At 44.0% G+C, this 144179-nt stretch overlaps 2 protein-coding genes and 1 long non-coding RNA gene across 3 annotated transcripts; 1 reads left to right on the top strand and 2 right to left on the bottom strand.

Annotated features, from left to right (window-relative positions):
- Positions 1-8421: 8421 nt before the first annotated feature.
- Positions 8422-83791, bottom strand: IL16 (interleukin 16). Its single transcript, XM_075007065.1, has 22 exons — positions 83685-83791; positions 68339-68747; positions 55217-55353; positions 53205-53337; positions 51819-51968; positions 50338-50446; positions 46433-46575; positions 41465-41575; positions 38252-38366; positions 35488-35561; positions 35185-35401; positions 34174-34291; positions 33394-33526; positions 31924-32011; positions 25381-25859; positions 21727-21865; positions 17508-18672; positions 15821-16004; positions 14090-14191; positions 12748-13000; positions 10797-10922; positions 8422-9884 (listed from the first exon to the last, which is right to left on the bottom strand). The coding sequence occupies exons 2-22, from the start codon at positions 68702-68704 to the stop codon at positions 9679-9681; spliced, it is 4548 nt and encodes a 1515-aa protein (XP_074863166.1). The 5' UTR covers positions 68705-68747; positions 83685-83791; the 3' UTR covers positions 8422-9678.
- A 16812-nt stretch (positions 83792-100603) lies between these two features.
- Positions 100604-117049, bottom strand: CFAP161 (cilia and flagella associated protein 161). The gene is made up of 7 exons (XM_075007161.1): positions 116925-117049; positions 115496-115585; positions 115071-115309; positions 110627-110711; positions 106816-106974; positions 104677-104750; positions 100604-102952 (listed from the first exon to the last, which is right to left on the bottom strand). The coding sequence occupies exons 1-7, from the start codon at positions 117009-117011 to the stop codon at positions 102757-102759; spliced, it is 930 nt and encodes a 309-aa protein (XP_074863262.1). The 5' UTR covers positions 117012-117049; the 3' UTR covers positions 100604-102756.
- On the top strand, positions 104779-110453 carry LOC142019838 (uncharacterized). Its single transcript, XR_012647205.1, has 3 exons — positions 104779-106920; positions 107798-108001; positions 108687-110453. It is a non-coding gene; the product is annotated as an uncharacterized LOC142019838 (long non-coding RNA).
- Positions 117050-144179: the final 27130 nt, after the last annotated feature.

Consider the following 144179-nt stretch of genomic DNA (forward strand, 5'->3'; position numbering starts at 1 on the left):
GCTCACGTGGGGAAGATGTGGGGGCTGAGAAGGGTAGAAGTCTCTGGGCTGGGATGCGGTGGTTTGGGGCTGAGAGGGGTTTAAGTCTGGGGGCAGGGGGTTGAAGAGTGCATTCTTCCCAGGGGAGACCTTCCCTGGCCGCCGGGTTTTGAATTGCCTTTGGTGAAAGTCTTACTGAATTGTCAGAATGGATCCCTGTCTCGAAAAAGTTGGGAACCGCTGTTCTAGCAGCTAGCCGTGTTTTAGGGGAGGTATCCTGGAAGAGGAGGCTGCACACTTCGGGCCTGTTTGTAATCCTACTTCATCAGTGTAAACGTGCTGAAGTCAGTGTAGTTTTATCAATGTAAGTCAGATCAAAGGGAGCCCTGTTATATCTCAGATTCTCCCTAATGACCCATACGAAGCAATGCTCTTTTCTGGAAGAGGGAGAGCATCTCCTTTGCTGCTGACACCAGAAAAATCAGAGATGAAAGTACTAAAAGAGCCTGATTCAGCATGTGCTGAAATCCAAATAATGTTAAGCAGATACTGAAGTGTTTTGCTGAATCAGAGCAAATACCTTTTACTGATTCATGGATTCCTGGCCCTTGTCCTTTTCCATTTTCCCCTCTCTACCAAAATAATTCTGATTTACAAAGGGTGCACTTACACTAGCCGGCTACTTCGAAGTAGCCAGCCCAACATAGAAATAGCACCCGTCGCATCTACACATGCCATGTGCTATTTCGATGTTGAAATCGATGTTAAGTGGCGAGACGTTGAAGTTGCTATTCCCATCCGAAGATGGGAATAGCACCCTACTTCGACGTTGAACGTCAAAGTAGGGTGTGTGTAGAAGATCTGCGTCCCGCTACTTCAAAATAGCGGGGTCCTCCATGACAGCCATCAGCTGAGGGGTTGAGACGCTCTGTCCAGGCCCTGCGGGGCTCTATGGTCCCCGCACACAGCAGCCTTTAAAGCACCACGGACCCGGATTTCCTGTGGCAGGAAGCTGAGAGCGTGCAGGCAGCAGCACACGCACATGCTAGCCCTGCACGCCCTCTCCGGACCCTGACCCGAGCACCCAGCGCCATGGCATCCAGCCAGCCCCCAGGGCTCCCCTCCTGAGGGGACCCAGACACCCCTAGCAGCCAAGCGGGGGGGCCAAAAAGAGGCGGGGCCCCTCCTGGTTGGAGGCCGATCTCCAAGATCTGCTGAGGCGGTGCTCCACGTGACGGGGAGCAAGCGGCGGAACGCAGAAGCATTCGCCCAACTGGCCGAGGGCTTGGCCACCCGGGGTCACCCTGCCCGCATTCCGGATCACGTCCGGAGTAAGGTGAAGGAGTTGCGGCAGGGGTACACCCGGGCCCGGGACTCGGCCAGCCGATCTGGGGCTGCCCCTGCCGCTTGCCCCTATTACAGGGAGCTCAGGGCCATCCTGGGCCCCCAGGACACCTCCTCCCCCCAACACCATGGCCAACGAGCCCCAGCAGGCCTTGAAGCCAGAGTCCGGCCTGGAGGCCAGGCCCGCACCCCAGGGCCCACCCGAGGAGCCCCCCCTCGGGACAGCGGAGGAGGGGTCCAGCAGCGAGGAGTGGGGGCTCCTCATCGACCTCCCCTCCCGGAGCACCAGCTGGGCGTCTGCCCACCGGTCTTTCCCTGACCGCAGCAATGGACGGTCAGGTACGTACACCACAGAGCACACACCCATGGGCCACAGGGCGGGGGCACCAGACATGACCAGGAGCCTCACACACCCCCAGTGGACCCCAACCCGCAAACTCCCAGCCACAGTATGGTTCCAGGACGGCGGCACAGCCATCAGCGCCCATCAGCACCCACACCCATGGACAGCACTCAGCCTTAACCCCGGGGGCGGAGGGACAATGCCATGGCGACAGCCAACAGGGACATCAAACCCACTGACGGGGACGGAGACCCAGCACCCAAGAGGGGGCGGGAGGAACGGGCCACGGGCCAGGGCACTGTACTAACAGCCTTCCCCTCCCTCTCACCAGCTGCAGCGTCCGACACCTCAAGCAGCCAGGCACCGTCGGTCGTCCCTGACAGCCCACCGGAGGTCAGCCACCACCAGCGGCCAGAAATCCCCCAAGGGCAGCGGGACGCTCCCGCCACCACCGGACTCTGGGGATGGCCCCTGTGGACTTGCAGCTCTCCGGCAGTAGACGGAGGTGGCGGAGGAGAGACTGCAGTTTGAGCAGGAGGAGTCCAACCAGCGGTGGGCGGCATGGGAGGACTTTATGGGGGTCTTTCGGGACATAGCCGGGTCGATCTGAGAGGCCGTTGCCTCGCTCCCGTCCCCCACTGCACCTCCTGCCGCCCCACCCGCCTCACTGTCTGCTGCCCTGCCTGCCGCCCCACCTGCCTCGCCACCTGCAAGCTCCACAGAGCCCACTGGGGCTGAAGACCGGCCGGTGGAGGCAACCCAGCCATACTTGCCGGTCGTCCCAGCCCCCAGCTGGCCACACCGGGGACCACGGATGGCAGGGGGTGGGGGGGTTGTGAGCCATACCCGGGGGGGGGTCGCGCCCCTGTACCCCCACCCTGGACTGATGGGCCAATGGCTGAGCCGTCCGCCGGGCCCCCATGTATATAGTTGTCCCCCTTTTTGTATATTCATTGCGGTTTCTGTTTTGAACAAAACAAGTTTTGAGGTTTCAGGAAAAAAAAAGGTTTTATTTTTCAAAAATCTGGAGGCATGTGCTTGTTGTGGGGGTGGTATGCGGGTGGTGGGGGTGGTGTGTGGGCTGTGTGTGTGTGGGGGGGTCTTCTGGGGAAGGCCAGGGAGGTGCTCAGGGGTCTCCCTGATCAAAGTGGGCCCACAGGACCGCACAGACCCGTACCTCCTCATGGTGGGCCTGGCAGCTGGGTGTGGCGGCCAGCTGGGGGAAGCCTGTGCCGGCATCGACTGCCCACCCCTAGACAAAAGCCTCCCCCTTGCTCTCAACGATGTTGTGGAGCGTGCAGCACGCGCCCACAACCTGGGGGATGTTTTGGAGCCCGACGTCTAGTCGGGCAAGGAGGCACGTCCAGTGGCCCTTCAGACGGCCAAATGTTCTCTCCACCACCTGGCGGGCGTGGTTCACGCAGGCGTTGAACTGCTCCTGGCTGGCGTTGAGGTGGCCGGTGTATGAGCGCGTGAGCCAGGGCTGCAGGAGATAGGCCGCATCCGCCACGAGGCAGAGGGGCACGGTGGTGCCAGCCGGCGGCACAGGCCCGAGTTCCTAAAAACACAGGCATTGTGTGTGCAGCCGGGCCAGCCCACATACACATCCTGGAAGCAGCACCGACTGTCCACTATGGCCTGCAGGAGCATGGAGTGCTAGCCCCTGCGGTTTATGTATCTTCCTCCGCTGTGGTCTGGGGTGCGGATGGGGATGTGGGTCCCATCCAGGGCCCCAAAGCAGTTTGGGAACCCCATGGAGGCAAATCCGGTGACAGCTGCGTCCAGGTCCCTGCGTCGGACGACCCTCTGGAGCAACATGGCATTAAGCGCATGGACCACCTGTGGGGAGGGAACACAGGCGCCCATGAGGCTGTGCAGGGTGCCCTTGGGCCCTTCCCCCAGGCCCCCCACCCGCCCAGCCCCTCTCTCCCCAGCCCCACACCTGGCCCCCCAGTGGGTGCATGCCCGGGCCTCCTTACCTCCATGACGACAGCCTCGACCGTGGCCTTTCCCACTCCAAACGGGTGTCCCACGCAGCGATAGCTGTCTGGAGTGGCCAGCTTCCAGATGGCTATTGCGACTCTCCTCTCGACGGGGAAGGTGCGCTGCATCTGGGTGTTGTGGTGCCTCAGTGCTGGGGTGAGCCACTGGCAGAGCTCGAGACAGGTCTGCCGGCGCATGCGGAAGTTCCAGAGCCACGTACCGTCGTCCCACTCCCGCATGACGAGCTGCTCCCACCACTTGGAGCTGGTGGGGTAGCTCCAGAGGCAGGGGAGCAGCCGGTGAGGGAGGAAGAGGAGAGCCCGGTGGTCAGGGGCGTCCCCATCTGCCTCCGATGAGGGCTCCTCTGGCAGGAACCACTGGGTGGCCTCCCAAGCAGCACCTAGCAGGGCGCTTGCCCCCTGAATGACTATCTGGAGGGCCTCCTCTTCCTGCTGCTGCTGCTGGGTGTCCATATCTGCTGTGACTTGGTCTGCAAGAGAGTGGCTACTGCTCTGCAGACCTTGTGCTGTGCAGGCTGGGTGTGTCTGGGAGGGGCCCTTTAAAGGAGTGGCCTGCTGTTGCCCTGGAAGGGCTAGTCCAGCCTGTGACCCAGTCCACGGGCTTTCCTGGCCCCTTATTTCGAAAAAGGGTGCTTGTGTGCGTGGACGCTCTGCATTTCCTTCCGGGGCGGCTCCTTTCGACGTTCCCCGTTGCTACTTCGGCGTTGAACGTCAATGGCACCAGCCCTGGAGGACGTGTAGACGATACGCGTTGAAGTAGCCTATTTCGATGTTCTTACTTCGACGTAGTGTGCTAGTGTAGACGTAGCCAAATTGTCAGAAGCCAAACTGCACATAATGGCAACACATGAAGAGATAAGCACTTTTCTAACTGCATTTGAATAATTTTCCAATATGTAATTGAAAATGTTGTGAACTAGGAAATATTTCTTTTTGTAATGCCTTGTAGACTAATCTTAAGTTGTTTGTTCTTAAAAGTAGGATGTTCTTATTTATGGGATACATGAGGAATCGGCTGTTGATACACTATGCAGTGAAGTATACAACCTTCAAAAATAATTATGTCTGATTACTTTAGTAATGCCAAAAGTTGTTATAGGCAGCATTCTATTCTTTTATAAATGAAAAAAAATCATAATTTACGATAGTTGAGTTGGAAACACGTAAATCATGTTGTAATTTTAATATCATTACTTTACTGTGTATTTAAATATGTGAATACATATACATTTCTGTTCTTGTGTTTGATAGATGTTTGATTTGTGAGACATTTCTGTATAAATATTTCCGCCATAGCTTATAATTGAGTTTTCCAAACTTCATATAGTTTGTACCCAGTTTTCTTCAGTACCTTTTTTTGTGGCCCAAAAATATAAACACACATAAAAAAATGAAAAATGAATAAACTTTCACTGTTTACTATTTATTCACAATAATAATAGTACACAATAATATAAATCTTGATATAAAATACTTAAGTGCCTAACTTATTGTTATTACCTCAATTACAATTTAACCAGTAGAATTTTAACAGCTGTATTTAACAGTTGTATTTTCTAAGCACTGGTATTTTTTTTTTCTCCCCCAAGGACCGGTGCTGGGCTGCAGACCACACTTTGGAAACATGGGCTAATAATATACATAATAAAACTTTGGGGAAGAGAGTTAAATTTAGTTTCTCTCATGTCTGAGAGGTTTAAGGCTTGTCAGTGTGCGTTGAAAATACAGTATTTATTTTGTTTCACATTTTTGTTCTGCTGAATTATCCTCTAGCTCTGTCATAGTTTTCCTTCAGCTCCCATTGCCAATGAGACTTAAAGGAGATTTTCACTTTTCAAGATTGCTCCAGCCCTCCTGGGGCTTACGGCCAAGGCTATGATGTGGGAATACCCTTGGCCAGACACTGTGGAGATGGCTACTGAAGAAGTACAGTACAAACTTTGATGTCCAGCATGTAGGGAGAATGGGGAGTGCAGGTTAATCAAAAATTCTGCTTATCTGACAGACTTATCAATGGAATCACAAATTTCAAAGAATTAGTATAAAGTTAAATGGTTGAACTATAAAATAGTATACAAGTATCAGAGGGGTAGCTGTGTTAGTCTGGATCTGTAGAGCAACAAAGGGTCCTGTGGCACCTTATAGACTAACAGAAAAGTTTAGAGCATGAGCTTTCGTGAGTTAACTCACTTCTTCAGATGCTGGTCCTGGAAATCTGCAAGGCCAGGTATAAATAGGCCAGAGTAAGGCTGGGGATAACGAGGTTAGCTCAGTCAGGCAGGCTGAGTTGTATTGTCATCAGTAGATCTGGAGGTGTGAACTCCAAGAGAGGGGAAGCTGCTTTTGTATTTAGCTAGCCATTCACAGTCTTTGTTTAATCCTGAGCTGAGGGTATTGAATTTGCAGATGAATTGTAGCTCAGCAATTTCTCTTTGGAGTCTGTTCTTGAAATTTCTTTGCTGCAGGATAGCTACTTTTAAATCTGCTACTGTGTGTCCTGGGAGATTGAAGTGCTCTCCTATGGGTTTTTGTATATTGCCATTTCTGATGTCTGATTTGTGTGCATTTATTCTTTTACGTAGGGACTGTCCAGTTTGTCCGATGTATATGGCAGAGGGGCATTGCTGGCACATGATGGCATAAATTACATTGGTAGATGTGCAGCTGAATGAGCCCACAATGGTGTGGCTGATCCTGTTAGGTCCTGTAATGATGTTGCTGGTGTGTATATGTGGGCAGAGCTGGCAACGAGGTTTGTTGCATGGATGGGTCCCTGAGATAGAGTGACTGTGGTGCGGTGTATAGTTGCTTGTTAGGATTTGTTTTAGGTTGGCAGGTTGTCTGTGAGCAATGATAGGTCTGCCTCCCAAGGCCTGTGAAAGTGGGGGATCATTGTCCAGGATGGGTTGTAGATAGAAGAATATTGAATGGAAATATAGCAATCAAATTAAATCTACACTACTCTTATTAAGTGGCTTTAATTGGTATTTGTTAGTTTTAAAATAATAATTAGGAACCCTGTTCTTGTCACTTCATTTCTAATTTATCACCTTCAAAAAAAGCCAGGAGTTTTCAGTTGCCTAAGTAGCCATTGTGGAATTGTGGCTACATTTGCTCCACACCCCTGCTACCAAAACCTGAAATGGCACCCTGAGTTATCTGTAGCAAGTGCTCTCTTACCTATTGTACAGGAATCTGATGTCTTGCAAACCCCTAAGTTTCACTTCACTTAAAAAGCACTTGTTTTCAAAATAAGGATAAAATTACAAAAGTGTCTTGGCACAATTTTCCTGAAAAACTGTTTGCTTCCTCATTTTTACCATATAATTGTAAAATCAGTTGGACTATAAATATTTTACTTACATTTAAGTGTATATTGTACAGAGTGGTATAAAGGTATTGATTTTGCAGCTGTTTTTTTAGTAGCCTCGTTGTAAAACCAATTAACAATCTATATATGTTCATGGAGGACCCCTGCGTACCTCTAGGAGTATGTGTTGAGAACTACTAATCTGCATGGTCAGCTGGCTTAAAAAATGTGGTGCTACTGTGTGCTCATGGTAGAAATATGTATTTAGACATGGCTAACCAGATGAGATTTCACTTGGAGGGGGAGGCGCCAAACAGGAAATGAAAAATATATGTCATGCAAAAAGTCATGACTTGACAAGTCTCTTGCACTGCTATCTTTGCATTGCCTATTTCCACAATACTGCTTGTGACTGTTGACTAAAGAATACCAATTGCTTTTGAGGAACCTGCCCATTAGGCTTATCACTGTGGAATGTAGTAATCAGAGTACTAAGGTCTTAATGTTATCTCCCTACAGGAACAAAGAAGGTCTGAGGAGCACCCCCACCCACGCACCCCCCCCCCCCGCCCCAAAAAAAAATTACTACAGATTACAGAGGCATGGACCAAACTAAGCAGCAACTCTCCTTTATCATAAGAGAGCTCTTCAGAGCTGAGGCTGTCTTTTTGTTCTGTTTGTGCAGCATCTTCCATAGTAAGATCCTGGTCTATGCCTGAGTTCTGGGCTGCTCTGGTAATACAAATCATAATGATACTGCAGGGTTAGGGGCATGTACCCAATAAAAAACTTGTTTTGAAAACGTGGGCCCAATAAAAAAGTGCAACCCTAACTTGCAAGTCAAAGACATTACGCCACTGGAAGGTCAGATGGAGCTCTGCTATGTCCTGACCCAGCCTAACCCCTCTGTCATGGCCCCAGAAAACCCTCTGGCAGGGTCAGTAGTACTTCTGGGCCCCAAACCTCTGTCCAGTTCACAGTCCTGTGGTATGGGGCCCGCTTGCCCTTGTCAGGGTTCTAGCTTCAGTCCCTTCAACCTCCTCTTCCACTCATCCTCCTCCCAACTGGGAAAAGGTCTTTTTAAAAGGCCCATGACCTCAAGTGTGATCAGCTGACCCTTAATTGATTTATGGTAGCCTCTCCCCCACTCTGCCTGTGATAATACCTAATTAGCCAGGACTGTTTCTGCTTTTCAGAGCTGCCTCTGGCTTGACCCTTTCACAACTCCCAAAATCATCTTTTTCCCCTTTTAGTGGGGGTGTGTGTAGGACAACTGGTGTCGAAGGCAGCAGAGACGCTGCTGCCAGCTTTATGCTAGCAAAGAATACATCATGAGGGATGTTCTCCATTTTACATCCTGGCTCCTTGCTGCTGTACAGGCTAATGGGGGTTTGACAAATCCCATCCTATGCTTGCCTCCCTTCCTCTCTTCCCCATGTGCTGGGTGCTGTGGGGAGTGAGAATAGGACCAATAGCCAGGGATGTCCTTAGGATTTATGGGATCCTACACAGAACTATTAAACTGGTGACCCATACCCAACGACAGCCTGTAGGGAGGGAGATGATTTTTTAGAAATGTGATTTTTATAATCCTCAGCAACACATTAATTGAATATTTTTAAAGTAAATTTTGAACTAAATCCTGCAGAGTAACACAGTGAATTCGGAAACCGACAGTATGTACCTGGCTTTGGCAAATGACTGTTCAATGCCTTCGGTACCACTGGAATGGCTCTTTCACAGGTTCAGAGTCCCGCTAATACAGAGGTGGGCAATACGTGACCCATGGCCTGGGTGCAGTTTGCCAGGATTATCCCCTGAGGGGCACCTGGTGCTTTATTTCCCTGTGCGTCTTGCAGATACAGCTGCTTGCAGCTCCTGTTGGCAGCGGATCGTCATCCCCTGCCAATGGGAGTTGTGGTGACTTAGTCTGCATCACTTCTTGCAGCTCCCATTGGTTGGGAAGGGTGATCCAATCAGCAGTACCTGCAGATGCACGACTAAATAATGCACTTGCAGCCCACCAGAAGCCAATCCTGGCGAGCCACCTATGGCTTATTGCCCACCCCGTGCTAATAGGTCTGTCAGGCTTTTTCACTTTTAAAGTAAATATATCCTCTCAGGAGGAAGCAGAGTAACAGAACAGGGAGTGGGAGAGATGAGTGGACATTAAGACCCAGTGGTTCCCCAAATTTTCCGATGCCTTATGGAGCTTTGTATTCTGTGGATGGGTAAGGACAGCCCTGTCAACAACTATTCAGTATCCATTGAGAGCTGCCCTATGTTGCAGAGTTCCCAGCTAGAGGTCTGAGGTCAGTCTATGGAGAAGGACTTAGTCTGTCTTTGTGTTTTGGCCTATTTTGAATTTTCCTTAAATTTGGTGATTAACTTTGCAAGCTAGTTTGTGACACCATCAAATTGATTTAAATATGACAGAGAACAGTGCAATTGTCACACATTTTTATTACACCCTTATATTAAGATCTTTTTAGCATTCTACAATTTGCAATGATGGCTTATGAGTATTGTAAAAGGAATTGTGAGCATTATAAATCCTTTTATTATGGACAACTTGCTTTCAGGTTGGACCTGTAAAACTTGTAATATGAATGTCTGTACTTTGGCAATATTTGTGCTGTGCTGGCAAATGGTTTTAAGTAATGAAATGTTTTCAGTTTGTTTTAATACTGGCAGCAGCTTCATTCTTCTCCTGGCAAAGTTTCAGATGATTTGGCAGGTACAGAACTTGGACTTTTCCTCTTGATGACAGCAGTGATGGGGCCATCTGGTAATGCCTTGATGATGTTCCAAGCTTCAAAACGGGTGAGTCCTTGCATAACAGTTGTGTGCAGCTGCAATATCTCATCGCCAGGCTGAACAGTACTGCTATGTTCTGATGCAACTCCTGTGAGAAGAAAATGAATTCACTTCATTTGTTTTGAGAGGAGAAATCCTAATTGTTGTAATTATGGATAGTTGTCCTAAGACGTCACAGGGAAGAAGTGCATATCTGATGCACAAATGGAGAATCAAGAATTTACCACAGTGTAAATGCAGAGACCTCCAAACCATAAAACGTATTGTGAACAAGTGCCCCCTCTCTTCACTTCCAGGAAGGATAGCGAAAGTACGCTCTGCATCTTCTGAAGCCCTCAAATGTACTTCAGGCTTTTCTGCTCACTTGTAAATCTTGCTATTTCCATGCAAAAGAAGTATGTTTTTGTATGAGTGGCAAAGCAGTGGTGGGCCACTTGCAGCCCACTGGGGTTCTGTGTGTGGCCCTCATAACATTTGCCCATGCACAGAGTTGCCAGATTCCACTGGTTTCCATCCACATAGGTTTTTTCCCTACTGGTATTACTGAAGTGACACACGTAAAACATAGCTACGCAAGTGAGGTGTGTTGATTGTAGACAGCATTGACTGTGCTGTGTCTGTATCCAATCACAGAGCTGCTATGATCCAATTGGCACACCCCACAAATTCCAAACACACAAACTCAGTTAGCAAAACTACTCTATCCCAGCAGACCATATTGGTTATCACACTCTTGTGAGCCACAGAAACGAAAGAGGGCCATTCGTGTGGCCCAGTCACTAGCCTAGGTTGCCCATTGCTGGTATAAAGTGTGTCCGGTCTAATTACAAAGCAAGTACACAATGAAATGTAATGCTACAGTTTAAAATAAAAATGACCATGGGCTGGATCCTCAGTTGGTGTAGATTAGTTACTGGAACTACTCTAGTTCACTGCAGGTGACAATCTGACCGTGTGTGTGTGTGTAAATAAGTAAATACCAAGGGTTTAATGTTTTTACCTTTAAAAATCCTGTTGATCATGATGGGTTTATCTCCATGGATGGAGCCTTTCCCTCCTTCCAGACTGAATCCTAAGCCAGCTGGTGTCTTTTCCAACATTACCGTGCAGATTGTATCTTCAGTTACTGGAAAGGAATCAAATGATATCAGGAGGGGTATGGAATATTCTGAAAAGTGAGACTCTCTCAGCCAAGAATGAGTTTTTGTTTAGTTTTGTGTAGGCAAATAAATAAAAGCACAAAATATAGCAAAAAATGACAATTGTCTTCATCTTTTTGCTCAATGTAAAGTTGTTGGTTGCTCCTTTGGAAGGTTACTGGAAGAGAGGGGATGTAATTTTAGCAAAAAAATAATAAGTCCTGTGGCACCTTATAGATTAACAGATACTTTGAAGCATAAGCTTTTGTGGGCAAAGACCCGCTTTATCACATGCAATGTCATTTTAGCACAGTGAACTCTGAACTGAATGCAAAAGTTGGATATAACATAAACAGCATTTGCTTGAACTGCATAAACATGATGACACTTCAGCATTCCTGTTCACTGTATATATTCCAAAATTCATTGTTCAGTACCAGGGCCCTGAGGGTAATATTAAAACTAATATTAACTGAACAGCTGGTAAAGTTAATTTAGGTATGTAAATATGATTATTAATTTTGTTCATACATCACTGAACCCAAAATCGACATCTACCACATAACCATGCAGAATTATATAGCATATATTGTTTTGAGTGAAGTTGTCAATATTTTATGCTACAAAACTGCAACTCTGATTTATATGGAAGGCTGCATAGATTTCAAGGTGTAATTTCATAATGATTACAGTAAGGTCTCAGAGTACGCAACCTCAGAACAGGCGACCCTGCTGTTATGCGGGTGACCCCGATTTCTTCAGTAAACCCTGGACCATGATTTCCAGTTGCGCTTAACTCGCTCAGCCCCCGCTCAGCACCTGCACATAGCTCCTAATCACCCCCCATGCCTGCCTCTGGCTCTAGCTCACCACCCCTCAAGCATGACTCCAGCTCAACCTCCCCAGCCCCGGTTCAGACCCCCTTCCGGCTCACCACCCGCACACATCTCCAACTAAACCTGCACGCCCACAGCTGGCTCTGGCTCTGGCTTACCACCACTCGTTCAAGGCTCCAGCTCACCCCCCACCCTGGTTTAAACCACCTGTGCTGGTTCAAACCCCTCGCACGCAGCAGCTCCAGTTCCTTCCTCCCACCCCCGCGTGGCTCTGGTTCAAGCTGCCCGCCCCGTCCGGCTCCAGTTCAACCCCCTTGCTGGCTCACCACCTGTGCCTACCTCTGGCTCTGGCTCTGGCTCTGGCTCAACCCCCTGCGGCCCAGCTCACCACCCAAGCAGGGTTCCAGCTCACCACCCCAGTGCACAGCTCTGGCTCACCTCCACCCCTCAACCTCCTGCAGCGCTAACCTACCCCAGGCTCAGCACCCTCCACCCACCTCCCACGGTCCCAACCCACTCCTAGGCTTAACCCTCTCCAACTGCCCCCACACGCACCCCAGGACTCACCTTTCTGCTGTTTCTCTGGCTGCAGAATGTGTTCTGCTGGGGGAAAAGGCGGACCCCCACTTACACGAAATCCAGATTATATGAGGGCGTGTGGAGCAGAACCCTCGTGTACTCGGAGATCTTACTGTATTTATATACCTAGAATCTTGATCCTGAAGATACATTTCGCAGGGCTAAAGCTCAGGACAGCAGAGAGCAGTATCAATTGGCTAGCAGGGTATTTAAAGCCTATTTCCCAGATTATTGAACATTTGTACAGCTTTTAATCACAACTACAAGATTTGTGTGGCTAATGCCTGTGCAACACTTTGTATGGGGCCAGGATTCTGTTGCGGGGAGAAAGGGGAGGTACATAAATACCTACACAGAGAGCGGATGTGGCTTTAATGCAGCTGTAAAGTGTACTCACCCGCTTCTGTGGAGGTTTCACTTTCTGTAGAATATGAAGAAGAGTCAAGTGAAACATTAAGACTTTTTTCTTCCTCTTTAGCTTTTTTAGTCACTATGACAGCCTGCCTTGGTGGCCGAGCCTGGCGCATGATTGCCAAGGCATCGTTGTGAGTGGCACCCTTCAGAGACTTGCCATTAATGGATAAGACTTCATCTCCTTTCTGGATAGTTCCTTCCTGAGATGCCAGTCCATTAGGAAATACTCTGTGAACCTGTAAAAGACCCCGACCCGCCACAGAAAAAGAGAAGAGGTGACTAAATCTTACAGTTTGTATGGAATGTTTTCATTTCTGAGAAAAAAAGCTGATTTTTAAGGATCATGGACTGTAACTGTTGTGATAGAAGCCTATTAAGATAAGGGGATACTGGATGGCGTGTACCTGTACGACCTGCTGCACCTCCGAAAGCTGGCACTCTCTGGTCCAGCAACATTTGTGGTCTAGCAGGACCACAGATGTTCCTGGATCAGATAACCTGGGAGCTTATCGGCAGGAGGACCATCCAGGGACATAGCCATAGGTTGAAGGTTAGGGAAACAGCCTCAACTGCTCAGCTGACCATTGTATGTAGGGTTGCTGGGTATTGTAAACAAAAGGCAACCCAGAGCATCCATATGGCTTTTTTGTCAACAGATTCTGTTGAGAAAGGTGTTCTGTCTCATGGGGGAGAGACAGAAGTCTGTTAACAAAAGTGCCAAGTTCTGTCGACAGTATGTGGACAGTGTGGACACTCTGCGAGTTTTGTTGACAAACCAGGGGTTTTGTTCACAAAACTCTCTAGTATAGACATAGCCTTAAACTTTTTCAAAGTTTGGAAAGTTACCCAGTAGGAAAAAGAAAACATGGGGAGAAACCTAGATGTTGATTGGTTATGGTTGCATAAGGTGTCAAAAGGAAAACAAAACATCTGGAAAAAAATGGAAAGCCAAAATGGAAGGAAATAAACTCCATTCCAAATGAAAATTTGTTTCAAAATTTTCCATCTGAAATATTTTCCTACAGAAAATGTTCACCTTTGATGGAAACCCCACTTTTTGGAGAGAACATTTTTCAGTCACAGCTACATTGTCCAACTCTAATTTTCTGATATTTTCTTATGTATAAACTGTTGTTATTCTCATCATATTACTTTCTCCAACCTTGAACTTGCTGAGGATTTTTTTTATCTGTCCTCATAGGTGATGGTTTCCAAACCTTTTCTACTTTTTATGTTCTCTTCTCAACCCACGCTGTCTTCTCTGCCATCTCTTTTTGGGCTGAATGCTTATTGTGGTAGTATTTTATAAGAATAGCACTACTTACAGTAACAGCTTTGTTCTCTAGATCAATTCCTCCTGCCAAACTGAATCCAAGACCAGCATCTTCCTCTTTATGCAGAATTGTAACATGAATATCATCAAATTGCTAAACATACACACAGAAAAAATAATTACCTTTATGTCCTACTATAATTCAGGATTGCTAGAAGAACTGGATATATTCTCCTGTAACCACTGCATATTCTGCCATGGCACTTAGATGGCGCAGACAGACTCTGTATTTTGTTTTCATTCAATGGGCTAAACTCACATTGATACCACATCTTGTAAATGACAACAAGAAGTCCTTTGGCACCTTATAGACTAACAGATATTTTGGAGCATAAGCTTTTGTGGGCAAAGACCCGCTTCATCAGATGCTCATGCATCTGATGAAATGAATCTTTGCCCACGAAAGCTTATGCTCCAAAATATTTGTTAGTCTAGAAAGTGCCAAAGGGCTTTGTGTTGTTTTTGGAGATACAGACTAACATGGTTATCCCTCTGACACTTGTCATCTTATAAATGAGTTACTATCTAAAAGTTTCACTGCTTCAGTGAATATGCTGTAAATTATAATATATTAAAGATCACTGATCTCTACTAAAATAGACATAGAAAATGTTAATGATTCAATGGTGTAGGGACATCTAACTGTGAGAGAAAAACTTTTGTTGTGTACAAATCATACTACTCAGTGAATAATCGTCAGTGGCTCAAATGTTACTTCTGAGCCTGTACATTTTGCTGAAGTTTTAATGGTAAGAATATATTGGAATGAGCTGTTTCAGTCCCTTTTACTCTTTCAGATTACAGTTAATAGGAGGGAGAATTCTTTTTGGTAGCACGTACTGCAGTGTTCTTAAGGATTCGGGTGTAATGCTTTTTCTTAAGGGAAACTGATTAATGTATCTTCACGTGTCTCAATGTGCTTTCCTGTAATTGGAGGCAAATGTTGGTAGACAGGGCAATGAATTAAGAGTGAGAATACTCTGCTCTGATTGCATGATCTTGGCCAAGCCACATAAACCCAAGTTTTCAAAATGTCCACTGCTAGTGGTTGCCCAGGCTTAAGACAATTAAGTCCTGATTTTCAGCTCTTCTGAGCTCTCAACTGCTGTTGAATCCAATGGATGTTCGCTGCCTCTGAAAAAGAGGCATCTTTCAGGTATCTCTGGTAAGGTGCCTAAAATTGGTGCACACTTTTGAAAATGTTGGCTTTTCCTTCTTTGAACCTTAGTTATCCAATCAGTAAAATCAGACCGATAATTCTTAGGCCAGACCTCCACCAGACATTGAAGTCTATTGTAGGTATGCAATTCTAGCTACAGCTATTGCTTAGCTAGAATCAGCTTATCTACAGTTGACTTACCTATCTGTACTCTCAGAGGAAAGTCGATGGAAGAAAGTGTCCTGTCAATCTCCCTCACTCCTTGCAATATTGAGGAGTACAGGTGTCGACTGCCAACCCCTGACAGATTGATTTTGCGCGTTCCTACTAGGTATGCAAAATCAAACCCCGGAATATTGACCAAGTTGGTCTTCCAAGTAGGGCACACCATTAGCTATCGTTGTAAAGTGATTTGAGATTTATAGCTGTAAGAACTGAAATCACTGTTATATATATCAATACTGGTGTTGCATTTGTAAGAATTTCACATAGCAAAGATTAAACAGTAGCATCTACTCCTCAAGGCTGCCTTTGAGAACAGCATATACGGAAAAGTGGACTTGCCTTTAAAGTAGCCTCATCTAATGATTTTACTTCTTCTATAAGCTTCTTTAATTCTTCAGGGGAAAGCAGAGAGATGACTGACTGCCCAGATGCAGCAGATGCTTGAGACGAACAGTGTTCCTGTTTCTCTTCCTCTTTCCCATTGTCTGTTAAATTCACTGTATATTCTCTCAGCTCAGAGAGGCTTTCCCATTTTGAAAAGGGAAAAGAGAAACATTAATTTGTGACAAGAGCCTCCACACAGTTGCAGAGAACAGGCAATTCTGGAATCTTCATCTTTGTATCATACTAGAGTTCAGTTGGCAAAGGATCAAGTGGTTCAGATCTCGGTATATTTGTCTCTGGTAAAGCCTACAATGTGCTGTGTAACATACCAATAGGTGGCAGGGTTGCTGCCTCAGTGATGACACTGGTGTGAGCATGCTCATAAAGGAATAGGAACCATCTTGAAACTTTGCCCCAATTTAAATGGAACCTTCCCTGGGCATTGGAAAAGGTTCAGAAAACTGTTTTTTTTTCTTTTTTAATGTGATTCTGGACTTCCCAAGTAAACCTGAGATTGGAAATGGGTAGCAAAGTACTACAATTTTGTAAATAGATGAAACATTTGTGAGAGACATGAGTTTCATTGTGTTTCAAGTTTAAGCTATGAGATACCTGTACCCAGGCCCACTGACAGGGCAGCAGATGCCCTGGGGCCTGGCAAGTCTTTCCTCCCCACTGCTCATCCCCCTTTTGCGGCTAGAAGAGGTTCAGATAAATACCTGAAAACGCAAGTGCTTATCCGAATCATAACCCCAAGACCCATCAAATTAATTTGTCACAAACAATAACCTTTGCAAAATCTATTCAGCACATAGCTCTCCCTCTTTACTTAATAGCATGGTCATATCAACCTACAGTAGCAGCACAATGAACATGTCTGCAAAACAGAGACAAGACAAATTTTTTTCATATGATATTTTGAATTATGTACTGGAACATCCTGACAGGAGAACCCTTCAGGGCAAGGTTTGGGAGCTGCTAATGTCTGGTTTTTAAAGTCACCTCAAAATTTTAATTCTAATTTATTTAAATATTTTTTCTAGATTCTTCAATTATAAAAATAGTATGAAAAATTGTTATTAAAAATCAAATATTGATAACCTGAGTAGAGCAAATCCTTAGAAGAGGCAAGTCCCACTGGGGAAGTCTGGAACCCATACTGGCTATGTCAACTGGTGCAGCCACGGTCAGAGCTTCTCCTTTACTGATCCAAAAAGACCATCAATGTACCACTGCACTAATGTAACAGCAAAACTTGGCATGAAATGTTGGAAAATTGGTGACCCTGAAATAAGGGGTAGGAGCAGCAGTATGGACTTGCTCTCCAGGCTGCCCCAATATTGGGATTAGCAATATTGGGTCCATTCCTCTGGCTTCAAGCCACAGAGAACTCTGAGCCACAGAACAAGCTGGCAGTATAAGAGCTTATAAATCTGTGTTCCCAAAGGCAGCATGCATCTATTTGATCCTTTACATTCCTTTGAGGAGTTGCTAGCTCTCTTTGCACTTCAAGCAACTTACACTCCTATCTACATTGCCTGAGGTACGGACAAATTGCTCTGTGCGGTATGCAGGGAGGGGAAGGAGATAGTCTATTTACCAGCAGTGCTTTTCAAAAATGAATTTTAATATGGTATCTTACTTGAGAGAAAATCCACTGTCTGGATGATGACTCTCGCTCATAGGTGAGAGAGGAGTATCGTCATCTTCCACGGAGGACTGAGATGATGCCTCCACGGTGCTCCATGGATTGTTCCCAGAAAAGATCGGAGACTGAGGAAGGCAAAGCAAAGATTTCATTAACGCAGATGACACTTGATTGCTGATGGAATAGATTTTGCTGTATTTTTCATCATTTGTCTTCATCATTTCAGAGGACTGGTTAGCAGTAAGGGGAAAGCTTCGCGTTCTTTGGCTCTGCGCTTTTGCTACAGGACAATGAAGTCCAGTGGCTTCTGAAGGTAGTAAATCCATGGAAATTTCAGAACTAGTGCTATTGCTTCTCTTTGGACTGGGAATGAGTGGCTCTGTGGGAAAACAGGATCTGCCTAGGTTCTGTGTCTTTGTAACCACAGGTGGAATTGATTGGAGTTGGCTGTTATCAGAACTTTGATTGTAGGTGGCTTGGTTTAAATGAAGTGCTGGTGATTCTGTCTCTTTTGGACTGGAAGAGTTTTCTTTCCAGAGTGATGGCTTTGGGCTAGGAGAGCTTTCCTTCCAGGCTGATGGCTTTGGGCTAGGAGAGCTTTCCTTCCAGGCTGATGGCTTTGGGCTAGGTTTTCTGCTTCCTTTTTCGGGAGACTGAGGAGCACTGAAAGTTTCAAATGAGCTTATTCTCTGTTTTATTGATGATCCTCTTGGTGAGGCCCGTGAAATACTGCAGCCCCATTCCTTTCCAGAAACACTCTGGAGGTCAGTAGAGCTTTGACCTGCTCGAGTGTTGATATCTAAATTTCCTTTCTTCAAACCTTTCAGACTTTGGCGAAACCAGGCTGGTTTAGGTGCTACTGGAGGGCCCTTTTTCCCAGTGTCACTTTCATCTGATTGGTGTCCTCTTGAACCATCAGCTTCTGCTTCTGATTTCTGCAGCATTGCCTCTGGACAGCTGGGACTTGGATTTTCTTCATTTGTGTTGATGTTGGGGTCTAAATCTACGTGATTGCTTTCTTCACTCATAGTAGGATTAAACAAGCTTTTGATGCAATCAGAGATTCTCACCCAAGGGTCTTCTGCTGTAGTCTCGAGACTGTAATCTACCCGTGCTTGTCGTTTAAGGACAGGCCGTTGTACTGATGCAATAGGATTCCCTGTGTTGTAGAAAAAAGTATTGCACATAAGCTTTCTTTTCATTCTCACCACATATCCCTTTCCATGCATCACCAGTGCTTCCCTGCCTGTGGGCTTCTCTACAGTCAAGACAAGTTATTTAAGATTACAACTCTTGATCTAAAGTTCTTCTTATGTGGCAGAGGCCATCTTGTGCTGATCCTGGATTTAGCCACAATCCCAGGCTCTGCAGTGCTGGATGCGTCCCTAAAGGGACATGTAACATCTACAACAGGGGTGTGGGGAACCTACAGCCCACGGACTGGAACAAGCCAGTAGCTGGTCTTGATTTGGCTCCCGAGGCTCAGGACACTCCCCCAACCCCATCACTGCAGCAGAGTGAGCCAGCTCTGGTGCTCTGGCCATGTGGGTGAGGGGCATCAAAACTTGGACACTTCCCCTCTGCCCCCCCTACCCTAGTGTGGCTATAGCACGAGCACTGGCTCCCCGCTACTGGGGGAAGCACCGAGTCTAATGGGCTGGATCAAGGCAAATGGCCCATGGGATCTGCCTGGCAGGCAGGAGAAAATGGCTCTGTGCACTGTCGTTCTCCTCACAGGAAAGCGGTATCCCCGTGCTCACTTGCAGGCTCCACCCCTGTTCCCACTGCCTGGGAATCAAAGCCAAGGGGAGTTGCGGGGAAGTGGCACAGAGCCAGGTACTCACCCCAATCCTCTGCCCCCCCACCCAGACCCTGCACCTGACCTCCCACCCATACCCTGCACCCCCATCTCCAGCCTGCTGCTACACCTGACCTCCCACCCATACCCTGCCCCCCATCTCCAGCCTGCTCCTATGCCCAACCTCCCATCCAGATCCCACCCTCAGCACACTCCTGCACCTGACTTCCTGTCCAGACTCCACACCCCCACTTTCAGCCTGCTCCTTCCGCTTACTTCCTGCCCAAAGCATCCCCCCCCGCCACCTGCTCCTGCACGCTATCTCCCATCCAGACCCCACAGACCCTTGCAGACCACTCGCTGGGAGACCTCTCCTGCACACCCATTTTGGCCCTGCCCTAAAGCTTGGGGGGAGGGCACAAAATCTACTAGCCCCAGGCCTCTAGAAGTTAGCTGGTCCTGGGGGGTAAACCCTGAGCCTTGGGGTCTTCAACTCCCCATAGGGCCAGAGTTAGCTGCATCAAGCAGCCTTGGTGGACCTGGTTTTACTTGTGTCCAGTTTGGCTCATCTGTTGCCTTACTGAATTCAATAAAGCTGTTAGCCACCTAAACACAGAGAAGTATTTTGTTTCAACAGTGCCTAACCCTGTGCAAGCTCAGGGTTGTTTTGTGCTTGTCTCCAGGTGGGGAAAACCCTCTTCAGGATGCATCTCCTGCCCCACAGCTAAAATGAGCCCCACAGTTATGAAGCCCCACTGGGGGATTTGCTGATTTCCTCCCACCCTGTGATGGTGGCTGCAGAACACATGCTGGTTTGGGAGTGATCGCAGTGCGGGTTTGGTGGGGAGCAGCCTGGCTCAGGGAGTTCATGCAGATCCTCTGGCCTCATGTAGTCATGGTCCTCCCCAACTCTTGCACTGCCCTCAGGTAATCTGTGGCTTTTGAGCCTTCCCCTACAGGTGTCAGTACCAGCTGCTCCTCCTCCGGGTCCCCAGAGGAGGACAGGTGGGCTGGGCTCCAGCCTGGGGGGGCTCCTCTCTCGTGCTGTTCCCTGAATTTTTAGCCTGGTCTTGATGCTCCTTCCTTTAAGTGTCACATGGGTTTTTTGGTTCTCTTTTGGGGGCCACATCCTTGAGGGTTGTTGGTTATTTTCTCTTTGTCACTTGGGGGCCAAATTGGTGATTTTTTTTCCTTTTTGTGTCTCATTTGTGTGTGGCCCCCACCTGATTTTTCTGTGGGTCAGTGACTTCCAACCCACAAAACGTTCCCTACCCTTGCTCTAAAGGCGACCCTCTCTCCTGACATACAGGGACACTGAAATCATGGCGCAAGCTACAGCACTGACATGTTAAAAATAAGACTGTATGTTGTCTCAATTACTGCAGGTTGAACCACAGATATTACAGCAGATATAAAAAGTTATTCTTTCCTTTCTGCAGTTTACAGCATGTTCTTCAAATATTCTCTCTCACAGAGAGCAGTATTTAATAGATGTGTCTACATGTCTCTCCAAATGGATCTGTTTACTTTTCTAGTGTGTATAATTTTCCCTTTGCGGTAGGACATTTTTTATATCATGGACCTATTAAATCTTTCAAAGACTATAAATACAGACAGGCAAGTTGTGATGTAAGATTTGGGGGAGAGGAGGGCAGGTTACAATTATTTTCTTAGTATAATGGAAGGAGTAACTGCACAAGAGCTGTTGCCATTTTAAATACTACTAGCTAGTTAATTTCATAACTCAACAGTGCCTCAACTCCATGTCAAATGTCTATATTACATGCTGTTCAGTTTTGAAACTATGAATCAAAAATGTCCTTTGGTACAAGCTAAAAACACACAGCTTTAACACAGCTGTAATATAAAGAAGTATCATCTGAAAACAACTATTTATTCGACTTCTTTTGGTGTAAAAACGAACAGCAGTCAAGTAGCACTTTAAAGACTAGCAAAATAATTTATTCGGTGAGCTTCCGTGGGACAGACCCACTTCTTCAGACCATAGCCAGACCAGAACAGACTCAATATTTAATATTAATATTTAATATTGAGTCTGTTCTGGTCTGGCTATGGTCTGAAGAAGTGGGTCTGTCCCACGGAAGCTCACCGAATAAATTATTTTGCTAGTCTTTAAAGTGCTACTTGACTGCTTTCTGTTTTGATAGTATATAGACTAGCACGGCTCCCTCTCTGTTACTATTCTTTTGGTGTAGTTCATGCTTCAGATCAACGGTAGTTAATATTCACTTGTAGAGAAGTTTGTTCACCTGGTAATTTACCATTTTGCTGCAGTCTGGGTTTTTTATTATTATTTTTTGTAGCTGGAATTAGAAGGAATCCAAAACTCATTAATCCTGCTAAATATTTTATGCATACAGGTTACTTTTGAAGGAAATGGAATGAAGCACATACCTGAGTTTGCTTTCCTCTCTTGCTGTCTATCTGCTGACACTGCAACAGAGTGTTCAGTACCTCTTGATGTTATAGAAGTCGCAGAGAGACTGTGGGTTACAACTGTTTTATTTCCCTGTAGCAGCAGGTCTCCTACTTCCTGTGGAATAAACAGGAAATAGAACCATGTCAAAACGTAATTGCACAAACCACATTATATATGAGCGTGTAGAAAAATGCTCTTCATTTTTTTGTTTTTAATCTGAGGATAAACATTAAACAGTAGGAAGACTGATTTGTTCTGTGCTTCAGGAAAGGGGACACGATATTTTATGTATGCATGTGAACAGGTTGTAAAAAATGTTGTTAAAATCTCTAATTTCGATGGCTGTGTACCACAACAAAACAAGACATGGCTGCTACAATTTTAGATTTCTAAAACCAACCACACAGCAAATCTCTTGCAAATCAGTTAAAGCTAAAAAATAAACTATCCAGTCACTGTCTTACGTAGTGCTTTTCTTTGTGGATCCTTGACCCTCTAACACAAAATTGTGATGAGCCCAACTCATGGCTGGGACTTTAAGACTTTATCCCCTTGTGTTCTTAGTTAGAAATGCAGAATGACAGGTTTTGTTTGAGGTTACAATAGAGACTGCTAGAGGCAGCCATTAGCAGATGTTCTCTAGAATCATCAGATTACTACTAACTCTCCTCAAGACAACAAAACAGCAGCAATGTAGAACTTGAAAGACTAACAAAATGATTTATTCGGTGATGAGCTTTCATGGGACAGACCCACTTCATCAGATCAATCTCATTTCCAATACAACCTGACAAAAGTACAGAGGACCAAAAAAAAAAATTACAATAAGAACTGACACAGGGGAATGAGGGGCTGGGGAGGATGTTAATTGTCCTGCCTGAGATAATTATGAGCATCAAAGGAAGAGTTGTAATTATCTCTGGCCAGACAATTATCATCCCCCCACGCCTCACACCCCTACATCAGTTTTTTATGGCTCATCACTGAATAAATCATTTTGTTTGTCTTTAAAGTGCTACATTTCTGCTGTTTTGGTTTGTTGGAGTACTGACTAACAGGGCTACCTCGCTGTTACTATTCGTGTCAAGAAGTTACCATCTGCTGTGCTGTGAACTTTTGAGCAATCCCTGTTCCACAGTAAAAACTGAACTGCAAAGTGCCAGGGCTCCAGTGTTACCCATAGGAAACACAAACGAGAGAGAGAAACTGTGAAACAAAAGTGAGATTATCCTATAAATATCTGACTACCTAGTGACTTCCAAGCACGCTGACGGTGGTGGGGTTTGCATTACTCCCCATTATTCCAGTAATGAGTTTACCTCTGTCACATCCCTGATCATCGTTGGCCTCGGTAGTGTCAGTCTGGGCTGATTTTCTAATCGCTTTCTGAAACATTCAGTCATCAAGAATGAGTTCTGTCTTTGCAACACGTCGTTACCTGAACTTGCATATCATTGTGAGCTTTTCCATCACTCGAGACCACATAATAATAGCACAAAGGGTTAGAGTAATAACAAAAGATTTTCTTAGGGGCAGAAAGTAACTTATCCTGATTTGAAGCAATCCAGTGTAGCTAACTGTTCATCTTATTAACTTTGCATCTTTCTTTCAGCCTGCTCATGTGTGACACTGCACACCAGGTCTTCAAATGAAATGCAGTGGGACTGTTGGATGTTTAAGGAACACACACTTTGATCCAAATAACTGGGTGTTCCTAGCTCAGGGTTAGGCAACCTGCAGCTCCAGGGCCACATGTGGCTCTTTTAAGAGTCAGTTGCAGCTCCGGACACTGCCACAGCTGACTCCTCTTGCAGCTCCCTGTCCTGCAGCAGTTGAAACAGTAGAATTAAATTTAACTGGTTTAATGGCCAGTAAGGTGGCGGGAGGGATCCGGACATTAAGCCAATTAAATTTAGTTCTATTATTGCAGTGGTGGCAGGGCTGGGAGCCACCTGGGCTGCAGGTAGGGGAAGCGCTAAGTCGACAGGAGAGCTTTGGTGAGGGCAGCTGAATCTGCCCCTGCTGGAGCCATAGAACCCTGCTGAGAAGTAGGCGGCAGCTGTGGAGGAGCAGCAGTGGCCTGCAGAGTTGGAGGAGCATGTCAGCTGAGGTGGCTTAAGCCTGGGGATGTGGGGGGATGGGTTTGGGGATGAGATGGGTTAAACCTTGGGATGTGGGGGGATGGGTTTGGGGATGAGAGGGGTTAAACCTGGGGATGTGGGGGGATGGGTTTGGGGATGAGAGGAGTTAAGCTGATTTTATAGCAGCTGTTGATGTGCATGCATATATTTCTACTGCACTCCATCTTGAGTGATAGGAAAGAAGACTCCTTATATTATATATCTTAATGCTATCACTTATCAGGTTTATTTTCACTGCTAAACCTTGACCTAACAGTTGCTCTTGCTTGCTTCATCTGGCACTAAATTCTATTAATTTCTACTAGCCTATTACTAAACCCTGGGTAAATTTGTTCCTTTTTTTAAAACAAACCACAACTCAAGTTTCCTCACACACATCACAGACCTGTACACATTTATGCAAATGTGCTTCTCTGTTTCTACTTAATTCTTCTGGGGGTCGGAGGGATGGATATTTGATGGTCTAAGATAAGTCACTTAATTTTAAGGCTTCAAAAGAGCTAAACTGATCAACAGATAAGAGAGAATCCATGGTTCATTTAACTAGGTATCTAAAGCAGTTAGGCCTTATTTACAGTATGGATTCTGGGCACGCTGTTCCCACTCTTGCTAACACCAGTGCATTTCCTCCAGTGAGCATGCTCCTCCCTGGTCTGGCACCCTTGGGACCTCAGTGGTCCTGGATGAGGGATTTTGCCAGACCAGGGAAGGTGAATGTACCCTGGTCCCTGGCTCTCCCTGCCCCCCAGCTGGCATGCCACAGGAGGCTCCCTGGCCCCGGCTCTGTGCTGGGCTGCTGGGGGATGCCAGGTGCACAGCGCTGCGCTGGGCTGCCAGGGGACACCCACTCCCCAGCTGTGCATGGGGCTGCCCGGGGATGCTGGCACTCCTGCTTTGACCCCCTGTGGAGATGCTGGGGGTTGCCAGCACCTTGGCCTTGGCCCCCCTACAGGGCTGCCGGGAGACCGCTGCCTCCAGCCTCCAGCCCCCGCCCTGCTGCCCCCAGCCCTCTGGTCCAGGAACATCCCTTGTCCTGGTGGACAAGCGATGTTGCCAGACCAGAGGATGTCGGTTTTTGGAGGTGCAACCTTAGACTGTTTCATATTATTATTCTTGTTCACTGATCTCACTATTTATTGAATGGTTTGGCTCTGTGAATTTGGTATCATAGAGTCAGGGAGCGTGTCAGTGGAAAGGGGGCATGCTTTGCCAATACTAGACAACTGCCCATTTTGCCTTCCCCTTGTCAGGAGCCTGGAACTTCACATTCGCTCTCACTCCTGTCCGTCTTTGGTCAAAAGTAAAGGAGAAATACATTAGAGCATTCCTCTGCTTAGTCTCCCTCCCTTGGGAGGGGTTACAACTAAGGGTCCAGTTTCACTAAGTAGACAGCATATCGCTTTACCTGCCGAACATAAGAACGTTTTAGAAGAGAAAAAGAGTCTATTTTTCCTATATCCCTTGAGGATCAGGCAGGATTTTCCTCACCTGAACATTGGCATAAGGTGAACTCCCATCCTCTTGTAGCATAAACTTTTCTTTCACATCTGTGTTACACTGGTCAGTGCCTGTGCAGTCTTGTTTAAAATACTTTCTTGGTGGAGGTTTGGGCTTTGATGATTTAGGTTTTCTAACAAAAATCTCTGTAGATTTTTTTGCATTCTGAGAGGGGTGACCTGCCTGGTTGCCAGTTGGTGGGGAATGGTTTTCCAAACTGGTTCTAGACAATGAATCCAGCAAGCCAGGATGTTTGCTAATTGGTACATCAATGCTGTGTACTTTTGCCGTCAAGTCAGCAAGCTGGCATGTGGTACCATTATTGCAGGATGACTTAAGGTTGTAACTACTATCACTGCTAGAACGGGTCATGAGCTTCTGAGATCTGCGGTTGTAATAAGCTGTGTTCTTCTCAATGTGTTTCTCACGCTGGTGTCTGCCATGCCAGCTCGTTTCCAGTCTTTTAAAACCTGTATCAATGTCATGATTAAAACACATAAAATACATAAAATCATATACCTTGATGAAAACACAGATACATTCAAAGCATTTACTTCTGTGGTTGTTTCTCAAGTCCCCAACAGAAGTAAGCCAGTGGAACAGAGTGGTCTGATCTGTGTACCACAGAGAAAAGTGGGGGGTTGGGGGGCAGGGAGTGGGAATCATTTGTAGATCAAGGAATCCTTATTTAATAGTTGGCCGCAAACAGAACTTCCAGCATATGCTGTTCTCTGTAGTTGGTTGTTGATTCAATCTCTTACCCTCAGCCCTTTTCAGAAAGAACAGAGAGGTGAAATATGAAGCCTGTATTATACAGCATTGTCATAATAGCACTCCATTCTGGAACTTGGCAAGCAGTCCTAAGGGCAACCTGGTGTGCTTTTGCCAACAAGAGTAATGGGATAGGCTCCGTGTTATACTAATACCACCCTATTCATCTGTGGCCATTGGGTCAGATAGCTTCCCAGCCAGTGACAAGGGGTGAGAGAGTTTACACCAGCCCCAGAGGAAGTAAGCACAAGAAAATGTAACTGGTAAGAAAAGCATGAAAGGAGCATTATCAAGTCTGTTTCTGACAGGAAAGCCGCATCTACACGTGCACGCTACTTCGAAGTAGCAGCACCAACTTCGAAATAGCGCCCATCATGGTTACACATGTTGGGCTCTATTTCGAAGTTAACATCGACGTTAGGCGGCGAGACGTCGAAGCCACTAACCCCATGAGGGGATGGGAATAGCACCCTACTTCGACGTTCAACGTCGAAGTAGGGAACGTGTAGTCGTTGCGCATCCCGCAACATCGAAATTGCAGGGTCCTCCATGGTGGCCATCAGCTGAGGGGTTGAGAGACGCTCTCTCCAGCCCCTGAACTCAATGGTGGCCGCGTGGAGCAGCCCCTTAAAGGTCCCTGCCCCCTCCCTTCCTGTGCAGGAAGCTGAGAGAGCATGCAGGCAGCAGCAGCAGTAACACGCGGCTAGCCTGCACGCTCCCCCGCAGCCACCCACACCCCCAGCCGACTCCATGGCTGCCCGGCAGCGCCCCCAGGGGACCCCCCCCAAGGGGAGCCAGGGCTCACAGCCCAGCAGCCAGCCTGGGAAGCGGCAGCGGGGCCGCTCCTGGACGGAGGCCGAGCTTTGGGACCTGCTGGGGCTCTGGAGCGAGGAGGAGGTGCTCCAGGTAATGGGGAGCAAGAGGCGGAACGCAGATGCGTTCGCTCGGCTGGCCGAGGGCCCGGCTGCCCAGGGTCACCCTGCCCGCACTCCGGATCATGTCCGGAGTAAAGTGAAGGAGCTGCGGCAGGGTTACGCCCGGGCCTGGGATGCGGCCGGCCGATCTGGGGCCGCCCCCATCACTTGCCCCTTTTACAGGGAGCTCAGGGACATCCTGGGCCCCTGGCACACCTCCTCCCCTCCGGCCACTCTTGACACCTCGGCTGAGGAGCCCCAGCAGGCCCCGGAGGTGGAGTCTGCCCCGGAGGCAAGCTCTGCACCCCGGGGACCCCCCCAGGAGCCCACCCCCAGGGCACCAGAGGAGGAGGGGGACTCCTCCTCCAGCGACATCAGGCTCCAAATAATGATGCCGTCCCGGAGCTCCAGCCAGGCGTCTGCCCACCGGGTGTCCCCCGACCGTGGGAGTGGACCGTCAGGTATGTACCCCCCGGTGCACACCCCCGGGGTTACGGGGCGGGGGTAATAGATATGACCAGGGCCCTCCACATGCCCAGATGACCATGGGCCCAAGGACAGCAGTGGCATGTCCCTCAGAAGAGTCCATCAACCCCTGCCCCCCCTAGCACGACAGTGCCATGCCCCATCCCCGGGGCTGGGGGGAGCGGAACCTCTAGGGTCCTCCGGGGGGAGGGGGTGGGACACACAGCAGCAGCAGCAGCAGCAGCATGTGATGGAGTGGGGGGAGTGCAAATGCGAGACTCAGGCTAGATATGAGAAACAAGCTGAATAGCTCCCAGTGGCTAAGGATGATCCTGGGGCTACAACTGGCAGGTTACACCTCTGCCCTGAGCAAAGAGGAGGGAGGAGCTGAGCTGGGTTTGAATCGGGGGTGGCAGTTATAGGCTAGGGGAAGGGAGAGCTGGAAGGCAGCCAGCCTGAGGAGGGGGAAAGCTACACCCCAGAGGGGCACCCCTCGGGGTCTTCTCTCCAGGACGGGTTGGAAGGACCGTCTCTGACTGCTGTACTGTCGCTTCTGGGAGAAACTGGGCATCTGTTGCCTAATAAACCTCTCCTGTCATACCTGCTGAGTGAGAGTCACTCCTGCCAGCTGACGGGGTGCAGTGCAGGGGGACACCTGAACCCCATCACAGCAGCATCTCCCAGGGACGGGGATGGGGAACCTACTGCAGAGGGGTGGGGGGACAAGGGCCACGGCTCGGGGCCCACACTAACGGCTGTCTCCACTCTTCTTCCCCCCCCTCCTGTGTTCCGCAGCTGCACCATCGGAAGGACTGGAGAGCGCCGGCGAGGCGTCAGTGGTCCCGGAAAGCCCTCTGGGGCCATCACTCTAGGCCAGCCCCTCGGCGGAGGACCGACCGGCCCCACGGCGGGCAAGACAGCGGACCCAGCACCAGCAGCCACCGGCGACGGACCCCAAGCTGCTGGCCCTCCACCGCCGGCAGGTGGAGGTCGCCGAGCAGCGGCTGCGGGTGGAGCAACACCGCCTCCACCTGCAGGAGTGGGCGCTGGCCTGGCGCCAGGAGGCATGGGGGGCCTACATGCAGACTTTCTACTGCATTGCAGACTACCTGGCCCCCCATGCTGCGCCGGCCGCCGCTGCGCCCGCCTTGCTTGCTCCACTCGCTGCGCCGTCCACCACGCCGGCCGCCGTCACACCACCACCCGCCACCGAGGGCCATTCCGCCGAGGGGGACCTGGGGCCAGCTGACACTCGCCGGCCGTATCTCCCGGTCCACCCGGCCCCCAGCCAGCCCTGGCCAGGGCTGCGGCCGAGGCGGGGATCCCGGCCGCCCCCCCCAGCGCTGGACTGTAGGGGCGTAGGGCCCAGGACGTGGCCCCCCTCCTTTGTATATATTCCCCCCACTTTTAAGTTATTTTTTTGCTGTAAATAGTTTGTATTTGTGACCCCCGTTTTCCAATGCTGATCCTTACCCTCCCATGTAAATAGTTCTCCCCTTCCTTCCCCTTTCATGTTATCTCTGTTTTTATAATATATACATATATAAGTTAGAATTTCCCTAATAATAAGAGTTCAAAAGATGTTTGATTTGACAAACAACTGTCTGCTTTTATTTTTACAAGAAAAGTGGAGGGGGGGTGTGCTCTTGGGTGCTCTGTGGTGTAGGCATAGGGGCAGAGAGTGTTGTGGAGGATGGGGGGCGTGCACTGGGGGGCCTGCCAGCGTTCACCCCGCAGCCTCATCGAACTGGGCCCACAGGGCCTCCCGGACCCGGGTCCCTTCGGGGTCCACCTGGCAACTGGGGGCAGCAGGTGGCTGCACATCGGCCCTGCCGGCCTCCACAGCCCAGCCCTGAAAGAAGGCCTCCCCCTTGCTCTCCACCAGGTTGTGTAGGGCACAGCACGCACCCACCGTCTGGGGGATGTTGGTGGGGCCCACATCCAGGCGGGTGAGGAGACACCTTCAGCACCCTTTGAGGCGGCCAAATGAGCGCTCCACCACCTGGCGCGCGTGGTTCAGGCACTGGTTGAAGCGCTCCTGGCTGGCAGACATATGGCCCGTTTATGAGTGCATGAGCCAGGGCCGGAGGGGGTATGCTGCATCTGCAATGATGCAGAGGGGCATGGTGGTGTTCCCCACAGGGATCTCCCGCTGGGGGATGTAGGTCCCCGCCTCCAGCCGGCGGCACAGGCCCGAGTTCTGGAATACACGGGCGTCGTGGGTGCTGCTAGGCCAGCCCACATAAATGTCCAGGAGACGGCCCCAGCTGTCCATCAAGGCCTGGAGGACCACTGAGTGGTAGCCCTTCCTGTTTATGTAGCATCCTCCAATGTGCTCCGGGGCGCGGATGGGGATGTGAGTCCCATCCAGAGCCCCAAAGCAACGGGGGAAGCCCAGGGTGGCAAAGCCCGTGATGGCGGCATCCGGGTCCCCAAGCCTCACGAGCCTGTGGAGGAGCATGGCGTTGATGGTGTGGACGACCTGCATGGGAAGCACATGGGAGAGCACCAATGAGGGGTGAGCAGGGTGTGTGTGGCCCTCCCTTGCCAGGGCCCCCTTCCCCTCCCCTGCCAGGGCCCCCTGCCCTCCCAGAGCTGCCTCCCCCTCCCCCGTTGGTCCTCTTACCTCCATGAGGACAGCCCCGACGGTGGTCTTGCCGACGCCAAACTGCTGGCCCACGGATCGGTAGCTGTCTGGAGTGGCCAGCTTCCAGACAGCGATGCTGACCCGTTTCTCCACACTGAGGGCACGCCGCATGGCGGTGTCCTGGTGCCTGAGTGCGGGTATGAGCCACTGGCATAGCTCCAGAAATGTCTGCCGGCTCATGCGAAAGTTCCTGAGCCAGCGGTTGTCGTCCCACTCTCCGAGCACCAGCCGCTCCCACCAGTCGGTGCTCGTGGGGTAGCTCCACAGCCGGTGGCGTATGAGGCGGGGGCGGGGGCGGGGTGCTGCAGGGTTGGGGGTTGTGTCCTCCTCCCCTGCGGGCAGCTCCTCCTCTGTGGCAAGGAGGTGCTCAGCTGCCTCCTGCATGGCATGGAGCAGGGCGAGCACTGTTCCTGCAGGTATGGCTGGGTGGACCTCTGGCGGCTGCTGCTGCTGCTGCTGGGGGTCCATCATGACTGCGTCGCTCGAGGTGTGCGTGCCTATGGCTCTGCAGACCGCGTGCTGTGCAGGCTGCATGTGTCTGGGAGGGGCCCTTTAAGGGAGCGGCTAGCTGTTGCCCCGGAAGCGCTAGTCCACCCTGTGACCCTGTCTGCAGCTGTGCCTGGCACCCTTATTTCGATGTGTGCTACTTTGGCGTGTAGACGTTCCCTCGCAGCGCCTATTTCGATGTGGTGCTGCGCAACGTCGACGTTGAATGTCGACGTTGCCAGCCCTGGAGGACATGTAGACGCTATTCATCGAAATAGCCTATTTCGATGTCTCGTGCACGTGTAGACGTAGCTGAAGTCAGTGAGAAACGGAAAGTGAAATCACAGTGAAAATGTGTCTGTGGTGCAATTCTACTAAAGTTTGCAACCGGGTCATCTTTTACCCAAACCAGACCTCAGGCCCAGCATCTGGGTCTACCCTTTCAGTCAAGGCTGCAGCCTGGCAATGGGAGCCCATCAATGTTGCTCCATCCATTGAACGGACAATGTTACTCAGCTGGGAGGATGATCGTGTTGAGCACAGTTCACCCCTAGAGCCAAAGTGGCTGCCAATGCAGCTGTCCTAACATCGGGATCAAATACAGATTGAGTCGTCCCAAATGGCAGAGCGTTGCTCTGGTGGTTCTTACCAGAAAAACAGAACCATCTTGTGAAGTGTGTTAAAGGCTGTTTGTAGTGGCAAGAGAACAAAGGGCAAGGTGCAAACTACTGAGTACAGCCAGAAAAGAGGGGGAGCGGGAAGCAAAGAGGTGCTCCAAAGCAACAGCTTCACTGGGGTTGGGTTTGATTGTTTGGGGAGATTGTTTGGCTACACTGCAGCTGGGAATGAGCCTCCCAGTCTGAGCAGGCGAACTCGTGCTAGCAGGACTCAAGCTAGCATGCTAAAAACCAGCAATGTGGACATTGTGGCTGAGGCAGAGCCTCGTACTAACAACCCAAGATCACCACCACCACATACGGCCCAACCTCTGCCAAGCTGCACCATCTGCACTGCCCCTCTAGCATATGTCTGTCTACCGGGAACTGGGGTGTAGACGTACCACTAGCGGTCAGCCAGGTGTTTGGAGCTTTTTACGCTATTCTCTGGTTGTAGGAATCTAAGTGGATTTCAGTAGTACAGCTCTACACTCTTTCCTCCTCCTCTCCCTTCTGCTCCAGGTTACTTGACTAGTCTGGTATCCGAGTCAACACTAAGTCCAAATGTCTCAGCAGGCTGCGTGAATTCCCTTACCCTCAGTATTCCATTGGTGTCTCTCTCTTCCATACCTGTTGATTTCCACAGCTTGTACAACAGCTTCCTTTAGCTGCTGTTCAGATACCTACAAAAGATTGTGTCATTCTGGGTCTTGCAAAGCTCACCAAAAAGGTTGGCTCATGGATCAACTCTCCATTCCTGCAAATGCTTTCTCACAAAAACAGTCCTTACTCAGGCAAGTGGTCTCAAAGAAATTAATAGGCTTAAGCATGTAAGCAAGGATGACATGCATAAGGAAGCGTTTGGGGGCCTTTAATTAGGCATATAAATTCGGTACAGTTGAAGCCTCTCTATTGACACTCTTGAGATAAATGGGACATTTTTCAAGTATAAATGGTACAGGATGCACAGTTCTGGCTTAGCCGTTATAAAGTATTTGGATAGTATATATACATATGTGCACAAATGAATCCTGTTAATTAAGGTATATGGATAGTATATATACATATGTGCACAAATGAATCCTGTTAATAGATCCAACAGAATATTAGAAATCATTTCTGAAAAAAATTCTCATAAGGACAAAATATTTTTCACATCATTCAAGCTAATAACAAGAATTGGCGGGGTAAAATTCAAACCAAAATGTTGCCTTTTAATTACATTCTTGGAGAGCATCTTAAAATCAGTACTACTGAGTTTCACATTCTGTTCTTGATGTACATTTCATCTTTCATCTGCTCTAACTCCTCAATGAGAAGTTTCTTTTCAATGAGTTTCAGATGCTCTTTTTTCTATAAGCGTATGTTGTATATTACTGTTCCTGAAAACTTATTTCTTTACCTTGTTTATTCAAACCACATGGACTCTCATGTAAAACTCGATGGGCTTGTCTACCGTAGTCCCCTCTTCTAAGGGGGCATGTAAACGAGCCTGAGCAGTGAATAGCAATGAGGGGCTGTGCTGCATATACAGCACCTCATTAGCTTAATTCTCACCATGGGAACTTCAAAGTTGCTAACTTGGAAGTGCTGGCAAGCCACGTGGCTGCGGGCACTTTGAAGACCCTACGTAACTTTGAAGGACTCTTACTCCCAAAACGTTTTGGGAGTAAGGGCACGTATAGCTGAAAGAAGCCGTTTAAATTACAGCTAAATAACAGCACAGAACACTGAAAGCCAGGACTGGAGGCTGTAAACAAACCTAATGAGACCATGGGAAATGTGGCCACACCCTTGGTAAGTGATTGTGCAGCTAACTAAAATCATGCCAGATTACAGATGTTGCCAGATGAGTGTTCTGGATTAGAAAGTTTCAACCTGTACTTGAAAATGTAGGAAAATATCCAACATATTTAATATATGTCAACTGGTATACTATTGTCTACCAGTGTGATTAGTCACAATTAATTGACATCCCTAATTTATACCTGTTTCTGTTACCACTATTAGTATTAGTTCATCAATATTTACTTTATTCAAAATTAGAAAAAACATGTAATGCTACCTGTGGCTCGGGATGTCTGCTAATAATAATCTGCACAGCACCAGGACTGCAGTGGCTTAGAAGAGCATAAACTTCATTAAGCGTCATATTTTGGACTTGTGCTTCATTTATTCCTATGATTTCATCTCCACACCTACAAAGGGATAAAAAAAATTCCAGGCTAACAGAGTTTACATGGTTATTTCTGGTATATATTCTCATCATGCAAGAAACATGCATTCATTTGGTTGAGGTTTGTTGTGGTCACAGATTAAATTAGTGTTTCACTGGGTCTCTTAAGTTTGCTCATTGTATGAAGTCTCCATGAATTTGAATGCTCTGTACTTTCTGTAGTGCATGTTTTGTATTACAGTAGCAGGACAGACAGAAAATGACACAGAAGGTTATTCTTTTGTATGCTGTTTACACCCACAAGTTCCTTCCTGCCTATAATGTAATAATTTCGTCTTCCTAGTACAGGCACTGAAAGAGGAGAAAGGAGAGACCAAGTGGGTGAGATAATACCTTTTATTGGATCTACTTCCAAAGAATGGTATTACCTACCTCACCCATTTTGTCTTGTTAATAATGGGTTTTTTATGCATCTCTTTTTATTCTCAGTTCCTGTTTTCCTAGATTATAATCCCACTTGATGCCATCTGATACTCATTCCTGTATATTGCAATATTTAGCCTCCTGCTTAGACAGATGAGAATTCCTTCAGAGATCAAAAAGTTTATCCGGCACAGGAATGTGAAATTTTCATTCTGAAAGGGTCCTTGATAAAATCAGTCAACATACCTGAGCCTCCCGTCCATATGAGCCACAGAGCCTGGTGAGAGGGTATGGATAAATATCCCTGAAATGCACTGGGAGTAAGGGACACTGCACAAGCCAATTCCTAGGCCAACACCAGCTTCTGAAAATATTAATTGAAAAGATGTGTAAGATGTGTGAACACCAAAGTAATTTTGGAGTTCTGTTTTTAAACTGTGCCCTCAAACATGCATGTGGAAATCAGAGCTATGTCTTTGCAGTTGTGCATTTTCCCACATGCAAACACAGATTTTTTTGCATGTGTAAGGGAGATGCACACAAGTTTTGGTTGCCTCATTTGAAATTTTAGTGCATGTATTCATAGTTCGCATGTTCTTGATATGGTACAAAGCAACTTGATTTTACAAAGTCTGTGTCATGCAAACCTTTAGATTTGAAAGAAGTCTTCCTCTTGACAGAGACAGCAGCCATGGAGTTGATACAGAGCTGATGCAAGCTACTCAAGAAAGGAGTCACACTTATTTACCTTTTTTCTTTGTTTTGGTGCATCCTGTCTTCTAAACTAAGTAATGCTTTCAATATATGTGATTGCTCTCTTGTGTATAGAAAAACACAGCCATTGTGGGGAAGAGACAAATTATATTTTATGAAGCCATGAAGTGAGTGTGTATACTTAAGGATGAGAGTTGCGTAAATGTGCTTAATTAACTGAGTTTGAACTCGCAGTGAGTAGTGTATCTCAGAGGGATTTGCCTTGTGAAGGTGTGAGGAGAATTTAAATTGTCAGTCTGATGCTTGAGTGGAACCACAGGTGTAAGTATGGAAGGAAAAAGCCAGCAATAGATAGATAGCTCAGGTGGCTATCCTGGCAGGTACAGGCACTGATTCTAAATTAGGTGAGTTGACAAAAAATCTGCAAGCAGAAGAGGAATTAGGATAAAATGAGGAGAAACATGCAGAAAGCAAACGAGCCATCAGTTTCTGACTCAGTGTCTTGTTCCATGGATTCCTTGTTCTGTTTATTTTAGCACTTACCTTTGGTGAGGGAAACTTCCATTATAATCCTGTCATTGGGCTTTGTGGTGCTTAATATATTAGCAGCACCTTCTGAACCAAAAGAGCTCTTTTCCTTGGTTAGCCGAGTGCTGGAGCTCAGAGATGGACATAAGGGAGACGATAGGTCGTTAGAGGCAGAATAAGGGGTGCTAAGGCTTGTCCTGACTGTAAGGGTGAGGAGACCCTTTTTGGCCTGCTAGAAAGAAAAAATGATGAGTGGGCTGAGCTCCTGTGCACCTTGTGTGTAAAGGCAGAAATTGTGCTGTGAGGAGGAGCCGTAACCTTGAATTTTTGCAAAGCATCGTAATGCGTTAATCCGTACATTGATTCTCCGTTCAGTTCCAGAACTTCATCCCCTGTTTTAAAAGGAATAATTAAACTGTGTTACTAATCACTCTTACCAAATTATGTAAGACACAGGTAGCTAAGAATCATTCTGCCTTGTGCAAATGCAGTAATGCCTCAAGACAAAAATATACCACGTACAGCACTGGCTTCAGTGAGACCAGACAGGAAACTTCAGTGAAATTAAAACACTGCTGTAAAATTTGTGTGCTCTAACTTCAATTTCACACACTTAAGGTTAGACTCATCCCTGATACAGGAAATTATCACTTTTTTTTACACTTTCAGTGTTAGCAGTGCTCGCAATTATACCCTGAATGCTTATTTTGGGTTGTTTTCTTTTTCCCTCTTCACAAATTCTCCCTTTGTCAAAATAGCCACTGTCTCTTGGTTTTATCCACAGGATTGAAGCCAACAAAAAAGGGTCTTAATGATCTCCATGTGGCAGTAAAGCTGCCCTTAATGAAGATGGCTGCCACCTCCTGTTTTGAATAAGACTAAGGCCATTCCAGCTGGTAACATGGTGTCCACGTTATGGTTCAGGAGGTGATACTGGGCCTAAGGACTGCAAGAGGCAGCAGAGATTCTGTGTTAAAGTGGATGGAGGGGGAAGGAGGACACTGGCAACAGCAGGAGGCAGATTTAGGGGTCCAGAGGGATGTAAGGGTGCAAAGGACAGTGATAGGGTGAGAGATGCAGGGATCGAATGGCAGCTTCCCCAGCTAGGGGTAATGATTGGTAAGGGGAGTCCCCTCTCAGCAGCCAGGGGAAGGCAGTCTCATAGTGTTGCAGGCTCTCATGAGCTGATTTGTGCTAGAGCCTTGGAGCTGAGACCACAGATGTGCTCTGCCTTTGTGTATAGCCCTAGAGCAGCGGTGGCCAGCGACTTAGGGTCTAAGAGCCACAGATAGAGTACAAAGAACCACGTGGGTAGAGTGCAAATATATAATATATATCTATACAGATAGATAGAAAAATAGCTCAATGCCGTGCTCCCCCCATCAGAGCCAGGCCCACCCAACCTCCTGTTTGAACCCAATCCCCTCCCTTCTCCAGAACCAGCTCCACCTCCCAGCTCTAACTCAACGCTCTCCCCTTCCCGCAGATTAAGGCAATGCAAGTCCCCCGCTCAAACTCAATGCCAGCAACTCACTGGAGCCGCTGCTGCCACACACTTCTCCCACCAAGTACTGGGGCACGTGCACATAGTGGTGGATGGCATTCCCACGCACGGCTCCGAGCAGGAGCCTCATTTAATTGCTCAAAGAGCCGCAGGTTGGCCACCCCTGCCCTCTGTGTCTGTCCTCTGGGAGGGGGAGTTGGGGAAGTGGTGTCGGTGGGTCCTAGGCAGAGAAGTGTTGCTCTTGGGTCAGAGCAGTGAGAGGAAGCTGCTGGCAGTTCCCCTATCTCAGTGGTCAGAATTGGGTAAGTGCAGTCGACTTCTGAGCAGCCTGGGAGAGGCATGCATTTCTGTGGTCATTAGAGATTGTTTTCAGCCTGGAATTATCACTTGTCTGCACTGGAGGAGGAGTTAGAAGGGAATTAAAAAGTCATAGTCACAGAGTCATACAACACTAGAAGTAGAAGAGATCGTCAAGTCCAGTCCCCTGCCCTCATCGCAGGACAAAGTACCATCTAGATCCGTGGTGTCCAATACATTGTCTACTTGCCTCGTGTGGTGAACAGGACACGGCGGTGTGGCGAATAAGGCTCTGGAGTCACATGCGGCTCTCGGAGCCTTTAAATATGGCTCCTCAGAGATGCACAGATGGTGTGTTCTCCACCCGCTCATCATCATTTGGTGGAACAAGCATGCGGCAGCAGTGGCCCCGGGCACGACTCCAGCAATGGTGAATCGCCAACATATTCAATTAGTGTGGGGTGGAGGGTAGGCTGGGGGTGCCTGGCTCTGGGGGAAGGCATTCAGTTACAGCAAGGTGGGGGTGTTGGGTGTGCCTGGCTCTAGGGGAGGGTGTTTTTTTAGAGCCGGAAGGGGGGGGTGCTATGGTGAATATTCAAGGACAACAACCACAGCTGTGGTGAGCCTTGAATTGCTGTTGGACTCCACTGATCTAAATCATCCCTGTTAGATATTTATTCACCCTGTTCTTAAATATCTCCAATGATTGAGATTCTACAGCTACCCTAGGCGATCTATTCAATTTATTCATGAAACAATGGGATCTGATTTGAAAAAACAAACAAACACCCTCCTGTCTTTAGGGGTAGGTGACCCATGACTTTTGATCTCCTGCAGTTGGTAATATTGCATTCGGAAGGTGAACAGCTAAAAACATTGAAATTTCACTGAAAAATGGGGGCTAAGGGGAAATCACAAACGTTTGATTTCCCTACTCCCGTTTTCTGCTTTGCTCTATTTATAATTGCTAAAAAGGGTTGTCAAGCCACCAGCCTCTCTTCTGAGATTATAAATAGGAGTAATGCCAATTAGAATGTGGGTATTTCTCAGGCAGGCAATGATATAAAACTGCAGTCTCATTTCACAGTGGGCACCAAATAATATTCAGGCAAAACAATTTTTGTTCCCAACCAACCTGAGCTAGACATGACCCCACAACCAACCCACAAGCAATCTGATCCTATTTTGTTATACACTTTAAATATTTGCCTTACTGGTGTGCTGGAAACTCTTTAACATCCCAAGCAATCATTCAGAATATTTTTCTTAGTAACCTCCTACCCTCTTGTAACCTTCCGTCAGCAGCAGCAGCTCCACCTGGAAAGATGGTCTTAACGTAGATACCAATGGGCCCATAAATGCTGTCCTTCCCTCCAACAATACTGAAGCCCAACCCCTAAATTAAGAGAGAGAGAGAGAGTTTGTTTCTTATACTAATTACATTGTTTTTTCCTTCTAAGATGATACATGGGCAATAGCAATTAGCAGAATTATCTAATGGACATTAATATGGTCATCGCACGATTCAAAACAAAGGTGAATGTACTGATCCCAAACATAAAATTTCAGTTAAATACCTTCTAAATACTTCTTTGTGAAAGTTATGTACAAATACACAGTTGTATGTGTGCTGGAATAGTAACATCTACTTATTAGAACACAGGCTTAGGTCTCATATCCATGACTCTTCCACTGACGTGTGGCATTGGGTGAAGCACTTAATCTCTTTTTGCCTCAGTATAAAGCGGAACTAGTGTTCGCTTCAGAGAAATGTTCTGAGACTTAGTTCTGGGGGAATGTTGCACCATTGGCTACTTGGAGAATTTGTGTACCCCCGCAGATATTTTTTTCTCTGAAGAAAATGCCTTCTACCAGAGAGTCACTGCAGTTACAACTTTTGCCCACTGGGGGCCTGCTCTGGCACCAGAACAGATGGCAGCCAGCTCACCAACCAAAGAGGTCAACAGCCAATAGGAAAAATAAGAGACTATCTGCCTGTGGGGCCAGGTGAGGAGTCACAGTGTGGGGCACATGGTGATGCTGGGTGGTCATATGGACTAGCATTCTGAAGGGCCGGTGAGGGGGGCAGAGGCTGAATAGGAAAGGGAAGCAGGGCCAAAAAAGGATGGTCATGACTGAGTGGGGGTGCAGGGGCAAGACAATGGAGGCAGGAGACGCATGATGGGGAAGAGGAGCTTAGGGGCAGAGGGTTGTTAAGTGGGAGTCCAGAGACACCTGAGGACAGGAGGAAGAAGATGCAGGACCACATAGGGATATGGAGAAGGAGTGGCTGAGTGGGTGTGCCGGGACACCTGAGGCAGATGTTCCTGGCAAGAATGGGAGAGGCAAGGGAATCATCCAGGCTGTACCTGGGGGAAGGCTCCTCAACTCTCTAACAATCGTTTTCCTCTCTTGCCCCCACCCCACCCCCAAAGAAAATTGTTCCATGTTTCTCCCACCCACATCCTACAACCCTCAAGGTTCCTTCCCAGGCTCGTTCTGAAAACTTACTTCCCTCTCCCTCCACTCCTCAATTACCTCTAACTCCCCCACGCCTTTGCACAGCTGCTGAGGAGGGGGGGGGAATACATTTCTGTATTGTATTTAAATGAATTATTACTCAAAGTTCTGTATTAATATTCCTACTAAGGAAACTATTGGTCAAGGAAAACATTTCCTGAGTCTTTTTTGCTGTCTGTGTTATTACAGACATACTTACTGACAGGTATTTGAAAATCAATGGAGATCAGCATGATTGTATTGTATTATTTTGACAAATATGTGGAATTTTGCAGAATTCTAAAACAGCAATATTTTTAATTTTTTGGCACAGAATTGCCCCACGAGTACAGGCTGTATTTAATTAGCATTTGTAAACCAACTCAAAATCCTTGGATGAAAAGTGAGGAGGGCCCCTAAGTGCAACTATAATACAGGTGACGATGATGATAATTGATTTTATTGAACTCCACAGAAGGATTTTTATAGTTACCCCTAGCTCTCAAATCGATATTGTTGATAAAGAGGTCTTTATTAGTGAATTTACAAGTCTAAAAGGACTGTGTCTAAGTTTTAGCTTCCATATTTTATACATCCCAAGTTGTGAATGAAAGTCAGTCAAATATAATCACAAATGCTAATGCAAATGTGTGGCCAGACAAAGAGCAAGAACACTCCTTTGGCATTTTTACTGGTAAGTCTAGCAGCAACTGCCTTCTCTCTGTATCACTAGGTATGTTCTTTTTAAATCAAGTCTTGGTTTTTTGCATGCCTGCATGATTTTACTGAGAGTCCCGTATGTGTAACTATGCTTTATGGCCGGCTGCATCCTGTGGATTTTCCTGTCTTGACAAACAATCAGGATGATACAAGCTGTAAGACACAACAACTTAAGTAGATGATATAAACAAACTGAAAATATGTTGCCACGGAGAACATGTTCTAGCTACTTTGAACACATGCAGTTAACTTTAGCCTCAATGACAGATGTGTGTGGAGAGTGAGCCCTCACTTAGGGTACGTCTAGACTAGGAGGAAGATTGACTAGATCAGGGCCGATCTTCCAGAGTTAACTTCTGTGCTCCTGGTAGAGACGCATCAAATCGAACTACCTGGGGTCAGCAGTCTACCCCTGTACTCAATACCACAAGGAGTAAGGAAGGTCAGTGAAAGAGTTTCTGCTGTCGACCTCCCTCTGTGAAGACAGCCAGGTAAGTCAATTCCACATAAGTCGGTTCCAGCTACACAATTGCTGTAGCTCAAGTTGAGTGTCCACAATTGACTTACCTGCCTAGTATAGACCAAGCCTTAAAGTACAGTAGGTGTGTTAGGAAATAGTGCAAAATCCAAATCAAGCTGAAGACAAGTTGCACTAAAGACCTCGATCCCGCAAGGTGCTGAATTCCCTCATGTCCTGTTAAGTTACTTGGAGCTGAGAGCAGTCTGCACCCAAAAGGCCAGAGTTGAGCTTTAATCTTGTTGTGTGAATGTTTTATGCTTGTGAAAGGTAACAAATCGAAAGGTTTTGGTGGCTGCAGTCCTTTTTTCACTTCTAGCTCAGATACAGCATAGGCACATGTTCTTGCCATGCTGCTTGGCTACCGCTGTGTCTCAGCTCTGACTTGGAGGGAGCAGCCCAAGAAGGGAGCAGCTCACTCATTCTCCAGATCCCATTCAGTCACGTCTCTTCTTTGTTAAGAAGGATGCCAGTGAATATCAGCTGTAGTAATGATTATGTGATTATGGACATATGTCTATTAGGGTACTGGTCTGTGACCACCAACACACCCCACATACCATCGAAGAGGCGGCAGAAGAGGGTGACTTTTGGTCACCTACTGCCCAGGCTCAGATTGGGTCCAGCAACCCAGAAGTGAAAGGTTCGCTGTCCTGTTACCAGCCTTTTTGCACTATTCACTCCCCATTTGAGGTATACGTTTACACCCGTGAAGCTGATTAGTATTCTGTTACCATAAATATATATAGGCATCTCACCTTCCCTTGGCCTTTCATCAAAACAATGTTTGATATTACAGAAGCCTGTGAGCCACAAGATGCATGTGTTAACTGAGCGGTGCTCAGCGACCGAGAAGGTTTTGAAACAGCCTGCAAAGAGAAAAACAGTTTTAGTGCAGTGCTGGGCTTTTGTTGTGCATAACAGATGTATGTGTAAAACACCTCTGTGAGTGTACACTCATGGAACAACAGCGATTCCACAAGCAGAAAGTGCTAGATTTTCACAGGTTTGTTTGAGTGATTCAGGCAGCTCTTTTATCCAGGAACCCGAAGGCTACAAAATTGTCTGCATCACGTCCTAGTACTTTAGTCTTCTTTTCAGGTGCATAGGGGTATTCAGCTAAAACCCTCAGGTCATTATACACCATCAGCTTGATTTTGAACTCAGATAATTTCTTAACATCATTACTTGTTTAACTCCAATGATTCAATCAGATTCACTCCCGATTCACATGGTGTGTGATTAGAGTATAGATCCTAAAACAGGGTCGGTAATAAGCAGATGTGGTTTGCCAGGGTTAGCCTGTGCAAAGGTATGGCCACTTGCAGCTTCCATTGACCACAGTTCGCTGTTCTCCAGATAAATATAGTGTCAAGTGCCCCACTACAGGCTAACCCTGGTGAACTGCACCTGGTCCACAGGCTGATTGCTGCCCCCCCCCTAAAAGTACTCCCTAGTAGTACCAATTATTTGAGTCATATTATTTGTGTTGGCATTTAATATTCCTGTGCCAAAATTATGTGTTCAGATATTTGGGTCGTGACAAGCACTGTTGTGTGAGGGTTTGAGTACACTATGGTGAATCCAGATCAGATACTGTTTTCCATTATTATTTACTCCTCTTACTGTCACACCTTAAAGCCCTAGACATAGACCAGGGCCATTGACTAACCCTGTATTCTTGTCACCATTTTTCTGCCCATTGCTTTCGCCATAAAGTGGTGAAAATATAAAAAACTTACATATAGCATTATGATGTACATTATTAAGTGAAATATAAGCGATTTAAGGATTTAATCAGCTAAGTCCTGTGATTAAGTAACAGTATAAAATTCTTCTCAACTGTAAAAGAAATCGCTCCTCTTTGCTTGGGGATTTTTAATGAGAAGCTGGTAGACTACATGCAAATTGGTTGCGTCCTTCAATTTAATAGATAGTGACTTTCTTGTGTCCAGCATATCAGGCATGACCAATTTTAATAAGCATTTGTAGTGTGATAAATGTGTAAGCAGGGTCTGAATGAGCTGTCCCTTGATATCCAGTGTTGAACGGAGGGCAAAGACTTCAGGAGCAGAATGTATTTGCACAGACACACCTATTCTGCCTAGGTGTTCTGCAGACAGAACTGCTTTGCCAGAGTGATCATTTTTTTCGCTGGTTTTGGGTTGCAACTCACTTTGACTGCAAGGGTGATGAAATGTACTTTTCCTTTCTGTATGAGTGAAGGGCAGCAGAACTGCACCTGGCATGCCTCGACTGGGGACATCACTCTAAATTGAGCTGGAAGTGGGAACACAAAATCCCACTGAAGATGAGGCAGAAGGGAGCAGGATTCCTAGCCGATGGCGAATGCTCTGCCTAAAAAGGCCTAGACCTCTTTAGACCCTCCCTTCTCCTGTGGTTCAAGTCAGAGCTGATTGGACTCAATTGAGAGGCCTTATTGCTGTTCAGTGACTACTAGAGATGAAGCCACTGAGGAACTGGTCTAGGAGCTAAGCTTTGGATGTGGTGTGGGAAGAGCGTTGCAGCAAAAGGTAACAAAGAGCAGGAGCCCAGAAGTTCCGTACCATGTGAAATCGCTAAGAGCTGAATTGAGCTGGGGAACCCTAGGACGTGGCAATCAGCAGTGGCAGAAATTAGTGGGAGGAGTGAGCAGCCAGCGATAGCAGAGATAACAGCAATAGCATACACAAGTAGGGGCAAAGGTAGCAGTAGTGATCCAGTTGAAAAGGCAACAGCAGCAGCTAGCGCATTACTTGATGCCTTGTGGCCCCTGGCCCCAACTGTCAGAGGTGGTAGCTGGACCCATGCAAGTGCACCTATGAACTCCAAGTGTTTGCAAAGGACAGCCCGCTGTGAGTGGAGTGCAGCAAAGGGAAAAAAAGAGGGGTGTGCTGATTGAACACTCATTCATCTGAGTTTCACACCCCATGGTGGGAAATTGAGGCAACACACCCTGATTGAGCAGGGTTCCCTGTAAGCTGGGCACTTGTGCAGCTGTTAGAACATAAGAATGGCCATACTGAGTCAGACCAAAGGTCCATCTAGCCCAGTATCCTGTCTGCCGACAGTAGCCAGTGCCAGATGCCCCAGAGGAGGTGAACCGAAGACAGTGATCAAGCAATTTGTCTCCTGCCATCCATCTCCCACCTTCGACAAAAGGCTAGGCACCATACCTTACCCCTGGCTAATAGCCATCTATGGACCTAACCTCCAAATATTTATCGAGCTCTTTTTTAAACTCTGTTAGAGTCCTGGCCTTCACAGCGTCCTCTGGTAAGGAGTTCCACAGGCTGACTGTGCGCTGTGTGAAGAAAAACTTTCTTTTATTAGTTTTGAACCTGCTACCCATTAATTTCATTTGGTGTCCTCTAGTTCTTATATTATGGGAACAAGTAAATAACTTTTCTGTATTCACTTTCTCCACACCATTCATGATTTTATATACCTCTATCATATCGCCCCTCAGTCTCCTCTTTTCTAGACTGAAAAGTCCCAGTCTCTCTAGCCCCTCCTCATATGGGACCCATTCCAAACCCTTAATCATTTTAGTTGCCCTTTTCTGAACCTTTTCTAACACCCATATATATTTTCTGAGGTGAGGAGACCACATCTGCATGCAGTACTCAAGATGTGGGCGTATCATAGTTTTATAAAGGGGAAGTAAGATATTTGTCTTATTTTCTATCCCTTTTTTAATTATTCCTAACATCCTATTTGCTTTACTGACTGCCGCTGCACACGGCGTGGATGTTTTCAGAGAACTATCCACTATAATTCCAAGATCCCTTTCCTGATCTGTTGTAGCTAAATTTGCCCCCATCATATTGTATGTATAATTGGGGTTATTTTTCCCAATGTGCATTACCTTACATTTACCCACATTAAATTTCATTTGCCATTTTGCTGCCCAATCACTCAGTTTGCTGAGATCTTTTTGAAGTTCTTCACAGTCTGCTTTGGTTTTGACTATCCTGAACAGTTTGGTGTCATCTGCAAACTTTGCCACCTCACTGCTTACCCCTTTCTCTAGATCATTGCCAAATAAGTTGAACAAGATTGGTCCCAGGACTGACCCTTGGGGAACGCCACTAGTTACCTCCTTCCATTGTGAAAATTTACCATTTATTCCTACCCTTTGTTTCCTGTCTTTTAACCAGTTCCCAATCCACGAAAGGATCTTTCCTCCTATCCCATGACCACCTAATTTACATAAGAGCCTTTGGTGAAGGACCATGTCAAAGGCTTTCTGGAAATCTAAGTATACTATGTCTACTGGATCCCCCTTGTCCGCATGCTTGTTCATGGAGATTTGAACGCTGCCCCGCTGATTAGCAGATCTGCTGCAGCTAGATTTTTGTTTCTGCAGGTGGTGCACATTCCCACATGCCTCAGTGCACCTACAATTATTCTGCACATACATGGAAGAAAATCCACATGCAGATGGAAAATATTAGAGGGAACATTGTGGCGGGGTATTTTTATGGCTACCTGGTGGTGGTTATGAAGTATTCCCAAATTAATAGTTGGTTCCCTTTCCTTTTAATACAAGTTTTCTTTTGTTATACACAGACTCAGAGCTTGGAAGTGAGCTTCTTAGAGGTGCCTGGGAATGTTGTTTAGTTTTCCCAGATTACTGGGTGTGGACTCAAGCTACTTGCATTTCATATTGCTCAGCAGAGCCCCTAATTAATGAAGCTTGTTGCTGCCAACTCCAACAGGCAGAAAGTTTCCATGCATAATGAAGAGTTCCTATTTGAACATTAGCATGAGCTCACTTAAGCACTGACTGAGATTATTATTGAATGCTAAGTATGCATGAAGTTCAGCAGGGCCAGAAGCAGATGCTGGGAAGTGCAGAGTTCTGATTTTCTGCAGTAATGTGAAACTAACAGCTGCATGAGAATCTAATGCATGGATCCACCCATCAAGAATTCAGCTTCTGCATATGTCAGGAAATAAGGCTTGATTAGTACACAAGAATAAGCTTACTCGTGCGGAACCATAGAGAGTTAAGAATGTGGCTGTCAAGGAGATGGCTCTACAGTGCCAAAAATAGGCTCAGTGCATGTCTATCAAATGTGTAAAACGATTTATGCCTTGTGCCATTGTCCATCTTCCATTCGAGAGCTGAGATATGTGCAAATATGTGTGTGCAATTTACACACAGTTTGTTGAAAATCAGTTTCTGTATGTGGCCAGCAGGGTGGCTTGGCCGTTCGGCTTGTGCTGTCACAGTGGCAGTGCTCCAAATAGGCAAGTAGGCTATGGGGTGAACAAGGAAATGGGGCAACACCAGTCACTCTCCTGGAGATCCATTGTAGCTGGAAAAGCTGCACGGGGGATGATCGGGGCAGTGGCTGCCAGAGAAGGGACAATAGAGGGGCTATGCTGTCATAGAGCCCTTCCTCTTTCCCTGGCCTTGCACCTCACGAAGTCAATGCAATGTGGTTCAGGACAGATGGGGGTGAGGCAGATGACCCTCTTCTGAGACAGCCAGGGACTGGGAGGTAGAGGCAGCCACAACCCCCTTCGCTTGGAGGCCTTGCTGGTGTGGCTTGAGAGATGCACTAATTCATTTTAACCTTAGTGTCATCTCAGGAGGCAGGGACCCGAAGGTGTGAGAACTCTGAGAAGAAAACTCTGTGTAACCTCCCTGTTGGAGTGTTCTTGCAGAGGCTGGTGAATGCTACTTCTGGTGGTATGTGATTTCCTGTTGCACTTACCGGACCTCTTCCTACTGAACAGTCGAGCTGCTGAGAGAGTGACTTCCGGTTACTGTGAAGACAATGAGGCTGTCTGTCTCTATATGCTGTTGATTTCTTTGTCCCTGGACAGTCGATTTCCCCTATCCAATAAGGATTTACACCTACAGAAGAAAGAAGGCACAATGCAGTATTTTTCATGAGCATTAGCTTCCAACATTTCTGCATCAAAGCTTCTAACATTTCTGCATCGAATCAACTCACAACAAGTTCAATTTAGAAAAATTTTTCAAGGTGTAAATCTAACTGTCCCAGTCTGCAAATCAGCACCCTTCAGTTGCATGCAATGACTTCACATGATCAACTGCTGGGCAGGCACAGCTAGCAGAAAGTTCTGCACAGCAAACCCACAGGGCTTTATACAAAGGCTGGCTGGTGCGCACGCACATTCTAGTCACTTTAGTACACAATCTTATGCATCCTTAACCTTCTCTGTCTCTGTCAGCTGGCTCCTAACAAGGGAGCATTTTAATTGCATCACTGAATGCACCAAGGGAAAAATCACCTTATCCCAAAGAAGATGTAGAGATATTGGTCACAGCATCAAAAGCAACAGAGATGAAAACACTGTCTAGGCTCAGCCATTGGAGCTACTGCCAGGGTAGGGTCAAGCTATTGTACATATTTCACCACGTTCCTCAAAAAACTGTTCCACAAGCTACCAGATTTCACAGCTGAGCAGAATGTTTTTTTTAGTAGATGTAGGTTTTCAAAAGATAGTAGGCTGCATGCATATTTTTTTCCACAGCCCAACCCTGGGGGCAAGGCTCTTGGTTGTGAAAAATGTGCCCCTTGTGCTGTATACTGGTGCACAGGGATGGTACCCCTCTATTCCACTGAGTGACTTGCATCCAGTCTATGCTACTGTAACCTACATACCTCTTGGTCATCTAGTGGCACTTACAGAGAGAATAAAGAGTCCTCTTGACAGCCTTAGCTACTAGCCAGCTGGCTTTTGGCTTATGCAGCACAGGTGGAACCTCTCTGGTCTGGGAACATCCATGGTCCAACACAATTTTAGTTAGCTCATCAATGATAAGTGGACATCCATCTGAGTTTCCCACAGTTCCATGAAGAATAGTAACAGAAAGAAAGCCATGCTAGTCTATATACTGTCAAAACAAAAAAGCAGTCAAGTAGCACTTTAAAGACTCACAAAATAATTAAACAAAATAAATTATTTTGTGAGTCTTTAAAGTGCTACTTGACTGCTTTTTTGTTTTGACAGTTCCATGAAGTTTATGTACAACCACCAGTTCTGGCTCACAGTGATCTGTGCTGTTATTTAGTTCTAATTTACCCCTTCATATCTAAGAATTCAGTAAGCAGTGAAAGTGTTGGTAATGCTGCTAGACAATACGGACCTCCGATAGTTTGGTAAATTCTCTGGTTCAGCACCAGTCAGGTCCTGCAGATCTGTAGAGGCTCATAGACTAAGCTCAAAAGGTCCCAGGTTTGACTCCACCCACAGATGAGTAGGGTCTGTGGGTGTTACACTACTGCAGTGGTGCTGACCTAGTCGTGGGGAGAGGGAGAGAACAAAGGAGAGGTGCTGACGTAGCATATCTCTAGCTCAGCCTCAGGTAGTGTTGGATCCTATGAAGGCCTGACTGTAAATTCAAGCTCAATCCTTGGGAAAAGGGGCTGAATGGTGCAGACACTTCCGACACATGAATGTGAACCTCTAGGACATCGCAGTCCCAGCTCTCTCAGAACGGGTAATTAGGGCTAACAACCTAACGCTAGATTGTGTTCAGGCTTTCTAGCTGTGTCATGAATGCCTGTGAAGGATTAAACCCAGAGACAGTGGGTTCTTTGTTGGCAAGCAGCCAGGTGAAACAATGGACAGAGAGGGGGATTTCTGAATTGAAGCACCTACTTGCTGAGAGAGACTTTGTGTGGCCAAAGGAGAGAGAGAAAGATGAACTAAGCCTGAAGCGAGGCTTGGAGGATTTCAGTAATATCCAGGCCTCAAGAGCAAACTTGACAGATATGTAAGTACAAAGAAAATGTTTAGTCAGACAGGATCAGTTTATTCCTTTGTTTTGGGTTTGGTGCGGGACTTCTCTGGCTGGCTGATGTACCGCCCCGTACACTATAACTTTTAAACTGAATCCCTCAACTGAATTCTCTGAGTTATAATCTACCTCCTCTTGGGTGCCTCATAACACCTAGTAACCAAGTATGCTTTATCAAGTATTTCTTTCTGTTTTCCTTTTTGAAGGCAATGAGTTAATTCCTGTGCCCTAGAGAAGGGTCTGTGTGTATGCAGGCCTAAGACTGACAGGTCAACTATCAGGGACGGCAGTTTATTTTTAACTCTTTGTTTTCAAGCTCCTTCCTAAGGGCAGCGTGCCTGATAGCCATCACAGGCCTGGGGGCAAGGTGGTAGAGGGGCCCAGCTCCCCATCCCCAGAAGGGCGGACCCAAGGGCAGAAGGGGAGGGGCTTAGAACAGTCAGCCCTGTTTTCCCCCACACCCACCCTCACCCTCCCTCAGAGCTGTGCACTCAGCACAGAACTCCACCAAGAATTTCAAAGGGGCGCAAGGACAACTGCCATCTTCCACCCTGCCTCCCCACCCCACCTCAGCACCCTGCCTAAGCATGGGTTAAGAGCTTGGGCTTGCCTGATAGGGTGATGTCCAGGAGTGTCTTCCTGGTTTTTAAAGTGGGGTTTTTCTCACTTGGGTGGTGTGAGCAACCTCCCAAGGTCAGGAACTCTTTGATCTTTGGAAGCTTTTAAGCAGAACTCTATAGAGGCTGGGTATTTTTAAGGTTTCTTGCAGGCCCACACTTTCTGCACTCGGAGTGGCAATGAAGGCAACAGCCTTACAAGCTGAAATAAACTGACTGTTCATTACAGGCTTTCTGGCTGTAATAAACTACGACATCAGTGACCAGCATTAGGCCTATGCCATGTTTCTCCAAAGGAATATGCACTGCTGGAGAACTGGGCAGGTAATTCACTGTTTAAAACTTGAGCATACTGACGTACAGATTACAGGACTGGGTTTTCGGTCTGTGTCCTGTTGACTTTACCACTGCTACCCTGGCTTTATTGTTTCTACACATTCCCCTGTGCTGAGTGCAAGCACATCTGACAATGTTTTCATTTCTTTACAAGCTGTTTCAGCTACTGCACCTCCTCGTAAAGTTAAAGTTAATTAGGCACTCACATCTGAATCAACAATCATGCTCATATGCATCCTTTCACACACACCCATTGAATGAAATCCCAGTCCTACTGAAGTTAACGAGAGTTTCGGCTTTACCGACAGGCCAGGATCCCACTAATGTTTATCATCATAAATCAAAAGGTCTTACATGCTGTGCATTTGTGTCTGTGAAAATAGCTACACAGTGGAATAGGTATGCCCATATTTGTGACTACAAATCTGGGAGGCACCTTGGTAAATTGTATCCTTCTTCTGGTTTTTTAAGCATTCACATATGTTGCTGCTGGGAATCTCAATACTTATCAGGAATGTTTAAAATGTTTTTAATTACAAATTTCTTTCTATTAATGGTAATTTTATAAAAATCAACCAAAGCTTCCCCACCCCCCCAAAATATTGTGAACTAGGTCAGTATACCTTGAAAATATGTGAAATGGTGTACATATGTAATTCTTATGTACTGGGATCACAACTGATCAAGACATCTGGATATGTAAAACCTTTCTTTAATACTAATGTTTCATGCACCGTGAATCTTACAGAAGAAACTTTAGCTAAAACACTACGAAGTAAAGCTTGGCAAAAAAAAAAAAAAAAAGCTGTTTCTTTCAACATCATGATAGAATAACCTGAGAAAGTTTCATGCATTTAAATTTCCCAAGAGAAAATATTTCCTTTTAGAAACTTACTGGTTGAATTACTGCGAGTCCTTTGACAGGTAGCTTTAGGGTATAGAAAACAATTTGTTTGTATTTCCAATTTAACAGGCCTTTCATTAGAGACAGTTGTAGAGGATTCCTGAAACGAGATCCAAAAGATTTTAAAGACAAAGCTGAACAGCTCCTGTGCAACAACAAAACACGTGAAAGCTATTATGCATTTAAAAAAAATCTCCCAATTTAGTTTGCATAAATTTCAGCCTAGATTTTAATTTCTATCAGAGACCCTGCAGAGGACAGCAGTTTATCTGGCATACATAGCATGGAATGATGAAGGATCGTGGTCCCCAACAATTTTTTTGATTGTTTCTTTCCAAACATCAGAAGTATTTGTAACTGGCCTGAGAACTAATATAGAAATACATGCAATATAGAAGTTGGATTCATTTCTTACATAGCATCCTGAATATATATGCCCCCTTTCTCTGCTCCCCTCCAACAAAACCCTACAAAGATATTTTCATTTCTTGGTAAACTGTAGATATGCTGGTCTAACTATCAGATGTTGTTTTGCGGGTAGATCCATGTTCGAGTGCCCTGATTTTTGGAGGGTAGGTGAGTACTACTATTTGAGAATCACATCCTTTGAAAGGGTTCCAAGATAGGCACCCCCACATCACTTCTGAAATGGTGGCCTCTGCGTTCAGCATTTATAAACTTTCACTGAAACAAATGTGTCCAAACGGAGGACTGAAAACAGTTTGGGAGTTTGATGGGGAAAGTAAAGGATGACACACAACCACGAACCTCACTTTAAGCGAACTTTAGAAATGAGTGCCATCCACCTCTGGATCTAGGCCAGGGGTGACCAAACTTTTTACGTCAGGCCCCACTTTTCATCCCTACAATTAGCAGTCCACCCTCACCAACTTGTCTAATGTAATTCAAACTGATGGACATTTCAGTGATGTTCAAATGAAAAAAAACCCACCTCTTTTCAGCATGTGTAAGAAAATAAGTCTGTAGAATGTAAAAACCTTATTAATCAGCATGTAAAAGTGAGTACGCCTACATAAAACAGTAACATAGTTCAACATTTTAATGAGATAGAACCTGAGACCCAGCAGCTGGTTGTGCTGTGCCCCCCTTAAAATTTTTCACACCTCCCTGAGGGGGCCCACCCCACTCCCCACTTTGCTCACCCCTGATGTAGGCAATGCAATTTATTGTAGTTCATAGGCTGTGTTGAGCCATATCAAACCAAAGGGTACTAATTACTAAAAGGGAACTAATTACATGGAAAGCTCTTTCTCTCTCTCTCAGTTGAATTATTGGAAAAATAACTGACTATGATAAAACTGCATGTTTGTGATAAACGATCGCTTTTCATAAAAAGCCAAGCGAGTTTTACTCAAGGGAATCTTGCAGGGCTTGGGAAGGTCACAACACAGTATAGGAGCACGGTCTGCATGTCGTAAGATATTGAGAACCAACAAAAAGATATGACTTACTTCCTGGAGTCGTGTTTTAGCAGAGCAGTTGGGAGGTATCCTATCAGGGCGAGGTAATGAATGGTACCTTTCCTCTTCAGCAGCAGGTGGCGCCATTGCCAAATCATAAAACAATACTTCCTTTTTCTGCCTTGCTTTCCCTAGTGTATTCTTCAGAATAAGAAACACAGTTAGCAATCTGAAGAGTGCATCATGAGACGGATTTTTCTGGCTAAGCCATTGGATCCAGAATCTCATTTCAAAAACGTTTTCTGTTAACTTTTAGTCTTGTTTTTCAGCCAATGTAATGTATGTTTTAAAGTGACAATGGGGCCTAACCTAGTTAACTGCCACAATGTAAATGTTGGATATTGTCTGCTTTATTGAAATAAGTCCTCTTTAAGGATCACTTGTGGCTGTATGCACTGCCACTGCTGACTCTTCTTTCAGCTCTCTGCCCTGCCCTGGCTGAAACAATGGAACTAAATTGAATTGGTTTAATGGCTGGCCGAGTGAAAGGGTGGGGGGATTCCAGCCATTAAACCAATTAAATTTAGTTCCGGTGTTTCAGCTGCGGCAGGGCAGGGAGCCACACATGCTGCATGGGGGGGGAAGTAAACAGGAGAGCTGCAGGAAAGGGTGGCCAAGTCTGCCCCTGCTGGAGCTGTGCAGCCCACCCAGAAGGGGCTGGGGAGAGGAGCAGCAGTAACATGCACGCAGCTGGAGGAAGTCATTGGCTGAGGCAGGTTAAGCCTGGGTTTGGGGCTGAGAGGGGTGACGGCTGGAGATTGGGGGGGCAGGCAGGTTTGGGGCAGAGAGGGGTTAAGCCTGGAGAGGTGGAGGGTGAAAGTAACAATCTTTCTAACTGCTACAAATCATTATGCATGTGCTGTTCTTAAAACAGGGGTTACAAAAAGTTACAGCCTGACCTTATTTGTTAAGGACTGTCTCATATTTATATGCATTGCAGCTCTTGAAGTATTGATTTTCTAACTGAATTTGAAAAAATGGCTCTTCTTGCTATTTTGGTTGCAGACCCCTGGAGCCTTGGATGGGTCCTTAGCCTTTTCTGAGCCCAAGCCTAAATTCTTGGATCTTCCCTTCATCCACCCAGGTCTGGTCAGTTTGTGCAAAGAAATACACTGTGGTAGGGTATGTGCTTATGAAAAGAGTGATTGTACAGTCCCAGATTGAATTTCCAAGGGCTGAGGGTGTCCCATAGTCTCTGTTTGTCCTGGAAGAGCTACATGAAGGTTAGCAGACTTAGACCACATGAGGTTTGAGGGTTTGTCAAGAAAAGAATAAATAAATGTTCCAGATGTTTGTTACACAGATTCCTCTTGTCTTTCAGGAAATGCAACTGAAATGCCATGGAGATGTGGGGTGGCCCACAGCCCTTGTGCTTACCTTGTTAGCAATCACCAAATTCACCAGGCCTGTTGCTGATTGGATGAGAGATTCAGCCTCTTTACTGGTGAGCTCTCGAAGTGATTGTCCGTTTAGTGTTAACAGTTCATCCCCTGGGCTTAGGCGGCCATCCCTATAAAAATTAAACACACCCACAGTATTACAGATCCAAACACAAGGCAGCATAATCTCGGTGTCTTGCCCCTAAAGCAACCATATGAAATCTCTCCTTTCGCCTTCCACCTTGAACACCCGGACACGGGGGTTAGCTACAGTCACAGATGGCCTCTGCCAGCACTCCTCACTGCACGAGACATTCCAAAGAGTTCCCTCTTCCCCCACTAGTCTGAGCCTCACAGAGGACTGCATACCAGTGGTGGGCAACCTGCAACCCCCAGGCCGCATGCAGCCCCCTGGGGTTCCAACTGTGGCCTGCGGATCCCTGTCTGCCCCCTTTCCCATGTGCCTCTCATGCATTGGAGCACTGGAGCCCCACCCACACTTCCTCCTACTCCTCACTCCCTCCCTCCCAGCTTGGATGCTGCAAAGCAGCTCTTTGTGGGTGTTCAAACTCTGGGAGGGAGAGGGAGAAGTGTAGCCAGCACACAAATCAGCCATTCATAGCACTCCCAAAGTGCTGGGAAGGAGAGGGACAAGCAGGAAGAGCAGGGCCCCAGTGCAACGGAGCCACATGGGGCATGCCCAGCGGCGGCCCATTGAGACAAAGAGGGGGCCACTTATGCAGTCCCACTCACTGGTCTTGGCTGCCCACCACTGCCGTATACAGTGCTCTCTTAAGAGAACACAGGGCCAGAATGCCTTCCACTGTTTCTGGTAGCATGGTGCCCCTTTATGAAGGGCTATTATAGATAAGACAGCACAAACCTTGTACAATGCACAAGCTGCCATCTCTCTAAACAATTATTTCGATAAGGCATAGAGAGACATGCCTATAGTTTGCGGATAATACCAAGCTGGAGGGTTGCAAGGATGTTGGAGCATAAGTTTGAAATTCAAAATGGGCTGGACAAACTGGAGAAATTGGATGATATTTGATAAGGACAAGTGCAAAGTACTCCTCTCTAGGAAAGAACACAGTTGCACACATACAAAATGGGAAGTGACTGTCTGAGGAGAAATACTGCAGAAAGGGATGTGGGGGTCACAGTGGACCATCAGCTAAGTATGAGTCAATAGTGTGAAACTGCTGTAAAACAAACTAACATTGTTTTGTTATGTTGCAAGCAAAACACAGGAAGTACATGCTTGAATTTTCCCCAGCCCTGACATGGCATCAGCTAGAGTAATGTCTCCAGTTCTGGGTGCCAAATTTCAGGTAAAATGTGGACAAACTTGAAAAATCCAGAGGTTAGCACCAAAGATGATTTAATGGTATAGAAAACATGGACCAGGAGAAAAGTTTATAAAAATTGTGTGGGGAGGGTTAGTATGGAAAAGAGAAAATTGAGAGTTGACATGACAATAGTTTTCAAGTACATAACAGGTTCTTACAAGAAGGAGGAAAAGAAATTTTTCTCATAATCTTTGCGGATAGGACAAAAAGCAATGGGTGTAAACTGAAGCAAGGAAGGTTTAGGTCAGACATTAGGAAAATCTTCCTAACTGTCTGGGTGGTTAAGCACTGGACTAAATTGTCTAGGGAGGTTTTGGAATCTCTTGTCATTGAAGTTTTATAAGAACAGTTTTATAAGCTTTGTTAGGAATGGTCTAACTGTTATGTAGTCCTGCCTTGAGTGTAACGGGCTGCACTAAATGATCACTCGAGAGCCCTTCCAGTCCTACACTTGTATGATTCTACCATCCGTATTTGAAAAGAGTTAGAGCTGAGCATGGCTGCATCTTTTATTTCTAATATATTTATTCATTTTTTAAGCTCTGTGTTAGTGCATCACTGTGTTCCTTTGGATTTAAGATTCCTAGAGGCAGTTAGAGTCAAAAGATAGACCCTGCAAAAACCATCAAGTCCATAATAATATTTATAAACCAAGTACCTGTAGGCAGCACCTCCATTGATCACTTGGCTGACTGTGAACCCTTTCCCAGCAGAAGTGCAGTCGGAGCTTCTAGACACTTGGATCCCCAGGCCCTCGCTCCCAGTGGCTATGCAAAGCCTCCAGATGCAGCCATCCTGGTTCAGAAAGATGAAAACAAAAGCTCTTAATTGCATCAAAGTAAATAATAACAATAATAAAATAATAAAAACAAGCAGTCCAGAAGCACGTTACACACTTTGAGGTGCTGCAGGACTGCTTGTGTTCTGTGACACTACAGACTACCCCTCTGTCATGATAATAAACTTACCTACAGTTTGATTATTTTTAAGCAAGAATTTTCTTGTTTGAGGTCCAGGGTATTTCTAAACTCAAGAAAAGTGGGAGCTGAATGGAGTTTACCTGTGGGTGAGATATTAGTCAATTTCTCAAACAATTCTCTATGGTACTGCAAAGGCTTCTGATTAGCATAGGAAGCTGTTATAGAACAATTGTGTTGCCATTAAAGGGCAAGAGAGCAGTTGACGGATTTTAGCAATAGAAATGTGTGAGTTGTCTGCCTGTGAAAGGGAAAGGAAAGAGAAAAATAATACATTAAATATGCTGGGACAAGTTTATACTTGAAGTCATTTTGCCTTCTGTTTTACTGTTGTTTTCTCCTTACTACACTACAAGCGGTTAATGGTCCTGAAAGAAGTATGCACGCACCTTGGACCAAAAAAGAGAGAGTGGGTTTGAATTCCAGTAATATAATATTGAGCCCCTAGTGGCTAATACAGTTAAACTACCATTTTTATTTTGTTAGTGTGGCTTTATGCACGGCTGAGAAACTCATACCAATACAATTCCAAATACTGCCTATAGAAGCATGCATAAAATTTACCAGGAAACACTCATGCTTCCAAAAACTGATGTGTTATCATAGCATCCGGCAAGATTCTTGCACTAAGTCCTTGGCCATATATCTACAGCCTGGTGAAGCCTGTGCAGATGCAGTTGGCCATGCTATGGGCTGGCAGGGGTAAGCGGCAGTATGGTCCAAGCAAAGGCCTGAACAATGTCTGTTTCATTTTCTATTCAGAATTCAGGCTCGGGATATGTCAACACAGTAGCCTTATGCCAAATAAGCTATTCCAAAATAGCTTATTTTGAAATAATGCAGCTACACACAAAAATGTATTTTGCAATAGGACTTAGCTATTTTGAAATAGAGTGTATACACACATAGGGCCTATGTCAAAATAGAATCATTATTATACTGTGGCTTATTTAGAAATAGGCCTCTATGCCCTCTGGCTGTGTCTACACTTGCATTCTTCTGCCAAAAGAGGCATGCAAATGAGGGAAATAAAAAATGCAAATGAGGTGCAGATTTACATAGCTAGTGCCTCATTTGCATATTCTTTTGAAAAGTTCTTCGAAAGACGAATATGCAAATGAGGCACCAGATATGTAAATCTGCACCTCGTTTGCATTTCCAATTTCCCTTATTTGCATGCCTCTTTTGGAAGAGGAATGCAAGTGTAGGCATAGCCTGTCTTAATAACTATTTTGAAATAGGCGCTATTCCTTGTAGAATGAGGTTTACCAATTTTGACATAAGCCAGCCACTCTTTTGAAATTATTTTGAAATAGCAGTTGCATTGTGTAGACTCTAGGATAGTTATTTCAAAATAATGGCATTAATTTGAAATAACTTTGATGTATAGACCTTTTCTCACATAAATAATATTTATTCCGAGGAATAGCCCCTTTGAAATGAATAGAACTGCTAACATGAGCAAATCTTCTTTAAGAGTCAGGGTTTGCAGTGTTGAGCACTTACATTTAGAGCATTTTATTTTTTCACATATTGGGGCAAATTTTCAGTCAGTCCCAAGCTCCACTCCATTTAGAGCAACCTCCCCACATTGAAATCCACATGTGATCGTACTCTGTTCCCCAGTTTGGCTATATCTACACTACAGTGATCTAGCAACAGAAGTTACTGTCAGAAGAGATTTTTCAACAAAACTTCTGTCAACAGATCGCATCTACACACAAAAGCGAATCGAAAAAGCAATCTGCTCCGTCGACAGAGCGCAGCTAGACTGCCTGGCCACTCTCGAGAGAGAGAACGGCCACCTGGAAGCTCAGCAAACAGCACTGCCTGGTGAACCGGAAGCCCTGTCTGTCAACAGAGGGGCCCCCTGGAGCATCTGCATGGCTTTTTTGTTGACAGAAACTGTCAGCAAAGGCATTATTCCTCACTGCGGAGAGGCAGAATGCTGTCGGCTGGAGTGCCAAGTTTTGTCAACAGACTGTCGACAAAATGCATTTTGTGTGTAGACACTCCATCAATTTTGTCAACAAAACCCTCTAGTGTACACGTAGCCTTTGTGTACAGGTCTTAGACTCCTCTCCTGCAAGGAGAACTGCTTTATTTCCATTTGAGTTAGTGGGGCTCCCATGCAGGCATCCTCATGGTTTTCTCTATAAACTCAAACTCTTTAGGGGCATATATTAAATAGGGACCTTATTGTGACTCAGATTTCAAAGTGCTACTGTTATTCAAATGTCAAATAATAAGAGGTGGTTTGGATATTTTTCTGGGCACAATCTTTGTTTGCATTAAATTAGTGACTATGCAAAAATGGAAGCTAATTCTCTTATGTATCTCACAAAAAGTTGAGAACAGCTATAATTTGTGTTTTAAATCCCCTCTATAATCTCTGCAGGTTTGGCTAATTTCAGTTTAGCACTGTCAAACACATTAGAAATTAATTTTTGTGTATTACTTTCACAAAAGGCTTTAACAAGATTGGAGGAATGTGTACCAATTTGTATGTATTGTCAGTATTTGTACTGTTGAGTCCTGGACATTGATCATTATATTAACATCCAAGTTGTAGCAACATGACATAAAAGTAACCTTTTAAACTCTTAGATTGGCCAATATTACAGCAGCCAATTTGTTTGGGCTTTACTCTATACTGTCTTATTTCCTGTCTCATTTATTATTTTATATATAAAAATGCTCTGGAGGTGCTTCCAAGAACAGCACAGTTATGAGTTTTGCCCATTTTTCAAAGTGTCCTGTTGGTTTTGTAAGGTGACTGGCAAATGTTCCAGACCTGGCAAATGTAGAGAACTTGTTAAAATAAATTTGGCAGGTTTGATGGGTGGGCAGGTGGGTTCCTCCTATGGCATCAGACCTAGTCATTACTGGAACATATGTTTAATGCATGTCAGTTGCCAATAAATATTTTAAAAAACTTTCACGTAGAGGCAGCTTTGTCGTACAGAGTTTAATGAAGCTGGTGATACATGTATTTCACATCTGTTCAAATTTTATTGACCTGAGCATGCAAATAAAATGAAAGCCTTTCAATAGTGCACTGTTAGTACGATTACATTTAAGCAAAAAAAAACCCAAAACCTCAGGCTGAATGAAACATCTGAATCACAGGAGTATCTCAAGATCTTTTTGGAGCCTTTTGTGCGTAGATTCAGCTGATCTTTCATGCTGATTCTTCTGCAACCCTTGATCAATTTTCTTCATTCTTGCCATGCCAAAGGCCAAATCTAAAGATGTTTTTATCTCTACCATTTCAGAGATCTCCTTTCCTGTCATTTTCTTATTAGCTGTTTCTAGCAGAGAGTCCTGCCTTGAAACATCTCCTTCCAGATGCTGTTTTGAAATGAGTGTAACCATGACTTCACTGGAAACTGAAACACTTTTGTGCATTCTGAATATAACTTACAATAGTTAGATTGTCTGAAATGAAATTCGTTGCTGTGCATGGGTGGTTCAAGAAAAGTCTGGTCGTCAGTAAACCAGGCATATGATGATAACCTGATAGACTCTGTTTAAAAAACAGTAATAACAGTATGACAGGGAGTGCAAATATTAGGGTTCTGTATCCTGCTCATTGCTAAGGAGCTGTGGTCTCTGAGTCAGTGGCAGAGTAAGAGAATAGAACTGTTTCTGAGCTGTAAATCATCAGAGCTCCAATGATTTTCTTATGGTCTGCTGCGGAGCTGGCCCTTTTAAAAACTTTTAGAGAAGATTCCATTTATTTTCCTAGCATCTGTCTGAGAATTTTCTTTGCAGTTAATGGAGATACCAGCTGGTACCTGTTAAAAAAAAATCCATAGGCTATTGGAACTGTGTCATTGGATGTGGCTCCCTTACTTTGTCCCTCTCCATTTTACCTTCTTCTCACCAGTTGCCTTCCTTCCCAATAGTGGGATTATGAGATCAATGACACATTAGTTAATCAAATGATGCAGCAGCGGGGCTGAGGATTCAGGTTCCCATAAACACCTGGCTATGGATGGTTGATGGATAAACAGACCACACAGTATAAATAGATGTGTTTAGTCATCCACAAGCCTTATCACAGAATCATAGACTCTTAGGGCTGGACAAGACGTCAGGAGGTAATGAAGTCCAGCCCCCTGATGTTTTTTTCCCATGTTTTTCTCTAGAAACCTGCCCTACCTTTTGCATCACCCAGTTCCTTCATGTCACACCCCATCACTCAACAAGGGATAATGTGTCTCTGAAATCACAGTCCCATTTCTGGGAAAGGAAGAAGGAGAGGATAGGAAGAGAGAGAACAAATAAAGAAACTGAAGGAATAAATATAGACTCCGTCCCAAACAAGTTTGTCTAGCTGTCATGCCATAACCCTGTGTCTGAGACATCACAGTCTGCTGCCATGGAAAAGTGAGTTGTTTTTTAATTCTCAGGTGCTGAGGGATCATGGGCCATGTGGAAGAGGCAAGGGGTACAGTTTGTGGAAGTACATGGAGCTCTACAACCCACCAACAAGTCTAACTCCCATATTTTAGGAGTTGGGCCTTCACACAGAAAATCTGCCCCTGAACATTGCAAGGTATTGTCTTCCTGTGTAGCCTTATTGCCATGGCAATTATTACACTCACTGGGTGTTAGATACTACTGCCCAACCATGGCATAATACAAGAACTAGGGGACACCAAATGAAATTGATGGGTAGTAGGTTCAAAACTAATAAAAGGAAATTTTTCTTCACACAGCGCACAGTCAACCTGTAGAACTCCTTGCCGGAGGAGGCTGTGAAGGCCAGGACTCTATTAGAGTTTAACAAAGAGCTCGATAAATTTTTGCAGGTTAGGTCCATAAATGGCTATTAGCCAGGGGTAAAGTATGGTGCCCTAGCCTTCAGTACAAGGGCAGGAGATAAATCGCTTGATCATTGTCTTCTGTTCTCCTTCTCTGGGGCACCTGGCATTGGCCACTGTCAGCAGACGGGATACTGGGCTGGATGGACCTTTAGTCTGACCCAGTATGGCCATTCTTATGTTCTTATGGATGAGGGTGACACAGGGAGGAGAAGCCATCTATATAATGTAGGGCTGTCAAAAGCAGGAGCAAACTAGATAGGGGTAACTGCTTGAAATTGCTTGGCTGCCCAAAGGAGCATGCCAGCTAGGGTGGGTGTCCCTAGTCCTTCCACTCTTCCTCATAACTAGAGATCCCTGATTTCCCAGTAGCTCTATCAAGGAGACCCTCCTTCCACAACTTCTGCCTCAGTGTCAGTGCACCAAGTGTCAGGCACGTCTCACATGTTCTCTCTTCTATTCTAGACCACCAGCGTCACTGCAGAATTATTCAAGAGCAGACAGGCTGGAATGCAGGTCGTCTTATTTACCTGCCAGTATCCTGATGGTTTGCTGCACATATGCAAGTCCAAGAATCTGCTTTGCGCAGTACATGCCAGGTGAACACATTCAGATTAGAGCATTCTTTTGCTGTGATCATCCTGCTAAGGGGTAAGTAGTTATACACTGCCAGTCTTTGGTTTGACATTACATTTATCAGTTCTTTCTTTAGCCAAGGTCACAGTAGTTTGAGTCATCTACGCTTAAGAACTTGATGTGTTGGAATATTCCAGCACACCCAGTAGAACTCACATAACCAAATACTTGGTAAATGCTGTTAAGAATACTGTGAATACTGTCCGACTGTTCTTGCCAGGACAGTTGATTAGAAATAAAAAGATATTGTAGGTATCGAAAAGATTTGGAGAGCACTTTCAGTCCTCAACTTTTCCAAATGGACCTGTTTTAATTTTCTAACTTTTTGATAGCTTTTTATATGGATATATATTTAATAGAGGTATATGGAACTTTGTCTCAGACACTATGAAACCTTCTGTTTCACCTCAGTCCTAGCTATCCAATGGGAACGTAGAATTATGTACCCTTCAGTTTAGTCTCTGAGCATGCATTCTGAAATTATTAATGCTTTATTAGTTGGATTAAAATAAACCCCAAAAAGCATACTGGGGACTACAGTGCTTTTAATGACCCTCCTTCAAAGGAAAGCCTTAAAACCATAGCATAAGCAGAATGTCAGATGAACCTTTCCAAGATATTTTCAGTTTGAGTTTACGTCAGAGTATTTATTTATTTTCATGTGCTGAATAATGTTCCTTAGTGAGACCGTTACACAAGTTAGAGTTCCCTGGAGTCATTTGAAACTCAGCCACCCAGGATTAGTTATCAGAATTGTCACAGTAGACAGAAAATGCTGTGATTTTGCCTAGACATTCACTATGAAGCAAACGAAATAAACCGCATGATCTGCTACTTTATTATAATACGCAAGTCAGCACGGTAAAGACGATGCTGCTGGACATTGCAATGTTGTGTTTTCTGCACTATTGTTGCTTTAATGGTACAAATCACTATGGTGGAGCTGGGATGATTGTCTGCACTGGTATGAGCCGTTTGTTACACTACCGCCACTGCATGAGAGTGCAGCTACATCAGTGTAAGCCAACTGGAACAACAGCAGCAACAAAAAGTCCTTTTTGAATGCTGCTCAATTTCTGGCTGTTAACTAAGATTCTCAAATAACCTGCACTTTAGAAGAGCGAAGTAATAGTATTATTCTACTTAAACTCTGAGGATAGGACAGTTTAAAGAAGGGGCTTAAATTGCAACAAGGGCAGTTTAGACTTGACATTAAGAAAAACTTCCTGACAATCAGAGTGGTTGAGCACTGAAGTAAATTGCCTTGGGAATTTGTGGCATCTCTGTCACTGGAGGGTTTTAAGAGCAGGTCAGACAAACACCTGTTTAGATGTTACTTTGCCCTGCCATGAGTGAAGGGAATTGGACTAGGTCACTTCCCAAGGTCCCTTCCAGTCCTATGATTCTCAGGGCTTCAGTGAGCTGTCAGTGTGGCCCTCCAGAGCAGAACAAACAAAAACAATCATGTTTTCCAGGGATCAGAAGTGTTGCCTTCGTTTCCACATTTCCATCTGCTCACAACTGCCCTGTTTTGACAAGTGACAAAGATCCTTGTTGTACTTCTATTATTCTTGTTACAGTCACTGATAAGCAACATTACTTCTATGTAATTATAAAGGATAGCGGCAATCAGATGATGGCATTTCATTTGATACTGATTGTGTCAATAGGCAGGACGTGCCCTGTATTTGCAACCAGAGTATGCAACTGAAACTAGTTGCCTGAAATAAAGTGATGCTGGAAACACTCAGTTTAATCGTGATATGGCTCCTAGTGAATCATATACAATGAAAAGGGTAAGGTTGAAACAGGAAAAATGAATTTTCCGCTGTTGGGAGGAACTGCTCTGTGAGAGTTCAGTGGTCTGGATTTCCATCTGCACAGCGCACATCTGTATGCAATGGATAGCAAGTCACTAAGCACTTTTTAAAAATTCTCTTCTCCCCTCCGGCAGTGTAGCTCTTCAGGGAGGCTGTTTGCACCTTCAGTGCCAAGAGCCCCGGAAGCAGGGCCGGACGTACTGCAAAGCAGAAAACTGATGGACTAGCACAATAGCCTGGCACAGCTGTATGCCATAGTCATGTCACGGAAAAATCTATTCTGATTCCCTAAAATGAGAATGGGCCTTTCGTTGGCCGGTGAATTCCTGCAGCTATTAGAGAGAGGAACAGAGAGCCAGGTGCACTGGGATCTGAAGAGAATCACTGCCTATCTTCTTTTGGATGGTTGAGGGCATGGGCTTTAAGGGGAGGACTCAAGTGTTCTCTAATGCATGCTGCATGAAGGAGCCTACAATGTAGAGAGGATGTAGAGGTATCTAAAAGGGAGTCATAAGGAGCAAGGAGAAAACTTGTTCTTCTTGGCCTCTGAGGATAGAACAAGAGGCAGCAGGCTTAAACTGCAGCAAGGGAGGTTTCGGTTGGACATTAGGAAAAAGTTCCTAACTGTCAGGGCGGTCAAACAGTGGAATAAATTGTCAAGGGAGGTTGTGGAATCTCCATCGCTGGAGATATTTAAGAACAGGTTAGATAGATTTCTATCAGGGATGGTTTAGAGAGTACTTGGTCCTGCCATTGGGGCAGGGGGCTGGATTCGATGGCCTCTTGAGGTCCCTTCCAGTCCTAGTGTTCTATGATTCATTGCGTATTGTAGAGCAGAGGTCAAGCAACCCCCAGCATGGGTGCCAAGAGTGGCACATGAGCTGATTTTCATCAGTATGTGAGGTGGAAGCTCAGCTCCTCCTCTCATCCCCCATGCAGCCCAGAGTTTGCTCAAAGCCATGCCACCTGTGGATTAACAAAAGACCAGCTAATGCTGCTAACCACCACCTACACAGCACAGCTCTGCTTCTTACTTTATTAATTAATGAAGCTGTTGTAAGTAGGACTATTGGTGACTTTTAAAAGTATCACCAGAACTTGGACCGTACCTAGAGGTCAATAGGTCAAATTTCGGCACTACCTCGGAAAGATTGCTGGCCCCTGTTGTAGAACCTCAGCAAGATGACCGAGAAGGGAGATCAAAGGACATGATGCTGCCCTTTCAGGAGGAGAAATTAAGATCTGATGGCATCATCATGATCCCATACTGCTGGCAAAAGGTAATGAGGGCCACCAGAGGACATTTATATTTCTAAGGATTAATTTAATGTGTAATTGGTCTCCAGCGGCAGTACCTAATGTATCAGAGAGGTAACCAAGTTAGTCTGTATCTTCAAAAACAACAAGAAGTCCTGTGGCACCTTAGAGACTAGCAGATATTTTAGAGCATAAGCTTTCATGATCTTTGCCCACGAAAGCTTATGCTCCAAAGTACCTAATGTGTCTAGTGTAAATTCAAGACACCCAAATTTTCTGACTTGACTGTCTTTGGTAAAATAGCAAGAAGTCGTATGCTGGAATACCTGGTGGTTGTTGTTGGTGTTCTAGGTGCTTTTGGTTATTGGATGGACAACCCGCAACAGTGGAGAAGCACATAAACATGCACTGTGCAAGGAAGTTAGAGAAGACTCCTTTGACTGGCAGAGGCCAGCAGCTTTCATTTGTACAGTAAGCTCACCTGCCAGAGTGTGGACTGTTCCCATGCTGGAAGAAGGGTGTGTTTTTGCAGAGATCCTTTGTGACTGAGTATCTTGGGGCTGGCTCAATTTAAGTCATTCTTTTCTTTCCATTGAAAGCAGTAGAATGTGGGACATGAGAACTAGAGGTCACTAAATTAAATTAATAGGCAGTAGGTTTAAAACTAACAAAAGGACGTTTTTCTTCATGCAGCGCATGTTAGGGCTGTGTAACTCCTTGCCAGAGGATGTTGTAAAGACCAGGACTTTAACAGGGGCTGTGGCTACATTACCCCTCCCTCTCAGAAGGGGCATGCGAATGTAGCCATTCGAAAATGCAAATGAGGTGCTGGTATGAATATGCAGCACCTCATTTGCATAATGGCAGCTACCCGGTCTGTCGAAAGTACTGATTTCAAAATAAAAATAGCCGTACAGTCGGGATTCCTTTGAAAGGGTGCCTCAGTTTCAAAAGCACCCTTCTTCTGCTCTGTAAGGGAGGGGTAGTGTAGCCATGGCCAGGGTTAAAAAAAAAACTGGATAAATTCATGGAGGGGAGGTCCATCAATGGCTATTAGCCAGGATGGGTAGGAATGGAGTCACTAGCCTCTGGTTGTCACAGGCTGGAAATGGATGACAGGAGACTGATCACTTTGATGATTACCTGTTCTGTTCACTCCCTGTGACGCATTTGGCATTGGCCTTTGTTGGAGACAGGATGCTCGGCTAGCTGGACCTTTTGTCTGATGCAGTGTGGCCATTCTGATGTTCTGACATTGTTTTTTATGAGGAGGAGAATAGGTTCATTTTGAGACTGAAACATCATACACTACAATCTCCTGATTCCCTTTTTGTCTAATTCGGGCTATGTGCTGCAATCATTAGTGAGAAACTCAAGCAGCACAATGTAGATTAGGATCTAGGGTTTGAACACCAGACATTTCAGTTGGTGTTTGGATGTGAAGTTTGGATATGAGCTAATTGCTAATACAAAGGAATCAGATCCCTCATACACAGTTATATTTGTATTACTCCAATTGATATGATCTAATAGGCATTAGAATGCCATGGAGGGGACCAGCTTGTATTACCTAGGTAAGTAATATGTACGTAGTTCCTGTCACCAAGAGGGTTCTCAAAGTTCTAAAGTCCTTACTACATGACTGGGCAAACTCTGTACAGTGTATTAGGAGATGCTTTACTTATGACGCTAATACAGCTTTAACTCACACACCTATGCGTGGTTCACTGTCCCATATAGTGGCACCAAGACCACTTCACAGAGAGAGTGAGAATCCTCAATAGTCTGAGCTGAGAGCCAGCTGACTTTAAGCTCAAACTGTAGAGACACCTACACGAAGCTACAGAGGTCTCAGGTTTGAGTTTGCTTATGGGCAGTTACACGCCACCTCTGGAGTGAAACAGTGTAGTTGTCTAACAGCACAGAGCAACACCCGAGCATAGAAAGTGACAAAATAGGCAGCATCTAGCTCAGATTGTAGGAGAAATTAATTATAGGTATTCAGAATGTAATCGCTCAATTGGAAAAATGGCCAGAACATAAGAATGGCCATACTGGGTCAGACCAAAGGTCCATCCAGCCCAGCATCCCATCTGCCGACGGTGGCCAATGCCAGGTGCCCCAGAGAAGGAGAACAGAAGACAATGATCAAGTGATTTATCTCCTGCCATCCATCTCCTGCCCTTGTTCTGAAGGCTAGGGCACCATACTTTATCCCTGGCTAATAGCCATTTATGGACCTAACCTGCAAAAATTTATCAAGCTCTTTTTTAAACCCTAAGAGAGTCCTGGCCTTCACAGCCTCCTCGGGCAAGGAGTTCCACAGGTTGACTGTGCGCTGTGTGAAGAAAAATTTCCTTTTATTAGTTTTGAACCTACTACCCATCAATTTCATCTGGTGTCCCCTAGTTCTTGTATTATGGGAAAAGGTAAATAATTTTTCTATATTCACTTTCTCCTCACCATTCATGATTTTATATACCTCTATCATATCGCCCCTCAATCGCCTCTTTTCCAAACTGAAAAGTCCCAGTCTCTCTAGCCTCTCCCCATATGGGACCCGTTCCAAGCCCCTAATCGTCTTAGTCGCCCTTTTCTGAACCTTTTCTAATGCCAATATATCTTTTTTGAGGTGAGGAGACCACATCTGCACGCAGTACTCAAGATGTGGGCGTACCATAGTTTTATATAGGGGAAGTATGATATCTTTTGTCTTATTATCGATCCCTTTTTTAATAATTCCTAACATCCTATTTGCCTTACTAACTGAAGGGTGAAGTTACCACATTTCCCCTTGACAAAAGCAGCATCAGTTTTTAATAACTTGTTGTCCCTCTTTTATGTCTGTTAAGAAGATTTGGAGATAAGGAAATGAGAGGGAAGGTCAGTGTAGATGGGATGGAACCAGAGAACGCAGAGAAGTTCACGTATCTCGGGAGCACCATAATGTATGATCTAGACTGTAAGAAGGAAATAGTGACTAGAACAGCGAAAGCAAGGGCAAGTTTGAAGGTGATGGATAAGATCTGGAAAAGCAAAGCAATTAGCTTAGGAACGAAGCTGAGCATCTTGAAAACGTGTGTGTTCAGCAGCATGTTGTATGGATGGGAAACAGGGGTGATAATGAAAGATTTGAAGAGAAGAATATTGGTATTTGAGGAGAGTTGTTATAGAAAGATTCTGAGAATAGGATGGATGCAGAAGGTCACCAATGAGGAATTATATAGGAAAATACAGCCAAAAGAGACCCTACTGTAGAAGGTTATACAATGCACGTTACAGCTATTCGGGCATATTTGCAGAATGAATGACCAACAAAGAATCGTGACCCTGATATTCAGCATAATGGATGGTTTGAATAGGAGAGGCAGACCCCACAGAGAATGGATAGATGATATAGTAGATTGGTGCAGAGCTAGTCTATAGAAACTAAGCCACTCTGTAGTGGACATGGAAAGATGGAAGGAAATAGTGAGAGAGGCATCAGACACCAACAGGCGCTGAGCCCATGGTGGTTGATGATGAAGATGAGGATGATATCTGTAGATTGTCTCCAGCAACAGATCATTAAATCACCTAAACTTCCCTTAGTACTGCCACATCTACACTCCAGGGGAGATGACAGCCAGGCTGGGCCCCTGGGCATGGTGCAGGGGTCAGCTCTGCACTCCTGCAAGGGATAGGGCCTCAGGCAAAAGGGGCAGTCAAGGGCAGGTGGCCCTCGGCACCACCCAGACCGTGATGCCACCCTGCAGCAGCTCCTCCCCATGTGGCTCCCCAGGCAGCCCTATGAGCTGCACAGAGCACATAGCACAGCACTCTGGCAGCGTTTTCAACAGTTCTGTGCTCCAGGTGCTGTCACCCCAGGCCCCTTTGAGTCACCAGGCCCTGGGGCAGTTGCTCCATTTGCCCTGCCTCATCAGTGGACCTGCATTTTAAAATTTTAAATGATCTGTGCTGTCATGACAACTATCTTTTGTGACAGCTGATCTGCTGCATTCCAGGGAGAGTGCACCAGCTGTGCTGCTGAATGGCTCAGTATGGCTTAATATTCCACTGACTGCAATGGTATGTCAGCCAGCAGACTGCACACACTCTGCAGTCCAAGAGTGTAAAACATTTTATGTGCTGTTTCTGTGGAGTCAGAACGCTGCTGGCTCATGAGCTCCGCACTGATTGTCAGAGTTTTGTGTGCCCGGAGGAAGACTCATCCATGAAGCCTTTGCAACAAAATAAACAATAATTTAGTGAATTTGCCTACCTTGATGAAGAACTTTCTTCTCATATTCTTGCAGCTCTCATTTGCTTCTACTTTGGACTGCACCTCATTGGTGCTCACAAGAGGATAAGGAATGCTGTCATCCATTTCTGAAGTCCATGGCATTTGTAGTCTAGGGCAACTCTCACCGTCCTCTTGATCCCAGCTGGTAGAAGTCTCAAGGGGATCAGGACATTTCTCATCTGGGCTTGACCCATCATCAGTGTTCTTGGCATTACAAAGCATGAGTGATCTTGAAATGGAGCGAAACTTTTTTGATTTACGGCTCCCAGCGCTGCTCTGTCGATCCATCTTCAGTGAACTGGTGACGCTGCCTTTTTTCCTCTCATGTTCCCATTTACGTGGCATGATGGTGCCAATAACTTTCACTCGTTCTCAACGGCTAAACATCCTTGAGGAACAGAAATACAAAAAATTGAGAGGTTTTTTTGCCCCATCCTATTTCCCCTCCCGATAACTGACACTCCTGAAAAGTTGTGATGAGCAAACCGAGTCAACAGAGCCTTTCAGTTCGCTAACAACCATGTGATATCTTATGACTTGCAAAGTTTATTTCTGTGAAGTGCTGTACTAAATTCTCCTTCACCTTTTCATTTTCTTCACATGCTCTCCAAGCCCAGAGGATTGGTTTTAACAAATGCTTTTGATGCTTCCATTGTGCTGCTGCTTCTGGTTTCTGCTGAATTTGCAGGATGAAATCCAAAATTGAAAAGAAAATACATAAAAGCACTATTCTGTCCTGCAGGCACACGTAGGAGAGGCTCATCTTGGGGCTTGATTTATGAAAGAATTATAATTCGAGTAGGATTAATCAAATTGTTTCATTTAAGTTCTCTGCCTGGCACATCTGATTTGTAAGTGGTTTAGCAAAAGTAGATTTTGGCCACAAATAAGGAAGGAATGTCAAGCTGAAATGAAACACATACTGATGGACAGCTAAGTCCACTTAAAAGACTCTGGCGGTGTCTACACTACAAAAATAATTTCAAAGTTGCTTCCTTCAAAGTACAACTTAGAAGTAATAGACTTCAAAGCTGAACATTTACACATACCCTACTTTGAAGTTAAACTTTGAAGTAGGACACTACTCCATTCCCAGGAATGGAGTAAGGACTTCAAAGTTGGGCTCCCTTACTTCGATGTTAACTTTGAAGTAAGGGAAAACGTGTGTAGACTCTCTGCTGGCTACTTTGAAGTAGTACCTAACTTTGAAGTTAACTTGGAAGTTCGTTCCTAGTGTAGACGCACCCTATATGTTTAATTGTAAAAGAGAGACCTGTTGATGTCATTTATTTATGAATACCTGATTAAGGACTGAACCTCATACAACAATACAAGTCAAGTGATTAATGCAAAAATGACCCATTAAATGAATTATTTTTTCCAGAGTCTGTTTCTGCATACCAAATCAAAATAAAACAGAGCAGAAATGCCATGGAGTAGCAATGTGACATCAAAATTAGCACTGTATAAAATCAATTTTCAGTAAAGGAATAAGCTTGTTAGAAAAATAAATATCTGGTTGATAAATGTTAAGTATCAAAATTTTTCATCAGAAAATGCAGATTTGAAATTAAAACATTTTTCAGGAGCATGTCAATTTTTTGATGGGAAAAAAGTCTAGATGAATTATTCTGACATTCTCATTTCATTTTTATGATGTTGACTTTTATGATGTTGACATTTAGTTTCAACTTTATCACCTCAAGGAATTTCATTTATATTTTATAGCATATTAAAGTTTTAATTTTAATAGTATATTTATTGTTATATATTATAATCTTTTAATGTTATCTAAATGAAATGTTTCATCTTACCAAAACTAAATGATTTTATATTTAGATAAAATGCTGCTGATTCTGCTTTTTTGCAAATTTCTCTATGCACAGGAAATTATGACTTTTCATTCCAATTCTGAATAAAAGAAAATTTTGAAATGTTGGAATTTCCTACAGAGCAGAAATTCTGTTTTCTGGCCAGCTTTAGTCATAAATTATGCAATTATACAGGGGGTTTTCCTCTTGCTTTATCTTCTTTTTAACCTGTTTATTAAAATGACCAGGCCCAGGAAAACTAGTGGTATGTCGTTTACATTAAATTGAAAAGCATATTGAAAATGAGTTTTTTCAAGTCCCTTAGCTTTAATCCATACAATTTGCACCATATACTTTAGACTGGAATTTCTCTTTTTTCCTTCTTTTTAACCAGCACTAAATTTATTAAATGCATAAAACTGACTGTCTGGAATATCTCTTTAGCCTCCGGATGGGTACACCCCAACCAGGAAAGAAAGTTCTGAGAGGCTCGTTTGAGCTTCATGTTCCATTCAGTCCTTAGCATCTCTGAAAGTGCCAGTGAAGGTGTCAGAACATCCTAATTGTGACGCAATGGATAGAGGATTTTGTTGGACATTGTAAAAAATAATGGCATGTTCTTATTATAAATGTTTACTACCAAAAAGATCACAGACAATACAATAAAGCACAGCAGAAAATGCATCCACAGGGAGATGAGACTGTGGGTATAAGTCTCTACAGACATAGCTCCAGTTTTTACAAGCACAAACTGCACTTGAAAAAGGGTACAAATTTTGCATCTATGGACATAAGTCATAAGTTGCATGTTTCCTTTCTGGTTTCTCCCTACAGCCAGGTTGACTGGCCTACTATATCCAGCCGCGGGACTGGTGGCGGGGAAGGGAGGGAGCTGGCTGAGTACGGGGCTCCTCTTTCTTTTTTTTTCTTTTTTTTTTTTTTAACAAAAAAAGCACTGGTTATACTTGAGACTTCTACCCACCACTTTGTTGGGGATGCAAAACTGTGGGTGCCAATTTTGCACAAGCAAATTGCACCTGCAAAAGGGAGTCCAACTACCTGAAAATGTAGGCTAGTGGATTTTACATCAGGCTAGCTCCACTGTATAATAATACCCTACAAGACAGCCTCAGGATCACCTGTCTTTCCCCTGTCCTTCACACAAATACTCCTAGAACCCAAAGAAAATATTGAGAAAAAGAAGGAAAAAATGAATAATTTGTACTAGAGGACCTGAGCAAAGCAGCTGTCTGAGGGGAAATATGGAGATGCTAGAGGAATACAAGATCCAGAGACCGAGCTTCAAAGTGCCACAGTTTCAGTTTTGAAAGAAATCTTTCAACGTCTAATCCTAATGCACAGTTGTACCTTCCAGTTCTGTACTCATGCAATGCTCTACCTCCCCTAGTTCCCCTTTTTTGTTGAATGGAATCCTTCTCCGTGAATAATACCAGTACCAGTCCCTAATTATTGCTCATAGTTTTATCAAAAACAGTCAGCTCAAAGGGGTTTGGTCAGATACAGAAACTGGCAAGAACTATGATCATGTCAGCAAACAAACCAGCAGTCATGCAGCACTTTAAAGACTAACAAAACAATTTATTAGGTGATGAGCTTGCCCCACGAAAGCTCTTCACCTTATAAATTATTTTGTTAGTCTTTAAAGTGCTACATGACTGCTGGTTTGTTTTGTGATGAGAAAGACTAACCTCGCTGTGCCTATGATCATTTCAGTTAGCAGCCACTTGAGGAAACTAGAAGCCAGGCAGAGGCAAGTGCTGAGGTTACTCACAAAGAAGGGTTCCCCAGGTTCTGAGCTACCAAGGAGCTTGGATGGTGAGACCTGTAAAGCTCATTTCATGAATGTTCTTCTGAAATGGATTTTTTTAAATATGTCCATGCGGTGAAAAAATTAACAGAATGTATGTATGCACATATGTATTTATTTTAAGCAAAGAAGTTCTGACTCCTACAACATATGACAATTATTTAAAAAGAAAAAAAAAAAGCTTTGATTTAGAAAAGTACTTAAGCATGTACAAAAAGTTCCAAACATACGTTAAAGTTAAGAACATATGCAATTGTTTTGTGTTTTATTGGCATGCTTTCTTGCCTAAAAATCCCCACAAACAGTAAAACTTGTGGAGCTCAGTTAATTCAAGTATGTCAAAATGAACGAGAGTATTTAAACATAGATAGATAGACATGGGGAGGCAGCAGGGTTGAATGTAATCCTGTGTTCTGTTCTCAGTTCTCATGTTGACTTGATGGATGACATTGGGCAGTCACATCACTTCTCTGTGCCTCAGTTTCCCCATCAGTAAGATGAAGCTAACAATACTCACGAGAATCCTCTTTTTGTAAAGCACTTGGAGGTATACAGATATTCAGAACTTTAACAGCCTAATGCATATTCAAATAACAAGAAATAGTGCACATTGATCTAATTAAGTATCACATCTGCCCTTTGTATTACACATTTTACATGGCATAATTTGCATTAGTTAACGCTAACACCCACTCATGTTATTGTGTAACTTATTTTTTGGGGGGAAGGAGGTGTTTGTTGCACTGGGTTTTAGTTAAATAAGACTTTCCTGTCTGCTACAATTTATATCAAATCCTGGTGAAGAAATCAGTCTAGCAGCTCTTTGGTTTCTTTTTGTTTTGTTTTGTTTTGTGTTTTGTTTTGTTTTTAACACAAATCCCCAGTAGGACACTCAGTATGTTAAGAAATGAATCTAGAAATGCTCATGATAAATGCTACATCATCTGGGTCGTTGAGTGTGTTTGGAAGGAGGGAATTACAGACCTTTAGAACAGTGGGGTGATAGAAAGTGGGCTCAGATGAATAGTCCAATCTCAGATCCTGCTGAAGGAGAGATGCAGCTGATTTTACTGTATCCCTGTAATAATTGCCTAGGAAGTTGTGTATCTAACCTGCTGCATTTTTAGAATAAGTCCATGGAATATACATCACAATTTACCTCCAGACATTCAGATGAGATTGGTTGCCCTTCCAGTGTGGAATCTATGCTTTCAGGAATGCCTATAATATCAATAATAATATTGGAGGTTGGCATGGGATCTAAACAGGGAGGGAAAGTTCAGTGAGGGAAAGTTCAGAGGTAAGCAGCATCGACTGTTCTTTTACAAAAGGTTACTGGCCCTCACCTTCCCCCAGGAAGTATTTCATTACAAAGAACCCTTCTACAAATGGGTAAAATTAAGGCATAGCAAGATGAGTGGTCAAACTGTGGTGCACTGGAAGAGGGCCCAGCAGGAGTGAGGTTGGAGTGGGCAGAAGAAGCCTCTTCCCTGCTTCGTTCAGCACATCCATACCCCGAGCATCCATACTGTTGCTACCTGGAGCCCCTGAGCGAAAGGGAAGCCCAGATGATATGAAATGCCTTGCTCTCCCTCTCTCTGGCTGAAGCTACAAAGCTGGGACTTTGGGGGAAGTGTTCAGTATGCTTACTGAAAGGGGCAGGACATGTTGCATAAACCCCCTTCCCACATCCTTTCTTCTGCCTTATGCAGAGGTAATGTCTCCCTTCATCACTGCATGGACAATACAAAGGCAAGCCCCTCCACCCCCACTGCTCCTTCAGGTCTCAAAGACCAAATTAAGCCCTCCAAGACTTACCCAATACCACACACAGTCACCGTCTGAGCTGTGGATAAAACCCAGGAGTCTTGACGACTTCCAGTCCCTTGCTCTAAGCACTAGATCATGCCCCTACTCCCAGCTTTTACCAATACAATGTTGTTTGTAAAGCTACTGACTCACTGCTGCATAAGTGTTACAACAACAAAAGGAAGCATAAAAAATATGTCCTAGAAGCTCTCCAGGAAACCCTGTTTTCACAGAAAGCAGCAATGCAAGTGCTATAAGATCTTCATGAATCATTGCCATCTTCCACTAAGTTTAATTCAATATACTGTGGGAAAAGCCAATTATTTCAAAATCAGTTCCCCAAACCATTTATCTTTCCCCGAGTGTGCTCGCTGCTTGTCATATTCTCTTGCCATTCCTGTACCTCCAGCACTCCTGATGCAAGCTGTCTGTGGGTTGTAACTCAAACCAAATGTTGCTTCTTTTTGCAAGGGTTGCCCCCTCCCCCCAGCTTTATGTTAAAAATCCCTCTGACTGTCTTCTGTAACAATGTGCATAATTTCTGAGCAGCATCCATTTGGTTTGCATTTTTGGTTGGATATTAAACCAGGCATTTACAAACGTAAATAATTTGGAGTAGTTCCCAGACTCAATGGGAATCCTCTGCTGTTAATGAAACAGTGGAAAAGTTGCTATTCTTTACTAGCAAGAACAAGATGGCTTTACGTTACTTAGTACAAACAGCAAGAACTGCATCCCATTTTAAATGTTTCCTGTGAGCTTCATCAGTTTGATTACTGAGCATAAATACTGAACGATCGCAAAAGTCTGGACCTTCCAGCCAAAAGGCAGAACTATCATTTGTTTTGGTAAAAAGCAAAGGCATTTTGGAGTACTTGATCTACTTTGGAAAGCCTCTAGAAATTATAAAATTAAAAAAAAAATAAAGGGAACTTACAACAGAGGCAGAAAAACCTGACTCCTGCAGAAGGCTGTTTTTCTTCATAGGCCTGGCAGAAGAAGAGAGTGAATAATTGAAAACACACCCTCAGTCACATGACTTAGGTTTTAGTAATTCAGTTCAGTACATTGGAACAAGACTATTGTTTCCTCATTTACCAATAGATCAACAAAGATAGATAAACAAAACCAACTGGGGAGACAGTTTCTGTCTCTCATACTTATGATCAATGGACAAAGGCTTGCCAGGATTTTCTCATTCTCTGTAATCTTTCGTTTGAAAGGCCCCAGACAGGGCATTGAGTGTGTTCCACCTTTTGCAGAGGAGGGGAACGAAGCTAATAGAGTGAAAGATTTCCGGTTGCCGGCCTGCTCAGCCAACATGTTTCTTGTAATTTTCCACAGCTATGTTACATGGTAAGTCAATAGGAATGTTATAGGCCACTTCCTTTCCAGAAACAAAGTGATATAGAACCCTCCAAATATTGATTAACAGTGTGTCTGAGTCCAATGTGTGTCTGAGTCCCAATTCCCTCTCTTAATCCGCCTCTTGTTCATAAGCTGTGAATGGGCCAAACCACTAGCCTGTCACTTTCCCCTTCACATGCTGGTTCAGATGCATTGGCTAGCACTGGAAAAGGAGCCAAGTCCCGGCCCTATATCTGCTGTCCTAATAAAAATGCCCCATGGCTGAGCCAACTGGTTTTTAAATAATTATTTTTGATACAGATTTTAAATAGTGGGGCTAATTTAGAGGCCTCATCTTTCTCCTGGACCTTTTAAAAGGTACAGAATATCAGATCCAAATGAAATGTAAACAGAAGCCTGAATTACCCACTCACTCTTCAGTGTGGTCCCTCCACCTCACACAGTCACCGTCCATGACTTATTCTGTGGCTAGTAGTAGTAGTAAATACTAGAGAGGACTCTACTGCAATCAATACTTCAATGCCTTCATCAAAGAGAAATGTGATTTGAGTTAAAAATGTTACTGTGAAATGGCACCATCTTATTCCCCTGTCAATGACTTTTAGATCAGCGCTGCTGGGATCACACAGTGTAACGTGAAAGTCAAACTGAGCCTCTCCTCGCTGTGCAACATCCCCAATAACACAGCTCTACTTTATAGGTGGCACTGAGTGATAGCTGAGGAGTTCCTCAGAAGAAAAGATCCAAGCTTTGGTTTAATGTACCAGAGTAAGTTTGCAGGGCACCAGTTAGAGACAACATCTGTTTGCTTGTAAACAGCAAATTTTATGTGGAGTCACAAATATAGAATGCTAGACTGTTGCTTTAGAGTCTCATTTTGGAGAAGACCCATGTTCTAAACTGTCAAGTGGACACCGGACAGTAAAGTTCTCTCCTGGAAAGAAGTAGAATTAGGGAATTGATCTTTCCTGTTATCTGCCTAAATCCTCACTTGGCATGGGCAGTGTATTTGAACAGCATGCAGTTTCATAGGCACTGTTTCATTGTAGTACCCAGGCACAGCTGTGTAAGGATGCAGACCTCATTCATACAAAATCTGAACACTCTGGAGGCTTTTTCTCCAAGTGCAGACCAAACTGAAACCTCTTCTGAGGCTCCAAACCATCAGCAGTCTTTTTCCCTTCCTTTTTCATTTTCACACACTATTGCACTTCCTGACTACGGGCCAAATTCTAGGGTCCCTAAGCCAATGAGATTTTTTGCTCAGTCAAGAACCGCAGAATTTGGACTGCTGCCGGGGAGCAGAAACATAACTATCATGAGAGAGGCTGTTTGCTCATGCAGTTCTCTCTCTCTGTTGTTTAATATAATGCTTGCTCAGTGCATGGTGGTGATTGGAAAAGTGAGCTGTTGGAATGTACAAGGATAAGAATAGAAAATAGTAGTGTTGTAATGCTATTGTATAGCTTGGTGCAGTGTTATCCAATAGTAATTCATGGGTTGCCATACTTGTCCTTCTATATCTGCCACACTCCCCTGCTGTATATAAATGCCCTCCCACAGAACCAGGCACTCCCGGTCCCCCCCCAGCTCTAAATAAATGCCCTCCCCCAGAACCAGGCACCCCCAGTGTCCCCCCACTCCAAATAAATGCCCTCCCCCAGAGACAGGCACCCTCAGCTCCCCCGCCCTTGACTGAATGCCCTCCCCTTCCCCCACAACAAGGCACACCAATCTCCCCGCCTCCAATGAATGCCCTCCTTCTGCCTCAGAGCCAACATCCTGCCCTGCACATGGTGACTCACCGGAGTTGCCACCACAGGAGCCACAATGGGGCTGTGCAGGGGCCTGAGCTGCAGCAGCTGAAGCTGCGCTGGGGCCTGAGGTGTGATGGCAGGAGCTGCAGGAGCCACCACTGCTGCCACCACACGGTTGTCCCACGGAGTGGCAGGGCGAGGTCATGGAGCAGACAGAAGGCCTGCACGTGTGTGGCTCTGAGGAGCCTCATTTAAAAGCTCCAAGAGCCACATGCAGCTCCAGAGCCCAGAATCTCCACACCAGGGTGTTGTATTCACCACATGTGGCTAATGGGAAACATACGGGACGCCACAGGCTTGGTGGTATTCCCCAATATTGAAGCTTTTGCTTGGTTCTCATTAACTCATCTGAAAAAAAAGATTTTAGTGGGAGAATGGCGCTGAAAATGATCAAAGACACGAATTCTATATGAGGGGAAATGATGAGAAATCTTTTAGTGTGGAGAAGGCAGAAATATGAAGTGACATTACAGCTGTATATTAAGTGCGTTAAAAGCCCAGTGAGTGAATCCCATTTGCTCTCTTGTGGAGTACAAGGGAAAGAGGGGCATGCAGTGGAATGAAAACATGGCAACTTTAAAGCCAATAAAAGGAAACAGGTGTTTCATACAAAGCATAATGCATATGTGGAACTCACTGTTGCGAGATGATATCAATATCAAGGGTGAAATTTTGGACCTTTGAAGTCAGTAGGGACTTGTGCCAATGATTTCGGTGGGACTAGTCCAACACCCTGCATGTTTAGTGGATGTTTTTAATTACTTGTTCATAGAATCAGGACTAGCCAGTTAGACTGGGTAAAATGTATAAGAGTGACAGTTCCCTGACCCCAGAACTAAAGCAAGCTTTGACTGATGGAGTAAGAAGAGATTTCCCCTTGACCCCGTTACTTCATAAGTCTCACTAAGGAGATTAGCCACCTTTCTGTGAAGCATTTGACACAAGTTCCTTTCTCCTGGACAACCTGTAAGTGCAAAGAGCAATTTCTTTTACATCAACTCTGGGCCAGGCCTGAATTAGTCACCTTTGCCTTGACAGCTATAGCCCACTGCTGCCTTCTCAGTCCATCCAAAATGTAGCAATGTAAAAATTGCCAGCCTGCCTCAGCCCCACAGCTTGTGCCTGACCATGATTTGCATCAGCTGCTTCAGAACAAGTAAGCTGCTGCATTAAGCAATTACGGGATCATATGCCCCTAAGAAGTTTCCTAGTCCCTCATTAGTTAAGGGAAGGCTGAAACAGGAGGGCTTTTATCCCTTTCAAAGCTCTTCTTTGTTTTTAACATTTATTATTGTGAATGGCTATGCTTTTTATCAGAGGAAAGTGCAAAACCTCCGCAACGGCACACTTATTGCATAGCCTGCTCATCAGGTAAATTCTTGTCACTCAGTGGTTTGTTTATGTAGTGCCACGTGAACAATGCTAGCTCTTCCAAACATACAATGAATCCTGTGTCGTAGAACTATAAGTTGCCCTTTTGTGAATCTTGTTATGCCCTAGACATCGAGAGCTAGTGGCAATGAGTTCTGTGAGGTAATTATGCATTGTATAGAAATGTATTTCCCTGTAACAGTTTAAAATTCTCTGCCTTTCAGGCTCATTCAGTTCTTAGATTGTCAAAAGTATTGTCTTCACCTCTAGTGTTGGTGGACTTCTGCTTCTCATTACCTTGGTACTCACATCACCCTCTATCCCCACTTGCTCCTTCCCTTTCTCCTTCTGCCGCCTCTGTTTTGAGCCTCACGCTTCCTTCCATGCATGGTTTGGGTACCCTCCTCCTTATTCACATCTCTTGAAACCCACCTCTTTTGTGAAAACTTTCTACCTTGAGCCTTACCAATTGCAACCAGGACCTCTTCGTATTGAACTGTTGTTCAGTGTAGACCACATGTTGTCTTTGCCTGCGTTAGGTTAGAAGATCCTTGAAATAAAGCACTTGTCTTGTGTGCTGGTGCAATACAACATGTACACATGTGGTGCTCTGTCTGGCAGTGAGGTCTTTCTCTGTTGGACATGGTTTCTTGTGCTTTAGATGTGATATCTATAATGCTGTTTTTATGGAGCATAACATTTCCACTTGAAAAGATGGTTGCTACCAAAAGAGGTAATACAACATAGAGTATTTCTGCCTCACCTCCAGGCCGGATTGTGCAGCCTTGTGCAAATGGGTTAATTATTGTGTAGGTAAAATGGGCTGTTTTAAAAAATATAACACGTGGTGAGCATAAGTTACATGAATGATGCATTAGCTGTGCCTGTGATATGAAATACAACAGTGACTGTTTGCTGAGCATTGATTGAGTATACCTGTGGCGTGTGGGGCATGGCAGGAACGTTAGCCTTTTAACACAGTAGCTACAGCTACACTAGAGAATTTTGTCAACAACAGCCTGGTTTTGTTCACACTAAAAATGCGTTCTGTCGACAATACGTCTTGGCCGTTTTGTCGCCAGCCTTCTGCCTCTCCCGGATGAGGCAGAATGCCTTCCTCAACAGAATCTGTCAACAAAAAAGCCAAGTGGATACTCTGGGGGGTCCTCTGTCAACAGACTGGGGCAGCCCTGTGTGCTGGGCTTCTAGCAGGCCATTCTGTTGAGCGGGTGGATTGGCAGAGCAATCTGCTTTTGTCTGTGGCTGTGATCTGTCAACTGGAGTTTTGTCAGAAGATATTTTGCAACAGTAACTTCTGTCAACAGATCACTGTAGTGTAGGCATAGCCAGTGGGAGATGTTTTGTTTATAGCAATATTTGCATTTCTTTCTAGATCATGTGTAAGAGTTTGGATTGGTATGGAGGTGGACTAAAGAATGCTTGTGTCTGAGTGCTTGAAATCGCTCTGTCATTCAGATTCATTGATCCCAAAACCAGAAGGAAACATTGTGATCATCTCATTTGGCCTCCTATATAACATAGTTTTAGTTACAAGTAAATAGTTTGGTGCTGAATATAGCATCCAGCTATTTTGCAAGCAACTGGTTAGCATTGGAAAGAATTTGCATTACTGCAGCTCCAGAACGGTAATCATTCATGTGGCCTCACCTGTTTGGTAATTTTTATTTATTTTATTTTATTTTTTATGACTTTGCCTCTTTATTTCACATTGCCAGTCACATAATGTTGCTTTTTCATCTGGCTTTCCTTTCCTTTTGATTTATATGCCCCTGAACAGCATACCAAAATAAAAGGCCCTTTAGGTAGAATGAAAGGGGGATTATCGATTGCCAACGAATGTGATTTATCAGGAAAAATTATAGTGTGAAGGAAAAATGAACTTTCTTTATCTGCAAAATCACATGAAAATGATCTCAGTGTTTTTTTTGAAGTTTCCATATAAAAGTTGCATTTAAGGTGAGCTGTTTTTATATTTATTGTAGGTTCCAGGCTGGCTTCTGGCTCACTTCCTGATGCAGAGTTAGCCTCTTGCTTTTCAGGTAGGCCCACTGGCATGTATAGGAGAACTTAAGAAGTGAAGGACTACTCCACATATGAGGGTTCAGAAATCTGCCCTTCTCCAAAGCTCACTAATATGAGAGAAAACATTTCCAGGCTTCAAGAGGCTTTGGATTAGACCCAAACACCGGTACTATGTACTACTGTATTTTGCCTGGAGGGGGGGGAAAAAAGCACAGTTGATAATTCTTCACCAAAGGGAAGAAATAATGCAATTGCTTGTCCCTTAAGTGTCTGTGACTAGGTAAGATGATTTTACTGCATCTGTGGGAACAGTTGTTATTTCAGGTGCAAAGGCTTAGCAGCAGCCACCTTTTGAGTCTCTGTCATTCTGTGCACTTGGCAGTGGTAAAATTCAGCTGCTCCTTCTCTGCCATTAAATGAGTCTTGAACCTCCTTCATATTTACATTGCTTTCCTTTCTCGCTAATACCATGACAGCTATAAAGAGACTCAAAGTGGATGTTTTTTATTTGTGTTGTCAAACATTTCAGTGGCTGATTTTCTTACCACCTCACTTATTCAATCCAGTAGCCTCTAAAATCAACTGGTGTCATAACACGCTTTCTTTCTAGTTAACCACACTGGTTATCAAATCAACAACTGTTTAATAAGGTGCAGAATGCCATGATGCGATTTCTTAGTGGGAGTGTTGGCTAGTGCTGTGGGGACATGTTTCAACCATGACCATGAGACTCCATTGGCTTCCAGTCTGGGTACAATTGACTCAGTTACTCTTTAAAGCCCTGCCTACTTTATCTCCTAGCCTCCAAGTGATTGGTTCGCTTCCATGCCCCACATGACATTTTGAGATCAGCTGATGCATTTGTGCTAGCAAAGAGGTCTGAGTTAAGGGTTCTTGACTTTGGGAATTGTTTTCCCCATTGGCCCCATGGATCCTGAGCATAACATTTGGGACACAGTAGAGATCCCCAGTCTATGCATGAAGAGTGGGAAGTGACATTATACATTATACAGGTTGAACCTCTCTCATCCAGCACCCTCAGGACCTGACCAGTGCCGGATGAGAGAATTTGCCAGAGCTTGGGAGATCGATATTATCTAGCAAATTACCAACACTTCAACTGCTTCCAGGGCTCTTAGAAGACATCGGGGGGTAAATTACAGTGGTCATCTGGCTAAATAAAAATGAAGTGGTCATCTGGCTAACTAAAATCATGCTGGATTACAGATGTTGCTAGAGGAGAACATTTTGGATTAGAGAGTTTCAACCTGTACTTTCTGCACTGCATGAGGCTACATGGTAAATATTTTACTCATTTGTGTTGCTATGGTGGCTGCACTTAAAACATTGAAAACAAAATAATAATATTATGTATTTCTACTGCATCTTTCATCTGAGGATCTGGGGTCACTTTACAAACAAGGCTGATATGATAACCCCTTCTTCACAAAGAAGGCATAGAGTGTTTAAGGCCATACTTTACAAAAGTGTCCCCTAATTTGAGGTGCACAATTTTTGGGTATCCACTTTGAGATCTCTCAAGTTAGAGAGCTCCCACAACTTCCGTGATGTCAACTAGATACTAGGTGCTTGGCATCTCTGAAAAATCAGGAACTGGTAATGTTACCTTAAACAGGACATTCAGAACACAGGTCCATTTTTACACATTGTTACCAAGTGACTGCCCAATATTACCAACCATATTCTAAAAATATTTTTGTATGGTGTAAGAGTACACATTATCACCCCAAAAAATATAGAACATATAGCACCATAATGTATATGTGGGGTAGAACCATAAAAAAGGTAGCAGAAGCAAAAAACGGCTTCAGATCCATGATGAGAGGTGAGAGAAAAGGTACACAACTGATGAAAAGTGACCCTGGTGTGTGGAGTCAGCACTGCACATAAATAAGAGCAGCTGCCCAAACCCATGTTGGGTACTAACAGCCTAAACCTGCCAGGATTGGTGCAGATGAGGGCATTCTGCCCCCTTCCTTTCAGCCATCACCTATTCACCAGCAGCAGGGAGAGGTACCAGAGGAGTCTCTATATTGACTTTGCATTACCAGAGTGTTTTCTTTACACTGGGGTAATCTTGGCACTGAACATACCAGCTCTGCTGAAAGACTCCACTTGCAATTCTGCCAGTGTATAGTTAATGTACTATTCTGTGTGCTTTTTCTCTAAAATCATACTGTATGAAGTGGTTACTAATAAGACTCATAATAAATGGAACTATCAAGTGAACACTGCATTAATAATACTGGCAAGAGTCCAAGTCTAAGGATTTTATTTATAGCATATGGCTAAACAAACATGTCTCCCATTTGAGGCTGAGATTCTGGACCAATTTACTGATTTCCTGCCTCAGATAACTTTGCAGTCTGATTCAAGTAACTGGTGCATTTGGACTTTGCTTGTTTGGAAGTATTCTCTGATGAGAGTGTGATAGGTAATCACATTAAAGTTTAATTTTGAAAGGGGCTGCAAATATGTGCCTGTTTTAGATAGGACTGGATGCTAGCTCTGTCCTGTTCTCAATGAAGCTAAAGCATATTTGTATTTTTTCCATACAGTCTCTATAAAAGAAAATAAAATCTTTTAAAATGTAAGCTATACAGCACAGTTGAAATGACATCAAGTTCAGAAGTTATTCAGAAAAAGACACTGGATCTTAACAAAAGCTTAACTGACAATCCCCAAACTTTCTTCTAAATCCTCCTCCCTAGAGTTAATTACTAGTGAAAGCGCTAATATATAGATTTGCAAACTTATTTGAATGGTAAGTGATATAATTCTTTGTTTTGTTCCTAGTCTATTTTTCATAGTATTACAAGCCTGAAGAGGCCTTGACAGCTAAGGAAAGCTTCCGTTGCAGGAAAGTGCCTTCAGACCTGGAGCACTTTTAAATATGCTTACCTGGGAACATATTGTTCAGCAAAGTCGGAACATCCAATTTTTCAGGTAATGACTGGCTAAATATATGCATTCCTTTTTTATGAGACTATTAATCAAACAACAAGCAAGGCTAAGCAGCTATTTCATTCCAAATTCCCTCTTATCACATTAACATGAGATATTCCTTACAGTGAACAGAAAAGCAAAAACACAGAATTCATACAGAAAGATTTCCCTGGTTTTACTTTTTATCTATTTACTTTTCTTATTTAAATTGTCAAAGAAAAACACTTTGAAAATGAAGCACACTTGTATCTTCAAACATCAGAATAAACACTACAGAGACCTAAACAGTTTGGTATAAATATGTCACTTACCATCGTCAAATATCAAAAGTATCTTCTTATTTAGACTCATGATTGTGACACCTTGGATGTAAAATATGCAGCTGAGTCACTTCACAGCATGTTAAATACTTTACAAAATAAAATATATATACTGTAAATCCAGGGTGTTTGGGTATTTGTCTGTAACTCCTAAGCAAGAAAAGTGACTACTCAATATAACTATTTTTCCTCGGCAGAAAATGCCTTTGCTATTTGCCAGCAAATCTTTAATGCTTTAGACTGGGTATTTCCAACTACCGCCCTGCTTGCTAGGCAGATGTGTATAAAGGAGATGTTATTTCACTGAATCAACCACTGAGATTGTAACCCTTTTCCTGTACCACAAACAGAAATGTAAAACCTCAATCTTTCCTTTGGATTCTAACTGACTTGTCTCTGTTGTAATAATAATAATAATTGGAAAAAAAAAAAAAAGCAAATGCAACTACTCCAAGCTCTCCTATGTGGAAAATGTGTTAAAATGTTTTACATCATCTTAGAGCTTCAGCTTCTCACTCCAGCCACTCATTAGTTAACTGTCCATTGCTGTGTTTATGTAAGTGCAGGCTACAAATACAACACCTACGCTCTTTGCCCAAATTGAAATGATTAATTTATTACTCTTTTTACAAAATACACACACAGAAAGAGAGGGAGAAACAGAGAGGGAACACAGTTCTCTTTTAGCTTGAGTGAAAACTTCTTTCATAAGGTCTGAAAGGCCTTTCGGAGGCTGTTCTTTGGGAAATAAAGTCTGTATAGTTGATAGCAGAATTTGGTTCAAGTGGGAGGTAGACATCAACTTACATCAAATAAAGGGAGCTGAGGCTATCCTTTGTGTGGGAAGAAAGGAAAAATTGATAGTGATAAAGGAGGTGCCAATGTCATTGTTACCATCTCCCTACTGAAAAATTGGGGGTTGGTTGTGTGGTGAGTCAGTTTGAGGTGATTGCAAATTCTCCTCCCATTTTAATAATTACGCAGTCACACTGTTTTTAATTCAGATGTGCTTTTGAGTGAGGAAAATACATCTATTCCCTCCAGATAGATCATACTTTGAGTTTTTCATCTTCAGAGCATTTTACAGCTATTAATGAGTCAATCGTCATCAGAACTACTAAGAGGAAAGCAAGACAAAGGACCTTTATGCTCAGCCCTGGGTAAGAAGTGGTATATAGGGCTGAGTCACAGTTCCTGTCCTGCTCTATTCTGGCTCTGGGCAGATGGGCCAACAAAATAGTTCACCCTTCTTAAGGTTGCATCTTACTATCCTCTTGTGCCAACAAAAGCCTCCTCTTCCCATCCACTTGCTTGGGGTGGAGTCAGGCATAGACCCCTACTCTCCTCTGCACGTCACAGACACAATCAAGTTAATTGCAAAGCACTGCAGGGAGAGGCATTTTCTCTACTCAGCTCCCCTACATCATCATATTAAATGAGTCAAAATCTAGCTCTAAATGACTTAAGGCCATAGACAACTCCCGTGTGTCTGAACTAGAATTAAGTAATTCCTGGCTCTCAGAGCTGTGCTCAGACTACTCTCATGCATGCTTCTCTAGAAAGGGACAATAACGTCATTTCACTGAACAACTTTATCTTTTCTTTTTTTCATTTTAATGGGCTTAGGGTTATTAGTCACGTGGCAAGAACACAGCCTGTTCCTGATCTGAAACAAACCTGGAACACAGCAAACATCCAGATTAACAACATAAAGTTTACTATGGAAACAGTTAAACCTTCTGACTGGCTACCCTCTGTCACAGCAAATTCTAACCACATTTGTAAGTTATATAAGACTGCATTGATTCATATTTTCCCCTCCCAGTTTCATAGCTTGAAGTGGCAGAAGGACTTGTGATGTCCTCCAGGCACTGCAAATTTTGCTAATAAAAATTAAAAGCCTTCGCAGAAAACAACACTGTCTCAAACCACACCCACTCCATTACCAGACAGATGCAATTCCCATTTTCCTCACTTAGACTAAACACTGTTAATTTTACAAATCTGTCAGCTATTCATAGCAAGCATATCTACTGCAGCAACCAAGAAGGTGGGTGGATATTTCTGGCTATAAGCCAAAGGGCAATTTTTCAGTGAGGCATATGTGATCATTAGCTTAAAACCAGACTACCTGAATTAACACCTAAGATTAATGTAAGGTCCTGCATATAGACCTAAACAAAGGGAATCCCCAAGCTTTTCCTTTTTTTTTTCACCAGGTGAGATGATCTTTGCTTTCAGTTTTTCTAATTTGAGATTAATAAGAGTTACTAATAATATGTTTCGCTTTTCAGCCATAGCTTTCAAAATGATTCACAAGGGTGAGTAAATACCACTATTTCCATTATAAAAATGATAAATAGAGATGTAAAGAAATTATGTGCCATATTTATAAATATAGACTTAATTTTAAGTGCCTCCGATTTGGCATCCTTTAGAAACCTGGCCCTTTATAGACAGTTGCTTGTGCTTCTAATAATGTCCCTTGCCCTTTTCCAGGCCATTCCTGTTTCTGCTATATCTTTTTCATACATAATGAGACCAGAGTTGAACTCATTTTCTAAAAAGAAGAATGTACTGTTGGTTTATTTTATGATGTTCTACTATTTTCAATATTATTCTCTATTCAGTTTTTAAAACAGCCTAACGTCTGATTTGCGTTTTTTGACCACTGCTGTGCACTGAGCAGAAGTTTCCATTAAGATGTCCACAGTAATGCCAAAATGTTTTTCCTGAGTGGCTAATTTAGAAACCATCAGTGTATATAAGTAGTTCAAATTGTTCCTCCCAATATGCATTACCTCACAAATACCTACACTGAATTTCAACTGTCATGTTGTTACCCAGTCCCTCCTTTTATGACTTTTCTAGGCTTGCCTTTCCAAAACAATCATCTAAAAATGCTGCTGTCTGACTGTTTCCCTCACCCTACTTCATTCATTTACATACATACTTTCCAGATAACCGCTGACCACATTAAATAGCCCCAGTCCTAGTGCAGCTCCTTGTGGGCCTCCCCCTAATAATGTAATTCAATTTTTAAACAACTGTACAGCCATACTCTTTATTTTCTAATTTTTAACCATTTTATAATCTAGAATAGTTGTTCTCTCACCCTGTGGTTACTTAGTTTCCTAAATGCCTTTCGTGGGGAACTTCATCAAAGCGCAGCTAGAAGAACAGCAGCCACACTTCTTTCTCTATTATTCTGTTGACTCAAAGAACTCCAGTAAACTAGAGGAACAACTTCCCTTTACATATATAAGCAGAGGGATGGGTGTTTGTCGATAAGCAAGAGAATATTGTATAGGAATAGAGACTTTTCATTATCATTCTACAAGGCATTAGTTGGAACATAGTGTATTCAGTTCTGATGTCTGTACTTTAAAAGGGAAATTAAGAATTTGGAAAGGGGTCCAGAAAAGAGCTATCAGAATTATCTGAGTCCTGGGACGCATAGGGGTGAAAGATTAAAGAAACTCAGTCAATTTAGTTTTTACTAGAGCAGAGTAGATGTACTGTACAGCAGATATTGGCACTAAGATTGATAACGGAGAAAGCTCGAGGAAAGAACAAGAACATCTACACTTGCTTCGTTGATTTTCAGACAGTATAGATCAGAAAGTGACTTGGGCAGTGTTGGAGTCATATGGAGTGGATAGCAGACTGATATGCTTGTTGAAGAATATCAGTGACAGTGCAGAGGCAGTGGTGAGAATGTGGGGGGAGTTGGGAAGTTGGTTTAGAATGAGTAGAGGTACGAGACAAGGAGATCTGATATCACCAAGTATCTTCAGCATGCATCTAGAGAGAGCGATGGACAAGATCAGGGAAGAGGTAGAAGGGATATCTGTGCATGGGAAAAGAATTAACACCTTCAGATTCATGGATGATATAGTTCTCATTGAGGAAGACGAGAAGAAGCTAGCGAAAACAGTGCAGGTGCTAAATGAGGAAGGGAAGTGGTACTGATTGATTATGAACATCAATAAAACAAAAGCAATGGGTATTTGGAGATAAGGAAATAGGAAGGAAGATCAGTGTAGGTGGGATTGAACTAAAGAATGTAGAGAAGTTCACACATCTGGGGAATAGCAATTAGAATAGCAAAAGCAAGAGCGAGTTTGAAGGCAATGAATAAGATCTGGAAAAGCAAAGCTTAGGAATGACGTTGACTGTCCTGAAAACGTGTATTCAGCGGCATGTTATATGGCTGCAAGATGTGGGTGATAATGAAAGATTCGAAGAGAAGAATGTTGGAATTCAAAAGTAGTTGTTATAGAAAGATCCTGAGAATGGGCTGGATGCAGAAGGTCACTAACGAGGAATTATATAGGAAGATACAACCAAAAGAGAACCTACCACAGAAGGTTATACAACGGAAGTTACAGCTATTTGGGAATATTTGCAGAATGAATGACAAATGAAAAACCAAGACCCTGGTATCTGGCATTATGGACAGTTTGAATAGGAGAAGCAGACCCCACAGAGAATGGGTAGATGTTATTGTAGATTGGTGCAGAGCTAGTCTACAGAAACTAAACCACTCCACACTGGACAGAAAAAGATGGAAGAAAATAGTGAGAGAGGCGTCAAACACCAGTGGGCACTGAGACCATGGTTGTTGATGATGAGGAGGAGGAGGAGGAGGAGAAGGAGGAGAGTAGATGAATTTATGGCAATCTGTAAGTACCTGCATGGGGACAAGATTTCTGTAAGTGGTCATCTTTTTAATTTAGCAGAAAAGTATAAATGTTTCAGTGGCTGAAGCTACAACTTGGTTGATTCAGACAAGAAATGTGGTCCAAATTTTTAAGTAGGCAAGTAACCATTGGAACAACTCATGTGAGGATATGGTGGGTCCTTCATCCCTTGAAGTCATGAAATCAAGATTAAATTACTTTAGAAAAAACAGGGTAGAACCTGAACAGGAGTTACATGCTTGTTAGAGGAATTACTGGATGAAATTCTATGACCTGTGTTATGCCAGGATTCAGATGAGATGACCATAAATGATGATCCATTTAGACTGTTAAGTGCTATGAATTCACAGAAGCTGTGTTGGTTTCTCCATCTCGTATCATGTTACTGTAGGCATCTTATATCTACATCTTTAATTCCTTTTTTCAGCTAATTGACTTACGCATGAGGTGAGACTCACTGATCTGTAATTCCCAGGTTCACTTTTAGCATGTCTTGTAAAGGTAAGTGCAATATCTCTCCAGTCCTCTGATGCAGCAGCTCATTTTAATGCTCAGGTTAGTACCATCTTAGTTTCTTCTCTGGAAGAGTGATTCCTGTAGTCCCTCAGAAACCTCTAAACTAACCCTGCTCTGAAGTGATAAAATGCCACAGATTTAGTAACAGCTTTTGGGTCAAAATATGATAAAATTGCCTCCTACATGGCCCTCCTGAAAACCCCTTTAAAACTGATCTGGGGCCCTGCACAGACCAGGAAGTTTTCTTGCTCAACTGTACAATGGTTATCTCAACTGATACTACTACTACTACTACTACTTATTTAACATTTCTGTTGAGGGAGTGCTGAAAGGTCACAGATAGGCTGAGCCCCTGCAGGCACTGAACAAACATAATAAATTCCTATCTCAGACAACTTGCCTGGACATTTATTCTGCTCTGCGTAATTTGCCATTGTACTGCTATGTGGTGTTCCATGTAAACTGTGGTCTTGTGCAGCCACTCAGGAGAGATTCAAATGCTGCCCAGCTGATTAGCAGAGTGGTCACAGCTAATTTTTTTTATCCTGATGGTGCACATTCATACATGCTTCAGTGCACAGAAAAAATTATTCTGTGCAAGAATGGAAAAAATCTGCACATGGATGGAAAAGATTAGCAGGAATATTGCTTGTATGTGTGTTTTGTTAGAGCAGATGGTTCTTCAGAATAGTTTGCATAATCTCCTGTAGCCATTTGGAACAAATTTCCATTTGGCTCTCTGCTAAAAGATTCATTTATTTCAAAATCTTTCAGTTTTGAGGAAGGAAAGGGGTGCAAGGTATTGTTTGCAATTGATAGTCTGAGTTATTGGGACAACAGAATTGAGAAGTTGGTAACACTGGACAATACTCTTAATCTTTTGAGTGAAACAGATTTACCTAGCTATGGTTTTGTTTTCTCTGTGCATCTTAAACCACTGATTGTAATTTGTCAGGTGTGGATTTGATTATCCTTTAGCTTGCTGGCATTTCATAATATGGTAATGAAATATGAATGTAAACGAGATTTAATTTTTATTCAGTTACCTGTGATTTATCATGCTGGGATTCCTTATGATGGGAGCTCCAGGACTGGAGGCAATCATTAAGTATTATGCTGCTCCCTTTTCATACCTGAAACAATTATTAAGATGAAAATGTTTATGTTGTTCAAGGGGAAAAAAAGAATGAAAACAAGAAAGCGTTCTGATATGGTTTTGAAGCAGAGTGGATTTGTACCTAATACACGCAGAACTGACCATAGTTAGGGAAAGTTACTTTATCTCCATTAAGCTCTGATGGTTTGTGCATCTTTATATCCTGGTAGCTGTTGGGGCTTCAAGTTTAAGTTATTCTGAGCAACTTTAATTTGTACATCTAAGATGTTCAGACATTTTATATTTGTGCCTCAGACTGGCTTCTTCCAGCTTTCCATGACTCTGTCCAGTTTTGGATTTCTTCCCCCCGCCCATCCACATTTGCATGTCAGGCAAAATAATTCCGTCTGATGAAGACTCACATAATAGAAGTGATACATGACAAGCATTGTTAATGAGTTACTCAGTTAACTTTTAAAAATTCCTCTCTCCCAGCATGTGAGTGTGCTGTGTTTCATGTGGCAGCTTTAAAAAAGGTCTAAAGACTCTTGTAGTTGGAGATACTTGTTATTGTTCATTATACCAATTCTGAACCAGCATCTTTGTTTACAGTATGAGGCAAGTGTTATTGCAGATAAGCCAAGTGTCACTTACAGGTTACCTAGACTGAAGAAAAAAAACTTCACTGTTAGTTGGCCTTGTTTAATGCTTAACTTCTGGAACTAAACAGCTTACAGTAGAGTTGTGTAAGAGACCTAATGTTCAGTATAAATCAACTTTTCCTGCATTCTTTTTGTGATGAATGAATGCTCTGTTCTGAAAAAATAATTGCCTACCAGGAAGGGTTGCACCACATACTCTATGCAGTGCAAGTGGCTGGTCCCCAAATCCTTGTAAGTTAATTTCATAGAAGGAAGGAATTTGTGTTGGTGTTTCAGTATGTTATGTAAAGTTCAGTCCTCTGTAGAAGCCATTCACTAATACCAAAATGTTGCACTGTTTAAAATTAGTAGCAGTTCATGACAAATTCCATAGCTGCCTAACCCAGTACAATCAGTTAATATCTGTTTATAGAATAATTAACATGGGGAAAAGGACAGCGCTTCACAACAGGCACCTTCAGAATGCTTCACAAATAGTAATGAGAACAAAAAAGCATGTTATGAGTAACTTGCAATAGTTAACACAGCTGATGGTATGGAGCCTCCTTATGTACTAGAGGGCATCTGAAAAAGAGGAACGTGGGGAAAACAGAAAAGATCCATTGAAGGATGATGTTTTGCCACTACAAAAAAATCAGTCCAAATGATGAAGATTTATGTGATTTCAGATCTAAACCACTGAGGCTGGCCACAAATTAGCTGTCACTGGCCAGAAAGTTGTCAGCCTTGACCACAACTTCAGGTTTGATACAAACCTGTGTTTCATTAGGAAGGTTTTGAACAGCACTGCCTCATTGGTAGAAAGAAGACACTTATGAGCAACACATATCTATAGGGCGCAAAAGCAAGAGCACTATCCCAAAACTAGCCTACCTAAAGGGAAATGTCATTTAACAGTCACTTCTCTCTTACGTGTGGATAGTTAACAATAGTGATACCCCCCTACTCAGCATGTCTAGAGGAGACTTATCACATTGAATAGTTTAATGGGGATGGTAGGGGGTACACAAAGAGAGAGAGAGGGAGAAGAGGAGGCAATTCATATGCTGGTCCCAATTCTTGTGTACTCAGTTCATTTTCTGGAAGAAGGGGCCTCTGGAAGGAGGACTTCCTTCTGGAAGACCCCCTGGGGCTGCGCTTCTACACACCGTTTTGGAGTCTGGAGAGTGGCTGCTGGACTCCAGATCATGTGACCTTATGCTAATGAGGCATTAGGAATTTACAGACACACTTCATTTGCATATTTCGGGCTGTTTATTAGCATGCCACTTTCGGAGAAAATGGCATGTGTAGAAACAGCCCTGATGAAGCAGGTCTTTGCCCACAAAAGCTTATGCTCCAAAATATCTGTCAGTCTATAAGGTGCCACAGGACTTCTTGTTGTTCGCAAAGATACAAACTAACATGGCTAACTCTGTGATACTTTTCAGTTCATTTGTGATGCTCTGGTGAGTAGGCACTCTTCCTGAAATGGGAAAGGAGAGCAATTCCAAAAGCAGCAGCACATTCTTTCGATTTACTTTTGAAAGGAGACTTTTCCTGCCTGTAGACGCTGCCTGGGCTCTTTTGAAAGTACACCCTTATTTCAAAAAATCTTTTGAAAAATCTTGCTAGTATGGATGCAGCCAAGGAGGATCCATCAACAGTGTAGGATTGACAGAAGGACCCTATGCTTCCTCCTTGTGGTCCCTAGAGCTAAAAGTGCTAAGTGAAGAAGCAGACCCTGGAGCAGGGTAGTTACTGGGGAAGAGGTGCCACGCACTTGAGCTATTTTTCACGGGCATATGTTCCTTTGGGGATAGTTACAGCCAGGAGATACACTGTGCAGCCCCAAGGCTGCTCAAGATTATGTTGGGAGTCTAAATTAGCCCATGTTAGTGTCAGAACCTAGGAAGTGCAAAGCTGATATTGTCACATTTCTGCTTTCCCACCCTTGCACAGGCACACCAAATTCCAACAGTCTAAAATCAAGACATATCTCTCTTATCACACTGACCCCTAAGGTTTAAGAACATAAGAACGGCCATACTGGGTCAGACCAAAGGTCCATCTAGCCCAGTATCCTGTCTGCCGACAGTAGCCAATGCCTGGTGCCCCAGAGGAGGTGAACCGAAGACTATGATCAAGCCATTTGTCTCCTGCCATCCACCTCCCACCTTCGACAAACGGCTGGGCACCATACCTTACCCCTTGCTCATAGCCATCTATGGACCTAACCTCCAAATATTTATCGAGCTCTTTTTTAAACTCTGTTAACATCCTGGCCTTCATAATGTTTTCCGAAGAAAGAAGGGAAACTATACAAGGCATGGAGAGGGTGTCTTGAACTTGTGGCAGGGTATTCCTGAGTCTAGCCAGGGTCCCACACCTCACTGTTACAATGTCTAAAGCCTAAGCTTTTTCCGTGTCACTGTTAAAGTGCCTACTGTCCCAAACTATCTACAAGTCCCAAAGTAAGCTTGCTTTCATGTAGTTGACTATACTCACTACATCTTGGGTGTTCTGACCAAGACAGATATTGCCAAAATTGTCAGCAAAAAGGCAGGAAGAGACAGAAAACCTTGAACTAAAATGAAGAGTTTTTAATATTTCATCTGATACTGAAACTGTGGCTGCAAGATGAGGAAGCCTCAGACCACCCAACCAGACGAGGTGGCAAGGAATCAGGAAGAAAGGATAGAGAATGCTGTGTGCTGTAGATTTTACAAACTGTTGTGTTTAAGTCTTCTAGAGACCCTATCATAATAGCTGTAATCCTGAATATTGCTTTAAAAGGTTAAAGGCTTGGCAAATGTTGCCAAAAAAACAAAAGCCACTAAAGATGTGATGCATCTAATTTCTGAGCTACTTGAATGTTGCCTTTGTTGTGTTTGTGTGTTGGAGGGCTCCATAAGAATGGCATGTAAAATTTTCAAATACACATAAGTATTATTTTTAACAGCACACTATAGCCTAACCTTCACTGAAAGTTGGAGACTTATGTTCCTAAGAGATTTTGAAAATGGGACTTATGCTTTTAAATTACTTAGTCACTTCTGAAAATTTGTACCTATGATTATACACATATATAATAAAATGTGACTCTTGGTCCCTTGTGTGGCTTTGTCACACCCACAAGAACAATTGGTGTGGTTTTTAGCCTGGCAACTTCCATTAACATCAGTGGAACTTGTGTAGCAAAATCCCAGTACACCACACTGAGCATTTATCACCTGGTTCTTCTTAATCTTCTTCTTAATCTTCTTAATCAGTCATATGCCTTCTCTTGTGATCCTTGGCTATAGTTTTGATTTGATCCCCATGTTAAGCCAGCTGCTTTTACTTCATTCAGAAAACTTCGTTGCCATGTTTGTTTTGGATGTCCCCTTTTCCTCTTTCGATTCCACTCTAATGCCTGTCTCGTGATACACCCTCACAGTGCTTACACAGGATATGACCTGCCCATCACCATTTCTCTTCTTGATCTGCACATCCATTGGCTTCTGGCTTGTTTTGGTCCACAAGGTTTCATTTGGCATTCTAGCATATCGCTTTATCTGGAGAATATGTCTGAGGCATTTATTGACAAATGTCTGAATTTTCTTAATGTTGTTCTGAACAATGCGCCGTGTTGCCGAGTCATACAGCAGCACTGATTTCACATTGGAAGTGAAAATACATAGTTTGGTTCTTGTTGAAATGGCTCTTGTACACCAGACTGGTTATAATATGCAAAGGCTTATCATGCCTTTCGTATTCTCGCACTGATGTCCTCTTCAATGCCCCCATTTTTGCTGGTAACTCTCCCCAGTTATAAAAACTGATTAACATTTTGCACTGCTTTTCCCTCAACTGTAATTTCACTTTTCTGTCTATTATTAATGCACATCAGCTTGAACTTCTCTTGACTGATCTTGAGGCCCACTCACTCAGCTGTTTCCTGAAGGGCATCCATCTTCTCTTGCATATGCTTGTTTGTCTGCAAACAGGGCTAAGTTGTCTGCAAACTCTAGATCTTCAAGTTTCCTAGTTTGGGTGTATTGGAGTCCCCTTCCTGAGTCAGCAGTCTAGGACAATCAGGAAGAGTAATTGAAATAGAAGGCAGCCTTGGCGTACATCTGTTCTAATCTGTTAGTGTTTTCTTTTCTTTCTTTCTTTTTCTTGATCAGTTAATAATGTGTGTTTATTACAAATATCTGTATCTGATAGCTGTGACTTTCTTTCACATTTTATCAGTTTTGATGGTGCCTTTATTTATTGAGCACCACTGATGTACCTGTTCAAACTCAGGGGAAGATATGATCTCAAAGCTGGACACAAGCCAGCATGGAGCAATGAAGAGGAAGAGGTAGATGGCTGCTGCAAGTCACCCCCAAAATTTATAGCTGAAACCACACATTGCCACTGAGAACAATATACTCTACATGACCTGTAATGGGATAGCTGGCTGAGCTTTGCTTTGATGTATCCTGTGCCGCATTGCTTAACAGATGTCAGAGATCAGGCATTCTAAGTGGCATATGTAAACAAATAGCAGAGATACCTATGCAGCATAAATTATCCTTCTTCAGCAAATCCCAGTGATGGCTGTGTCAGTCTTCTTCCATGTTCACGCCTGTTACCTGGTACTTACTTTGGAGAGGGTCAGAAGACATTTCAAGATGGTGGCGTGAACATTTTCAGCATGAGTTCATATTTGGGCAAGACTCCTCCTTTCCACAGACATAAAAATCATGCATTAAAAATGTTCACAGAAAAGAAAGTTGAAAGGTGTTTTCAGTGGATCTCAAGCTGTGGAAACTCATTGTTTTTGGTAGCCTGCCAGAGTCTCTGTTTACTTGTGGTTAAAGGAATCTCTTTTTGGTCAAGCATTTATTTGATTATGGATAGTGACTGAGAAGGTAGGGGTTTTTATTATGCACTGGAAGGAAAAAAGAGTGAGCTTATGTGCTATTATGGAAAATCCCATTTTATGGCTGGAGCGCAGCAAAGCGGAGCACAGCAGAGCCACTGCAGTGACCTGCAGGGATCCCTCACCAGCTCTCCGATAGGGAACTCCTGGATGCTGTCACCAGCCTGCTGGCTGCACTGCTTGTGGTTGTCCTGCAGCGGCTCCGGATGGCCAGTCGCCTAGTAACCTTCCTGCAGGCCCCCTCCATGTTGCAAAGTGTGAGCCCACTCCCGGGGGTCAGACGGTGCCTGTGGAGGCACCCCACCATTGCCAAGTGGTGGGACTGGCTTGTCATGGGGGACTGGGACAAAAATCACTGGCTCCAGAATTTCCCAATGACAAAGGGCATGCTTCTGCAGCTATGTCACTGGCTGACCCTCACCCTCCGGCACCAGGACACCAGAATGCGGCCTGTGCTCCCCTGGAGAAAAGGGTAGCAATTGCACTGTGGAAGCTGGCCACCCCAGACAGCAACTGCTTGGTCAGGCACCAGTTTGGGGTGGGCAAGGCCACTGTTGGTGTCGTCCTCATTGAGCTAAGCCAGCCTGGGTCACACCTCCCACATGGGGACCAGGGAGAGGCTCCCAGGAAGGGATAGGGGAGGGGCCCTGGGAGAGGACAGAGGGTCCCAGAGCACCCCACCATGTGTTCAGAGATGTGTTTGCCCTCCATCCCCTGCAGGTTGTCAGGGCAATAAATTGCCTCCTCCTGCGCTGGTGCTGCCATTGTGGGATTTGCCGAGCTGGGGTTCCCAAACTGCTTTGGCGTGTTGGATGGGACCTATATAGCGATCTGCTCCCCACAACACAATGCGTCTGGGTACATAAGCCAGAAGGTGCGGTGGCCTTGGCCTTGGTGGAGTGCATGGTGGGGGCAGGGGGCTGGAGGGGCTGTCTCACTGGTGGCTGCACTGGCCAACAGCCGCCGCCCAAGCTCCAGATGGGTAGCTGGGAAGAGGTGGGGTGGGAGCAGGGCAGCGAGGGCAGGAGCTGCAGGGAGGGATGCGTGGGCGGGGCTGTTGGAGGGGCTGCGGGGGGAGGTGGAAGTGGTTGGCACTGGCGGGTGGTGACAGCCTGGGTGAGGGCATCAAGGGTGCCCACAACTGATCCCAGGCCACTCCCGCAGGATCTGGTTCTGTTCCCACCACACAGCTGTCTGGGCAGTGGCAGCCTCCTCCTCCTGGGGCTGGCAGTGTGTCCTCCCACTGTAGCACACATGCCTCAGTGTGGGCTGTGTCCCAGCCCTTTCGCCAGCCGGAGCTGTGGAGACAGAAGGGAAGAGAGAGGTGACCTGTTAGTCCCACAACATGGCCATGGTGGGGGGGGTGACCCCATCCCCGGTACCCAGCCCTTCCTGCTCGCTGTCTGTTGACCTGGGCGCCGTGGGTGGGACATACGCTGGCCATGGCCACCCCCTCCCCACCCATGCTATGTGCCCCGTGGTGCTGTCCGCAGAATCGGGTGCTGGTGGCCATGGGCGGGCCTCCCTTGGGGCTGGGGAACACCCCCTCCACATGCCCCAGGGTGTCCGAAATACCCAGCCTTAGTGTGCCTCACGGAGCTCGGGGGGAGGTCCAGGTAGAGGTGGCCTGGCTGGAGGACCTGGATGGAATGGTGATCACCAGGGTCCCATTGCTCGACTGCTCTTCATTGCTATCTAGCTCCAGCTTGTGCTCCAGGTCTTGTTGGGAAGGTCACACCCAAGGGTCCCAGATCTTCCTCCTCAGCTACCTGGGGTTCCTCCTCTGGCACCACGGTGTCTATGATCTCTTCCTGGGGGGCTCACTTCTTCGTCCCAAGGAGGCAGTCCAGCTTGTCATAATAGGGGCAGCTTGCAGGTGCTGCCCCGAAGCAGCCTGTAGCAACTTTGGCCTTGCAATAGGCCTGCTGCATCTCTTTAACTTTCGACCGCACCTGCTTGGAGGTATGGAAGGGGGTGCCTCCAGGTGGTGAGTCTGCCAGACAGGCGGCCAAATCCTGCAGTGTTCTGTCAGCACCATGTGGTCTGCAGCAGGACCACCTTGTGCTCCCACAGTCTGAGGAGGTCCCTTAGCTCCGGCTCTGACTGGGATGGGACTGTTTTTTTCCTGCCCTGGCTGGACTCCTGGGACCCCTTCCCTGGGGAAATGCTGGCTCCCTGGGGGCATGGGGCTCATGGCTTCTGGCCATGGCTGGCTCAGCTGTCTGTGGCTCCTCGTGGGTGTGCTGGAGAGCGTGTGGCCGCAGGTTCGTGCTGTCCCTTCTGGCAACACACTCTCAGCTTCCTGCCACTGGGTTTCTGGGTCCCTGGGACTTTAAACACCGCCAGATGCAGGGAGCATAGAGCTCCTCTAGGGTTGGCTAGGGCGTCTCCATGTTCTGGCAGCCTGACGCCATTGAGGACCCTCTCTTCTGAAAGAGGGCCGCCCAGAGCAGCTGCACGCATTCTCTTTCTAAATTATTTTCGAAGGAAGGCGTTCTGCCTAACATGGGAATGGAAGGGCGATTTCGAAAGTTGGGCCATGTTCTTTCAAAAGTAATTCTGAAGGAGCGCTGTTTGTGTGTAGCTGCTCCCCAGGATATTTCAATAGGCCCTCCTTTTGAAATTATTTCAAAGGAACTTCCTAGTGTACCCACGACCATTCAGTTTGGCTACTGCTGGAACCATGATGAACCAATACCATAACCAAGTGATTGGTCTTTCAAGTGCCATCTCAAGCCACTCAGAAAACTTATCAGACCTGGCCCACATTTCCACAAATAACCTACCTTAATGTGAGAGTGGGAGACAAAATCCTCCGGAGTCATTTTTCTATAGATTCAAAGGAAATTACTCCCTGATGTGGGAGGAAAGGGATAGATGGTACTGACCTGCCTAGAACAGGGAGAAAATACTTGTCTGTGTGGTGTGGCTGGCTCTGAGTCAAGATCCCAAAGCAACAGGTGAAGTTAAAAACAAAAGACTCATCCCCCACAATTTAAATAAAAACCCTTCTCCTTGGAAGAAAGAATCTAACCAAGGGAGTTTCTGCAGCATGGGCCCATTATATAATTCTGCTTTCCTCCCCATGCACCGAAAGAAACCAGAATGTTAACTATTCATGCATGAAAAAACAAAAATGCCATCAGGTAAAGAAATCTACATAAATTGAGATTTTTGAGTCAATGTTGAACCATGTAACATTTCATATAAAAGCCCTGTAAATTAACTACTACTCCAATAAAAATGTGTGTTACTGAACACTGAATTTTCCCAGTGTATCATATACAAAAATACCTACATAGAATTGTAGCGTTCTAGTGTAAAAATCTGTATAATATCTAATCTCTCGCTAGATCTAAGACAAGTTCTGAAGGTAGCTTTTCTCAAATCTTGCTTTGGTTCTTAATTGTTTCCCATTCCTGTTAGCTCTTGCAGAAATTGACTTCATATGAGTGGTTTCGTGTATCCTTATGTCTACTTTTATTTCTTAAAATTAAATTTCACATTCTAAAAACAGGATAGAACACTGTGGTAACACCTAATGACTAAATTCAAGCTTGTTGTAATTTGATTAACTTTGCAGAGTTATAGACATCAGGGATGAATTTGGACTAAAATTTTTAAAGCAGTTCACAGGAGTACTAACATTTACACTATTTTTTAAACCGTCGCCATCTTGTGGCCTGTGTTGAGAACTGTAAGATTATACTAAATATTAGAGGAATGCAATTTTAGAAATAAAATCTGTGCTAAGAATGAAATTAATTGCTTGTGCTATAAAATATTAGGAGTCCGTTACATTATAAAAATACTGCACCAGAATGTAATGGATTCATCTATTAAAGTTACAGGGTAAGTTTACAATGTATGTGAATTCAAATTATGGAATTCAAATACAGTCCTTGTTTTCCTTTGTCTAACAGTGTATTATGTTAAAAAATAAATATAAATGCAAACAGTAAGATTTTTTTACTTTTAGCACTTGTAACCACTGTAAGCAACAACTAGAGATCAATTATGGAAGACAGGAGAAATTATCACTAAGCCACCAGAGAAGCCAAATCTATTTATTTACCATTTACACTCATCCCTTGTTTAACGAGTACTTCACTTATGAGTACTTGTTCAAACGAGGGAGACATATACCTACCAATGTTCACTAGATGAGCAAACTTCCCCCACTAATAGAAGCCAGTGGCTATGTCTACACTAGCCCCAAACTTCGAAATGGCCATGTAAATGGCCATTTCGAAGTTTACTAATGAAGCGCTGAAATACATATTCAGCGCCTCATTAACATGCAGGCGGCCGCAGCACTTCGAAAGTGACACGGCTCGCTGCCGCGTGGCTCGTCCCAATGGGGCTCCTTTTTGAAAGGACCCCGCCTACTTCGAAGTCCCCTTATTCCTATGAGCAGATGGGAATAAGGGGACTTCGAAGTAGGCGGGGTCCTTTCGAACAGGAGCCCTGTCGGGACGAGCTGCGCGGAGGCAAGCCGCATCAATTTCAAAGTGCCGCAGCCGCCCGCATGTTAATGAGGCACTGAATATGTATTTCAGCGCTTCATTAGTAAACTTCGAAATGGCCATTTACATGGCCATTTCGAAGTTTGGGGCTAGTGTAGACACAGCCAGTCGCTGGCAGGGGCTGCAAGACCAGCAGCTGGCTCAGCTCCAGCTGCTGGGTCCCCAGCGGGGGGCGGAGAGACCGGCAGTCCCACAGCTGGCTCTGCTCCAGCTGTGAGGTCCCTGGTGGGGTGTGGGGGGGGTGAGTCTGGCAGCCCCGGGGGGGGGGCGGGCAGCAAGTCCGGCAGCCCTGCATCTGGCTCTGCTCTAGCCGCTGGGTCCCTGGCCAGGGGGCAGGAAGACCCGCAGCCACACAGGGCCTGCTCCCAACACTCCCCGTGGCAACTCCCCGTGCACCCCATCCCAACATCCCCCCAGCCCACAGCTCCCCACACAAGCCCCAAAGCCCACTCCCAACACCCACTCCATCCTGTTCCAAACTCCCCAGCCCCCTGGTACCCCCAGGTACCTCTGCTGCAGCCAGGAGGAACAAACCACCACTTCTTCCACCTCAGCTGCCTGCAGGTTTTAACTCTCCCTCCCGCTCATGGCCCCAAACTGCCCTCAACCTTTAACTCCCTCCCAACCCCAGGTTCACTTACCTTTCAAAAACAGCACCACCTCCTGCCACTCCAAGCACTTGGAACCAATCAGAGACTTTTACAAGTATTTTAATAGGAATTTAGTGTCCCTCTTATGAGTTTTCACCTACGAACAAAACGTTAGGAACCAATTGTGCTCGTACAGCGAGGGATGAGTGTAGTATTTGGTGTAGTCACGAGAAAGGGCAAAGATCAATTCTATCAATAACATAGTTGACTTATTGTGGCAACAAAAGAGCATCCAAAAAAATTACACAGAAGACAACCTATTCAGTCAACTGCAAACCAAGCACTTATTTTTGTTCACTTTTTCTTTTTTAAGATATCATTGCACTCGCAAGGACAGGAATTAACTACTATATATGACAGAGAAACTCAGTGGCTATGGCAACAGAGAGGGAGCTGTGCTAGTCTGTGTACTATCAAAACAAAAAAGCAGTCAAGTAGCACTTTAAAGACTAGCAAAATAATTTATTATGTGAGCTTTCATGGGACAGACCCACTTCTTCAGACCAGAACAGACTCAATATTTAAGGCACAGAGAACAAAAACAGTAACCAATGAGGACAAATCAGAAAAAAATTATCAAGGTGAGCAAATCAGACAGTAGAGGGGTAGAAGCGGGGAAGGTCAAGAATGGTTACACTGCAGCAATCTGTGTGGAAGAGATGTTCCAACAAAATTTCTGTCAACAGATCGTGTCTACACATAAAAGCGGATCAATCTTTTGATCCACTTTGTCGACAAAAGGACCCCCCAAGCACCTACATGATTTTTTTCTCGAGTTTCTGTTGACAAAATGCATTTTGTGTGTAAATGCTCCACGAGTTTTGTCAACAAAATCCCAGTTTTGTCTACAAAACGTGCTAGTATAATCGTAGCCAGTGGGTACAATGGACCAAAAAAGAAATGCATAGATTTATGCACAAACATCACTGACTATAGTTTTTCAGCTGCACAGAAGGAAAATAAATGACCACTTTTTCTTGGTTTTGTAATTTTTTATTTATTTCTTGTTCTCCATGAAGAAGAATTTGATAAACTATGTTGGACTGAGGCAGTGGTTCAAAAGTCCTAGACACTTGGTTTGAATCAGATTCTAGAAATACAACTTGGAGTCATGACAGGGACATATCAGTGCTTCCAGAGCTCCATGAAGCTTATTTTGGAAAAACTTTAAAAACAAAGTCTTGTCAGTACTGCACGGACATTGAAGATTCCTTAACAAATTTATAAGACTACAGATTTGACTTAAGACCAATAGCCTGGCTGAGTGCTGCTGCTCTTCCATCCCAGAGGCAGGGGCATGATTTCTCTGGGCCTTGCAGTTGGGAGGAAAGCTTGACTTGGTGATTCCTAAAGCTCTAAATCCAAAAGGCAAATGTAAAGAACACCCAAATTACTATTTTTAAACTATGATTTTTAAGCCAGTCTCATGATTTCTGAGAAATGCGTAATGATTTTGAACACTTGACTATGTCGTGCTAGTCAGAGGAAACAATGAATTCAATTAGGTTCTCTGAGTTGGTCTTTAATTGTCAAAGATTCCAGTGATAAGTTGGCATGCCTTTGTTTTTTGATGTTGTGGAAACTATCACATATCCATTATCCTTTAAAAGGAGACAGTGGATTATTTTGAGATAAGTGGTTAAATAAGTTCTTAGGGCTGTTATTACTTTCTGACATATCAGTTGCCATCAGTGCATGTCAAAATGGGAAAATCAAGCCTTACTTGATTAAAAAAACTCCTGGAGCTGGACTTGTACATGGATCAACAGATTTTATTTACCATATTCTGTCCTCAGTCACATTTAAGTGCAACCCCACTGACTTCACTGAGGTTACCCAGTGTAACTAATGACAGATTTTCATATCTACTTATAAAATAAATGCATCTAGGAATAAAAATAAAGTGTGAATAGAGAAAGTGTGACATGCATTCAAAGCTCTAGTTATAATTAACATTAGAATTTTCATTTTGTAAAAGCATAATGAAAATGAAAGTTTTTGACTTTGGACTACTACATTCTATGTTCCTGCATAGAGTTCATTCTTCTCTCTCTCTCTGGTCTCCTCTGACGGAGGCATAGGTCTGTCAAACATAGTATTTCCATCAGCACTGGGATTCGCGGTTACTATTATCCAGTAATTCTTATCTTCTTCAGCTTTATGGGAATCCAGATAGGTGTGACAGACGACTTCATATTCTTTTCCAAAGTATGACCTGTCAAGAGAAAATAGTAGCATGGTTAAGTATAATCACTATATACCAAGGTTCCCTCTAAATTTTTTCCATCCATGAGTAGAATAAATTTTATGTGCACCAAGGTATGGTGGATGTGCATACCAGTGGAATGTCACGTTGCCATCTCTGGGCACTCTGCTAGATGTGAACACGATGGGCACCAGCTAGACAACATTCAAATCACTCCAGAGTGATTGCCCAGGTGCACAGCTTGTGGGGAACACTACCATAAATTCCATGAGCTCAATCTCAGAAATTAACAGCAAGTCAATATAAATGGTAAATGTCTCCTCTAACCAAACTGTAAATAGTTGTTGATTTATTAAGCTATATTATTCATGCATTTTTAAAAACTTTATTAGAATTTTAGAAATCAAAAGCCAAGAAAAAAAGTTATCATTGGTCCAGATTTACCCAGCTCATCCCAAAGTGCTCCAGGGTATTCATTCATCCTGAAGACCAGGTGGTGTTGCTGCTGCCCACCTGCCTTCAGAACTTCCACTGGGGCATGATAGCTCTTTTTAGTTGGGGTACGATAGGTGTCTCATTGACATAGGCTTGCCCTGAAAACACCCACTTCCTCAGTCAACTCTATTACACACATCTCCTAGAACTGGAAGGGACCTTGGGAGGTCATCTAGTCCAGTCCCCTGCCCTCTTGGCAGGACCAAGCACTATCCCTAATATCTATTTGCCCCAATCCCTAAGTGGCCTCCTCAAAGGACTGAGCTGACAACCCTGGGTTTAGCAGGCCAATGCTCAAACCACTGAGCTATTGATGTTGGGCTGCTTTATTATAGGAGCCCTGGCTTTCATAACTTCAGTCTCACCCCAGCAGACTTTCTGCCTCAAAGTCCTCCATGAGGATCTGATATAGATCCTGCGTTGAATTTTGTTTGGCATTAAATAAGAAAGAATTATTATACTCATTACCAGTGTTGAGTCAAAACAGTAATTCAATGCAGAAGTTGCATTCACACAGTACTTGTATTTTGTGAGATACCTATGTATCCTGCATGCAGTTTCCTGCACTATATTAAAATATATTTTTCTGATCTATGACACTTCCACATACCTAACTCTCTCTACCAAGAAAGGACCGCTATTGGTCAGCATATCCAAAGGATGAACTGGACCATCCAAGAAACAGGGAAGTCTAGAAATCTGAGGGGAAAATGTGAAGAAGGCTGAACTAATTGCAGACTGATTGCACTACATTACAGCCTGACAATAAATTGAGACCGAGTCTGTGCTATACTTTCGTTATCTCATTACAGGTTGAACCTCTCTAATCTGGAACTCTCGTCTGGCAGCATCCGTAATCCAGCCTTATTTTAGTTAGCCAGGCTAGTGCTTACCATAGGTGTGGCCAAGTTTCCTATGGTCCCATAAAGTTTGTTAACAGTCACCAGTCCTGGTTCTCAGTGTTCTGTGTTGTAATATACCCCTAAATGTCTTTTAGGAGCCCAGTAAGCAGTGGAAGTGTTAGTACTGTGCTAGACAATAGTGACCTCCTGTGGCCAGGCAAATTTTCTTGTTTCTTCTCAAATTCTCTTCAATTTCTCCTGAGGGTGCTAGACTAGAGAGGTTCAACCTATAACTGTGTGATGAGAGTACTTGTCTTTTTGCTTATATTCTTGATATACTGAACTTGATTAATGAAAAATATCCCTGGTATGTACACTGTCATAAATTACACTTACCTTATCCAATAGTTCCTAGGAACTGCTAAACCCCGATTTGTATGGCAGTGTGTGATAAGGATTTTACTGTTTGCCTAGAGAAAGAATAAACAGGAGAATCTTCTTCACAAACACTCTAAGGACAGTTTTTAAATAGTCTTTTTGCTGTGAAAGTGAAATGTTTAGAGTTGGTGAATGTAACGTTAAAAACACAAGCTCTGATTGTGGGCTGCTCTGTACCTTGTAGATATTGGGCTTGTGATGGGCTGGTCCAGCTCTCAATGTAAATAAGCTGGTTTTGCAAATTAGGTGCAGCTGTCCCCTTGGGACAATCCAGCAGCCCAGAGCAGGTGAACGTATAGCATTCTGGCCACACACTCTTATCTCTGATATACTGCTTCTCTTCATGGGCATGCCCTAGTGCTGGGCACTGTAAGAAAGTGCAGTAAAGGCCAGGAGTGGTCCTATGCCACCAGAGGAATCACAGTTTCACTGTGTTTTTCCTGGTGGTGAGATCCTGCTGGTTTCCACAATAAAATGTGATGGAGCACAATCTAGAATTGGGGCCTTTGCATTTCTAAAAATAGATTTTTACTGTATTGTTACATTATTGCAAAGAGCACTTGTAGTTTATTTTAAAGTACAATAAACTCTGTCTTAACCCACATTCTGTCATCTGGAACTCTCAAATAACCAGCGTGTTAGCCATGAGTAAATTTTAGTTACCATTTCCATAAGTACAGTATACTGAAAGTAAACACAAACACATACAGCAAATATAGTATAAGTTTACCGCATACAATACTACTGTTGTTGGTGAATAAAGTACTCTGCATACATTTTTGTTTGTTGCTTAATAGCTAATCTTGTTTTTCTTTCAGGTTATGCATTGCTAGGTATACCTCTATTATCCAAAATATTTGACTATCTAGCAACCTCCCAGTCTGGGGCTGCTGGATATGAAAGAATTTACTGTACAACAGAACTGATCTTAAATTAACCTGTTTAAAATATTTTTAAAGCTGACATGAAAAGAGAATATAATTTTAACTACATATTTTAACTGGGTTTTGCGAATCAGAAGCTGCATGAAAATATATTAAAACAGAAATAGTGGCTAGCAGTGGAGGAACAGTTATATTTGTAATATAATATCATTACTTCACATTTACTTTGAATTACCACGGTCTTAGCTGAGGAATCTCCAAGCATTTTAAAAGTATTAATTAAGCTTCCAGCACCTCTATCGGGTATGTTAAATATTACATCCATTTTACATATACACATTGGCTATGTCTACATGGGCAGCCTCTGTCGACAGAGAAACCTCTGTCCACAGATCACATCTACACATAAAAGCAGCTTGAAAGAGCAGCCGGACTGCCCTGTCCTCTCTTGACAGACTGGCTGACTGGAAGCTCTGCAAACAGGGCTGCCCAGGGAACCTGAAGCCCTCTCTGTTGACAGAAGGTTCTACACAGGCAGTCTGTCGACAGTATACTTGATCCGGGAGAAGTATAACACTGCTGGCTGAGCAGATGAGTTTTGTCGACGAACTCTCCACAGGGCGCTTTAAACGTGTAGACACTCGGCGAGTTTTGTCAACAAAGGCTGTCTGTGTAGATGTAGCCATTGAAGGTTAGCAGACCCCTTTTCAAAACTGACCACTGATTTTGGATACCTCAGTTTTTGGGAGCTCTGTGGGCCTTACTGTCAGAAGTACAGAGAAGCCACTGCTCCTACTAATAGAAGTGAAAATGCAGATAGTCAGTGCTTCTGAAATTCAGACTTGGGGAGGAGGGTTGCACATTGAACTCCAAATATGAGGCTGCCAAAATCAATGGCCACTTCTTAAAATTTAGGCCAAAATGATTTATCATAATTGCACAGCTAGTCAACTCAAAAGTTAGCATTGGAACGCAAGAGTGCTGAGTGCCCATGCCCCCTGCTCAAACCATTAGCTATAACTTGCAAATTGCTTCCCTTCTCCCACTCCTATTAGAGTTCACAGTTTATGTATGGAAAAATTTGATTTTTACCACAACTTTCAGAATGCTGCAAAGAATAACACTTTATTTTAAATGGTTTATAGAGACCCTTAATTCAATACTCATGATATGTACTATTGTTTTACTTTCTGCCTTTTACTTAATTTCTTACAGGAACTGGAAATCCTTCATATTCAAGACGCAGCTGAGGATCCAAATAGGTAGCTTGCCAGCAAGTCAGATAGGAAAGCTCATCTGTCAAAAACACTTGTTGAAGGTGTGATTTTTTAGCAGATTTCATAAAAGATTTATGGTCACTTGCAAGATATAACTGTAAATGGAAACATACATGATTGACATATCAGTGTAAATGATTAAACTACTAAATTATTACAAATAAAATAATTGTGTTTAACAATGGCATACAAAATTATATAAAATCATATGAATACAATCAGTTTTTATAATTGCTTACAAAATTGTTTGAGCATGTCATCTCTTATTTCAGAATTAAAGAAAAAATTGGTGAAAAAGAATTTTATGTATGTGCAAGCAAAGAAGTATATGACCAACATGGGTGTATACAAAAAATACCTGTAAAAACATGGGGTTACCTTTGTACTTCAGAGGTAGTATATATTTCTGTGGTTAACATGTGTGCTTAGGACTGATCCAATGCTCACTGATTTAAATAGGTATTGGACTGGGTCCAAAACATATTGCAGTTATAAAAAAAGAAACTGCTCTTTCAACCCTAGTAACAGATTTGTTGTGAAAAGTCTGTCAGTCCACTTTCATGAATTACAAACTCTTAACTATAAGACACTAGATCTGTGATGTTCAATACTCTAGCTACTTGCCACATGTGTCTATTTGGCCAGTTGAACAATAAAAACTCAAAAAATGTTGCATGCAGTTCTTTTTTAAATCAAAAAAACAAAAATTTTCAGAGAATAAAAAAGTTCAGAAGATCTTTCTGAAGCCTAAAGTCACTCTCCAGTAATCTGACCTACCTATCGTATGGAGACCTCCGGCAGCTGGTGGAATAGCTTAAATACGCCACTTACGCCAGAAATCATCACGCATCATCGTAAGATGCAGCTTACAGCTGGAATTTTATTCCTGTTACATTTTCTTTTCTTATTCTTTTTCAGAATAACATGGCTAGTTTGCTATAGTGGCTACTGCTTCAGAACTGATTGGACACCACAGCGCTAGATGGCTGATGAACTTATGAATAGTGTGCTGCATTCAAATGGAACACATGACTTCGAAAAGAGAAAGATTATGGAAGTGTAAATACTGATATATAAATGAGATCTTCATTCCAGAAGGTCACTTTGAATACAAAGACACAGGCAAGATTGTTAGCCATCTATACATTGTATATTATTACATTGGAGCATTGAGTCTCTTGTTCTCAGTTCATTTAAAAGCGTAGTTTAAAACATCAGCCTTCCTGCAAAGATGAATTTTTGTAGTTTCATGAGATATTAAAAATGTCTCTCTCTCTCTATAAAATCTCCCTCACTCAAATAGCTTCAATCTGATAGCCCAGGACTGCATTCCTGGTCCCTAGAAATTTCCAAAAGGTCTCTGAATAGGTGTTGCATTTGTAACAACCCATGTTAAGGAAATTCAAGTAATATTTGTTGGGGGGATTTTTCTCTAAGAGCCCCAAATAGTTTATTCACAGAAGATAGTGATTGGGATATATGGTATCTTCTATGCAAATTTTATCTTTTAATATATTGACACCTAAACATGTATGCATGACCAAATGACAGTCACTAGCTGGGAACCAGAGTCTTCTCTCAATTAAACTGGTGCAAGTGCAGATTAATATAATTGGGCATTACTGCAGTTGCTCTGGATTTACTCTGTTTTAACCTAATTGAGAATCAGGCCGTATATCTGGCCATGTATAGTATGACACATTGGGTGCTCTAGTGCAAGTAGCTTTTGCTCTTTCCTCAGATGAAGTGCCCTGCGTTCAGTAAAATTCTTTGCTCAGTAATAACTATTGCGTATTTTATTGTGCAGCCAGACAGCTCTCCAACGCCTCTCCCTTCTGATCCCACTTTGGAATTCCTAAAGAAATTACAACTACTTAAGGAACTCCCTGCTGCTACTTGGGACCTTATTCACTCAGACACACCATCTGAGCCCCAACCTGGATTATTCTATTTACTTCCCAAAATCCACAAACCTGGGAACCCCGGACGCCCTATCATTTTGGGTATTGGCACCCTTACCACCGGACTATCCACTTACGTGGACTGCCTCCTCAAACCCTCTGCCACCAACACTCCCAGCTATCTCCGAGATACCACTGACTTCTTGAGGAAATTACAAAATATGGGAAAAGTTCCTGACAACACCATCCTTGCCACCATGGATGCAGAGGCTCTGTACACTCATATTCCACACAAAGATGGATTACAAGTGATCAGGAAAACGATCCCCAATGTCACCACAGCCAGTCTGGCGTCTGACCTCTGTAACTTTGTTCTCACCCACAATTATTTCCGATCTGGCGACAATTTATACCTCCAGATTAGTGGAACTGCTATGGGCACCTGCATGGCCCCACAATATGTTAATATATTTATGGGTGACCTGGAACGACGATTCCTCAGCTCTCATCCCCTAATACCCCTCCTCTACTTAAGATACATTGATGACATCTTTATGATTCGGACCCATGGTATAGAGACTCTAGAAGAATTCCACAGAGACTTTAACAACTGATCACTGTACTTACCTACACACTTCTCGCTTCCATCCTGCACACATAACTAGATCCATTGTTTACAGTCAAACCCTTAGGTACAATGGCATTTGCTCTGATCCTACTGACAGAGACCGAAAACTATAAGATCTTTATCAAATTTTCATAAACCTGAATTACCCAGCAGGAGAAATAAAAAAACAAATTGACAGGGCCAGACGACTACCCAGAGACCAGCTACTCCAAGATCGGCCCAAAAAAGCCAAGAACAGAACACCACTGGTCATTACGTACATCCTCCAACTCAAACCACTGCAACGAATTATTAAAGACTTACAACCTCTCCTTAATCAGGACGCCACACTCCAGAAGGCCCTAGGTGACACGCCTGTTCTCTCCTGCAGACAACCTCCTAACCTTATGAGGATTCTCACTCACAGCCACAGTCTATACTGCAGGAACACCAGTTCTGAAACTTTTCCTTGCAACAAAGCCCACTGCCAGCTTTGTCCACATATCTGTTCTGGAGATACCATCACTGGACCTAACCAGGTTATTCACAGAATCACAGGCACATTCTCATGTTCCTCAACTAACATCATATATGCCATCATGTGCCAACAATGCCCAGATGCTTTGTATATTGGACAGACTTCAAACTCTCTTAGACAAAGAGTTAATGGGCACAAAACAGACATAAAAACACTCCTGATCCACAAACCTGTCAGCCAGCATTTTAAGGGAATTGGCCATTCTGTTAATGACTTAAAAGTTTGCATCTTACTGAAGAGGAATTTTCACAACAGTCTGGAAAGAGAGGCTGCTGAACTCTCTTTTATATTCAAATTCAACACATTAACACGTGGTTTGAACCAGGATGAGAATTTTCTGGGTCATTATAGGGGCTCTTTTGCATACTTGGCTTAATCTAATCCTTGAATCCCCCTGTCCTTTCTGTCCCTCTACTCTCTGATTTGCTCACCTTGACAATTTTTTTCTGATTTGTCAATTTTGATTACTATTTTAGTTCTCTATGTCTTAAATATTGACTCTGTTCTGGTATGGCTACGGTCTGAAGAAGTGGGTCTGTCCCACGAAAGCTCACCTAATAAATTATTTTGTTAGTCTTTAAAGTGCTACTTGACTGCTTTTTTGTTTTGATAGTACATAGACTAGCACGGCTTTCTCTCTGTTACTAAATTTATAATATCAATCAGTATTACAGTTTTAGTATACACTGGTGTTGACTTACCATTTGATCGGAAAAACCGCCTGTTGTCCCAAGACCAAAATTCTGCCCAAATCTAATGGGTTCACCCATAGAATTTCCTTCAACACTGTTCACACAGGAAAAGAACCATATAAATTGAAACATGCCATATACGTTGATTTGTGAGTATGCAGGTCGTCAAAATTATTTGTCATAGAAGAGGCTGGTGTCACTGCTACTATAAAATACATTATAGAAACAGTTGGCATTTAAATAATTTACCACATCAATATTTAATACTCTGAGTGGAAAATTAGGCTCTCAATGCTTTTTTTCAGCTGCATACATTAAACATATAGGCTAGGATTTTCAAAAGCGTTTCAAGGAGATTGATCCCCAAATACTGAAATTCAGAAAGGAGTTCAGCACTTAATTCCCTTAGGCTCCACTGAAAATCCCAACCTGTATGTTTAATTCATGCATCTGAAAAATCCCTACCAAAAAAAGTTTCCTAGTAATTTATCATATGGATTAATTTTCATATCAATTTATCATCCATAGCAATACAAAAAGAAAAAAAATGTGCTAGTGAAATGTCAAAGCTAAGAATTTAAATTTAAAAGTTAAGTTGCCATAGTAATGTTAACTCATTTCCTTTGAGCATAAGTATTATTATGCAACACGAAATAACACATATTTTGTTAAAGGGGAAAGTGGGGCATACCTCATTAAAAGATGGGAAACTGATGGGAAACCATAGCTCCATTTATTGGGATAACAATATGTCAATCACCCTGACATCTGCTGGGAGAGCAATATAGCAGTGCACAGACAATCCAAGAAGTTTTTGGAAAGAGTTGGGGACAATTTCCTGGTGGAAATGTTAGAAAAACCAGCGGTCAGGTTGGCTTAATAGAATAATCTTCAGTGAGATTTTAAACACAAAAAAGCTTACAAGAAGTGGTAACTTAGACTGATGAGGAGTACAAAAGTATTGCCTGAGCATGTACAAGTGTAATCAGGAAAGCCACAGAACAATTAAGTTGCAGCTAGCAAGGGATGTGAAAAGTAACAAGAAAGGTTTCTGCGGGTATTTGAGCAACAAGAAGGTGGACAGAGAAAGTGTTGGACCCTTACTTAATGGGTGAAGCAACTTGGTGACAGACGATGTGAAAAAAAGTTGACTTACTCAATGCTTTTTTTGCCTCTGTCTTCACAGATGAGGTCAGCTCCCAGACTGCTGCACTGGTCAGCACAATATATGGAGGATGTGAGCAGCCCTTAGTGGTGAAAGAATGGGTTAGGAACTATTTAGAAAAGCTGGACATGCACAGCTCCATGGGGCTGGATGTAATGAATCTGAGCATGCTGAGGGAGTTGGCTGACATGATTGCAGAGCCACTGGCCATTATCTTTCAAAATTAGAGGTGTTTGAGGGTGGTCCCAGATGACTGGGAAAAGGCAAATACAGTGCCCATCTTTTAAAAAGGGAAGAAGGAGAATTTGAGAAATTACAGATGGGCCAGCCTCACCTTAGTCTCTGGAAAAATGATGGAGCATATCCTGAAAGAATCCATTTTGAAGCAGTTGAAGAAAGAGGAAGGTAATCAGGAAGGGTCAGCATGGATTCACCAAGTGCAAGTCATGCATGACCAAACTGATTGCCTTCTCTGATGAAGTAACAGGCTGTGTTGATTTGGAACTGTGACATACCTTAACTTTACCAACATTTCTGATAACAGTCTTCTAAAATATTCTTGCCAGCAAGTTAAAGAAATATGAACTGGATGAATGGATTGTAAGGTAGACAGAAAGATGGCTACATTGTCAGGCTCAATGGCTAGTGATCAATGGCTTGATGTCTACTTCTCAGCCGGTATCAAGCAAACAGCTGTAAGTGTCAGTGCTGGGGCTGGTTTTGTTCAATATCTTCATTAATGATTTGGATGATGGGATGGATTGAACCCTCAGTAAGTTCATGTATGACTCCAAACTGTGGGAAAAAATAGATATGTCAGAGAGTAGAAATAGGGTCCAGAGTGCCCTTCACAAATTGAAGGTGTAGGCCAAAAGGAGGACATGTACAGAGTCCTGCACTCAGGATGGAAGAGTCCCACACACTGCTGCAATCTGGAGACTGACTGACTAAGCAACAGTTCTGCAGAAAAGGACCTGAGGATTCCAGTGGACGTGAAGCTGAATATGAGCCAACAATGTGCCCGTTGCCAAGAATGCCAATGACAAATTGGGCTGCATTAGTAGGAGAACTGTCAGAAAATTGAGGGAAATTATTATTACGATCTATTCAGCACTGGTGAAGCCACATCTAGAGTAGTGCGTCCAGTTTTGGGACACCCACTACAGAAAGTATGTGGCCAATTTGGAGACAGTACAACAGAGGGCAATAGAAATGATTGGGAGCACGAGTCATAAAGACAGGCTGAGGGAACTGGGCTAATTTAATCTTTAGAAGAGAAGAAAGATGGGAGATTTGAAGCAGCCTTTAACTTCCTGAAGCAAGGGTTCCAAAGAGGATAGAGTTGGGCTGTACTCTATGGTGACCAAGGACACAATGAGAAGCAATGGTCTCAAGTTGCTGAGAGGGAGGTCTAGGATGGATACTGTGAAACAGTTTTTCCTTAGGTGAAGCACTGGAATGGGTTTCTTAGGAAGGTGATGGAATCTCCATCCTTAGAGTTTTCTAAGGCCTGCTTGACAAAGCCCTGGCTGGGATGATTTAGTTTGGGGTTGGACCTCATGATGGGGTGTGCATACCTTGCAATGGGACAGAAGGAGTTAAAACACTGTACACCAAGGAAGTCCCACTTCTCCAGCCAGACTAGACATGCTCCAAATGCTGGGGCAATATAAAAGGGAGCAGCTCAGTTCTGTCTGTGCTGGATAGGAATGACTTACTACTAGAGTTCCAGAGGGGACCCAGACAGCGGGACCTGGAGACATGGGAGACTGCAGTGAGCCTCCAAGGAGCCTGGTGCTTCCCAAGGACCCTAAAGATCCTGCAGCTAAAGGGTCACTGCAAGTCCAGAATTCGTAGGAAGTGACCCAGGGAGGTGAGTAGTTTCTCCCACCTGGGTAATGTCAGCATGTTGTGGTGGGATTCCCTGCTGTGTCAGTGGCAAGTTTTGTGTGCTGCGATAGGATTTCCTGCCAAGTGAATGGCAAATCATTTCCCCACTCCCAAGGTCCTGGGTCAGAAAATGGAATAGACTGGGCCCAGGCTTCCCTAATGGGCCGATGGTCCCAACCCCTTGAACTCTGGCCATTGGGCAGTGCTGCCGTGAATCTTAGGGCTAGGCTACTGACTCCAGCTGTTGAGCCATGCTGCCATGCACCCTTGGGCCACACTACTCACTCTGGCCATTAGACCACACTGTCACAGAGTGATTGACTGATTCAAGCCACTTACAGAATAGCAGCAACGCAAGCAGCATCCACACACACCCCTGTGCCCTTGCTGTCAGGGGATGCGGTCTGCAGACACTGCAACAGCCCTGCTTTGAGCAGAGGGTTGGACTAGGTAACCCCTTGAGGTCTGTTCCTACATAATCTTCTATGATTCTATATCCCCATCATCCACTTCAGCTGTTATGACTAAATTATTGGATTAAAGTACATCAACTTTTCCCTTATCTGTATTCCCAAATATAATTTTTTTTTTTAAATTTATGTAATTTTACATTCTTTATACTACTTACTTACTTTTACCCTTTTAGATTTTTGGTGAATTTACATATCCAAGTTTTTTGCCTTTACTCAATATCATCATCTAGTTCCTTTCCATTAAGACAATGATACAGCATTTGGCTTTTAAATACAATTGGGGATGTATAAATAAACAAAAAAGAGTTTATTGTAAGCTAATATAAATATTTCTATCCACATAAAAGTGGCAGGTTCTCTCTACACATAAAACAAAAAGATAACCTCTAGCCAAAGCAGTTTACGATTTAATATGCAATCTCTTCTAACTTTCTCAAGAACTATCCAGAGATATTGGTCAGCCTGTAGCATGTCAGGACAAAGAGGCACCCTTTGTTCTTTATGTCCTTGCACAGAAGGAAGAATGTAAGATTTAACTAAGACTTATAAAATCTATGTGAGATAACTAGTTATGTTTATAAAAGCTTTATTAAAAATATTATTCTATGTCAATAGTAAGATGTAGAATTCATTTAACTTTAAAATATTTGGTTATTTATTAAAAATAAATACAGAGAGCCCGATTCTGCTTTTGCACCAGTTTTATATTGATGCAATCTCATTGATTTCATTGGAACTCTTACTGGCATGAGAGCAGAATTGGGCTTAATGTGTAATAAAAATTAAGACATTAGTCTAAAATCAATCAAATGTTGCACTACACACTGATTTTCTTTTCTAAGAAAGTTCATTTCACAAAATAAGATTAAACCTGAACCCAAAGGTGTAACTACTACTGAATCTACTGAACGTTAAGACACCAAACCTTAGGATATGAAATGCATTTCGACCAACAGGCTTCACACTTTTCACTGCGCTCACTTCACAGGGGGCTTGTAATAAATCAGACATATGTACTGTTATATCATCTGGATTAACAGCCAATGTTAGATTGCCATATACTTCCAGGTAATTCTCCATAGGTGATTTGTTGTTTTCAGGGCTCAAAAGCATCACAGTGTCTCCAAAGTGAACAAATCCATCTTTCGAAACTGACAGTTGCATCTATGTTAAAATATACATAGATTGGTAAAGACTGTTTCAATTTATTTAAAAATTATTGAAATTATTGTAATGTGTCACACAGATTGTCAAAACATAGTATTCTCACTACACAGATGCCAACAATTCACTGCAATTTTTATAAGCAGTAAAGTGGAATTGTTAAAAGGGCTGGTGAGAATGGATTACCTGCTTTAAAAGATTATTTTTAAGTCTCTTTGATTTCTGTATTAGTAGTTCTCCTTTTTCTCTTTTATACAAAAAATCTTTTAAGAGGTCCTGTTTAAAAACAAAAGTGAGAAACTAAACATAGTATCAAGCATTTTTACAATCATCTTGGCTTTAAATGCAATTTAAAACTTTTTGAAAAGGGCTCCAGCTAGGCAGGCATAAATAGGTACCTCTGGGGCATGTCATTCACAAATATTCCAGAAACCTGAATGTGCTCTCATGTTATTTTTACACTGAGGATAAATCCATTAACTTTAATGGAGTTACTTCCCATTTACACCAAGGCATGGTCTACTTTGTAATGTAATGTTAGACTCAGGTTGATGTAAGTTGCCTTATCTATGTACGTGTATATGCAAAAATTTTACTTCCACTGCTGTAACTGCCTGGCTGTGCAGACTTAATAGAAGCATAGAGTCAACACTGATGTATTAAGCTCCATGCAATATGAGTATACACCAGTGGTTCTCAACCTGCACCCTGCTTGTAGCCCATATGACATCCTCAGGGCCATATAGGTAGTGTATATATTGCATAGATGCAGCCCACATAACCCTTAGAGAACTGTATCAGCCCATAATGGTAAATAGGTTGAGAACCACTGGTGTAGACACTACACATATATACATAGCTTACCTCAACTCTTACTGGCTTTCAAAAGCTGGCCTACAGTACAATACTCAACACTGACAGTGCAAGCAATATAAGAGCTCCTGGTAAGGATGTGCACTGCCAAAACAAGGAGCCAAGAGCAGACGTGCACCAGTGCTGTAATTACTGCAGTGGCTATAAGGGGATGTCAGTTGGGTCCATGTCCCATTGCAGTGTCACCTTGTCCCAAAGAGATAGCAGTCAGTCTGCTGCACAGGTGGCTTTTCATTCAGAGGAGAAGGTGCCAGTGCATATGGGGGGTGGGGAAAGGAGATACTGTAGGGGTGCGTGGAGGCCCCAGCTGTGGGTGGCTGGGTGGGTTGGTTGGCTGGAGGTGGCCCGGGTTACAAGGTTATACTGGCCCTGAAAAGAGGAAGCTTAGGCCCCCAGCGCTGGCAGCTGCTTGCCCCCCACCCCGAGACAGTCGCTGACCCCGCAGGCCCCGGGCTCCAGGGGCAGCCAGCGCCCTGCCTTGGGCGCGAGTTACCCAGTCTGCTTCCCACCACTACGACTAACAGCCAGGCTGCCCCTCCCCCGGCGTGTCACCCTGCCTTAGACCTGCCGCCCAACCGCAGTGGCCGGAGCCGGGGGGGTGCTGCTGCTTATGGCACAGGGCGTTGGGGGGTATAAGGGGAGCGGGGAAGGGTACTGCCCAAAATGGGGGCTGAGAAGGGAGGCAGAGCCGTCCCCTTAGGCCGCCCGAGGGAGTCCCAGGGAACGGCAGCGGCTCCGGTACCTCCTCTAAGTACGTGTCCTCGTTCCAGTTGGCGATGCGCACCCCCGCGCTGTAGGGCTTGCCGCTCAGGCTAGCCCGGCCGTTCATGCTGGGGGCGGGGGGAGGGGGGTCAAAAGCGGGGTGGGCTCCAGGCAGGCTTCCCTCCGCACGCGCGCCCGCAAGGCCGCGGAGAGTTTACTGGTTGCCAAGGGAACGCTTCGAGCTGGGGATTGGATGTAGTGGAGGAAACAGGCCGCCAATGAGGGACCAGGGGCGGGGTTTTTGTGTTTCTGCCGGTCCCAGCCCGGTTCCGGGTTGGAGGTGTTTGAGGTCAGGCGGGCCTCGCTGTAGCCACAGTTCCAGACCAGGGGTGGCGGGGGGCTCACTGCAGCGCTAGAACTCCTGCTCGCCCTGTACCTGGCTGGAGGCTGCGCCCAGGCAGGCTCGTTTCGCTCATGTGGCCACAAGACAGTTAGTTGCCACCACAAGGTGCAGGGCACAGAGCTACCCCGGCCTGCACCTGTCCGCAGTGCCTGCAAAGCAACCCCACGCTGGAGCCAGAGCAGCTCCTCGGTGCACTGCCCCAAGGCGCTGGCTTGCAAGCCTTCTCTCCCCACCCTGCTGCACTGCCCCAAGGCACTAGTCTGGGAATACCATAACCAAACCCTCCCCTCCACCCAACCTACTGCATTGCACTAAAGCCCTGGTCTGGAAACCACCATCCTTGCGCCCAACCCATGTAGCACTGCACAAGGTTTTGACCTGACACCTTCCCAGCCCCCTCCCGCTCTCCACTGGCTTGCAAACTCTCCCCATCTTTGAAGGTTTTGGAGCAGCCCCCTGCAGCGAATCAAGGTACTGTTGAGATGTGCTCACCTTGTATTTTCACTCATTTCTGAAGGCCATTATAGGAGTTGGAGCATTTTCGGTGAAGATAGTTTTACAATATTTCAGCTTGTGGTGGTCAGGTTCTCCTGACTACTGAAGAGATTACAGCCACGGTAGTAACTTACCCATTAGATACAGCTTAGCTAGCTTACTCTGTGCATCCTTCCACTGATCTCATAGACTTTCCATCTCTAACCTCACTGTTCTTTAAAGTATTTCTTCTTCATCTCTCTCTGTGTTGCTCTGGAATGTGTGGGTTTCAGAATCCAGTATAAGCCTAAATATAAAAGTTCAAATTAGGGCTGTCTTCCTCTTTTACTGATTTGTGTCCAGGAATTGCTGCACATTTTAGAGAGCATAGATTGATCTGTGGAGAACTTTGGGTGTCCAGTTTTGCTGATTGCACAGCTTTGTATTTGACATTTTTCTGTATTATTCTTACACCCATTACAATGCCCCTTAGCAAATCAGTTTTAAATTGAAGTTTTCCAGTAAATTCTACATGATGTACTCTATTTGTATTATGGGAAAGCGTTAATATGTCAACTAATTATATAACACTAAGGACATCTGAGTGTTCGGAACTACAGTATTAGGTGACTAGTCTCATAATGGTAGCCAGCTAAGTCTGCAGCTTCACAAATAACAAGCAGTCTTGTGGCACCTGAGGTTATGTGTGTGCTAGAGGCTTTTGTCAACACAATCTGCAGTGTCCACATTCTCAAGGTGTTCTGACGACAATAAACCAATACAATGCAGCACTTCCATTGGCAGCGTTCTGCTGCTCCTCCATGAGGCAGCATGCCTCTCAACAGAGATCAGTTGACAGAAAGCTAGTCTGGGTGTTCTGAGTGGGCTGTCTGTCAACAGGCAGAGCTTCTGAGACACCGGAATGCCCTGTCTGCTGTGCTTCCAATTGGCTGTTTTGTCAAGAGAGCTGCTGGGCAGGCCAGCAACACTCTGTCGACAGAGCAGATTGCTCTTTCAATCTACTTTGCAATTTGGCTGCAATCTGTTGACAGAAGTTTTCAGAAGGTATCTTCTGACAGTAATTTCTGTAGACAGATCACTCTAGTGTAGACATAGCCTAAGAGATGAACAAATTTATTAGAACATGAGCTTTTGTGGATAAGAAAAAATGAAAAAATTGTCATCTGACAAAGTGGCTCTCACCCACAGAAGCTCATGTCCTAATAAATTTGTTCGTCTTTAAAGTTTTACAGGTCTGCTTATTAGGTAACTGACTTTCTTCTAAAAATGTTTGGGTTTGTGAGGACTTGAGGTTTGAGACAAAATGGTGGAAGAAAGAATAAGAAAAATTATATACATCTGTTTATTTTGTAGTCTTCTAAACTATTACAACAGCTGAGAAATTGATGTTATAGTGAATGAATGTCAGCAGATTTTAAACAGATTTCATTCAATATTACTGTCAATGTTTTAATGTTAAGTTACTAGAGCACCTGGAGACAAATTATGTACATATTTTTTGCTTTTTTTGAATGCTGATTTATACTTTGCTTATGCTATTGTATATGAAACTGCAGCATTTACCATTATGGATATTAGGTTATTCACATAAGAACATAAGAACATAAGAATGGCCATACTGGGTCAGACCAAAGGTCCATCAAGCCCAGCATCCCATCTGCCGACGGTGGCCAATGCCAGGTGCCCCAGAGAAGGAGAACAGAAGACAAGTGATTTATCTCCTGCCATCCATCTCCTGCCCTTGTTATGAAGGCTAGGGCACCATACTTTATCCCTGGCTAATAGCCATTTATGGACCTGACCTGCAAAAATTTATCAAGCTCTTTTTTAAACCCTAATAGAGTCCTGGCCTTCACAGCCTCCTCGGGCAAGGAGTTCCACAGGTTGACTGTGCGCTGTGTGAAGAAAAATTTCCTTTTATTAGTTTTGAACCTACTACCCATCAATTTCATTTGGTGTCCCCTAGTTCTTGTATTATGGGAAAAGGTAAATAATTTTTCTATATTCACTTTCTCCACACCATTCATGATTTTATATACCTCTATCATATCGCCCCTCAATCGCCTCTTTTCCAAACTGAGCAGTCATTTAAACTGGACACATTTTAAAGAAAAGAAAAGAATATTTCTCGTCATATGGACAGCTGGTCTTCACGCTGTCAGTATAGGATTGACAATGGTTTTATCAGAAGAGTGGATTTTTATTGTCTCTAAGCCAAAACTAACTTCCTTCCTTATTGTTTGGCCAACCTTGTAGAAATAGCTCCCCTGTGTGGCCATTGCTGATTAGTGAAAGTTTTCTACATAATTGCTATCTTGTGTTGACCCTTATATCAGAACGATGTCCTTTTTTCTGCTTCATTTCAGTAGGCAGGAAAATGTCATTCATTTTGGTTCAGGACCAATGACCAACACAGATTTTAGAAGCATCACATTTGGTGTGTATCCTGAAGTATTTGGATTCATCACGCTTTGAATAAATTCCTGCTTCACTAATAATTTGTTGTAAACACTTAATGCAACATGTGTTTGGTTGAAATGTTTTCATAGTTCCAGTTAGATGTGTTTATCAGAGTTTTATATATGTTTATGTAGGTATACAGCATTTTAATTACAAGCATGTAGCAAAATAGTATTTAGACTTATTTTTACTTTATCTCTTCCATTTGCAATGCTATGAAATATATCTTTTGTTTTGCCTTCTTTTTTCTTCTCAGAATTAACTCTGTATTTAATTAATATGCATTACTGACTTTTATAAAACCATACAATATTTTTTTTTACCAGAAGTGGGGGAATATATTTGGAATTCAGCAAACTCTCATAGTTCTAATACGCTTCAGTTTTGGAATGTTATGTGGTTTCTCATGGATTGTTTCTTTTATACAGAGGTTATAATTTGTGCATATATATGTACGTATAAATTACACACAAAAAACAAAGAATGTAAATGTATTGCATTACAGAGCAAAATTACTCTGTAACCACCACTTTACTGAAGTAAAATGGAAAGCCTAAGCCCAGGCAGCGCAGGTCTGGTATGAGGCCTGAGGCCTAGCAACAATGGACAAATCATGGCTCAAAGCAAAGCTAAGCTGCAAGCAAGAGGCAGGCCTCTGCTAACAGAACTTGGCACAGACAGGGCTGAGAGTACAAAACACTAACTGGTAATTGGTCAAGGTGCAGAACAATAATTGGTAGAAGTTGAAATCACAAGGTCTCACCAGCTCATTAAAAAAGACCTTGATACCTTCTCCTTACAGATACAGACCCAGGTTCAGGAAAGGGTCTAAAATGACAGCATGAGGGACAGGTATGAGCTAACCAAACCATGAGGTGCAGGGTGATGGGTGGCATCTAAGTAGCGTCAGAAGTTGGTAACCTGACAATGTCAGAGGGTTGTAACCTGATACATCAGCAGTGAGGTGTGCTTTGTTTGTACCTGTATATAACATGATGACTTGGGGGGACCGTCTTTGTCTGACCTAGGGGGAAGTAGAATTTCCACTGTTTGTGTCAGTCCATAGTGGCAGGAGCATATGTACAGGGTATCAGCACAGCACACTGTACCTAACAACTGTTATTTGTCCCTTGCTTGGCAATAAATCCTGGCTGGGTGCCTTTGATCCTTACCTGGTTTGTGTTTTTTGGGAAGCCTCAGCTGCAGTCAGTGGGCCGCTTCATTGAAAACATGCACACACTCATTTACATGCACAAGCACACATGCACTCATTTATACACACAAGCAGTCGTCTTGTTTATCATCAATACAGATAAAGACCCATGAGGACACAAAGGCAGTAAATCCACCGAACTACATTTGCTAGTAGAATATGAGTCTTATCTTGCTGTTTGGATTTCATTCACTTCTGTTCACTTATGTAAATTAAGTAGTCATGGGATAAGAGGGAAGGTCCTTTCATGGGTTGAGAACTGGTTAAAAGACAGGAAACAAAGGGTAAGCATAAATGGTAAATTTTCAGAATGGAGAGGGGTAAGTAGTGGTGTCCCCCAAGGGTCAGACCTAGGACCAATCCTGTTCAATTTATTCATAAATGATCTGGAGAAGGGGGTGAGCAGTGAGGTGGCAAAATTTGCAGATGACACTAAACTGTTCAAGATAGTCAAGACAAAGGCAGACTGTGAAGAACTTCAAAAAGATCTCGTCAAACTGAGTGACTGGGCAACAAAATGGCAAATGAAATTTAATGTGGATTAAGTGTAAGGTACTGCACATTGGAAAAAATAACCCCAAGTATACTTACAATATGATGGGGACTAATTTAGCTATAACTAATCAGGAAAGAGATCTTGGCGTTATCGTGGATAGTTCCTTGAAAACATCCACGTGGTGTGCAGAGGCTGTCAAAAAGGCAAATAGGATTTTAGGTATTATTAAAAAAGGGATAGGAAACAAAACAAGGAGTATCTTATTGCCCCTATATAAATCTGTGGTACTCCTACATCTTGAATACTGTGTACAGATGTGGTCTCCTCACCTTAAAAAAGATATCTTGGCACTGGAAAAGGTTCAGAAAAGGGCAACTAAAATGATTGGGGCTTGGAACAGGTCCCATATGAGGAGAGGCAAAACAGATTGTGACTTTTCAGTTTAGAAGAGCGGAGACTGAGGGGGGACACGATAGAGGTATATAAAATTATGACAGGTGTAGAGAGGGTGAATGAGGAGAAGTTATTTACTTGTGCCCACAATACAAGAACTAGAGGACACCAAATGAAATGAATGAGTAGCAGGTTTAAAACTAATAAAATAAAGTTCTGCTTCTCTCAGCACACAGCTAACCCATGGAACTCCTTGCCAGAGGAGACTGTGAAGGCTAGGACTATAACAGAATTTAAGAAAGAGCTAGATAAATTCATGGAGGTTAGGTCCATAAAAGGCTATTAGCCAAGGGTACGAATGGTGTCCCTGGCCTCTGATTGTCAGAAGCTGGAGATGGATGGCAGGAGACAAATTGCTTGATCATTGTCTTCAGTCCACCCCCCGGGGACACCTGGTACTGGCCACTGTCGGCAGACAGGCTCCTGGGCTGGATGGACCTTTGGTCTGAAGTATGGCTGTTGTTATTTTCATGATCCCCTTTGAAAAATGAAAAGAGCTTATTAAAATAACTGTTTGTAAAACAAATGTCTGTCTCACAAGTATGGCTAAGGATATACTGGAAGGTGAATTATGTTGGTTTTCTTGTTATATGTTAAACACAGTGCATTTCACGAAAAATAATCTATGAATTCTTAAATACTTCGTGTGACCTCTGGCCCCCTTTTATTCAGATAAGTGGCAGAACTCCCACTGACTTTAACAGAGCCAAGTTTCCACCCTGCATTTGAAGAAAGATTTGCAACATAGTTAATCAGCCTTGAGACGACATGTGGCTATAAGAGAGCACGACTGTTTCTCACTCTTAGTTTTACCTGTAATCATTAGTAAATAGTACTCAGTGTTTTAAGCATGCTACAAAAACAGAACAAACTGCAGTATCAGAAAAGGGATGCCTCTCCAGCTTTCCCCTGATTTCACAGAGGCTACGTCTATGTGAGAGGTTATGTCGAGACAATCGGGCTTTTGTTGACAAAACCTGCCAAGCATCTACACGCAAAGTGTTGTTTTGTCAACAGTCTGTCGACAAAACTGGGCAGTTCCACTGACGTTGTTCTGCCTCTCTGGGATCAGGAAGAACGCCCTAGTTGACAGCTTCTGTCAACAGAAAAAGCCATGTAGATGTTCTGGAGGCCTTTTTGTCACCAGAGAGGTCCTCCATGGCACCAGCCAGCTGGACCCAGGAGGTGCCTTCTCCACTACAATCACAGCTCTATGCTTCCAGACTCTGGTCACTTTTAAAGGCACAGGGACCCACAAAACCCCATGGCAGGAAGCTGAGCACATGGCAGCAGCAATGACACCACAATCCTGACTCTACACCCTCTCAGCCACTCTCCAGACCCAGAGAAATGGCCCACGTGGCCCAAGACTCCCCGGCCCCTCATGTGACAGCTCTGAAGGGTCTCAGGATGCTGCCCAGGGCTCCAAGAAGTGGGTCCCCTCCTGGTCTGGCACTGAGTTCCGGGACCTGCTGACCCTGTAAGACGAGGAGGCCATCCTCCTTGACCCCACAGCCCAGCATTGCAACACCCTGGGGTACACCTGCCTTGCCGCAGCCCTGGCGGAGTGCAGCCATCCTGCCCGCACCCTGGAGCAGGTGTTGGCCAAAGTGAAAGAGCTCTCCCAGGGCTACGCATGGGCCAGGGGCACATGACAGAGGTCAGGGGCAGGGACGGCCACCTGCCCTTCTTATGATGAGCTACACCAGCTCATGGGTGGCGAGGATGGTGCCCCGAGCTGTGAGGCCATTGATATGGCTGAGGAGGCACCTCCCCCAACACAGCCAGAGCTGGAGGAGCCTGGTACTGCCCCAGAGCCCCAGCCAGAGACATCCTTGTCCAGTGAGGCCACATCCAGGGTGTCTCCAGACTTCTTCAGGGGAGACCGTCAGGTGAGTATCCCACAGGTTGCACACGCTGGTGCATGGGGGTGTGTGCAGACAGCGTGTGCCAGGAGCCTGGCCATGCCAGCTCCAGCAGCAATCCACACTGCAGGCCCAACAAGTGCATGCATATGCATGGCAGCGCTTCCCACCCGGACCCAGCAGGCAGCCCCGGGCATGGGCACCGGCTGGCTGCCAGCCCCTGGGAGGCTGCACAGGTCCCAGGCTGGGAGCAGAACAGCCACACAGTCAACGTCTCCACACCAGACACACCACCCAGGAGTGCAGCTCTCGGCTTGTGGCCATGCTTGTGGGCAGCAGGCATCAGCCATTCCTGTGGACAGCCTCATGAGCTGCTCATGTTGTGGGATATACAGAGAGGGCCAGGCTGTGTCTGGCTCACTTGCCACCCATGCCAGGACACATCTGTGGCCGTCTTCCCCTGACCTTGGCCAATAGTCCATTGGGCAGGTGGCTGAGGGGCACAGGGCTCAGCCTGGTCCCTGAGTCACCTCGGAATCCCCGTGCGGCAGGACCTGCCATGCAGAGGGCACAGGTGTGCAGTCCCAGGACAGTCCCATCCCACGGCCTGTGGTTGGGGGCTACTACTCATGGGGATGTGGAGAGCAGGGCCTTGGAGGCTGTGTTGCAGGAAGGACTCACCATCTCGCCTTACAGCTGCCTGTTGAGTGCCAGCCAGGCCCGGCCCATCCTCCTCACACAGCTGGCCAGCCTGGGAGCAGTGCTCCACAGGGATGGCACCCCACCACCATCAGTGAGGGCACAAAGATGATGCCCTGCAGCTGTACACGGCTGCCCTGCAATGGCAGAATGACCTCCTGCAGAAATGACTGTGGGAGGACCAGGAGCAGTGGCATGAGCAGGCACGGGTCTTGGATCAGTGGCCACATTCCTGCCACCATTGCTCCCCCTTCTCCTCTCCCCCTGGCCACATGCCCCAGTTGGTGCTGTGGGCCCTACAGTCATGGCCACCTGCTGCGCCCTCCACAATCTGGTGGGGGGAAGGCCTTCCTCCTGGGATGAGGGGGGCCAGACGATGGAGGTGCCTACAAGCAGCCAAGTGCAGCTCCGCCCACCAGGTGCACAGGGGTGGGGTGAGCATCCAGGAGGCTCTACGGAAGAGCTTTGCCCATGGCCCCCAATGACCCACCCCGGGGCACCTCCTGCAGGGGCCTTGGGTCTGCAGCCCTACTCCATTGTCCCTCCCACCACCACCACCCTCTTTTCCCCCTCACTACCTGACCTCTCCCCAGTAAAGAGGGACGTGCGTTGGGGAAAACAGAACTTTTACTGTAATCTAGAATAATGTAATGCAAATAGAACTTTTTTATATAATGAACTCTGTACGTATTTATATTGTAAGGGGCTTGGGGCAGGAGGTGGGGGGCATCTCAACTTGGACGAGTGGGGGCTTGGGAGAGGGGTCATTAGTCCAGGGTGGGGGTGGAGGGGGCTTGGGAGGGGGTCATTAGTCCAGGGAGGGGGTGGAGGGCTGTGAGCCCATGAGGGAGCAGGACCCTGAGCTGAGCTGGCCACAGGATCCCCTCCTGTTGCGGGTTTTTAACCATTGCTGCACTCAGCATTGAAACAAACAGACCTTATTTTCCAAAGGGACTGAGGCACTTACGCATCTAAATTCCATCCAAAGTTGGGTTAGACCGCCTGCATAATTGCCCAGGATTCTTGGATGCTTATATAGCCCACGGTGAGGCCCATTCATCATTACTGTGGTACTTGAAGTAAGTAGATTAAAGCTAGCTCAGCTATTTCTACTTGAGCTGCTTTGTTTTGGTACTGCAGACCACACTGTCTGGCAAGCATATCCATATTAAGATTTTGCCGTGCTATTGTAGTGATCTAGATATATCAGTGTGAATTTCCGTAGTGTAGATCTTCCCTAAAACATGAATTGCCGCACCAGTTATGCACTTGATGTTTTGAAGTCTTTCTTTGGAATTGAAAGAACCTGCTGAGAAAAAAAGCAGTTTGAAAGTTCTGGTACTATACTGTACTGCCACCAACCTATGTTCTAATTCTAGACCTCCAGGGGAGTCAGGTTATCCAGTCCTCCATTGTATTTTTCGTTCTTGCTAGTCGCTCAGTTAAACCTCCTCAAAGCATGCCTGTCTGAGACTGTGGGTCTATTCATGGTGCGGTGGAGTAAGTGATTACAGCTTGGGAAAGCAAACCTGCACTAGCTTCAATTTAACTAGCATAGCTGAAACTAGCAGCATGGGTTTAAGCATGAGCTGCAGAACCCTGCCCAGAAACCTGGGAATGTATTCAGGGTGCTGTCTTTCTTCAATCCTGTTTTTAGCTGAGCTTGTGATATTGAAGCTAGTGCTGGTGTGCCTAGCCAAACTCCAGTCACATCTCCTGTGCAGTGTAGACATACTCCGTATTTAAAATAGGAGTACTTGCTAGTCGGTATTTGAAATTCAAATTGTGTTGCTTAGTTGTGACGGGGCAATTTTGCTCCTTGACTGGATGACATAACTTCAGAGATCTTAGGGAAATACCCTGGACTCCAACTTGCTCAGGGAAAGTTAGTAATTAGGAAGGAGTAGCCCATACGATTTAGGGACTTTTAGACAATTTAGAACCTTTTTTATTCTAGGCCCTACTGAACTTGTCCAAAGTGTCCTTCCTAAAAATTATTAAGCTGGCCATTTTATTGATTAGGTGGGGAGTTTTTACATTTAATTTTTATTTGTAATTGCAAGGGATGTGACCAGAAATGTCTCTTTGAAATGACTCTTTGCCAGAGCTCTGATGCACAGTGTGTTGTGTTTGTTGAAGTAAACATTTCTGCCATAATCCACAGTCTCTGGTGCAAAGTAATTATTTTTAAGAATGGAGTAATGAAAAGTGGATGTCTGATCATTGTCTGTCTTGTTTACTGATCTGTTTAAAATTTTATTTTCATAAATATTCATGTTTGGGAGTTTGCCATTTACTTTGTTCATGAATACTTTTGCATGAGAGACTGAAATTTGCTTTTCACTAGCAGTTATGCAAGTAAAAATGCATCATTAGATTGTTTGCAGAAAGCATGCACTAAACTCTGATTTCAGCTACTTTTGCTTTAACTTTTTGGATATGTTCAAAAGTGAAATTCTTGGAATTTGAACCGCATCTATTGAAACGGAAGAATTATATTTTTGCATGCGTCCCCTCTCCACCCCAAAACCAAAACTACTGAGTTTCTTCCCATTTCAGTGCTTCAGAATTCCATCTTTACTCACTGTTATAAATTGGCTCTGAGACTGAATCTCAGCCTGGCAATAATGCCTGACCATCTTCAGCTGTTATCTGCCTCCAGTTATTGGATTTATAACCCAGGAAGAAGATGATAAAATCAGTTCTAGTTCCTTTATGGGAATATACACCTGACTGTTTTGAAGCAGAGTAATGACCGTTTTAAATAATAGTAGAAGTACACTTTACCTTTAGATAGTTCAGTCATGTAGAATCTATGTATTGAACAGGTTTACTTGTGGTGATCCTGCTTTAGAGCTAGGGAAATGTTCTGAATCCAAAGACCTAAACAGGACCCAAACTACATTACCTGTTATACTTAAATGGAACTATTATAAAGGAACAAAAACTGAAATATGATTTTATGCTGTAGAATGTGAATCAATTACATCTCTTTAGTATAACAAAAAGGAATTGCGTCAGACTCTTTTGTCCTAAGGGGAGAAAAACATGTGTACTGTAATTGTTTTCACATCTTCTGCCACCATTGTACTATTGATGATTTGGATTTGGATGACCTTTCTCTGGCAGTCTGTCTATGTCAGACATCACGGGCTACAGAAAGTATTTTATATGTCTGAAAATTCTGGCAACTCTTCTAACTTGAGACTGAACATTGCAATATTTTCCCATCTCTACTGGTAAGGCAAACAAAATCTTCTCAGTGGATAGGTTCTGTTTGAATTGTGAATGAGAGATGGTATTTCAGTCTAACATAGGGAATCCAGGAATAGTCTGGAAATAAAAGTGGACAAATGCGCTCTACACTTAAGCTGCATATTGTCATAATAAAGTACGGTACACTTGAAAGGAAGAAACCAAAGATCTCCATGCGGCATGAGTACAAAACAGTATGCAGAAGCAGAGCTTTTCTGGAGAGCCAATTAGTTTCTTACAGAATCTTAGCTGTAATTAAAGCAAAAACATTGTTGCCTTTAGGCTTCAGAAGAAACCCATTAGAATGTTAAACCACTATAGTGCTGTCAGAGAGAACACCTGAAAGAACAGCTCTAGCTGATGTGAATCCCCCTTCACCACGCATTCATCATATTTGAACAATAATTCTGAAACTTAATGATGGCAATTTAAAAATTAACATTTTTAGCTGATTGTGTCTCTGTAAGAGGGTGAAAGCAAGGCCAGGCAAGGCAGGTGTTAAACAAGGCCTGTTGGCCCAGTCAGGCCCACCCGGGTTCACCTGCAAATAGTGTCAGGCCTGGAGGAGTATAAAGGGAGGGAAGCCAGCCCAGTTTGGGGCTGACCAGCCAAGAGGCAGGAGCTGGCTCTGAGGCAGCAGGCCCCAAGCCAGAGCCCAACCCCAAATTTAACCCATAGACTCTTGGGTGGGGCTGAAGACCCACCCAACAGGCCCTGCCCAAGAGGCCTAGCCGCTAGGCCACCTGGCCCCAAACCACACAGTCTCATTTTAGCAAAACATCTAGTTAGTCTAGGGTTGTGAAAAATGGATAGAGTATTCTGACTGGTGAAAAAAACTCCAGACCTTAATAAATGTTAATAGGTTTCTCTTGAGAAGAAAGAGGACCAGGGTGGGGATTAAGATGGTGCAGTTTGCATTGCTCTTTAGTGCTCCAAACTAGTTGAAGGTGAGTTACTCCTGCAAGCATTCTGTGCCAAAAAATCAAGTTCTGTGCACATTTTTTTAAAATATTACAAAATTCTGCAAATTTTATTTGCTAAAACGACAGTACATAATCTGTGCCAGTTGGAATTCTTTTGGTCGTTCATTTCAGACTACCTGTTGGCAAGTATGCCTAATAATACAGACACACACAGAGTTTTCCCCAGGAGTAGAGATAAGGCAACCCCTACGACCGCCACCCAGTTCCTGTTTCTCTGCCCTGTTCCCAGAGCCCAGCCTGGTGAGTCAGACACCCACAACTCCTCCCTCTCTAAGCTCAGTCATGGAGTTCCCCTATCCCAGATATCCATGGTCGTGTCTCCCGCAAAGTCTAGCTGCTGGCCCCCCATCTCACCCTTCTTCAAATAACCATACCTCCTTTTCTCCCCTCCAAAGCTCGGCCATGGGGCGCCCCAGCCCAGATATTCCCAGTCCTCCCTAAAGCACAGCTGTGGCCTCTCCCCACAGACCCTAGCGATCTGGAGGAAGAAAACACCCTGAGACTGGATTTCAGGCTTGCATAGAGTTTCCTGTGTGCCATCCTCTCTTTCCCTCAGAACATGCTGGGAACTACAGCTACCAGGATCCCTTCAGCTCCTGTACACTAGCAGTCTCTTCTGTGTATGTGCAAGCTGGGTTCTGTAGGATCCAAGGGCCCCTAAGTGACACCTAGCACTACTGAATCTCATTTCTGTGGGGGAAATGAAATTCTGTGCATACAATGTTAATGTCTTCAAAACTCTACATTGTGCAGTGATGCAGAATTGCCCCTGGAGTAATGAGTTGGAGATCTTATTTTCTGAGTCATGCGATAGCTAGGAATTGTGGCTGACACAAAGAATGTGCTGAGAAAGATACTTAAAATACCTGTCGGTAATGAAAAGATACAAGCTTTAAAACTGCCTACTAGCTCCTACTGTTACTGCACTGAGAAATTAAGAAAAAAAATCTCTTTTGACTAGGGATGAGAAAATCCACTTTTTAGCATATGGATTTCCTGCCACAGACAGATGCTGTGCATTTATTTTTTACATGTTTGTTTTGGGAAGTAATATCATTCCTGATTAAATAGCCTTTAAAATATATTGTACATATGTCCTCTTATTTGCTCTTTCCACCAGAAGTCTGAAACAGTTCCTCTGGGCTCTAAAACTGGATGAAGCACTAAGTGTAGAATGGCTGAGGTATGGGGTTTGATTTAGTAGATGTCAAGATACCATTAGGCAGCACGAGCACTTCATATTCCTGAGACACACAAATTCTGGTGCATGCGTTTGTGTAGACTGTTCTCATGTAAAATGGGCAGCCTCCACAAGAGGGTGTCTATATACCCTTGTGAGCAGGAACGAGTACTAAAAGGACCTGCATAGACAGAGTACTGTATTTGAGTTCTGTTGCATAGAAGTGTAGTGAACTTTGGACGTAAAGGTTTCATTTAAGAACAAAGTGGACGAAAACAAACCCAAAAAATAACTTTTGGGTTGCTCAAGTGTAACAGAATACAGCTTCTCCAACAGCAGCACCCACCAATGACTCTCACACCAGTAAGAGTTTTCAATAGACAGATTTTACTTAGATGACACTGCTGCATGTATAGTCTTGCATTGTGCTGTATGCATTGTCATTGAACCCTTTCTAGGAGAAAGCAGATGAACAGGAGGTGAAATTAAACCCAGGGCAGAGACTATGCTTTGGCACAGTCCATAAAAAAGCTATATTTTACAGGGGTTGAATTAGGAGATTTGCTAAGAAATATGATAATATCAAGACTGACTGGATATGAATATTGGCTCTCCAGCGAATACTTTATCCCAGGGAAGTAAAAACCTACTTAATATTCAAAAGAACCTTAAACAAAGGAAATCCTTGCTGGTGAGAAACTGCACATCTCTTGTGTTCTTCAAGGGCAAAGAAAAAAATTCAAAATGATTGCAGCATGTTTGTGATCCTAAATACACATAGAAAAATGAAAAACCTAGACCTATGAAAATGTTACCAGAGCCTAGAGACATAAAACTTTTCATGCAAGCTAATTGGTGTGGTTAGGAACCTCAGTCTATAAAATCACGAGGAAGAATGGGATGATTCTGCAATCAGCCAGAAGAATGCCCCCATTTGTGATCTCAGAAACTTTTGAAAAATGTTGCATTTCATGCTTATAAAATGCCTGTAGGACTCCTTTTTAAATCAGAATGCCAAAGGATGTCTTTACTGCTATAACTATACTACTTCTGCTACTACTGTACATTATATCAATCCAGTGTGTTATTCACTGACAAAAGTCCATCTTGTCATTATTACTTGCATCTTGTAACCTACATAGTGTAAAGGCAAAGGCAACTAGTGTTGAGCAGAAAATTATGACAGAGAAATTGGAAGGTGAAGACCGGGAGTATGACATGCTGCCAGAGGCAAAGAGAAACCAGAGGATGGTCTTAGAGGTGGGTGAAATGTACAAGTTGAACCTCTCTAGTCTAGCACCCTCGGGACCTGACCAGTACTGAATGAGAGAATTTTCCAGACCAGCGGAGGTCAGTATTGCCTGGCAGCGTTACTAACACTTGCACCATTTACTGGGCTCTTAGGGGTAAGTTGCAGCTGAGTAACATCACAGAACACTGAGAGCCAGGACTGCTGGTTGTAAACAAACCTTATGGGACCATGGGAAAGTTGGCCACACCCACGATAAGCAGTTGTCTGGCTAACTGAAATCATGCTGTATTAGGGATGTTGCCAGATGAGTGAATGCCGGACTAAGAGGTTCAATCTCTGTCAAGTGGCATGCAAGGAAGCTGGTATTCACAGCAGAATTTTGGATGCACTTAAGAAGAGAAGGGGAGAGAGGATGGAATAAATGCTTGTTGTGCTGTGAGGGACTAGTCATTGTGAAATCTCATTCTTCAGGTTGTCTTTATAAAATAAAATTTGCCAAAACATCCTTTAGCTTCTATTTCAATTTATATAGTTGGCTGCATGAATTATTCCTAGAGATTTGTTGAAGTATGAATGAAAAATATTTACTAGTGCTGGTCAGTATTGCAAGCTAGTGTTTTAATACCAACGTGTCGTTAATGCCAAATGTGCCATCATGCCTTAGTCATTGAAAGGAATTTAGAACGGATGTCTACAGACCATTTTCAGTTAGACACCTTTTACCTGAGCCTTGTTAAACTATATTAACAATAATTCCATCGTCAAAGTAATTAATAGAATAAAACAGTTTAAAAAATTGGGAGCAACCGTCTCCAAAGGTTTACATTTTTTTGCTGGGTAATGTCAAGGGGAAAACAAGTTGATTTTACTCGCAGATAACAGATATTCAACACATCATTATCTTCAATGGATCTGTGCCAGATTTGCCTAGTGGTAATTGTTGTTTGCAAAAAAATGATTCACTGTTGTTAATACTAATGCAGCAACACCATAGTAGTAAACTGTTAGAGCTCTAGTGTACACCTATGGCTGCTAGTGTTTTTAACACTGTGTAACTAGACCTGCTGGAGGTGGGAGAGAATCTGCAAACTGTGGAATTCGGCATCAGTCCAACCTGCTCTGATGGAGGTTTACCTAGTGAGGGATGTCACTCTGGCTAGCATGTTCTTGAGAAGCTTTGAATGCACTTATGGAATAGGGGTAATATAGCCTTTTCTTCTATTGAACATCTCTAATCAAAGCTATATTTGGCGGACACTGTATATAGTGTAAGTAAAGCAGGGCTAGAGAAATTTATTAATCCAATGTGTATCCATTTCTCTCCCAAAAAGGAAATAGCTCTTTCCCTGAGTCCAAAGTTTCCTGACAGCTTAGAAGTTCTGACAGTATGTAAATCTGTATAATGTATGTTCCTTAATATGAGTATTGCTTGAAAAATGATTTGTTTATTTATATTGCAAAAGTAGCTAGACACCTCAGTTTGGGATTATAGCTCTATTGTTGTAAGCAGTGTAGACATGCACAATGAAAAGACAATCTGTATTCCCAAAGACTTTACTTGTTTATGGAGAGCATACGGATTATCATCGTAAAACAGCAGAACAAAGTAAATTAATTAACTTTTGATAGATATATATACCTCTCTTGGTTTCTTCTGTCGAGCTATTTATTTACTGATTCTTTTACTGATCATTATAGTAATGGCAAGTCTTGAGTCTTTTGATGTTTTGAATATCTGCTGTATCAACAAAGGATTTTTTAGAACATATGGGGGCTGAGAGTTCGGAAAAGTGAAAAACAGTGTCTCTAAATTATATTAAATTTATTAAATTTAGTCTCCACTTGAAATGTGAAAATCACCTATTTCCAATCCTGAGGTGAAATTGCAAGGCTCTAATCCACTCTATCAGTTTTTTCTAAGGTTAAAATGTATCAGATGCTGATTCCAGTGCTTCCTCTGTTAATAGTCCTGTACAGTGAATGAAGTGCTGGTTTTGATAATTAATTAAATAGTGTTTTTATTTTTTTAACAAATCTATTGTAAATTACCTAGTTTGCCCTAGAGTTATTTACAGGTAACAGATCTTTGGTTTTGCAATGCACGTCCCTGAAAGACTGGTTAAAGTCTTTTTAACTGAGGTTAATTGCAGTAGATGGTGTTTAGTGCAAGTAATTTGCGTGAAATGTGTCTGGTATTCTATTGCTTTTTTCCTGATTGTCTAGTTATTTAGATGCAGTAGTCCCACTACCAGTGTATGTTTCTACCACTTGAAGCCACACTTAACCCTCCTATAGTTTTTTTTTTTATCCTGCTTTATTATGGAATAAAAAAAACCCACAGGCAACTGAATGATTTATGAGATTGACAATGGGCCACTATCTATTGGTCCCCTGTGTTTTCAACTCTAGACTGTCAAGCCAGAGCAGATGAAAGGGTAATGAATGGAAAAGCAAGTGGCACTAGTCAGCCATATCATCTGATAGTGCTGCAAATTACCTGATTTATGGGACTGATAATGGACTACATTCTCCAAATATCAATCCCATGTGTTGTTCAGTCCCCTGTGATATTTTTACTGAGTTTTCACATCTTGGCCATTAGTTCAGGTTTGGGACAGGTCCAATGACAAAAGAGATGAGTATCTGATGTTGTTCTTTGGCCTTTATAAAATGTGTTAGTGGGTACTGCCCAGCTCCTATAGGACAGGTTTTCTTTATTGCACCAAACACCATCAAAACGAGCACTCTGACTAGGAGCCTCAGAAGAGGGGGCAAGTATTAAATAAGAGGTGAAGGCTGCTGCTGTGATGGACCTGTACACAGCCACTTTTCTGTTGCATGTGTTAAAGGAGATCTTGAGCCCTAATGCTATATTGCCAGCATCTCATCAGCACTTCATTCACACAGAAATATTAAACTCCAGCCACTGAGCAGCCCAATTTAAAACAAACAAATGCCCTGGGGTTTATACTCCACCTCTAATCACATCATGAATGTGCAGGTTTGTTTACTCAGGCTGCACAGCAAGTTAGGTTTTATTATTTTTATTTTTATTATTATTATTATTATTATTATTATTATTATTGGTTATAGCTTACACTGAAAAAAACCACCTAATTTATTGTGTGATCCAAGATAAATAAAACCAGGGTGTACACATGTTATAAAAGCAGATTTGCACATCCACTGACTGACTTATTTATACTGGGTTGGGCGGTAGTATGGGTGTCCTTTCTAAAATACTACCTTTTGCTCCCAAAAAGATAATTTTTTTAACTCATTGTAGTTGTAAAACCCAGACCTTCTGGTCAGATCTGGTTTTTGTACTTTTAATGTTGACATTTGCCTCTTTACATTATAAGATGGACCTTAGCACAGCTTAAGCAGAGCACAGGCTGCTGTCATGGCTTTTGTGCTTGAAGAAATCAAAATAGGAATTCTGTGATATAGGTGCTTGTGTTCATTGAAGTGCCACATTAAGGTTCTTTGGCAAAGCAGGCATTGAAAATGGTGGCGGCTGGGAAAGAAGAGAGAGGAGTTTGTTCGGGGAGCACAACTATCTCCTTCTCATACCAAGCAAAATCATGATAGTATGGGCAGTTTGGGTTTAAACATTGACCTTGAACCACTTTTTTATGATTCTCTGTTATGGGCAACCAGCAAGCCCACAATTTTCAAGGTTAGTGGTGATGGTGGTAGGAACAGGATTCCTGGCCCTCACTGAACTCAGTAAGAGTTTTGCATTGATTTCTGGGGGACCATGATTTTACCCTGTGTGGCTAATATTAGGCACAAAAATAACTGGCCCGATTTTTCAAAGGTGCTGAGCACCTACCTCTATATCTGTCTGGTGAATATGTGGTATTCGAACAAATGGATATCTGAAAAATTACTGTGTGCACAAAAAGGCAATTAATCGATTCTATTTTTGAATCCTTCTTCAAATAATTACCAGTAGTCAGTGTTGTTGTCTCCTGATAGAAGAGTAATAGCTACATATGTCTTTGCAAACCCATGTGGACTATGAATTTCCTCGTTAGCAGGAAGTCCCCTGTAAGAAGAGTCTCCCACCCAGTCATAAAGCTGGGAAGGGACACACCCGCCCTTCCCAAAATCCCTGGCCTGAAGTATGCTGAAAGTTCACAGTTGGAAAGATAAACATCACAAAGATACAATGAAATTGTCTCCTACTCCAAGATTCCCATGTTCATCACTCATTGCCATTCTGATCATTTTGCCTCCCCTCCCTGTTTTATGGTGCAAAGATTATTCTTTTAAATAGGAAGAAGAAAACAACATTACACTAATGGCAGGAATCAATCACTCTGTGCAGAAGCTATTTTTAAAACAATGTTTAGAATAGCACACGCTTTTTTCCTGAAACTTGTTCAAAGATCATCAGTCCCATGACATGACATTGTGTTTGTGCACTTGTAATTCCTTTAGTGTGCTTTAGAAAGCAGACTGAATGTTAGTTCCATGTGATCTACGAATTGCTAAAACGGCCATCATGTTGTCATTCTAAACCTTCAAAATACCCATAAAATGAAACATCACAAATTAGACCTTACAATTTAGCATCATAGGCACAAACGTAGGACTGGAAATGACGTGCAAAGCTGGAGAAAAACAGTTTTCAGATACAGTTTCTGAATGTGAGGAAAGGAAGTTAATATTCCTATTAGCCTGTATGGATAACATAAGTAATATTATCAGAGAGGTTGCTGAGTTGGTCTGTATCTTCAAAAACAACAAGAAGTCTTGTGGCACCTTATAGACTAATCGATAGTTTGGAGCATAAGCTTTCGTGGGCAAAGTCCCGCTTTGTCAGATGCATCTGATGAAGCGGGTCTTTGCCCACAAAATCTTATGCTCCAAAATATCTATAAGTAATATTGAAAACATACTGGGAACACTTTCCCATCTGTTGTAAATCATCATATCTCCACTGAAGTCAGTGCACCTCGGAATACTGACCTTACTGAGAATCTGTCTTCTAATTTAGTTGGGGTAAAAGTATACACTTTATTTTTATAGTGTAAATGGCACACAGTGGAATCCTATTACAAGGATTCTTTAAGGCAAATTTCGTTTTATGTCCAAATGATCACTAGATAGAGAGTACAAACGTGGATATATGTGTAACTGCAAAATCTCTTTTTTTCCAAGACTGAATGAATTGTACTAAGGTACAATTGGTGTCTTACCCTGTACATATTCACAAAACAAAACAGCAGTCATGTAGCACTTTAAAGATTAACAACATAATTTATTAGCTGAGGAGCTTTCATGGGACACACCCACTTCTTCAGATCTGGGAATTCTGATGAAAGTAAACTGGCATGACAAAAATATAACAGAGAGATATGACTATATATTATAGATGCCCTGTTTGGAAAAAGGTTTATGGTGATGAGCCTTACTATTAACAACCAAAAATCTCCATGAGTAGTGTGATAAGCCCTGGCCTGCAGCTGGCTACAGCAGCCTCGTGGAAGAGAGAGATGTTGGCAGTTGGGTGTGTGCCTTTATGTTTCCCAGAGACTAAGGCTTATCGAGGTCATCTAGCAGCAGCAAGCTAAACTAGCACCTGCTGCCAATTTAGCACCTGTGGATAATTAAGGCCTGTGGAACCCTTCAGAAGAGTTTCCTTCAGGTAAGCAGGGGGAAAGGCGATAGAGGATGGACAAGGACTGTGGAGGGAGGATGCTCAAGGAGAGCTGCAGTCACCTGAGGAAGGTACTGGGGGAAGTGTCTGGTGGAAGTGGCCCAGGGAGGGAAGCCCCTGCAGCTGTCTAGGGACCATGGGCCTGAACCTGATAGGTGTGGGAGGGGTCTGGGTTCCCCCCAGACCACCCCACACCCAGAGCAGCCCTAGAGGGCAGGAGGAGACAGGGCACCCGTAAGGGGGAGGGTCTCCTCCACTAATGACTTTATTTTGGGTTAGCCAATGATGAGAATGGCTCAGTGATGCTGTGACCCAAGCCTCTGTGAGAGCAGGAGGCAGAGCAGGGGACACAGCCAACCTCTGAGTCTGCATTTTAAACCGCCACATAGTGCAGGACCCGACAAGGACAAGCCTGGGGCTTTGTCACAGTAGGTAGAGCTTTCTGCGTTTACCATCTTCACATTTTTGTAATGTGTTTCTTAATGGTAATAAAAATCGTTCATATGTCTAAAGTGAAACTACACTTCAACTTCGGCCTTTGATGTCTATGTTTTGTGATGCAGTGGCATGGTTTAGTGTTGGTTTATATTTGCAGTCTTTGCTTTGCAGGTTTAGGTCAATTCCTTAATGGCACTGATTTTTTTTTTTTCTTTTTTAATGCTTCAATGGATGTGTAACTTGTATTTTCCTTTATCCTAGCCAGCTCAGCTCCCTTTTCCAGTTACACTCCCAACAGGATAATTTCTGGGAAATTACCATAACAGCAAATATTTCACATAAATTACTAATCTGTTTTTTAAGCCAGTATTGTGTTTAAGGCAGATACACCTGTTGGAACCTAGCATTGTGTAGCCATGGCTAACAACCTGAACAGTTGGTATAAGGTTTGATTATGAAACTGTTCAACAAGCCAGATCTCAGAGGTAGTGAATCTCATTGGAAATATATATGGTTACTAAGCACATGGCATTAGATAGGGTTAAAAGATTTTTGTTTAGTATCTCTCATCATCAGATGGATTTGCAGCCTTGAGAGAAGGAGTACGCTCATCCGTCGTTAAACGAGTACTTTGCTTACGAGTACTTGCTTAAACAAGGGACACACATACTTTGTTCACTAGATGAGTGAACCCCCCCACCCCCGTTAATAGGAACCTTACCCCCCTCCCCACGGCTCCAACCTGCCACAGCCTGACCCCTCTCCAGCTCTGTGGCCCCAACCTGCCACAGCCCCACCTGCCCACGACCTGGCCCGATCCCCTAACTCACGCTCCCAGGTAAGTTAAGGAATTACCGCTGGTGCAGAGCTGCCACCTCCTCCACCAGAGCTGTCAGTACCTCCACAGCTGCACATGTCAAAGCTGCTCCCACCGTGGCGCAGGGTGGCCGTGTGCTGCGAAGAAGCTCCTGCCACATGGCGGGGTGCCTGCAGCCATGTGGTCAGACACCTCCAGCCATGCTCTGCAGCTCCCCCTGCACCCTCCGGACCAAGCCAGCCCGCTCCCAATACTTCCCCGGCCTGCAGCACACCCTGGCCCACAGCTCCCTGCACATGCCCCAGCCCAGTCTGCTCCCAGCACTACCCCAGCCCACAGCTACCTGTGCACCCCCTGGCCTGGCCCGCTCCCAACACCCACCCCAGCCCAGTTCCCAAAGCCCCCAGCCCCTTGCACCTCACTCCCCAGGTACCACTGGTGCAGTCTGGAGGAACAAGCCGCCACGTCCTCCACTGGAGCCGCCAGCAGGTTTTAACCCTCCCTTCCATTCATGGCTTCAAACTGCCCCCCAGCCTTTAACCCTCTCCAACCCCACCCTGCCCCCCAAACCCAAGGTTCACTTACCTTTCAAAAACAGTGCCATATGCTGCCACTCCTTCGCTGAGCTAGGAGCACTAGAAACCAATCAGAGACTTTAACGTGTATTTATTGGTAATTTAGTGTCCCTCTTAAGAGATTTCATCTACAAGCAGAAAGTTGGGAATCAACTGTGCTCATATAGCAAGGGATGAGTGTATAGACTGGAGTGGGAGAACAAATGAAAAGAATGATGTGACTTCAAGGGGGCAGGGGGAGAGAACTTTCTCTTTTAAAATACAAAAGATTGATTCATTAGTGTATCTAATTTCTAAACATAGATGGCAGCCTGCCTCTGTTGCTTTTTTCCTCTTCTTAGTTTTAAAAAATAGAACGCTCCCTGGGCTGTGTTTTGTTGCATGGCCAACTAAGCAAACATGAAAGTTACCAAACAGTCCCTCCCCGCACCACCCAGGTATGTTTACACATGTAGGGAAAAAAAACACCTAGTAAAATTCTTACCACAGAGTTGGGATTTATTTTCACTTTCAAGGCAGTGTGTAATACAGAAAAGCTGTAGACTTTTTTCAAGAGGCCTATACAAGGTTGAGTAAAGGCTGCTTGTCAGAGAAAGTGATGCAGGTCACATGTGTGCTTTGCATGGTTTCACAGAGCATCAGTATTGAAAAAGAAAATAATTGTTTGTAAGATTTTCTGTCTTTTCTTTTACTGTCTTCCCCACACCTTCAGGTGCACAGAACATTCATCAGATTGCTATTTATATTGGTCTTGCGCTGGTCTGTTCAGGCTTCTGACTGTCGTGTTGAGGGATGTGGCTTCCTTCTCTATTATTTTGCATAATGCTTTTCTAAGTTTAGTTTTTCTGTTCCTAGGTGGTGTCCCTAATACCACTTGTCCTGGAAGTCCTGTTGGGGGCATCCTTTCCGCATATCCTAAATATGTCCGTAGTTGTCATCTGATCATATTTGATGGTTTAGATTTATTTGTTCTACTTAGACTTTCTGATTGTGCAAGCAACTTTTCCAATGGATAGTGAAGAGCTCTCACAGGCATTTACTTTGGAATGAGCTAGTCGTCTTAATGATTTCTGTTGTATATTTCCATAATTCTGCTCCACAAAAGAGGACAGACATTATGGCAGTATTAAAAATTCATATTTGTTGTTATTGTAAATCATGCTCCTGTTCCAAATCTTTCTAAACTAAGATGTTTGCTGCTTCTGATAGGTTGGTTGGTTGGTTGGTTTTTATCTAGCATGGTATCACCATCAATGCACATCTCACTCCCTAGACAGGTAAAATGGCTTCTGCTGCGGTTTTTTTTTCATTCACTCTAATGGCTATTTTGGAGACAACAACAGTGATATGTTTTCTTTTCCCTTATTGATGAATGAATTGGTTTGTTTTGCTGTGTGTCTGCCAAAGGTTGGGTCTTTTCTCCCAGTAAGCAATTTTTTGAACTAAAAAAGTAGGACAATGTCATCAGCAGAAACAAGGTTATCCAATTGGGCTTTATCTATAAAATCCTTGTTGGCTTCTGCAGCTATTTTCCTCATTACATAGTCAATGACAAGCACAAACAATAGTGGGGACAGAGCACGGACTTGCCTTACTCCAGCTGTTACAGCAAACAAGTGACTAATGTCACAATCTCAGACTCAACATTCAGCATTATTCTGTAGAATTGATCCTTAATTATTCTCATTACTTTTGCTGGCATTCAATAGTATGCTATAATTTTCCTTAGACTGTCTCTGTGTGTGCTGTCAAAGGCCTTCTGGAAATCTATAGAATTTCTCACAGAAGTGTTTTCCACTCCGCTCTTTGTTCTAAAGTGACTGAAAATTTTATGGTCTGGACAGGATCTCAGGGGTCTGAACTCCATTTCTATCTAACCAGAGTATCTACCCAGCTTAATAAACAAACAACACCGAGAATGTATTGTTGTGTATATATAAGAAGGAGAAATGAACAGCTTAATCGAGGCAGGAAAATATTTTCAATTTAATGCATGTTTTAAAATAGATAATGAACATAGAAGTAATGTATTTTTCAAACTTCTGTTTCAGTTCTTAGCATTCTTATGATATTCAGTACTCACACAGCAGACATTTTAACCCAATTGCTGACTTGTCTCACGTTTATATTGTACTTGCATGGACAAAGGCTGAAAATATTTGGGAGTAGGGAAGGAATGTTACTTGCTGCATTGCTGTAGTCTGCTTCTAATATTAGAACAGAGTGAGCAGTTCACTTCCTGGAGGCATCAGCAAGCTTTATTTTCTGCAGCTTTTCTGAATGGTATCAGACATATGGAATGAAATTGCTTCTTAATGTCAAGTACCACCAAGATTTGTAATGCTTAAACCTTTTGTTCCCATGGTCCATGAAGTGTGAATTAAGCAAAATACTGTTACATCACCAGTTTTCATCAAAATTAATATACTTCTGTTAAAGTACTATTTTGTGCAATTACAGAATGGAACTTTTATATGTTAGCTTTAGGAACATGCCAGTTATTTTTGTATACAAGGATAGTGACTTGTGGTTATTCTGTTTAATCCAGGTGCACCAAAAGTGGTATTAGAAAGGTTAAGGTTATTACAAAGATTTTCATTACACACTACAGCTCCGTTATTAATTCTGTTGATTTTTACTCTGTGTTTACACAGACTATAGCTCCCATAGTCTTACGGCACCCTGCTCCAGAAAAGGAGTAACAAAGAGGCTTGCCTATAGATGATTCCCAGAGCCCAGGTAAAAGAAACTGTAAAATCTTAGTAGGTCAGTTACTGGCTGGGACCATGGGGAGGAGTTTGCTTCAGTGTTATACAATGCTATGCTGTGCCAAAAGAAGCTTGAGGGATGACCAGAGTTTGAGTCTGATTGCACTTGTGTAAGCTGGAGGAGAGAGGACCTGAGAATTTCAATCCTGAGGTAAGGGGTGAAGATAAAGGAGCCAACTGCAAAGAGACTCAGGGAAGAATCAGCAATAAATTGAAGAGAGCACTGTGTGGTTTTTGTTTGTAGGGTCCCTTGTTTGGAACCCAGAAGAGTGTGTGGGTGGACCTGAGGTCCCCATGAGCCACTGGTGAAGTGATATAAACCCTCAGATGGGGAAAAGACTCATTTGGATGGCCAAGCGAAAGGCTGAATTTAAAGGACCCAGAGCAGAGGCTGAATTCCCTGGCAAGGGCAGATCAGCAAGGCCAACAGCCACCGTGGACCAAGTGGTGTGAGGGAGGCCTGCCTTTGTGGGCCTCGAGTGGAAGGGGTAAGCTGGGGGCAGCTCTGTGCTGCCTGGAGCATGGCACTTTTCACCCCACACCCCTCAGAGCCGCCTGGAGCGTCCAGTGTGGTACTCCAATAACAACTTAAAGGGCCCGGGCTGCTGGCTGCCATCACTGTTGCAGTAGCCACGACAAGATCCGGGTGTCTTAGGCCCCTTTGAGTTGTCAGGCCTCATGGCAACTGCCCTCTTTGCCCTCCTCCCTCATCAGTGGGCCTGGGGCATATGAGCAGTTTTATTGGACTTGTATTATCCCACAAACGATTCACTGGGACAAGTGATGGGGGTGGGGGAAAGGGGCAGTTGCCCTGTGGCCAGGTGATTCAAAGGAGCCTGGGACTTCCTCCTGCTGCTTCTATGACAGCCCCGGACCCCTTTGAATCACTGCTGGAACACCAGTCCTCCTGCTTCACTCAGCTCTAAGCCTGGAGGCAAGAGGCACCACAATCTGGACAGTGCTGAGGGCTGGCTGCCCCCTGGCACACCGCTTATGCCCAAATTCCTGCCACTTCTGGGAGCACAGAGCCAGCCCCTCCCCTGCCCAACACACACAGCTTGTCCTAGTATCCACAGGGGCTGTTGACCCCACTGCATTTGGACTTTTTGATGTGAGCTGAGGGTCAAACCAATGAAGACGCCACCAGGATTGACTGTCAACCACTGAGGGCACCAGGAACAGGAAGAGGGCTATAATACTGCACCCAGCTAAACTGAGGCACTCAAGAGCTGGCTGCACCAGTTACACATGGGTGAGCCGAATTTGCCACTCCTCAATTCTCTGATTTAGGAATAATTTTTCATATTTATTGTCTTCATGGAGTTTTTGTCTGTCTTTTTTTGCATTCCTTTAGGTAAATATAGATTTAAAAAAAATCATCTAACAGGATGTTCCCCATGGTTGTTTCTGTAGTTAAAAAAAAAACAAAAAAGAACCCAGCAATGTAAAGGCAGACTAGTTCATGTATAGAAGGTAGTACTGTTCCTTCTAATAGGCTGAGCATCACAACACTTTTGTGCTCATTAAGAATCTGTCATTTAAGTATGGCCCATATACACACTGAGCACTATTTAACACACGCAGAAATCCCCCTCCCCGCCCCAGCTCCTGTCTGCGTGCGTGAGGACTACTATGAGTTGAATATCCTGTGTTTGATATGGAGATGGCAAAAATAGACTGGAACACAGGAGACGAAAATTAGAGACTACCCACTACGATGCTATTTGAGGTGGGGACTTTATTTCCTATATATCTAGCTCATCTTGGATATAATTATTACTAGGGCTGGCGAACAATTAAAAAAAGTAATCACAATTAATCGCAGGGCCGCTGGTGTTTCTGCTCCCAGCCAGGGTCCCCACAGCTGTGTGGTTCCACGCCCCAGCTGGCTTCCAGCTGCCAGGTTCCACACCCCCGCTGGCCAGGGTCCCCATGACTGCAGGGCTGCTCCTGGCTGGGGTGATGTGGCTGTGGACCTGTTCATGGAACCCCAGCAGCTCCAGCTCTGGGGACCCAGCAGTGGTGGAGAAACCCGGCAGCCTAGGGCTGGGAGCCAGCTAGGGCGCAGAGTGCTGCCAGCTGGCACACTTTAAAGTAGGGCTGTCAATTAACTGTGCTGTGATTAATTAATTAATTTTTTTCACACGTTAAATCTGCCCTACGTTACTTGCAGGTGTTAACTGACAACCCTAATTATTCCTAAATCCTCCCTGCTCCTGAGCTGGGAGCAGTTCTTGTGTAGCTACCTTTGTGTACTTGGGACTTCGTTTGTTTT

This window comes from Carettochelys insculpta, chromosome 12 (assembly GCF_033958435.1).
Source record: "Carettochelys insculpta isolate YL-2023 chromosome 12, ASM3395843v1, whole genome shotgun sequence".
Lineage (NCBI taxonomy): Eukaryota > Metazoa > Chordata > Testudines > Carettochelyidae > Carettochelys > Carettochelys insculpta.

Bases quoted from the DNA above. Each gene is read 5' to 3' on its own strand.
- IL16 (XM_075007065.1), bottom strand. From the start codon at position 68,704: ATGCCACGTAAATGGGAACATGAGAGGAAAAAAGGCAGCGTCACCAGT. The intron at 34,292-35,184 runs GTAAGTGCTAAA...TAATATTTTCAG, and splicing joins GGAAGTTTCCCTCACCAAAG to AAGCTGGTGTTGGCCTAGGA. The intron at 16,005-17,507 runs GTAAGATACCAT...AAAATGGGAAAG, and splicing joins GACAGTGGATTTTCTCTCAA to CCTCTCTGAGCTGAGAGAAT.
- CFAP161 (XM_075007161.1), bottom strand. From the start codon at position 117,011: ATGAACGGCCGGGCTAGCCTGAGCGGCAAGCCCTACAGCGCGGGGGTG. The intron at 115,586-116,924 runs GTACCGGAGCCG...GTTTTTAAACAG, and splicing joins AGGACACGTACTTAGAGGAG to GACCTCTTAAAAGATTTTTT. The intron at 102,953-104,676 runs GTAAGTGTAATT...TTCTCTTGACAG, and splicing joins CCTAGGAACTATTGGATAAG to GTCATACTTTGGAAAAGAAT.